This window comes from Oncorhynchus masou, chromosome 19, assembly GCF_036934945.1.
Source record: "Oncorhynchus masou masou isolate Uvic2021 chromosome 19, UVic_Omas_1.1, whole genome shotgun sequence".
In the NCBI taxonomy this organism is placed as follows: Eukaryota; Metazoa; Chordata; class Actinopteri; order Salmoniformes; family Salmonidae; genus Oncorhynchus; species Oncorhynchus masou.
The window spans coordinates 29,521,241-29,664,849 of record NC_088230.1 but is presented as its reverse complement, the minus strand read 5'-3'; the positions used below and the strand labels follow the sequence as shown (position 1 = coordinate 29,664,849).

At 41.6% G+C, this 143,609-nt stretch overlaps 7 protein-coding genes, 1 long non-coding RNA gene and 1 pseudogene across 18 annotated transcripts in view; 7 read left to right on the top strand and 2 right to left on the bottom strand.

Annotated features, from left to right (window-relative positions):
- Window positions 1–3,623: 3,623 nt before the first annotated feature.
- LOC135505648 (TATA box-binding protein-associated factor RNA polymerase I subunit A-like) lies at window positions 3,624–19,578 on the bottom strand (annotated as a pseudogene).
- Window positions 19,579–22,457: 2,879 nt separating this feature from the next.
- Window positions 22,458–48,675, top strand: LOC135506131 (transport and Golgi organization protein 1 homolog). Of its 3 annotated transcripts, none has more exons than XM_064925587.1 (27): window positions 22,458–22,821; window positions 23,782–23,915; window positions 24,017–24,103; window positions 24,220–26,878; window positions 27,390–27,680; window positions 27,772–27,905; window positions 31,195–31,326; window positions 32,104–32,125; window positions 32,254–32,342; window positions 32,450–32,527; window positions 32,658–32,768; window positions 33,064–33,135; window positions 33,244–33,348; window positions 33,468–33,590; window positions 33,743–33,824; window positions 34,144–34,196; window positions 34,321–34,411; window positions 34,502–34,640; window positions 34,850–35,048; window positions 35,258–35,325; window positions 35,409–35,497; window positions 39,284–39,397; window positions 40,180–40,251; window positions 41,281–41,327; window positions 41,509–41,565; window positions 42,482–42,833; window positions 43,007–48,675. In XM_064925587.1, exons 1-27 carry the CDS (start codon window positions 22,701–22,703, stop codon window positions 43,291–43,293), a joined length of 5,808 nt encoding a protein of 1,935 aa, XP_064781659.1. In that variant the 5' UTR covers window positions 22,458–22,700; the 3' UTR covers window positions 43,294–48,675. The 3 variants fall into 3 exon arrangements, with proteins under 3 accessions (XP_064781659.1, XP_064781658.1, XP_064781660.1); XM_064925586.1 differs by having other exon boundaries at window positions 41,506–41,565; XM_064925588.1 differs by lacking the exon at window positions 41,509–41,565 and having other exon boundaries at window positions 22,459–22,821.
- Window positions 48,676–56,599: 7,924 nt separating this feature from the next.
- On the top strand, window positions 56,600–68,737 carry LOC135506129 (NACHT, LRR and PYD domains-containing protein 3-like). Of its 2 annotated transcripts, none has more exons than XM_064925584.1 (15): window positions 56,600–57,030; window positions 57,694–57,745; window positions 57,924–58,106; window positions 58,262–58,291; window positions 58,529–60,278; window positions 60,585–60,758; window positions 60,911–61,084; window positions 62,138–62,302; window positions 62,386–62,559; window positions 62,739–62,918; window positions 63,102–63,275; window positions 66,371–66,544; window positions 66,638–66,811; window positions 67,467–67,640; window positions 68,246–68,737. In XM_064925584.1, exons 2-15 carry the CDS (start codon window positions 57,733–57,735, stop codon window positions 68,277–68,279), a joined length of 3,573 nt encoding a protein of 1,190 aa, XP_064781656.1. In that variant the 5' UTR covers window positions 56,600–57,030; window positions 57,694–57,732; the 3' UTR covers window positions 68,280–68,737. The 2 variants fall into 2 exon arrangements, with proteins under 2 accessions (XP_064781656.1, XP_064781657.1); XM_064925585.1 differs by lacking the exon at window positions 56,600–57,030 and adding an exon at window positions 57,150–57,234.
- Window positions 68,738–73,389: 4,652 nt separating this feature from the next.
- rnf8 (ring finger protein 8, E3 ubiquitin protein ligase) lies at window positions 73,390–93,986 on the top strand. Of its 2 annotated transcripts, none has more exons than XM_064925582.1 (9): window positions 73,390–73,619; window positions 84,532–84,660; window positions 84,745–85,193; window positions 85,651–85,864; window positions 89,714–89,803; window positions 89,888–89,977; window positions 90,108–90,215; window positions 93,110–93,314; window positions 93,542–93,986. In XM_064925582.1, the coding sequence occupies exons 1-9, from the start codon at window positions 73,494–73,496 to the stop codon at window positions 93,745–93,747; spliced, it is 1,617 nt and encodes a 538-aa protein (XP_064781654.1). In that variant the 5' UTR covers window positions 73,390–73,493; the 3' UTR covers window positions 93,748–93,986. The 2 variants fall into 2 exon arrangements, with proteins under 2 accessions (XP_064781654.1, XP_064781655.1); XM_064925583.1 differs by having other exon boundaries at window positions 93,110–93,321; window positions 93,542–93,707.
- A 5,341-nt stretch (window positions 93,987–99,327) lies between these two features.
- LOC135505590 (uncharacterized) lies at window positions 99,328–101,443 on the top strand. Of its 2 annotated transcripts, XR_010450296.1 has the most exons (5): window positions 99,328–99,393; window positions 99,520–99,730; window positions 99,837–100,094; window positions 100,719–100,886; window positions 101,137–101,443. It is a non-coding gene; the product is annotated as an uncharacterized LOC135505590 (long non-coding RNA). The 2 variants fall into 2 exon arrangements; XR_010450295.1 differs by having other exon boundaries at window positions 100,719–101,443.
- Window positions 101,444–102,219: 776 nt separating this feature from the next.
- Window positions 102,220–105,883, top strand: LOC135506127 (dynein regulatory complex subunit 5-like). Its single transcript, XM_064925581.1, has 5 exons — window positions 102,220–102,400; window positions 102,501–103,069; window positions 103,834–103,985; window positions 104,311–104,608; window positions 105,678–105,883. The coding sequence occupies exons 1-5, from the start codon at window positions 102,220–102,222 to the stop codon at window positions 105,846–105,848; spliced, it is 1,371 nt and encodes a 456-aa protein (XP_064781653.1). The 3' UTR covers window positions 105,849–105,883.
- Window positions 105,884–106,092: 209 nt separating this feature from the next.
- On the bottom strand, window positions 106,093–119,805 carry LOC135506126 (transmembrane protein 151B-like). The gene is made up of 2 exons (XM_064925580.1): window positions 119,375–119,805; window positions 106,093–115,417 (listed from the first exon to the last, which is right to left on the bottom strand). Exons 1-2 carry the CDS (start codon window positions 119,459–119,461, stop codon window positions 113,966–113,968), a joined length of 1,539 nt encoding a protein of 512 aa, XP_064781652.1. The 5' UTR covers window positions 119,462–119,805; the 3' UTR covers window positions 106,093–113,965.
- Window positions 119,806–127,011: 7,206 nt separating this feature from the next.
- LOC135506125 (NF-kappa-B inhibitor epsilon-like) lies at window positions 127,012–138,298 on the top strand. Its single transcript, XM_064925579.1, has 6 exons — window positions 127,012–127,797; window positions 130,189–130,291; window positions 131,726–131,936; window positions 135,378–135,466; window positions 136,223–136,471; window positions 136,807–138,298. Exons 1-6 carry the CDS (start codon window positions 127,454–127,456, stop codon window positions 136,873–136,875), a joined length of 1,065 nt encoding a protein of 354 aa, XP_064781651.1. The 5' UTR covers window positions 127,012–127,453; the 3' UTR covers window positions 136,876–138,298.
- A 3,956-nt stretch (window positions 138,299–142,254) lies between these two features.
- The window catches only part of LOC135506124 (adenosine 3'-phospho 5'-phosphosulfate transporter 1-like), a 15,502-nt gene continuing 14,147 nt past the window's right edge, over window positions 142,255–143,609 (top strand). For 2 of the 6 annotated variants that reach the window (XM_064925574.1, XM_064925572.1), the window contains exons 1-3: window positions 142,255–142,650; window positions 143,027–143,326; window positions 143,494–143,609. The exon at window positions 143,494–143,609 is cut by the window's right edge and continues 45 nt beyond it. In XM_064925574.1, coding sequence (XP_064781646.1) covers window positions 143,560–143,609 — 50 coding nt within the window. In that variant the 5' untranslated portion in view covers window positions 142,255–142,650; window positions 143,027–143,326; window positions 143,494–143,559. The other 4 variants (XM_064925578.1, XM_064925575.1, XM_064925576.1 and 1 more) reach the window with 3 other exon arrangements.

The following is a 143,609-nucleotide window of genomic DNA, read 5'->3' as shown; positions in this document are numbered from 1 at the left end:
TTTCTGGAGAGAGGAATTTTTAAAATTAGTAGTTTGAACTGTTTGGGTATGGACCTGGAAAGTATGACATTACTTTACAGGCTATCTCTACGGTAGACTGCAACTCCTCCCCCTTTGGCAGTTCTATCTTGACGGAAAATGTTATAGTGGGGTATGGAAATCTCTGAATTTTTGGTGGCCTTCCTAAGCCAGGATTCAGAAGAACAGAGGAGGAGTACTATGAGGGTGCAGCTAAAGGCTATCAAAACTGGTCGCCTAGAGCGTTGGGGACAAAGAAAAAAAGGAGCAGATTTCTGGGCATGGTAGAATATATTCAGGGCATAATGCGCAGACAGGGGTATGGGTGATGATAAGAGAGGTTGTATCTCTGGACATGCTGGTTGTAATGGGTGAGGTCACTGCATGTGTGGGAGGTGGGACAAAGGAGGTATCAGAGGTATGAAGAGTGGAACTAGGGGCTCCATTGTAAACTAAAACAATGATAACTAACCTGAACAATAGTATACAAGGCATATTGACATTTGAGACATACAGCGAGGCATACAGTAATTGCAGGTGTTGATTGGGAGAGCTAGCTAAAACAGCAGGTGAGACAACAACAGCTAATCAGCTAGCACAACAACAGCAGGTAAAATGGCGTTGACTCGGCAGAGAGGGTCGGATTAACTAGACACAGAGCCTGAGTGCGGCTGGGGCCGACAGATAAAAACATAAACAAACAGAATGGAGTACCGTGATTAATGGACAGTCCAGCAGGCATCAGCTATGTAGCCAAGTTTACAGCAAGGATCCGGTGGAGTATTGGGCTCTAGCCGTGTATGAGTGTGGTTCGGGTGAACAGCTGAGTAGGCCAGGAAGTGGGCCTCAGGGATAGCTTCGGTACTGCGTGCAAGCTAGCTGTGAAGATCAGAAGTAGTGGTCCAGGGATTACAGCAGGAATCCAGGTGTTGTTGTGGAGAGACAGTTATCCAGGCAAAAAAAAAAAACTGTCTGGCTGGCTGGCTGTGCAGAAGGTAAAAGCCGCTAGCAGTGGCTAACAATGACTAAATAGCTTGTACCTAGTTAGCTGGTTAGCTTCTGGAGGTTCTTGAATGTGTTCTAAAAATAATAATAGCAATTCCGTATCACATTGGGTGAGGCAGGTTACCGGAAGGTATAATCGAATTAAAAATTGAAAAGAGATGGAAAATAAATATGGGTCCGGTGAGTGGTTGGGCAAGCTGGGGACACGGCGATTCAGACAGTTAGCAGGCCTGTGCTAACAAGCTAGCAGTTAGTAGGCCGGGGCTAAACAAGCTAGCTGTTAGTAGACCGGGGCAGTTAACAGGTACATGTTTATCAATAATTGGAAGAAGCAATTTCATATGGTAAAAACAGATAAACACATTATAAGTCAACAATATTTGCACCCTGGAAGGAGTGGTAAGGCTTCTCCGCTGTGTGTCTACTAGCAGTTAGCAGGCCGAATTAGCAAGCAAGCAGATAGCAAGGGCTAGAAAGTTAGCCTTTGGGGGACGTCGCGATGGGGTTAAGTCTGTTTATGCCTCTTCATGCGGTGACATCGATAGACCGGTCGTGGGTCCGGATATTGTAGCCTAGGAGTATGCTTCGGTGGTAGCACAGGAGCTCTGGCCGGGCTAGCTTCAAGCTAAGTGGATGGAAACGCTAGCCAGGAGTAGTCATCCCGGGTTGCGGTTAGCTAGTTGTAAAGATCCAGATGAAAATGTTCCGGTCGCGGTGGGAATCCGGGGATAAAAATAATAGGTCCGTTATGCTCTGGTTGGAGTCGCGTTGTTCGAACTGGCGAGAGATTTCTGAGCTAAAGGTTAGCTGATGACCGCTAGCAATGGGCAACAGTTGCATTTCACACACACGCACAAACACAGTCCTCTAGCCATTTGAGCTCAATTAAATAAATTAATGTCATTTCCCTATGGGTGAATTACGGTAAATTCATTCAGGACATAAATATTGTCCTACCCAGATATCAAATATTGAACACAAACGTATATTATCAGACTAAAGTTATCAGACCAAAGTTTGAAAGGCTGGTCATAGCTCACATCAACACCCTAGACCCACTCCAATTTGCATGCCTCCCCAAATCTCTATTGCACTCCACACGCCCTTTCCCACCTGGACAGAAGGAACACCTATGTGAGAATGCTATTCATTGACTACAGCTCAGCGTTCAAAACCATAGCGCCCTCAGAGTTCATCAGATAGCTAAGGACCCTGGGACTAAACACCTCCCTCTGCAACTGGATCCTAGAATTCCTGACAGGCCAGCCCCAGGTGGTAAGGGTAGGTAACAACACATCCGCCACGCTGATTCTCAACACAGGGGCCCCTCAGGGATGCGTGGTCAGTCCCCTCCTGTACTCCCTGTTCACTCATGACTCCACGGCCAGGCACAACTCAAACACCATCATTAAATTTGCCGATGACACAACAGCGTTAGGCCTGATCACCGACAATGACGAGACAGCCTATAGGGAGGTCAGAGATCTGGCCGTGTGGTGCCAGGACAACAACCTCTCCCTCAACGTGATCAAGACAAAGGAGATGATTGTGGACTACAGGAATAAGAGGACCGAGCACTCCCCCATTCTCATCGACGGGGCTACAGTAGAGCAGGTTGAGAGCTTCAAGTTCCTTGGTGTCCACATCACCAACAAACTAACATGGTCCAAGCACACCAAGACAGTCGTGAAGAGGGCACGACAAAACCTATTCCCCCTCAGGAGACTGAAAAGATTTGTTATGGGTCCTTAGATCCTCAAAAGGTTCTACAGCTGGTATGGCAACTGCTCGACCTCCAACCGCAAGGCATTACAGAGGGTAATGCAAATGGCCCAGTACATCACTGAGGCCAAGCTTCCTGCCATCCAAGACCTCTATACCAGGCGGTGTCAGGGGAAGGCCCTAAAAATTATCAGACTCCAGCCACCCCAGTCATAGACTGTGCTCTCTGCTACCACACAACTAGTGGTACCGGAGCACAAAGTCTAGGTCCAAGAGGCTTCTAAACAGCTTCTACCCCCAAGCCATTAGACTCCTAAACACCTAATCAAATTGCTACCCAGACTATTTTCATTGCCCTCCCCCTTTTACACCACTGCTATTCTCTGTTGTTATCATCTATGCATAGTAAATTTAATAACTCAACCTTCATGTACATATTACCTCAACCAACCAGTGTCTCAGCACATTGACCCATGTATATAGTCTCGCTATTGTTAATTTACTATTACTCTTTAATTACTTATTAATTAAATGTCTTATTCTTAACCATATATTTTTTTAACTGAATTGTTGGTTAGGGGCTTGTAAGTAAGCATTTCACAGTAAGGTCTACGCCTGTTAAATTCGGCATGTGACAAATTGATTTGATAAAGTTACATGGGTGAAACAAAAATACTTAAGCTTCAGAGTCATTAATTATAAACAACTATATTCATTTAGGCAATATTTTTTTCAGCCAACTAATCTAAAGTGTTTATTCAGTAACAAACAGTACAAAATACAGCAGTCACATTTGCCATTCCACAGGCACACAGACTACAGCAATGGATCTCTACAACCGTTCCAACTTAAACAATCAAGTCACTCTCACCTTACAGTAAAGTATCAGAGTATTTTTATCCTGTAACTCCCTGAAATTGAATAGGACAGGGCATAAAGCACAGTTACAGTTGAAGTCGGAAGTTTACATACATTCATTAAAACTCGTTTTTTAACCACTTCACAAATTTCTTGTTACCAAACTATAGTTTTGGCAAGTCGGTTAGGACATCTACTTTGTGCATGACAAGTAATTTTTCCAACAATTGTTTACAGACAGATTATTTCACTTATAATTCCCTGTATCACAATTACAGTGGGTCAGATACACTAAATTGACTATCCTTTAAATAGCTTGGAAAATTCCAGAAAATGATTTCATGGCTTTAGATGCTTCTGATAAGCTAATTTACATCGAGTCAATTGGAGGGTTAACTGTGGATGTATTTCAAGGCCTACCTTCAAACTAAGTTCTTCGTTGCATGACATCATGGGAAAATCAAAATAAATCAGCAAAGACCTCAGAAAAAGAATTGTAGACCTCCACAAGTCTGGTTCATCCATGGGAGCAATGTCCAAATGCCTGAAGTTACCACGTTCATCTGTACAAACAGTACGCAAGTAAAAACACCATGGGACCATGCAGCAGTCATACCGCTCAGGAAGGAGACGTGTTCTGTCTCCTAGAGATGAATGTACTTTGGTGCGAAAATTTCAAATCAATCCCAGAACAGCAGCAAAGACCTTGTGAAGATGCTGAAGGAAACAGGTACAAAAGTATTTATATCCACAGTAAAACGAGTCCTATATCGACTTAACCTGAAAGGCCGCTCAGCCAGGAAGAAGCCACTGCTCCAAAACCGCCATAAAAAAGCCAGATTACAGTTTGCAACTGCACATAGGGACAAAGATGGTATTTTATGGATAAATATCCTCTGGTCTGATGAAATAAATATAGAACTGTTTGGCCATAATGACCATCGTTATGTTTGGAGGAAAAAGGGGGATGCTTGCAAGCTGAAGAACACCATCCCAACCATGAAGCACGGGGGTGGCAGCATCATGTTGTGGGGGTGCGTCGATGCAGGAGGGACTGGTGCACTTCAGAAAATAGATCGAATCATGAGGAACGAACATTATGTGGATATATTGAAGCAACATCCAAAGACATCAGACAGGAAGCTAAAGCTTGGTCGCGAATGTATCTTCCAAGTGGACAATGAACCCAATCATACTTCCAAAGTTGTGGCAAAATGGCTTAAGGACAACTAAGTCAAGGTATTGGAGTGGCCATCACAAAGCCCTGACCTCAATCCTATAGAAAATTTGTTGGCAGAACTGAAAAACGTGTGCGAGCAAGGAGAACTACAAACCTGACTCAGTTACACCAGCTCTGTCAGGAGGAATGGGCCAAAATGTACCCAACCTATTGTGGGAAGCTTGTGGAAGGCTACCTGAAACGTTTGACCCAAGTTAAACAATTTAAAGGCAATGCTACCAAATACTAATTGAGTGTATGTAAACTTCTGACCCACTGGGAACGTGATGAAAGAAATACAAGCTGAAATATATAATTCTCTCTACTATTATACTGACATTTCACATTCTTAAAATAAAGTGGTGATCCTAACTGAACTAAGACAGGGAATGTTAACTAGGATTAAATGTCAGGAATTGTGAAAAACTGATTTTAAATGTATTTTGCTAAGGTGTATGTAAACTTCTGACTTCCAACTGTAGTTGTTCAGGAACAAAAGGCTCCATCGCAGGTTGTGACAACAAACATGAGTGTATGATGTCATCCTTAATCATGATAAAGCTGGGCCCACTGTTCTCTGTTCTCAGGCAGCATGCGTACGCTTGGCCTGTGAAACTGAGCTCTGTTTTCCTGCATCGAGCAGCTGGAGGGGTGTACAGTAATCAGACTTGCGTTCCGCCTGTGTGTGTGTGATGTAGAATGTTGTTTGTGGTGTCAGCATGAACTTGGCAGAAGAATCGCAACAGCAGTTCACAGAAATGTACTTTTTTTTCTCTCTGTATCATTGCATTGTCTTTTGCGTCTGTTATGATGCTGCTCTTTGGCGTCCCAAAAGTTGAGTAAATTCCAACATGTTGCCTCCACATGAATGCAGCTGAGTTTTCCATGAATCAGAGGTTCAGTTGAGGCCACAGCCAGCTTCAGACCTTATTACCTCCTCGATCAGGGGTCTCCAACCTTTTCTAGCACCAGCTACTTAAAAGAACATCTAAAATGTTGCTTTCAAATAGGCACATGCTTCTCTGCTCCCAGTCATTGGTGTACATGAGATGTGTTCTGTCAATATACCTGTTAAAAATAATGGTGAAAAAACACATCTAAGGGGCCCCATTAAATTATTTTGTATTTTTGGGAATTTTGTTCTGTTTCTCTATTTTTTTATTCATAATATTACAATTATTGATAGAGGACCAACAAGAAAATTATGTTCTGAATCCATGTCAATGCTTTTAATTTTTTAAATTTCACCTTTATTTAACCAGGTAGGCCAGTTGAGAACAAGTTCTCATTTACAACTGCGACCTGGCAAAGATAAAGAAAAACAGTGCAACAAAAACAGAGTTACAGACGTAGTGTCAGTAACACAATAAAAAAAATCTGTATACAGTGTGTGCAAATGAAGTAAGGAGGTAAGGCAATAAATAGGCCATAGTGGAAAAGTAATTACAATTAACACTGGAGTTATAGATGTGCAGATGAGGATGTGCAAGTAGAAATACTGGTGTGCAAAAGACCAGAAAAACAAAAACATAGGATGAGGAAGGTAGTTGGATGGGCCATTTACAGATGGGCTGTGTACAGCTGCAGCGATCGGTAAGCTGCTCTGACAGCTGATGCTTAAAGTTAGAGAGGGAGATAAGTCTCCAACTTCAGTGATTTTTGCAATTCATTCCAGTCATTGGCAGCAGAGAACTGGAAGGAAAGGCGGCCAAATGAGGTGTTCTCTTTGGGGATGACCAGTGAAATATACCTGCTGGAGCACTTGCTACAGGTGGGTGTTGCGATGGTGACCAGTGAGCTGAGAAGGCGGGGCTTTACCAAGAAAAGACTTAGATGACCTGGAGCCAGCGGGTTTGCAATGAGTATGTAGCGAGGAGCAGCCAACGAGAGCCTACAGGTCGCAGTGGTGGGTAGTATATGGGGCTTTGGTGACAAAACGGATGGCACTGTGATAGACTACATCCAGTTTGCTGAGTAGAGTGTTGGAGGCTATTTTGTAAATGACATTGCCAAAGTCAAGGATCGGTAGGATAGTCAGTTTTACGAAGGTATGTTTGGCAGCATGAGTGAAGGAGGCTTTGTTGCGAAATAGGAAGCCGATTCTAGATTTAATTTTGGATTGGAGATGCTTAATATGAGTCTGGAAGGAGAGTTTACAGTCTAACCAGACACCTAGGTATTCATAGTTGTCCACATATTCTAAGTCAGAACTGTCCAGAGTAGTGATGTCGGGCGGGCGAAGAGCATGCATTTCGTTTTACTTGCATTTAAGAGCAGTTGGAGGCCACGGAAGGAGTGTTGTATGGCATTGAAGCACGTTTGTTTAACAGTGTCCAAAGAAGGGCCAGATGTATACAGAATGGTGTCGTCTACGTAGAGGTGGATCAAATTATCATCCGCAGCAAGAGCGACATCATTGATATATAGAGAAAAGAGTCGGCCCGGGAATTGAACTCTGTGGCACCCCCATAGAGACTGCCAGAGGTCCGGAAAACAGGCCCTCCGATTTGACACACTGAACTCTATCTGAGAAGTGGTGGGTGAAACAGGCGAGGCAGTCATTTGAAAAGCAAAGGCTCTTGAGTCTGCCGATAAGAATGCGGTGATTGACAGAGTCGAAAGTCTTGGCCAGATCGATGAAGATGGATGCACAGTACTGTATTTTATCGATGGCGGTTATGATATCGTTTAGGACCTTGAGCGTGGCTGAAATGGACCCGTGACCAGCTCGGAAACCGGATTGCATAGTGGAGAAGGTACGGTGGGATTCGAAATGGTTGGTGACCTGTTAGTACACTTAGCTTTCAAAGACTTTAGAAAGGCAGGGCAGGATGGATATAGGTCTGTAACAGTTTGGGTCTAGAGTGTCTCTCCCTTTGAAGAAGGGGATGACCGCTTTCAAATCTTTAGGAATCGCAGATGATACGAAATAAAGGTTGAACAGACCTTGAACAGGGGTTGCAATGATGGAGGCGGATCATTTTAGGAAGAGAGAGTCCAGATTGTCTAGCCCAGCTGATTTGTAGGGATCCAGATTTCGCAGCTCTGTCAGAACATCAGCTGTCTGGATTTGGGTGAAGGAGATGCAGGGGGGGGGGGGCTTGGGCCAGTTGCTGCAGGGAGTGCAGAGCTGTTGGCCGGGGTAGCCAGGCGGAAGCATGGCCAGCCATAGAGAAATGCTTATTGAAATTCTCAATTATCTTGGATTTATCGGTGGTGATAGTGTTTCCTAGCCTCAGTGCAGTGGGCAGCTAGGAGCAGGTGCTCTTATTCTTCATGGACTTTACAGCGTCCCAAAACTTTTTGGAATTAGTGCTGCAGGATGCAAATCTTTTTGAAATGGGCGTGATTATTTAAGATGGTGAGGAAAGCACTTTTAAAGAACAACCTGGCATCCTCTACTGACGGGATGAGGTCAATATCCTTCCAGGATACCCGGATCAGGTCGTTTAAAAAGGCCTGCTCACAGAAGTGTTTCAGGGAGCGTTCGACAGTGATGAGAGGTGGTCGTTTGACCCATAACGGATGCAGGCAATGAGGCACTGATCGCTGAGATCCTGGTTGAAAACAGCAAAGGTGTATTTAGAGTGCAAGTTGGTCAGAATGATATCTATGAGGGTGCCAATGTTTACGGATTTTGGGTTGTACCTGGTAGGTTCCTTGATCATTTGTGTGATATTGAGGGCATCTAACTTAGATTGTAGGACGGCCGGGGTGTTAAGCATATCCCAGTTTAGGTCACCTAACAGTACGAACTCTGATGATAAATGGGGCAATCAATTCACATATGGTGTCCAGGGCACAGCTGGGAGCTGAGGAGGGGTCTATAACAAGCAGCAACAGTGAGGGACTCATTTCTGGCGAGATGGATTTTTAAAAGTAGAAGCTCGAACTGTTTGGGCACAGCCCTGGATAGTATGACAGAACTCTGCAGGCTCTCTCTACAGTAGATAGCAACTCCACCCCCTTCAGCAGTTCTATCTTGACAGAAAGTGTAATTGGGGAAGGAAATTTCAGAATTTAAAATCACAGAAGAGCAATTGAAGTATGAAAAATAAAAAATGCATTTCAATTTTCATGTGCAACTCCCCTTTAGTTGCACATTCAGAAAGTGGGGAATGTGTCAGTGTAGTGATGTTTGTTAGGCCTACGGCTGCAGCACGTTATGGCAGCGTTTGCAAAAGGATGGCCACCCAATTGATAAAAATAATCATATCTTTCTGTCAGGCAAGCCTGCATTGCAGTTACCATTTAATTGAGTTTTTGCAGAAAGTCTGTCTACCCACAAGATGGTTATCATTACTAGCACGGCTAACTGGCAGCATACTGAGTGATAGACAAATGCACGTACCAAGCAGACAGACTGAGGCAAATGGAAATATTGCCAGAAATAAATTGGCAGATTTAGTGTTCATTTGAGCTTTTTAAGCCAATAGTGACTAACCAGGGGTAGGATAATGTCAATGCGGTTTTGGTTGAATAGTAGCCAGGAGCTTGTTAATGAAAGTTTGCGATGGGAACACATGAAAAACATGCATGTACTTTATGAGTAGCTCACCAAGCAATTCTGACAGGTTGGCTGCGATCTACCCGTTGGGAGAGCTGTGTACCGTGTCCTAGACTTAATACTGCAGCATACCCAGTCTCCTTTTTTCCCTACGAACTACCACAGCTCTCAGTTACTGGCTCAGCAGCATTCAGAACGACTCAAAACTTAGCCATCGTGTGAGCCCTCCCTGGTGGACAATCGTAGAACTTGAGAAGTAAAGCAATGCAAGGAGAGTGAGGCCTGCAGTGAGAGTGAGGCCTGCAGTGAGGGGGTGTAGTTGGAGCAGCTGTCATGGAAGGGGAGAGAGTATGACCCGATGACCACATGAGGTTATGTCTGCCATGACCAGGCAATGGTAGAAGGTTTTCACGCATTTTTTAAACGTTTCTGTTCTCGCCGATGCGCCCAGCAGCGTTCGAGACGCTTTCTCAAAGTCAGCTTTGCTTTCTGCATTCTCTTCTGAGCCTTAGCCGTCTTGGATTCCTTATCCTTCTCTGACCTTTTAGTCTTCTGCGCCTCGGAAGCAACTTCTTTTTGGGTGTCCTTACCTACACCACGGGACATGAAGGCATCTGGCAAGAGACAAAAAAGGATTAAACTACATTTGATGTCATACGGCTAATTTTCCACTATCAGAACCGGAGGAACAAGACCTAAGGACAGCCAATAATGGTGATTCAAGGAAGTAAACATGTATTCTTAAACTAATTGTATATTAGGCCACATAGTGACAAGGCTGCCAATGAGTGAGGAAGTCTCAATCTCACACAACTGGAAGAAAGTAAATACTCCACAACAACAAAAGTGTTACTGTGTAGCTTTACTTACAGCGAGGACAAAAGGCTCCAAGCACAAAGCACTTCACTTCCAATAGCACCCCATTCACTGCCAAGTCTCTCCTGGCTTGGAATGTTGTGAAGTGCATTGCTAGCCACCAGTCCATTCTGTTCACCAACTCCTCTGCAACAATTTTCAGACATTGTTTTCTAAAGGAAAATATCAACCAGTGGAATTACAAGTATTGAATAAGAAACAAATTATGCATAATATTACATTTTGTTAATTAGCAATAAGAAGAGATACAAGCAATGTAAGGTGACTAATTACTTGAATGGAGAGGAACTTCAAAAGCATCCTTTTGAGAGAGAATAGTATGGATTTATGCTGTCATCCTTACCTGGGCCTCAGCCTCTTCACGATGGTCATCAAATGGTTCCAGACATCCAAGTTTCTCCTCCAACTGGATAAGTCCAGGAGATCCAGAACAACACCTAGAGCCTTCTGAAGATCACTCTCTCTGAAACAAATCAATTCTTCCTTTACTATGAACACCTTCAAGTGACCAACGTCAATGTGAAGGGCGCATCCACCAAACACATTCATCTTAATGTGTAAAAGCCCCTGTTTCATGCACAACATTGAAAGAATGGCCAGAACATCAAGATACACCATAAATTGGCTATTTTTCCACATTTTACACGCAAGGGCACAGTGTCCTTCCCTCTTAAGGATCAGACCATTTTCACATAAAATGACATACCCAAATCTAACTGCCTCTAGCTCAGGACCTGAGGCAAGGATATGCATATTCTTGATACCATTTGAAAGGAAACACTTTGAAGAAGTTTGTGGAAATGTGAAATTAAATGTAGGAGAATAACACATTAGACCTGGTAAAAGATACACGGTATTATTTGTTCCATCATTTTTGAAATGGGCACAGGACATAATGTAGTATTGTAGCGCAGGCACAATTTAGATTTTGGCCACTAGATGGCATCAGTGTGTGCACAAAATTGCAGATTGTTCCAGCGAAGCATTTCAATACTGGACAATATTTTGTATCAAGTCTGCCCAAATGTGCCGAATTGGTTAATTGATACATTTTCAAGTACATAACTATAGAGAACATACAAAAATTATATGGTAATAAAAATTAAGTTTACACACTCCCAGGAATGTCATACATGATGGATCATTAGCTTATACAGTAACTTTCACACATCTAGATGGCCGGGCGGGGTGGGTGTGGAGCCAGACTCAGCAGGGGTTCAAACTGTAGAACTCAGTTTCCACATTTGAATATAAAAATTGATTTTCATCAAAACTATGCTACATTTTAGCTCTGGGACCCTAAGGATGACAAATCAGAGCAAGAGTACTGAATGTAAGTACATTATTTACCTACAGAGGTGAATGTATGAAATGAGTTGACGTGATAGAAGTTGTTGTTGTGTACTCTACTCAAATAATAGCATGGTATTTTTACACTGTAATCGCTACGGTAAATTGGACATTGCAGTTAGAGTAACAAGAAATTAAGCTTTCTGCCCATTGAAGACATGTCTGTGTCCTGGGAAATGTTCTTGTTACTTACAATGTCATGCTAATCACATTAGTGCACGTTAGCTCAACTGTCCCAGTGGAGGGACACCGATCCTGTAGATAAGACACTGAAAAGTATAATATAAGTACCAGTCAAAGGTTTGGACACACATACACATTCCAGGGTGTGTCTTTATTTGTACCATTTTCTACATTGTAGAATAATAGTGAAGACAAACTATGAAATACCACATATGGAATCATTTAATAACCAAAAAAGTGTTAAACAAATCAAAATATATTACAGATTTTTAAAAGTAGCCACCCTTTGCCTTGACGACAGCTTTGCACAATTTTGGCATTCTCTCAACCAGCTTTCAATTAACAGGTGTGCTTTGTTAAAAGTTCATTTTGTGGAATTTCTTTCCTTCTTAATGCGTTTGAGCCAATCAGTTGTGTTGTGACAAGGTATGGGGTGGTATACAGAAGATGGTCTTGTACTAAATAGGGCCAAGTCCATATTATGGCAAGAATAACTCAAATAAACAAAGATAAGTTACAATCCATCATTAATTTAAGACATGAAGGTCAGTCAATCCCGGAACATTTCAGGAACTTTGAAAGTTTCTTCAAGTGCAGTCGCAAAAACCATCAAGTGCTATGACGAAACTGGCTCTCATGAGGACCGCCACAGGAAAGAGTAAGACCCACAGCGCCAGAGAACAAGGCTGACATTTTACGTATTCCTAACCAATTGTGTTTGTTTGTGTCTTTGCGTTGTTTGTAACTTATTTTGTACATCACCACGGACAGGCAGAATCCTTTCTTTCCTTTAACGAGTCCGACATGAATTATATACTGCTTTCCCGGGAACAGGCCCAGATCCACGTCATTTGCGTGAAGAAAAAGGGGCCAGAGGGCAGGCTGCCTTCTGAGAATTCATAGGCGATCGAATAAACCCCCACTTCCTTCCATTCTGCTAGCAAACGTGCAATCTTTAGAAAATAAAATTGATGACCTACGCAGAATATTAAACTACCAACGGGACATTCAAAACTGTAATATTTTATGCTCCATGGAATCGTGGCTGAACAACGACATTATTAACATATAGCTGACCGGCTATACACTTTATCCGTAGGATAGAACAGCTGCGTCTGGTAAGACAAGGGGCTGCGGAAAACATATTTTTGTAAATAACAGCTGGTGCACAATATCTAAGGAAGTCTCAAGGTTTTGCTCGGCTGAGGTAGAGTATCTAATGATAAGCTGTAGACGACACCATCTACCTAGAGAGATTTCAGCTGTATTTTTCAGAGCTGTCTAAATACCACCACAGACCGATGCTGGCACTAAGACCGATGCTGGCATTAAGACCACAGTGAATGAACTACTCCGCCATAAGAAAAGAGGAAAAGCGTCACCCAGAGCATGTTAAATGTGCAATTCTCGACCACCTTTACTCCACACAGAGACACGTGCAAAGTTCTCTCTCCATTTGGCAAATCTGACCATATTTCTATCCTCCAGATTCCTGCTTACAAACAAAAATTAAATCAGGAAGCACCAATGACTCGATTAATAAAAAAATGTGGTCAGATGAAACAGATGCTAAGCTACAGAACTGTTTTGCTAGCACAGACTGGAATATGTTCCTGGGATTCTTCCTATGGCATTGAGGAGTACACCACATCAGTCATTGGCTTCATCAATAAGTGCATCGATGACGTCGTCCCCAGTGACCGTACGTCCATACCCCAACCAGAAGCCATGAATTACAGGCAACATCCGCACTGAGCTAAAAGCTAGAGCTGCCACTTTCAAGGAGTGGGACTCTAACAAGGAAACTTAAAGAAATCCCGCTATGCCCTCCGACGAACCATCAGACAGGCAAAGAATCAATACAGGACTAAGATGAAATCGTACTACACCGGCTCTGACGCTCGTCAGATATGGCAGGGAATGCAAACCATTAGACTACAAAGGGAAGAACAGTCGAGAGCTGCCCAGTGAAACGAGCCTATCAGATGAGCTAAACTACTTCTATGCTAGCTTTAAGGAAAATAACACTGAAACATGCATGAGAGCACCAGCTGTTCCAGAAGACTGTGTGATCACGCTCTCCGCAGAAGATGTAACACCTTTAAAACAGGTCAACATTCACAAGGCCAGGCAGATTACCAGGGCGTGTACTGCGAGCATGCGCTGACCAACTGGCAAGGGTCTTCCCTGACATTGTCAACCTCTCCTTGTACAAGTCTGTAATACCAACATGTTTTATGTGGCCACCATAGTCCCTGTGCCCAAGAACACAAAAGGTAACCTGCCTAAATGACTACCGACCAATAGCACTCGTCTGTAGCCATGAATTGCTTTGAAAGGCTGGTCATGTCTTACATCAACACCATTATCCCAGAAACCCTAGACCCAATCCAATTTGCATACTGCCCTAACTGATCCACAGATGATGCAATCTCTATAGCACTCAACACTGCCCTTTCCCACCTGGACAAAAGGAACACCTGTGTGAGAATGCTATTCATTGACTACAGCTCAGCATTCAACACCCGAGTGGCCTCAAAGTTCATCAATAAGCTAAGGACCCTGGGACTAAAACACCTCCCTCTGCAACTGGTTCCTGGACTTCAAGACAGGCCACCCCCAGGTGGTAAGGGTAGGTAACAACAGCCGCCACGCTGATCCTCAACACAGAGGCTCCTCAAGGGTGTGTGGTCAGTCCCCTCATGCACTCCCTGTTCACTCATGCACGGCCAGGCACAAGAGGGTAGTGCGAAAGGCCCAGTGCATCACTGGGGCAAAGCTTATTGGCATCCAGGACCTCTATACCAGACGGTGTCAGAGGAATGCCTAAAAGTGGTCAGACTCCAGCCACCCTAGTCATAGACTGTTCTCTCTGATTCCGCACAGAAAGCGGTACCAGAGCACCAAGTCTAGGTCCAAGAGGCTTCTAAACAGCTTCTACCCCAAAGCCATAAGACTCCTGAACACCTAATCAAATGGCCACCCAGACTATTTGCATTGCCTTGCATTGTTTTGAACAGGACAATGACCCAACACACCTCCAGGCTCTGTGGCCAAGAAGGAAACGGAAGGAGTGCTGCATCAGGGAAAGGGAGGTACCTAGTCAGTTGTCCAGCTGAATGTATTCAACTGAAATGTGTCTTCCGCATTTAACCCAACCCCTCTAAATAAGAGAGGTGCGGGGGGCTGCCTTAAGTTGACCTGGCCTCCACAATCTCCCCGACCTCACCCAAATTGAGATGTTTGGGATGAATTGGACCGCAAAGTGAAGGAAAAGCAGCCAACAAGTGCTCAGTATGTGGGAAGTCCTTCAAGACAGTTGGAAAAGCATTCCTCATGAAGCTGGTTGAGAGAATGCCAAGTGTGTGCAAAGCTTTCATCAAGGCAAAGGGTGCCTACTTTGAAGAATCTCAAATATTTTGATTTGTTTAACACTTGTTTGGTTACTAAATGATTTAATTTGTGTTATTTCATAGGTTTGATGTCTTCACTATTATTCTACAATGTAGAAAATAGTACAAATAAAAGACAAACCCTTGAATGACTGGTACTGTACTATCTATACACAACACACTTACTTACCGGACTGTAGCAGAAGAGAACTGTATTCCAGCATTAACTCGTGACTTGGGACCAAAGTATGCAGGATCTATGGCTAATGTAATAGAAAACACGGACTAATTAAAAACATCCCTGTACTAGAACGCTATTGAAAGGGCATAGGAGCGCAGGACTAACTGTAGCCTAGAGCTTAGCAATTACATCTCACAAAAGTACTGTAATTTCTTTTTTTAGGGAGGTCAACCTTAGGCAAACATTTTCCGTGGCTTAATTTAACATTCAATATGCCAACTGTAAACATACAGCTAAATAAACAATGTTTTGTGAGTATACTTCCCAACTATTCCCATTCATACCCTCTTTGGTGCCTTTCCTACAATACAAAAGGAAAGGACATACTTCAGAAAAAAACAAATAGACAATTTTCATTTAATACAAAATAATGTTAAAAACAAGCAGAGGCCAGTGCTCAACATTTCTGCTAGGTAACTTTGTCAAGAACACAAACAATGGCCTCAGTCCTACCTTGAGCACTGAGCAGTTTAATTGATGGGTGGTTGCATTTCTTCATGTACCGGTAGAGGTAGACATGGGCATTGGGGAGGCAAACTGTTGTCATAGGCATAGTCATTCAGAACCTTCACAGCTCCCTCGTGATCGTTGTAAAATTCTAGCATCTGCCATTGACACATACAAGTCAAAACATTATCTCATTATAGGTAGTGTGATAAGGGAACGTAGTTCAATGAAGGGAAAAGGGGATGCCAGGGGTCGTGATCAGTCGGGCAAATCGTAGTAAACCACTTTAAAACACAAAATGAAAATAAGTGTATAGTTCAAGTAGTACCATTTCCCATTCTGTTGAAATGCTTTCTCCTGTTCAATGCCTACTAAACACAAACTAGCACTTACATTAATGTAACTCAGAACAAAAGGATCCCAGACCCCAGGAAGTTTAATGATATCCTTCCGGTTCACAGAGGATTGGCAGAAGTAGCTGTGCATCTCTTGATTGACACAATCATACTCATCTGAAATAATTATGTGAAAGTCCATGTTAAGCTGAGGCACCACAGTTTCTGGTTACTCTTTGTTTTACCACGATGTTTGAAATGCATTGGAATTATGTCCCAAAAGGCAGTTACATTATCTGTCCAGTAGATGGTGATGTTTTTACTCTTTTTTTTTTTTCTTTTTTTTAACTAGGCAAGTCAGTAATAACAAATTCTTATCTCACAATGACGGCCTCCCCCGGCCAAACCCTCCCCTAACCCGGACGACGCTGGGCCAATTGTGCACCGCCCTACGGGACTCTCGATCGCAGCCGGTTGTGATACAGCCCGGGATCGAAACAGGGTCTGTAGTGATGCCTCTAGCACTGAGATGCAGTGCCTTAGACTGCTGCGCCACTCGGGGGACCTAACACAATATGAAGATTTTTACTATCAATGCAATTGAAACCAATGAATAATGGATGTTTGGGGGTAGCCAGGTGTCGTCTTACCAGTGCTGGAGACTGACTTTTTTCTCCCCCCACACCAGATGAAGTAATCCAGGAAGCCACTGTAGGACTGGATCAGCTTAATCCGCTGGGACTGATCGGCTGACTGCTTGCCGTACCTCCAGCTCTCAGCGATGGACGTCCTCAAACTGCCCATTCACCAGGAGGTGAAACGAGTGCTCCAGACAGATTTACTGGACAAAACACTTCCTCAATGTACATTCACATACAGTACCAGTCAAAGGTTTGGACACACCTACTCATTCAATTGTTTTTATTTGTACTATTTTCTACATTGTAGAATAATAGTGAAGATGTCAAAATTATGAAATAACACATATGGATTCATGTAGTAACACCCCAAAAAGTGTTAAATCAAAATATTTTAAAGTTAATTTGTGGAATTTCCTTCTTAATGCGTTTGAGCCAATCTGTTGTGTCGTGACAAGGTAGAGGTGGTATACAGAAGATGGTCTTTCACCAAATAGGCGAAGTCCATTATTATGGCAAGAACGGCTCAAATAAGCCAAGAGAAATGACAGTCCATCATTACTTTAAGACAGGAAGGTCAGTCAATTCAGAAAATTAAGATCTTCGACAGTGCTATGATGAAACTGGCTCTCATGAGGAACGCCACAGGAAAAGAAGACCCAGAGTTACCTCTGCCCACAGAGGATAAGTTCATTAGAGTTACCAGCCTCAGAAATTGCAGCCCAAATAAATGCATCAGAGTTCAAGTAACAAACATCTCAAAATCAACTGTTCAGAGGAGACTGCGTGAATCAGGCCATCATTGTTGAATTGCTGCAAAGAAGCCACTACTAAAAGGACACCAATAAGAAGGAGACTTGATTGGGCCAAGAAACACGACATTAGACCGGTGGAAATCTATACTTTGGCCTGATGAGTCCAAATTAGACATTTTTGGTTCCAACCGCCGTGTCTTTGTGAGACGCAGAGTAGGTTAACGGATGATCTCTGCATGTGTGGTTTCCACCGTGAAGCATGATGGAGGAGGTGTGATGGTGTGAGAGTGCTTGCTGGTGACACTGATTTATTTAGAATTCAAGGCAGTTAACCAGCAATACGCCATCCCATCTGGTTTGCACTTAGTCAGACTATCATTTGTTTTTCAACAGGACAAATGACCCAACACACCTCCAGGCTGTGTAAGGACTATTTGACCACGAAGGAGAGTGATGGAGTGCTGCATCAGATGACCGGGCCTCCACAATCACCCGACCTCAACCCACTTGGGATGGTTTGGGATGAGTTGGACCGCAGAGTGAAGGAAAAGTAGTAGCGCATAGAAACTGTTGTAGTCTTCCAGCTTCAAGATGGGATGGTGGTGTATCTGTGCTTGTCCTTCAAATGATCTGAAAATCAAATTTAGCATTTCTACAGTATTTTGAGTTAATTTTGTGAGTGTTGAGTCAGAGCAAAGATATCCCTACCTCAGCGTAGAGTTGTGGCATGTCCTCCAGTGTTCGTGAGTAACTGGACATGTACTCAGCAGCTTCCTGCCATCTATAGTGTAGCAGTGTCTCCTTGATGTGCTGGAGGCAGTTCATTGTGGTCTTGTGAAAACCAGTCTCACGATGTTTCTCTGTGATCATACAGGAGACAGACTGGTTACTAGGTCTAAGAGATCTTACACAATGATGATCTCGATAATCAGTCATATAGTCGTGCGTTCTCGTGGCGCGATAGGTCCAGAGCAAGCATAAACAGCCACCCGTAGCAGCACATTGTCAAGATAATAAATTAGCGGATCACATATGTCAACAAACTGTATTTTATAAAGTACCTTTAAATATAGTTGACTACGGGGGAGGTTTGGCCGCTTGATTCGTTTTCTGTTGATTGATTCATCATCTGAAGTCATTTTCGCCCAGTTCTCCTAGCACCCTCAGTTCTGACTCAATATCATCCATGACACCGTTTGAAGTTTGACCCATTTCGTAGACAATCATGTGAAAGCCCACAAATGTCATATTCTGGCTAAATATGATGTAGTTAGTTTAGTAAAATGTGAATTTGCTTCAAACCACATGCATGATTTTCATTAAAACACAGTTAACCTAGTGGACGCTCTTACAATGACATTAAATCTTCAAAAATGAAGGCAAACGGGAGGAGGCAAGATCAGGTGGGACCATTCTAGCCAATGACAGGGCAGATACACGTATGAACAAAAAGAACAACGGTTACCACAACCACAAAGTCAGAATTGGCTGTGTCGTAAAAATGTATGAAAACAAAAATGTGATTAAATTTAAGGTTAAGCATAAGGTTAGCAGTATGGTCAAAGTTATTTTAAAAATACAATTTTAAGAAGATACATTGTAGAAATAGGCGGGGTTTCTGACTTTCTGACTGGGGTAACTAGTAACGACCAGACACAACGGCGATATAAAGTGTTTTTTTTCTCGAATTTCCCGGGATGTCACTTGTTCTACTTATATCAGTACACTCGTAACATCCTAATAATTATGAAACTTCTATTCAATCCAATAAGCCACACGTACTAAATAAGCCATTCAATGTTTTGTTAACCAAATGCGATACGCTCTCATTGACCTCCATACACAAACTGCTCGCTTGATAACCGGAAAGAAACGAAAAATCGCCCCCTACTAGAGAAGACAGATTTTGCGCTCAGTTATCACTCTCGCTTTCGCCTCTTCTTCTCTGGTTCAAAACATGTCTCACTTCCGGTATACTTCCAGAAGAGCTTCCTGGCATTCTATCATTGGTGGAAAAACTTGAAGAGCTTTCTGGCATTCTATCATTGGTGGAAAAACGTATTCCGCTCGTTAGTAAGTAAACAAAGTCTCTACCGCTGATGTAGGGATAATTATATCAGTCAGTTACCAATACCTTTATGAATTAGGTAGCCTTTATGTGATTTTTTTTAAATGTCATAAATTATTCAGAATTCACAAAAAGTGACGTTAGTTGGAGATGATCTCATAGAATAAAACGATCTCCTAAACCTGTGTTTACCACAGACCTTATTTTCTGCTTTTTTATCCCAAAACACCATTCTTTCCCCCGCATAGGCTTTGTTCAACGAACCATGGTGGTGTTAGTGCCAACAAAAAGACGCAATTACTATTGCTCGCTATATGGGAAATATTGGGAACAGCGGAAATTTCAAATCTGCTCAGCCTGTATTACTTAAGGGAAGCAGCTTGCTTTAAAATGTGAGGTAACTGAGCTCTAAGAAAATTGCTAATATCACGGAGATTGAGCATCTTGATTTTAAGGCTAAATTTAATGATTTACAGAGCCAACTACACAAATTATATAAGGAAAAGGCTAAGAGCCTTCATAAGGTTAAGAAAACAATGGCTTGAAAAATGCGAAATTAACAGATGCTTTTTTATTTGGAAAAGAAAAGGGAACTCTGAACACCTCGGAAAGATAAGATTAATGGGGTAACCTCTGAGGATAGAGAGTTGATATCAGACTTTACCACAATGTTTTATGAGATTCTTTACTCCTTAGATACATTTCAGTGACTAAACTCTTTGGTTCTAAAGAGAAGGTCAACTGTTAATGAAGAATTCAATCGGACTTGCTGTCAAGACTTGTCCATTATGGACATCCAATATGGGATTGCCCCATTAAAAAAAAAAAGTATCCAGGCCCTGTTGGATTACCCTCTGAATTTTCCAAAACCTATGAAGAAACAGCACAATTTTTACGTGAAACCTTTAAAGGTGGCTATAAATAAAGGGAGAACTACCTGCCTCTAAAGCAAGGTTATTATCCAAGACTGAGGGACTATCTATTGACATTACAAAATCCACTTGCTGTACCTCAGGCTATTGTACAACTTCATATGGAAAAACAAGCCAAAATAAAAAGAGATGTTATCACCAACAGGGTTTGAGGTGGTCTAATATGTCTTAGACTTCATTCTCTTTAACTAAATAACGAAAGTCAACTGGGTTAAAAAGGTACTTACTAAAAATAAAAAAAATAGAATATTGTACCGCATTTTGTTTTTTCAGAAACTCGGATTGCAACTTTTTTTTTTACTACAATGTCCTTATATTGTGAGTAAACTTCCTGTGAAATTGGCATCTTTTCACAAGCAGGCTTTAATGTGCTGGGCTTTGCTGTATAAACAACTTTTCACTTCAAATGTTTTATATGGAATAATAATTATATATTACATGGAAACAAGATGTTATTTTACCGTAATTGGTTCTCAAACAACATTGTTCTAGTCAGCCAATTAGTATCAGTGGGAATCTGTATACACGGAGAGAGTTTATGGAAAGATACAACTGAGGTTTCAAGTAAGGAATATGACACCGTTATAAAAGCTATACCTAGTGGCAATAAAGTCTTTACTACAGAATAATGCATATTGTGGGATATTTCCGATTGTAAGTGATATCCAGGTGAATGGCATAGGTTTACCAGATTAGAAATTCAACAATCGATTATTAAGGGATATTGTCTACAGGAAATCTATTCCTTCTGCCATATTTTGTTGGGCTTCATCGTTTGATGTGAACTGGCACTGTGCTTGGCTCACTCCTCACAAATTTATGGTGACCAACAAAGTAAAGGAGATCTCCTTTAACATTTTCCATGGATTTAAACCCCTTTAATAACTTGGTTTCTAAATATATACACTCCTGATGTTACCAGGGAATGCAGTTTTTGAACTAGAAACTGAATCTTTTTAACACTTATTTTGTGTTTTTTTGCATGATGAGGGTTTCTGGACCGATGTGACGCTATATCTTGGTAACAAAATGCATACAACCATTGAAATATCCAAGTTTGACATTTTACTACACAGATTCTATAGTTGAATGTCAGTATGTCAATCTCTTATTAGGAAACATTTTTATACATATAAACATTAGTTTTGTATTGAAACGTATGCAAAGCAAAATGTCTCAGATATATTTGTTACTTTTTGTTGAATTGTAATCACTCTGGCTGTTCTATTGTTTTGTATGTTACTGTTGTTTAATCAAATAAAAAGTAAAATGTTATGCACTTTAACGCACCTATTTGTCAAAGTGAGTAGGTAATATAACCAAGTGAGAATATACTAGCAAATCATTGGTAGCTTCAGTGCCTCACGTCACTGGAATCGTGAAGGCAAGTAGGCCTCAAATAGTGCTGGGAAAGATATTATTTATGGGAGTGAAATAGAGATCCATTTTAAAACAATAATGTCAATACCTAGGGGAGATATTTACTCTGAATGTGGAATGGAGCAGCCCAGTAAGCCAACTTCACTTTTATGGGCTGTAAGAATAGGCAGAAAGAGGTTTATGTATTTGGTATAGGCCTGTAATACGTTGCAATGCATTTTCATTTGCAATGACATGTGACTTGAATCATTACCACCATTACACCCCCCCCCCCCCCTGGACCTATTTTGGGAACCGGAATGCACCACGCTCTCATACAGAAAGGTAGCCATGCAGAAAGGATAGCCTAACCACCATTCAGTATCATATTCTCTCTTTATTTATTTTGTTTGTTAGGGTACCCCTGGAAAAGCAATGCACGTGTACACCACACACATCTTTTGAGGTGTCATAATACATCTGCTGTAGTCAGATTGGCAAATTGAATGGGGAAAAGGAAATTGCGACCACAAGCAGGCCTTAATGTGCTAGGCTTTGAATGTTTGAGGTGTATCCAACAAAGACGTACTAAACCCGAATCAGAACGTATGCGATTCAAAGGAAGATTATATTCTGGTTCTATGGCCTTGCTCTTTAATATTTGTCATTGTCCGCCCATATTTTGATATTTGACTCCACGATCAACATCCTGCCAGTTGCACCAGCCTTGGATTTGCTGACGTGTCGGCTTCATCTGCTCATGCTCGAGCAGAACCAGATAGCCCAACTGACGACATGGCTGTAAATGTATCTCATGTATACATTTTACTTTTATTTATTATTAATTTCATATCCAATGCCGCCACCGAAAGGAGATTCTCCGACTTCAAGCGATGTGCTGACGAAGAATGCAGTAGTAAGTACTTGGCGTTTAGCTCACGCGAACTTTCAGGAATGATGCTTCCATCGATCGTTAAATGCACTCTCCCCACCTCATTCCAGTGTAACGTAGCAGCTAGCTAGCTAATAAACCGGCGTTATCTTTGACCTGTTGCCATTTCAAAGGGATGAACTCGGCTAACCTAGATAAAAGTACTGTCATTAGTATTCTTATCAGCACGAGACGAGTAACGTATTATTACTAAATATAGCTAGAAACCTGGCTTGTTTGGTTGTAGCCGAATCCTGGGTTGGCTACTGCTGGCTAGTTGCCTAATTCTGGAGCTAGTTAACGTTACCTCAACTCTGTTTTCTGTAGTAGCTTGTACCATGTAAACAAGCTTTCGGCCTACATATTTTATTGAAATCAAAGCCACCGAAGGCCCCAGTGCTTCATGGGCAATGTTCACTAGTGTGGACTACACAACATAGCTGGCAGTGTCCTTGGTTAGCGAACACATCTATGTTGTGTGTATGGTAGGCTGTTATTGTAATCAACTAGCTCCCTAAGTCAATCAAATGTACTTATAAAGCCATTTTTACTTTAGTATGATCATCTTTAGGGACCGTTTAATTATGTGTTGGCTTTTAGGAAGCAAATAGCCAATTTCACTGTGACTAGCTCAATTGCAAGATGGTGTATAGGCTTAGCTATTGTTGACATTAAAAAAAGTCATTAACCCCCTCTCTGCCTGCAGGTTCTTGACTTTTTGCATCTGCCTTATCAAAAACAATAGCTGTTTCATTGAACCCTTGATACTCACTGTAAAGTGTAAACAGATTAGATTAAGCAAGGTTTACCTTAGGGATGTGTATTTACACATGGGGCACTAAAGGTGGACGCCCAAAGACGGTCCATGGCTGGGTCATTGGATGAGATGTTTGGTGTGGGTGACATTCCCACAACAACTGATCTGTGAATCCTTCCTCTCCACAGTGCTCCTGTGCCGGGGGAAAGCATCAAGTGATTTCACTGGACCAGACTGTCGGTTCCTGTCTTTTAAAAAAGGAGAGACGGTATATGTCTACTATAAACTCTCAGGCAGAAGGACAGATATATGGGCGGGAACTGTAAGTATGAGTTAATATTTAATCATGTGATAACAAAACATTCTAGACTGCAATGTTAACATTGTTTCATTCTTTGTTTTGTTTCCATTTCTTACAATTAGGTTGGTAGCCGCTTTGGTTACTTCCATAAGGACCAACTCGCAATCAATCACATATACACTGAAAAAGAATTGGAGATTCCTGCTCAGGTAAGAAAATAACTTGTATTTCTTTTATTTCCAATGCATTATTAAGAAATGATCTGAAATGCCTGTACTTTCTGAAATGGTAGTATGACTCAAACAAGGTTCTTTTTTCTTTTCAGGAAACCGACTTTGTTTGTTTTGACACCGGACATGATAAGTTTGACAGTTATGACATTGAGTCACTGTTAGTCTCCTCATTGTTAACGGACCAAGACAAGTCTGTACAAGGAACCACAGAGACTTTAGACCGAAACAAAAATGCAGAGAGCACCACAGTGGAAGTGGATGAGCCTCCACCTGAAGTGACTCTGTTAGAAAACAATGAGATTGATAGTGATGTTCCTGAGGACATTGATAAGGTTTTAGAAGAGGTTTTAGAGGAGTTTCCAGAGGATAAAGATCCAGGCCATTTTGATCATTTAGAGTCCTCTCTACCTCAGCCTGAAATTGAAACTCTTGACGCAAAAGGAGTTGAATTTAACACAGTAGTTGAGCCCACAGCTGAGAGGATCAAAGATGACCTTCAGAAATATCAGCTGACGACCGAGGACTCTGTGCCGGACAGTGTTGTTGAACCAGAGCAAGGTGAGACTAAAGAAAGCCTTTCAGAACCTCTATCCAAAGATGATCCTGAGTTGGAGAATGCGCCAGATGGTTTTTCAGAAGGCAGACCTGTCCCTCAGTTGAAAACTACACTTGGAACAACTTTTGATGCTGTCACCTCCGATGACGAGGAAACTAGGAAGGTGACTCCATATGACGACGAGGAAAGTGAAGAGTTTGAATATCAGCAGGATGAGAAAAGTGATTTTCATCTAAGGGAAACTCCATTGCTGGCTTTTTCTGAAGAACATTCTAATTTAGAACACGAAGACATTGATAAGGTTTTAGAAGAAGTATTAGAGGAGTTTCCAGGGGATAAAGATCCAGGCCATTTTGAATCTGATCAGACAGATGAGGAAGAGAGTCCACCAGAGACAGCTGAAAAACAGGACTCCAAGGACAAGAACCTGTGGTCTTCATTAGGTGATACAGTTTTTAACATTGTCAGTGGGGGGGAAAGAACAGCTCATGTTACAGGTTCAGAGGAAGAGGACGACGATGACGACGAAGGTGAGATTGCACCAGAGGAGCCTCCCAAAATTGAAGAACCCAAGGAGAATATACAGCTGCTAGCCAATGACCCAAAGCAGGAGCCAGAGGGAACAGAACAGCCACATGAGGTCATCTTTGAGGAACCTGTAGTTTCTAATTTCCTTGAGGCGGCTGTCAAAATGCCTGATGTGGATTCCCAGACTTTGCAGTTGGAGGATGAACCTGAAGAAGGGGACATTGAACCTTCAATACCGCTTGCTGATGAGGTGATTCCTTTTGAACATACTGAGGAGGCTATAGCAGAGAATCTTACAGTAAATGACAGCCCAGTCCCTAAACACGTCTCACAGACAGAAATGCTCTCAGACTTTGATAGTAATACTATCGACTCAGAACAGACGCAAGCTGTTGAAGAACTCCCCATACAAAAAGAACCCAGGGAGAATATACAGCTGCTAGCCAACGACCCAAAGCAGGAGCCAGAGGTAACAGAACAGCCACACGAGGACATATTTGAGGAACCTATAGACTCTGATTTCCTTGAGGCTGTCAAAATGCCTAATGTGGGTTCCCAGACTTTGCAGTTGGAGGATGAACCTGAAGAAGGGGACATTGAACCTTCAATACCGCCTGCTGATGAGGTGATTCCTTTTGAACATACTGAGGAGGCTATAGCAGAGAATCTTACAGTAAATGAAAGCCCAGTCCCTAAACACGTCTCACAGACAGAACTGCTCTCAGACTTTGATAGTAAATCTAACGTATCAGAGCAGAAACAAGCTATTGAACTCCCTATACAAAAAGAGTCGAGAGATTTCTCACAAGTAGAGAATAAATTGAAACCGGGTGGTACAGAGGTTTTCAGACGATTTAGAGGACCTAACGCCCCAGATCCAACTAAAAACACAATGGTTAAAGAGAGGCATGAAGAACTCCCTGTAGACAATGAGGATTTGATAGACCCAGAGAACTTGGAGATTGAAGAAGAATTGCTAGAGGATGAAAACGCAGCATTGTCTTCATCCAAAACCGAGCACACTGATAAGGACAAAGAAAGTAGATCGGAATTTGGGTCAGAGCAATCCAATAATGCTACAGAAACCGAGGTATCTAGTGATGAGTTGGATGTTGTCCAAATTGAGGAGGCTATTGACATAGAACCTGAGGAGCATGACATAGAAGATTCAGAAAGCGCAGGCTTGGATCAAACACATACACCCTCACTTGAAGACAAAGTTCCGGATCCCATTTCAGGCCAAGAGCCAGAATACAGTGATAATGTGTTGAGGCTGACGCTACTGCGCTACCACTTCAAGGAACAGGATATGAAGCTCTTCCAGAAGATTCTGGGTCTTCAGAACCTCTTCAGGGTGGAGTTCTTGTTCTCTGACCTGGAGCAGGAGCTGAATGCTGCCCTGATGTCACAGACAAACACCAGTGAGGACATTGAAAAGGTTCTGGAGGCCATTTTGGAGGCCTCTGAGACCCCAATCCTGGATGAGATTGAGAGGATGCTGGATGCCCGGGAGAATGCTGACGTACAGCAGGAGACTGGTGAGCTTGATGTGGAAGCCACCATCTTGGACAACTTCCAAGAGTTGGCGTTCACCCTGCATCAGAAGTACTCAATGACCAGCAACAGTGCTCCCTTGGCAGAGGGCAGTCAACTACACCCTGACACCGGTAAGATTGCTTATTTCAGTTAATGTCAGATTATGGGAGGATTAAAACCTTTTAAATTAATTTATTTGGAAAATGTCATGTTGCAAATGACATGATGATAATAATGCCTGGCGATTGGGTTTGCATGAGAAGCTGTATTTAAAGCTGGAATCCATAATGGTGAAACGGCCATGTCCATTTGCGACATTACAACAACAAAGTTAATGCAAACAACAAACACTTTATTTTTCTCTCTGACTTCATTGTATGCCCGATAGAGCAAAATATGTACTGCAATTTCTTTTACCATGCTGTACGATAGTCCTCAGCTCGGCAACAATAACAACGGTCGTGGGGTGGCCAGTGGCACTGTTTCCCCCGATTGCGGATTCCATCTTTAAGAAATGCCTATGAAGTACCACAAAGTAAATAGTCTGTTGACATAGCACAAAACCACACCCTGACAGTGCCAGTTAGTACATTTTCATGCATTGCAATCTAACTGTTTGAACCGCTATAAATATTTGAGAAGATGGGGACGTGTCTGATACAGAGGAAGAAAGGACGTTCCTGCACTCTGTGGAGGACATACACGAGGACAACCTCACTCTGACGGTGACGGGTGAAGAGACTAAGGCACCTGAGGAGAAGCCTGACCATGAAGGCCACAACAGACCAGATCTGGATATGGGTCTTGAGGAGGATGTGGGGCATTTTAACAGAAACCAAGACAATCAACCAGAAGAAATCCAGAGGGGCCCTCAAGCTATTTTGGAAAATACCTTGGACATGGGACTTGTTGACATGGAGCACCCTTCCTCAGGTATGCGCTCTTTCAACTTCTTCTACTTTTGAGATTGCTGTTAGGGATAAACTGCAGAAATTAACCTAATTTGCTTGTCCTTTATTGCCAGGCTCTTTGGAGTCGCCCCCCGTTTCTGATTTCCAGGAAGAGGAGCAGAGTAGTTCATCAATCGTATCGGTGTTAATTTTCTCTGGTAGTCTAGTCACCGTGGTTTATGAGTACCTTGGAATATATGCTGTTATGGTAAGTTACTTCATGTACTTCTATGAATGAGTTTGTCTTCCTATTAATTGACTAACTTTTCAGACTGTCAGAATTGAAAGCTTAGGCCTCAAGTGTGGTATGCATCAGGGTTTCCATTAGGAAAACATAAATTTACGAGTAACGAACTGCAAAATCACTAGCCTAAAACAATACTATACTGATAGAATAGATTAACATTTCTAATATTGATCAGCTATTCGAGAAAGAAATAGTCTATTCCAAATGGACTCTCGGACACTTCTGGGAAGGTGGATCCAAAATTCAGTCAACCAGTAGGCGTAAAAAATAAAATAAAAATTCAAAAGCAATGCGTGATGCTATAGATAAGAAAGTTTCGCTAAAAATGTTGATAAACGATTATTTCTAAACATAAGGACAAGTGTTCGTTCCATAATGCAGTTAGAGGGAAAACACCATTGTCAAAAGGGCACCGCACATGCAAGCGGTTTCATGCAACAGAGATTAAAATATCTGTTAGAAATTTATAGAGATCTAATAGGCTACTTTTGAAGCAAGGTAAGACGTATCTCAAGTCTTAAAATGTTCAGGTTTCAAACAATTTAAGTATATGTTTTCAAAATGCATGGCCTACTTCCTCCAGCTCATTGCAAAGTGGTATGTGATGCACTGATGAAGCCTGTCTTCCGTTGCTGTTTGAGATGCTGGTGCTCTCGCGCTGTCTGACAGGTTTTCCGCTCAAAGACTCTGTATGTGTGTGATGAGATGCATAACGAATATTCTGTGCCTACAGATTATGCAAATTAACCTATAGACCGATAAGCATGACCAGTCAAATGTATTTCCACCGACTGGTGTTTCCATCAATGAATAGCTAAAAAGCATTATTTCATAATGGGATTGTTTTTTTTCTTTCCCCAGACAATTGGCCAGGCGCCAATTTTATTTCTCAACTTTTCTATTTATTTCATAGCCGGAAAGCCAGCTTTTAGCCTAACGGAAACCCTGGTATGCATATGCATTTTATATCGCCTAATTATTGCTGCGACAATGCATAGTTTTCAAATGTTTTGTTTTTTAGCTTTATTTTATTATTATTTTAAACATTGGTTTTGTACAGAGCAATATTTTTCCCACTTGAATGTTTGACGCTCGATGTGATGTCATTAGGTCAAAGGTTCTGCAGGGCCACGTTCAGTTGCAAAACGTTCTCGAACGTTGCAGATAGAAATCCATTAATCGAGCAGAAACAATTCTTTATTCAACATGTCTGAGGTATGTTTGTTTTACAGTGTGTTTTTCTATCTGAACGTAAGAAAAACTTTGCTTCCTGCTGTGATCTTTATTTCAAACAATTTTGCAACTAAAATTAGTTTCTATTGGACAAATTCAGTTTGGTCCCGCCTCGTTTATTACGGTTTCCTTTAAGAAACGTTTTGCCAAAGACAGTACAGTAGGTGATGAAACTGGGATTTTGCAACAGAATCGACCGAATGAATATATCCCAGGTTTATTGATCTTCCTTCTTTTTTTGTTGACGTGTTCTAGGGAAGTGTAGGCTGAAGTTCAGTGACCACCACTGTCGGTTTATTGGTATTGTGTAGGGCATACATTACACCTCCGCTCGTAGTACAAGCCTTCTTTCTACTTGTGCATTTGTCGTGGAAAGTAATCGCGTTCAAATCTCTAAAAGGAATCTAAATGCATAACTAGCTATCTACGCGTCGCTAGTAGACAGGTTTTTGGCGAATCAGTCAGCAAGCTAACGTTAGCTAGTAAGCCTATTAGTTCACCAAGCTAGATGGGCACAGCTTGTCATCTTCGGTGTCGTCAAAGACAACCACAATGAAGGAGCCTCAAGTATTCTACGTTGATAGGTTTGTGTAACGAGGAATTTCGGATTTCCGCAAGCCAGTTGCATTGCATATTAGCCTAGCTAGGTAGCTCAGCTATCAAACAGTATTACTTTCAGTAGAAATGAATTCGGAAGTAACAACCCCTTTGCCCATAATGCCAGAATCTGATCAACTCTCGGTCTTCTACGCCTCATTTCTAACGGAACTTCAATATGTAAGTAGTTGGCTAATGTTAGTGTTGACACTGCGCATTTATGGAGGCTATAACTAATTCAGCTAGCTGGCTAGCCAAGTCTTAGTCTACCAAATGGATGGCTTGCTATAACTAAATTGCAACTCAATTTTGTTGGCAGCTTCAAAGTCTTGTGGAATGGTTTAGTTGTCGTACAATACGTATAACATGTCTCCATATAGTTTCAGCCTAGAAGGGATCACTTGATTGCTCGTTTGTTTCAATGTTATCAAAATGAAAGTTGACTGTCCTCTTCCTCATAAAAAAAATTGGCCACTTACCAGACTTTAGCAGTAACCATTATTCATGTAAATGTATGGCTCGGATCGAGGGGTTTCTCTGAGCTGTTGAATTTTGCTTTGACCTATTCCCTTTTACAATTAAGCAATAAGGCCTGAGGGGGGTGTGGTATATGGCCATTCCATGACTAAGGGCTGTTCTTATGTACAATGCAAAGTGGAGTGTCTGGATACTGCCCTTAGCCGTGGTATTTTGTCAGTATACCACAAAAAAAACGAGAGGTACCTTATTGCTATTATAAACTGGTTACCAACATAATTAGAGCAGTAAAAATAAAGGTTTTGTCATACCCATGGTATATGGTCTGATATACCAAGGCTTTCAGCCAATCAACATTCAGGGCTCTTAACCACCCAGTTTATAATTAGTTATATGCTAGACTTTGTTAAGTAGTTGTTTGTTTATTGCCCGCCTTTAACGGGGTGAAAGGGCACATAATGCACTCTAAATCCAAATTGGCCTTAGTTTGTTAGATCCACTCCACAATGTGGTGTTTTAATTTAGCTTGTTTGATCTAATCCAAGATTTTCACTGAGCGACTGAGATGTATGGTCTGTGTTGGGCCTATATGCCACGGTCATAGTGCAAAGGTCTCTGGTTGGACAGTGGCAGGGCCCCAAGTCAATCCCCTTTTGATTAGATAAGCTTAAGGCACGTTTACCCTCTTTATTGATTTTGATCAACAACTGGGTTACAGGCTAGGTCTATTTCAGAACCCACCTTGATTTGATCTGAAGAAGTGTCTGTTGGCATTGACTGAGAGGGTGCTCAGTTTGAACAACACTGTAATGCCTGATGGTTTAGTAAAATTATTTTCCTCTGTCCTTCATCTCAGCCCAACTATTGCCCAACTTATTTGCTAGACCTGAAATATGAGCTGTAGCAAGGAACGCTGTGTGATTGGGCCTGTGTCTCTCCCCAGATGGTCACCTGCCTGCCAGAGGAATGGAAGCCAGGTCCAGACTTTTACGGCGTGTCCTGGGAACCCGTGCTGGCCACTGCAGGCGCAGGGTTCATCGGCTTCCTCTTCCTCTTTTGGAGGAGTGTTCTATCTGTAAGTCATTTTTGCTCGGTCACTGCTTTCAGAATTTCATATGGTGTCCGAGACACAAGTGATTCTTCATGTTCTGAATCATTCAGTGGGTTTTTTCTCTAACATAACATTATCTTGGATTTTGTGAACTAATACATCTGATAATAAGTACCAAGCTCTGTTGACAGAGCAGTGCCGCCTCTCCCATTGACTTGAGGATTTTACATCTTCTGCAACATAGTTTCCACGCCAAGCTGAATGAAATGTAAAAAGCTTGAAGTATGCTCAGTGCTCCATTGACATTTCAGAGAGAAGCTTGTTTTTCAATGATATCTTCGAAAAAATAACAGGAATATCCAGTAATATGAAAAGCGTACAGTAAAATAAAAAAATACATCTATCTATCGTACCTTTATATTGTTTTATGTCCTCCGGATTAGAGAAGAAAAATGACGAGTTCAGCGACGAGCCTGTCAGTTAGTCCTAATTCTCACACAGCATCCAGCATACAGTGCCTTTTTTCCCAGATTTTTGACCACTTTTTTTTTTCTCTGGCCTCCATTGATTTAGTCACCTTAATCTTGACATCCAACAAGGGTAAAAACTCCAATAACATTTGAATGGATTATGATATAGGTTTGGACCATTGGTCAAAATAAGCATTTTTGATTGGACACCATACATTTCATAATTTTTGTTTTTATTGTTTTATGTAATTCTATTCAATCGAGGTGGGCATGTTGCTATTGAAGAGACTTTGCCTCAATGTATTGACCTATTTCCTTTTCCATCTCACAGGTCAAAAGGAAGTCCTATCTAAGTAGGTTCATCTACTTATTTTTTTGCAATTTATGGTGCATAGTGAATCCTCATTCATATGCCTACTGGCATGTGTTGTCACATGTCTTAAACGTCTCATTCGTACTCTTAACATATATTTTTGATTAGCTACTGAAAAAGAGATGGCAGACAGGATGAAAACATTTGAACAAGAGAAGGAGGAGATACTCCTAAAGGTTGCTGAACTGCAACAACAGGTATGTTGCTGAGACCTTTCACTGACCAAGATCCAGACTTTGGGTTCAATGTGAATTAAGAGACATAACAATGTTTTGATAATATATTTCTACTGGGTTCCCCTCAGGGTGAAGAACTCAAAGAAAAGAAAAAGCTGTCTGAGAAATCTGCCACCTCATCTCTGGAAAAGATCCAAGAATTAAAAGTGAGCCTCTGGAAAATATTCTCATGATCACACGTCATTGTCAGGCTGACTATTGTTTACTTGTTTGTTTTTTGTTTTACATAGTTTTCTAAAATGTGTTTCTCACCCTTTTCTTTCAATATCTATCCAGAATCTTGTGCAAGATATGGAGAGACAAAATGAGTGCCTGGACGAGGAAAAGAACTTGCTCGCCAGATCCTTTGACGAAGAGCGGACAAAGGCGGCGAAACATCAAGATATGGTGAGTCATGCTGAGCGATAAGCTGAAATGTCGGGCGGGGTTTCTTCTGTTTTTTTTAACAACCAATTGATCAACGTTGTTCCTTCGAAGTATCTCTACCTGACAATACATCTAATAGATGGTATTCAACAGTCTTAAAATTATGCCTTTATCTAGTTTGAAGAACTAGTAATATTGTGATTTTGTCAGACCACATAGTCTGCTACTACTAGCCAGCTAATCGCCTAAATAGAACAGCTTGTTGGGGAGCACAGAGAAACATAGTAGTCATTATGCTCATTATCTTTACCTATAGATGTCAGAAATGGACAAAACTATTGAGAAGTTGAAGCGGAGCAGAAAGAAGACTCAGGAGGCTCTCTCAAAGGTACATATCAAAGATGTAAACATCAACATTGCACCACTCAAATATAAATGGCATATGGACGTTTTTAATATAAAGCACAGTATAGAGCACACATTTTTGATTCTGCAGGCTACCATTCTGATGGAAGAAGCCAAGCTCCGCGAAGATGCACGGAACGTCCAGCACCATGTTCTGGAGAAGGATATCGCCACCCTGAGAGAGGAGAACATCTCAGTGAGTACCAACACGGAACAACGATTCACACTTTAAGCCTCGTGACATATGGTGCAGCAGTCTTTGGCCATGCAGGGCCTGCATAGCAACGTCCTTATGACCTAATATCCTCCTTCCAGCTGCACCACGCTGCCAATTCGTGGGAGGAGAAGCACAGGGAGTTGAGCGAGCAGATCAAAGTCTATCAGAAGTCCCAGAAAGACCTGGAGGACTCCCTTGCTCAGAAGGACCACAACGTTGAGGTGAGTTTTTCTGAAATTATTTTTTTTTTTAAAGTAACGTTACGATTTTGTATTTGTTCTAAAATTGTTGTCCAGAAGTCTCTTTTTGTTGACTGGTCCAAGGGGAGAAGTGTAGTGTATAATTAATTGGTGGTTCTCTCCCTCTCTGTCAGGTTTTGTCTGACCTCCTGGGAGACCTCGAGGCCTGCGACGACCTGAAAGGAGGCGTCGTGGCTAACGGGGAAGCCGCTAACGGTAATTCACCTGACACCTTGTCAAAAATGACTTGATAACTTGCTAATTAACATGCCAAATATGTAAGTGTTGTCCCACTAAGGCTTTGTTGAGACAGGTAGACCAATCTTTTGACCAATCAGATCAGCTCTGAAAAAGAGCTGATTTGAAAAGATCTGATGTGATTGGTCAAAAGACCAATTAGTGGAAAAAAGATCAGAATTGGTCTGCCTGACGCAGTTAAGACTGAATGCAAAATTAAGCCTATATGGCGGCATCTGCTTGCCCCCAGTGTGTATCTGGGTAAACTGGATTTAGAGTCATGTTTGGTCTGTTTCAGACAAGCAGACCGTCATCCGAAACCGCATTAAGCAAATGATGGATGTCACTCGGGTAAGACTGAGTCCATTCTTGAACAAACACACATTTTTGTGTATCTGAAAGCCAAAATAATGATATTCAGAACTAAGAAGTGAGTCAACTCTTACTAACTCTTGGCATACAATACTTTCTACAGGTCCAGACCACTCTGTCTGTTGTGGAGGAAGAGCGCGATCGCTTCATGACCAAGCTGCTGAATGAAGAGAAAGCTAGGAAAGAGCTGGAAGGTATGTCAAGCACTATATCCCAGCAGCTAGAATATGATATGCATCACTCCCTTTTCTCTCTTTCTCAACACGATCAACTTATCACCACAGAACAATACCAGAAGCTGGAGCATGCCATCTTGTTGGTGAAAAGTGATAAGAACCACCTGGAGAACCAGTACAAGACCCTGCAGCAGAAGAACGAGATCATCACAGAGATGTACCAGCAGAAGGAGAACGCCTTGCAGCAGTAAGTAGAATTAGACGCTGTTCAGTTCATGCATTAATACCATTGTAGGTTTTGTTCTCAGCGGTACCACAGCATGTAAAAAGAACAATGACTTTTTCCTCAATGTGCCTTCTTCAAAACATAGGTTATTGTTTTTCTGTGAAATATATTGAGATTATTGAATGCACTTTAAGTAAAACTTCATTTGATTTGTGTTCGTCGCCTCACAGGAAGCTAACCAAGGAGGAGTTTGAGCGTCGCAACAACGAGGATAGGCTGACTGAGGTGGACGGCAAGGCCCTGGAGGCCGAGGAGGAGGTCAAGGTGTGCAGGCAGCGTATCAAGGAGATCCAGGATGAGCTGAAACAGACTGAAAAGTCCTACAAAGCCCAGATCATTGAGCAGGAACAGAAATCCCATGAGAACTGGGTATGTACAACTTACTTGTTACAACGTTAATGTGTCTCCTACACATTTCTCAACCCCCACTGATTGCACACATGTAGAACGACAAGGACATTAAAAAAATATATTTAAAAAAAAAAATGCAATAAAATAAGTCTGCTGTTTGACCAATATTTCATAAGGTAAATTTAGTCCCAAACATTACATTTTAAATACCTCTTCCTTCTCTCCAGGTTATTGCACGCGCCGCAGAGCGAGCTCTGCTGGACGAGAAAAAGGAATCAACCAACCTCCGTATCAAGTGAGTGCTACAACAAACTCAGTTGGGCGATACCAATGGGGTTAGCGACACCAGTCTAGATTTCTTTCTCTCTTTCACCTTAGACTGACGGAGATGTCCAGCAAGCTGAATGAGCTCCGTAGGCCTCTATTCAAACCCACCCCTGGGATGGCTCCCATGCCTCTCCGACGAGGTAAGAACAAATCCCCACAGAGTTCCCAATGTTATTAGGTGCTGGCGATTGGCACATTTGGACTGCATTCAGTAAGGCAAAATGTTGAACGTGCAGTGCGCTCCAAAAGTTTTGGGACAGTAGCAATTTTGTTGTTTTGGCTCTACTCCAGCACTTTGGATTTGAAATTATACTTGACGACGATGTTAAAGTGCAGGCTGTCAGCGTTCATTTGAGGGTATTTTCATCCATATTGGGTGAACCGTTTAGAAATTACAGCACCATTTTAGGAGACCAAAGGTATTGGGATAAATTAACTTAAGTTTATTAAAGTAGTCAAAAGTTTTTATTATTTGGTCCCATATTTCTGGCACACAATGACTACATCAAGGTTTTGACTCTACAAAGTTTTTGGATGCATTTGCTGTTTATTTTGGATATTTCAAATTATTTTGTGCCCAATAGAAATGAATGGTAAATCATGTATTGTGTAATTCGAGTCATTTTTATTGTAATATTTAATAGAATGTTTCTAAACACATTCATTAATGTGGTTACGGATAGCCTCCATGGTTACGGATAGTCCTGAATGAATAATGAATGCGACCGTTAGAGACATAGACATGCTAACCTCTCACCATTTCAATAACAGGGGAGGTTAGCATTTGAGGTGGTATGATATTTATGCCCAACTTTCTCATTCACTATTCATTCAGCATTTTATGTAATCATAGTAGCATCCACATTCATTTAGATGTGTTTTTAGAAACATATATTCTATTCTTATTTACAATGAAATTTACTCAAATGACACATTATTTACCATTCGTTTCTATTGGGCACAAAATAATCTCAAACGCAACCAAAACAAACAGAAAATGCATCCAACATATTTGTAGTCATTGCGTGCAATGAATATGGGACCAAATACTTAACTTTACTGCTTTAATACACAAGTGTATTTGTCTCAATACTTTTGGTCCCATAAAGTGGGAGGATTATGTACAACAAGTGCTGTAATTTCTAAACTGTTCAACTGATTATGGATAAAAATACCCTCAAAGTAAAGCTGACAGTCTTCACCTCATAGTCATTAGCTGTGTTTGAATTCTCATACGAGCTGTACTATTTGTGACATAAATTGAGTATGTATTATGATCATAGTATGGATATACTGTAGTTAGTATGCCAAAGCTTCCCTGATTTTTTTATTTCTTTATTTTTATTTCACCTTAACCAGGTAGGCTAGTTGAGAACAAGTTCTCATTTGCAACTGCGACCTGACCAAGATAAAGCATAGCAGTGTGAACAGACAACACAGAGTTACACATTGAGTAAACAATAAACAAGTCAATAGCACAGTAGAAAAAAGGGTCTATATACATAGTGTGCAAAAGGCATGAGGAGGTAGGCAAATAATTACAATTTTGCAGATTAACACTGGAGTGATAAATGATCAGATGGTCATGTACAGGTAGAGATATTGATGTGCAAAAGAGCAGAAAAGTAAATAAATAAAAACAGTATGGAGATGAGGTAGGTAAAATTGGGTGGGCTATTTACCGATAAGACTATGTACAGCTGCAGTGATCGGTTAGCTGCTCAGATATCAGATGTTTGAAGTTGGTGAGGGAGATAAAAGTCTCCAACTCAAGCGATTTCTGCAATTCGTTCCAGTCACAGGCAGCAGAGAACTGGAACGAAAGGTGGCCAAATGAGGTGTTGGCTTTAGGGATGATCAGTGAGATACACCTGCTGGAGCGCGTGCTACGGGTGGGTGTTGCCATTGTGACCAGTGAACTGAGATAAGGCGGAGCTTTACCTAGCAAAGGACTTGTAGATGGCCTGGAACCAGTGGGTCTGGTGACGAATATGTAGCGAGGGCCAGCCGACTAGAGCATACAAGTCGCAGTGGTGGGTGGTGTAAGGTGCTTTAGTGACAAAACGGATGGCACTGTGATAAACTGCATCCAGTTTGCTGAGTAGAGTGTTGGAAGCAATTTTGTAGATGATGTCGCCGAAGTCGAGGATCGGTAGGATAGTCAGTTTTACTAGGGTAAGTTTGGCGGCATGAGTGAAGGAGGCTTTGTTGCGGAATAGAAAGCCGACTCTGGATTTGATTTTCGATTGGAGATGTTTGATATGAGTCTGGAAGGAGAGTTTACAGTCTAGCCAGACACCTAGGTACTTATAGATGTCCACATATTCAAGGTCGGAACCATCCAGGGTGGTGATACTAGTCAGGCGTGCAGGTGCAGGCAGCGAACGGTTGAAAAGCATACATTTGGTTTTACTAGCGTTTATTAAGAGCAGTTGGAGGCCACGGAAGGAGTGTTGTATGGCATTGAAGCTTGTTTGGAGGTTAGATAGCACAGTGTCCAAGGACGGGCCGGAAGTATATAGAATGGTGTCGTCTGCGTAGAGGTGGATCAGGGAATCGCCTGCAGCAAGAGCAACATCATTGATATATACAGAGAAAATAGTCGGCCCGAGAATTGAACCCTGTGGCACCCCCATAGAGACTGCCAGAGGACCGGACAGCATGCCCTCCGATTTGACACACTGCACTCTGTCTGCAAAGTAGTTGGTGAACCAGGCAAGGCAGTCATCAGTTGTCGTACTACATTACTTGTATACTTCGTATTTTGGCGAGTGGACACTCTTTCTGTGTTTTTAGGGCCCATAATGCAATTCTTCAGAAAATGGCCGTGGCTTCACAACATAAGATTTGAAGAAAATAGGGAAAAACATGCAGCCATAGTCCGACAGCGGATACAAATTCATTCAAATGTTGAGCAATGTAATGACTTTTCAAATAAGTTACGGTACATGTTGTGTTGGCTGACAAGTTGTTAGCTAGGTTGGCCTTACGAACTGCATAACATGTCATTAAATCACATTTATTTATAAAGCCCTTTTTACATCAGCAGTTGTCACAGTGCTATTACAGCAGTTGCTTGTATGTACTGGTATGTTAGCTACCTAACTTTAGTTGGCTACTAATACATCAAACTTGCCAGTATATAAACTATACGCTATCTAACTAACTACCCAATGTGTATTGACTTGATTGTTCACGTCATTCTTAGCATAGCTAAGTGGTATAGTTGTTGTGTGTTCTCAATGCACATTGTTAATGACGTCGTAAGATGTCTAGCTAGTATTTTGTTATGCTAGCATGAAGTTGCATAGCAACAGCATCTACTTCCGGTAGACAGGTGAAGCGTTAATACACTCAACTGGAAGGATACTGTTTGTTTACACTATACTAAGATGAACTAATAGTATACAGTATGTTCGTTTGGGTATTCAAACAGCTATCATTGTATCATTTCAAATCCAAAGTTCTGGAGTACAGAGCCAAAACTACCCAAAATGTGTCACTGTCCCAATAATTTTTGGAGCTCATTGCGTTTTGCAGATCTGAAATGACTCTCTATTCTTGAAGACAGAGATGGATACATGCTCTACATCATATGTTTATATCTGAATATTCTGTCATGTTGCACCTTCTTGAACAGACCCCTGTGTTCTTTGAGTCTCCGTTGGTTTGGCTCCATTCTATTGTTGGTTGGATAATAGCTGTGATTGCGTTTCAGATGAGTTCTTGGACTTTGTTTTTGACTATTGGATAACCCATCTGCTGTTGGAGCTTTACCATCGGAAATATGTGGAGTTGTGTTGTTGATTTGACGCCTATTCCTTGAAGCTGGACCAATGTGGAGAGACTGACCACAATATTTGGCTGTGTGCTGTTGGTTGGGTGTCCATCATTTTAAATGATGTTAATTGGTTTGGTTTAAACAGGTGACTCGTACGGGCCCTCGCCCGTGAGCGGAGGTGCCCCGTCCCCCCCTCTCATGATGGAGGGTCCTGGGCGACCCCCCTCTGCCCCTGTGGGGAGACGGAACGAGCCCTACGGTGAGTCTCCAGAACCCTTCCCCGGACAGCCTCGGCCCTGATGATTGGCCAAGCAGTACCGTCCCTCAGCCAATGAAATCCCTTCTAACCTTTTCACCTTCCTTTATATCCCCTGTTCTGTTTCAATCATGTCCCCTTTTTCTTCCTACTGCTCTCATCCTGTACCTAGTTGGTTTCCACATCTGATCACTTATTCCTCTTATCTTCTGATTACTTCCTGTTTACATTTAGATTTTCTTGTGACATGCTTTCCTCTCTCTCACTGCCATCTTTTCTCCCCATACCTACCGCCGTACCCATCTTTTTCAACCGGGTTTGCGTGTCCAGGCGGTCCAGAATGTCCCCTTGCCTCTATCTTTCACCGTCCTTCTCATGCATTCCTCCTGCTTTTTCTGTACTATGTTGGTGTCTTGGTGGTGCTCAGCTGCTGGGAGGTCATATGTGTCCTTGGGATAGTCGGGTTACAGAAGCCTTAGCCATTGTGATCCCTTGTGGAACTCTGTACAATCCAGTTGTTCTTCAGCCATGTGATATTAATACTGATTCACAAGTGTTCTAGTTGTGGAATAATCCTACCAGTATATGGCCAAACATTTTCTTCAGACTGCAAATAGACCAGACACTGCTATAAATAGCTGGTAGCATAAAGCAGTAACGTGAACCACAGTGGTGTAGAGTCAGGTGCCTAATGACACCCAGGAGAGCCGAGGTCAGAGAATATGGCAGTGTTAACATTTAGCCTTGGTAGGATGATGTATGACCGTGTATTTTGTGTTCAACAGGACCACGACCTCCATCTGACCCTCACGGTCGTTACCCCCCTGACCACAAACACCCAGTGGCTGCCAGACCTGGTAGGGATGATTTATTTGTCAATGAAGGTTGATTCAGTATTATTCCCTATGATCCAATATCCAGACCTGCAAACATGCATGCATTTTGCATACCAACTATGCAATTCTCTATCCATGTATGCAGGTTTGAGATCCGAGTTAAAAGTAGGCAGAAATTATTAGGGACAGATTAAAAAATATTTATTTATTTAAATAAAAATCCACTGAGTTTTTTTTTTTAACCTTTTATTTAACTAGGCAAGTCAGTTAAGAACAAATTCTTATTTTCAATGACTGCCTAGGAACAGTGGGTTAACTGCCTGTTCAGGGGCAGAGCGACAGTTTTGTACCTTGTCAGCTCGGGGGTTTGAATTTGCAACCTTCCGGTTACTAGTCCAACGCTCTAACCACTAGGCTACCCTGCCGCCCCGTAAATTTAACATCCTGGTTCTCGGGCTGCAACACACAGACATGTGCGGAGTTTGTGTCAACAGACATTGAGATGAATACATCATTATTGGACGTAGCTAACCCATGTCTGCCCCTCCTCCTGTTTGTTGTGATGCTGAGTTTGCCGCCTGTCAGCTGTACCTAAACACATGGACAAATCCCTTTTCGATTCCGTGTGGAAAGGTGAACACTAATTGTTTCAAGCTAACGTTAGCCAACATAAGATGGACATTCAGTGGACTCTAAAGTGCCAGCATTTGTAGATTTTGTACCGAAACAAATAACTTTAAAAAACTCCAAGAATGAAGGCCTTTGTTCTTTCTCATTAGATCTTGTTAGTGACTTTTACCATATGTATAAATAGATAGAAAGTATTCCAACCTTTTATATACTTGATTTGGTACAATTCTATAATTGTGATCAGACTCACAAACAGCATGAGCGTGCGGGAGGAAAGAACCTCAATTTGGCGCGCAAGTTGAATCTCCACTTTGCCTTGAGTGTCTGGTACTCTAAAAAGTTGGACAGGGTTGGCATGTGTGAATGTCTCTATTCTAGCTGTATTTCCTTTAATCATTCTGCTCTTTGCATCACCTTTAGACACCATTGCACCACGGACATCCTCTCCAAGCAGTCTGGACAGCTCGGTAAGTTTTCAGTCAATTTGTGACAATGTCCACAACTTCTTTTCTTATTACGTTACAAAGTCAGGAATGGAAAAGGGACATGGAACTAGCAAAGAAAAGTTTCATTGAGGCACCTCGAGTCCTTAGTCTTATGTGCATCTGTTACTCCATTCAACATGTGGGTGTGTTTGTTCTAAAGCAGACCGCTCCACCACAGTCACAGGCTGAGGCCCAGGCCTCCACAGAGAACCCAGAGGCAGTGAGTATTATGTAGGAGGCTGAGGCACGGTGGAAGGGATGTGGATGTGTGAGCATGCTTACCTCAGCCATGGATCAGTGGTGGGCTTGTGGCCTCACAAGGTTTGTCAGACTTAACAGTAACTGTCCAGTGAAAATCATTCTGTTAACTCATACCCAAATGATGTTGACACATCCTATACTCGTGTTTGTGGCCAAAGTATACATTGGGAAAAAACATATATTTATCTCAAACCGACCATTTAAAAAATGTGTGCTATTTCCTCAGAGGATGATGTCATCCTCCTGAGGAGGATGAGCTGGCCAATCAGCGGTCTACTCACAATATTTTTTTATTACCGGTATACGCCCACACCATTCCACACAGAAAAGCGTATATTTAACATGCTTAATGACAATTTTTTTGGAAGGGAAAACTATTTCACTCATTGTAATTATCGGTCATTTCATTGAAATCTGGAGACACTGAACAGTTACTTGAATGTTGCTGGCTAGATTTTCACGTGTGGTTACTTGCCTTATCAGTTCTTTACATTACAACACCACCCCCACTGAATGAAATGTGACACAGTTCTACAAAGCCATAACTAAAGCACAACTGCATGATGTGAATTGTGTTATCGTTAAAAGCTGTGTGTTTTGAGGTTAATGCTTTGTGGAAAGGTCCTGATTCCCGAAATCACGGTGATTGGAACTTTGTCGTGTGATTTTTGTTGTTGGGAACTGCATAACTTACCTTACTATTGTGGGATATTGAAGTTGTTTCTGACATGTGCATGATTGTGTTTTGTTCTAACGAAACTGTTTTGAAAGGAGCTCACGGGTGGTGCCAGCAACAGTGCTACAGGCACCACCAACCTACATCTCCTCTTTAAGACTTATAGGTTTGTAACGGTGTTTATTGGTGGTTCCTCCAGAACTCAGGACCTCGGGGCCCTGGCTCCCTCCTGGCCTCTCCTATCAGCTCCCCCCCCGACTCAGGCCCCGGCCCCCTCAGACCAGTTATCAGCCATCCCTCCGGACTCTGCTACCGTCCTCCTGGCCCTGGGCCCCAGCACATCCCTCCTCCCTCACCCTTCATGCCTCCCATGTACCGACCAGCCAACGGACACCCAGGCATGATGCCTCCCGGACCCCCACCACCTAATGGACACCCACCTGGCCCCATGATGCCACCCGGACAGCGGCCTCCACCTCCTGGTGCCTACGGCCCCCCACACCACCGGGGCCCTCCTCCACCTCACTATGGACCAGTGCCTCCCCCGTTCGGTAGGTGGTGAATTCGGCGACCCATTTGTTTTATTTTTTTAACCTCAAGTTGACTTTCTTTGCCATTGTTATTTCAGTTGTGGAGAGTAACGTAGTAGTGATATTGTTATTTTTGTACTAGGATATTATATTATTGCTTTTCACTTTCTCATGTTTGGTCTTGCTCTTCCCAGGTGTTCGCGGCGGCCCCCCTATGGCCCGACCCATGGGACCACCACGTCCCTACATGCACTACGGACCACGTGATCACTCCATCCCACCCCAGCACCTGCCCCCAGGAGCGGCCCCATACCCTCCTCACAGTGGCCCCAGAGACTTCCCCGGGCAGCCCCCCATGCAGCAGGCCCCCCATGGGCATGACTCTTCTGTGGGTCCCCAGGGGCAAGACTACAGCTCCCAGCAGGCAGCAGCTACCCCCCAGCCCCAGGACTCAGTCAGCTCCTCCATGGGAGAGCCTTAGACACCCACCAACTATGTCAGAGGGCTTGGATACCACCTGCTACCATTAACAACCCGGCTATGTCTAATCAACCACGATTTCTCTTTATTTTTTCCCTTTCCTTTAGATTTAATTTGGATATATATATATATATATTAGTGCCAGTCAAAAGTTTGAACACCTACTCATTTCAAGTTTTTTGTATTTTTTTTAAAACTATTTTCTACATTGTAGAATAATAGTAAATACACCAACAATGAATTGTCACATAGGGAATCAAGTAGTAACCAATAAAGTGTTAAACAAATCAAAATATATTTTAGATTATTCAAAGTAGACACCCTTTGCCTTGATGACAGCTTTGCACACTCTTGGCATTCTCCCAACCAACTTCATGAGGAATGCTTTTCCAACAGTCTTGAAGGACTTCCCATATATGCTGAGCACTTGTTGGCTGCTTTTCCTTCACTCTGCGGTCCAACTCATCCCAAATCATCCCAATTGGGTTGAGGTCAGGTGATTGTGGACGCCAGGTCATCTGCAGCAGTCCATCACTCTCCTTTTTGGTCAAATAGCCCTTACACAGCCTGGAGGTGTGTTTTGGGTCATTGTCCTGTTGAAAAACAAACGATAGTCCCACTAAGCCCAAACCAGATGGGATGGCATATCGCTGCAGAATGCTGTGGTAGCCATGCTGGTTAAGTGTGCCTTGAATTCTAAATAAATCAGACAGTGTAACCAGCAAAGCAACCCCACACCACCACCTCCATGCTTCACAGTTGAAACCACGCATGCAGTGATCATCCATTCACTTACTCTGTTTCTCAAAGACTGGTTGGAATCAAATCTAAAATTTGGATTCATCAGACCAAATGACAGAGTTCCTCCGTCTAATGTCCATTGCATGTATTCCTTGACCCAAACAAGTCTCTTATTGGTATCCTTTAGTAGTGGTTTCTTTGCAGCAATTCAACCATGAAGGCCTAATTCACGCTGTCTCCACTGAACAGTTGTTGTTGTTGTGTCTGTTACTTGAACTCTGAAGCATTTATTTGGGCTGCAATTTGAGGTGGGCAACTCTAATGAACTTATCCTCTGCAACAGAGGTAACTCTGGGGCTTCCTTGTGACAGTCTTCATGAGAGCCAGTTTCATCACAGCGCTTGAGGGTTTTTGCGACTGCACTTGAAGAAACTTGAAAAGTTCTTAATGTTCTGCATTGACTGACCTTCATGGCTTAAAGTAATGATGGACTTTCATTTCTCTTTGCTTATTTGAGCTGTTTTTGCCATAATATGGACTTGGTCTTTTACCAAATAGGGCTATCTTCTGTATCACCTCAACCTTGTCACAACACAACTGATTGGCTCAAACGCATTAAGAAGGAAATGCCACAAATTAACTTAACGAGGCGCACCTGTTTATTGAAAGGCATTCCAGGTAACTACCACATGAAGCTGGTTGAGAGAATGCCAAGAATGTGCATATCTGTCAAGGCAACGGGTGGCTACTTTGAAGAATCTCAAATATAAAATATACATGATTCCATACGTTATTTCACAGTTTTGATGTCTTCACTGTTCTACAAAGTAAAAATATAATTCCCTTGAATGAGTAGGTGTGTCCACACTTGACTATTAGTGTACCAAGTTATTTCATATATCCCATTACTACATGACCGAAAGTATGTGGGAACACCTGCTCATCAAACAAACATTTAATTTCTAAATCATTGGCATTAGTATGGAGTTGGTCTCCCCCTTTGCTGCTATAACAGCCTCCACTCTTCTGGGAAGGCTTTCCACTAGATGTTGGAACATTGCTTTGGGGACTTGCTTCCATTCAGCCACAAGCATTAGTGAGGTCGGGCACTGATGTTGGGCGATTAGGCCTGGCTTGCAGTCGGCAGTCCAATTCATCCCAAAGGTGTTCGAAGGGGCTGAGGTCAGGGCTCTGTGCCCGCCAGTCAAGTTCTTCCACACTGATCTTGACAAACCATTTCTGTATGGACTTTGCTTTGTGCATGGGGGCATTGTCATGCTGAAACATGAAAGGGCCTTTCCCAAACTTTTGCCACAAAATTGTCTAGAATGTCATTGTATGCTGTAGCGTTAAGATTCCCCTCACTGGCACTAGCCCCAACCATTATTCTGCCTCCACCAAACTTTTTACAGTTGAGACTGCATTCGGGCAGGTAGCATTCTCCTGGCATCCTCCAAACCCAGATTTGTTTGTCGGACTGCCAGATGGTGAAGCGGCATTCATCACTCCAGAGAACGCATTTCCACTCCTCCAGAGTCCAATGTAGGCAAGCTTTACACCACTCCAGCCGACGCTTGGCATTGCATGTGGTGATCTTAGGCTTGGGTGTGGCCGCTCGGCCATGGAAACCCATTTTCATGAAGCTCCTGACGAATAGTTATTGTGCTGACGTTGCTTCCAGTGGCAGTTTGGAACTGTAGTGAGTGTTGCAACCAAGGGCAGATAATTTTTACGCGCTTCAGCACTCGGTGGTATCGTTCTGTGAGCTTGTCGCCTACCACTTTGCGGCTGAGCCTTAGTTGCTCCCTAGATGTTTCCACTTCACAATAACCACACCTACAGTTGACCAGGGCAGCTCTACCTAGGCAGGCATTTGATTTGTTGGAAAGGTGGCATCAAACTCAGCAGAAAAAGAAATGTCCTCTCACTGTCAACTGCATTTATTTTCAGCTTACGTAACGTGTAAATATTTGTAAGAATATAAGATTCAACAACTGAGACATATAAACTGAACAAGTTCCACAGACATGTGACTAACAAATTGAATAATGTGTCCCTGAACAAAGGGGGGGTCAAAATCAAAGGTAAGTCAGTATCTGGTGTGGCCACCAGCTGCATTAGGTACTGCAGTGCATCTCTTCCTCATGGACTGCACCAGATTTGCCAGTTCTTGCTGTGAGATGTTACCCCACTCTTCCACCAAGGCACCTGCAAGTTCATGGACATTTCTGGGGGGAATGGCCCTCACCCTCTGATCCAACAGGTCTCAGATGTGCTCAATGGGATTGAGATCCGGGCTCTTCGCTGGCCATGGCAGAACACTGACATTCCTGTCTTGCAGGAAATCACGCACAGGATGAGCAGTATGGCTGGTGGCATTATCATGCTAGAGGGTCATATCAGGATGAGCCTGCAGGAAGGGTACCACATGAGGGAGGAGGATCTTCCCTGTAACGCACGTCGTTGAGAACGCCTGCAATGACAACAAGCTCAGTCCGATGTTGCTGTGGCACCCCAGACCATGACGGACCCTCCACCTCCAAATCGATCCTGCTCCAGAATACAGGCCTCGGTGTAACTCTCATTCCTTCAGCGATAAATGTGAATCCGACCCTCACCCCTGGTGAGACAAAACCACGACTCGTCAGTGAAGAGCACTTTTTGCCAGTCCTGTCTGGTCCAGTTGCCGGTGAGGACCTGCTTTACAACAGGCCTACAAGCCCTCAGTCCAGCCTATTGCGGACAGTCTGATCACTGATGGAGGGATTGTGTGTTCCTGGTGTAACTCGGCGGTTGTTGCCACCCTGTGCCTGTCCCGCATCTGTTATGTACCAATCCCGTGCAGGTGTTGTTACACGTGGTCTGCCACTGTGAGGACGATCAGCTGTCCGTCCTGTCTCCCTGTAGCGCTGTCTTAGGCGTCTCACAGTACGGACATTGCGATTTATTGCCCTGGCCACATCTGCAGTCCTCATGCCTCCTTGCAGCATGCATAAGGCACGTCCACACAGATGAGCAGGGACCCTGGGCATCTTTATTTTGGTGTTTTTCAGAGTCAGCAGAAAGGCCTCTTCAGTGTCCTCAGTTTTCATAACTGTGACCTTAATTGCCTACCGTCTGTAAGCTTGTTAGTGTTTTAAAGACTGTTCCACAGGTGCATGTTCATTAATTGTTTTATGGTTCATTGAACAAGCATGGGAAACAGTGTTTAAACCCTTTACATTGAAGATCTGTGAAGTTATTTGGATTTTTTTTTTGGAAAGACAAGAGTCATGAAAAAGGGACCTTTCTTTTTTTGCTGAGTTTATATCCTATGACGGTGCCACATTGAGTCACTGAGCTCTTCAGTAAGGCCATTCTACTGCCAATGTTTGGCTAAGGAGATTGCATGGCTGTGTGCTCGATTGTATACACCTGTCAGCAACGGGTGTGACTGAAATGACCGAATCCACTCATTTTAAAGGGGTGTCCACATACTTTTGTGTGTGTAATATATATATATATATATATATATATATATATGTGTATATATATATATATATATATATATATATATATATATATATATATATATATATATATATATGTGTATATATTTCCAAACGGAAGCATCTAAAAACCTAGTTTTCCTACTAAAGCATCAGAAAATTTGTCTTTATGTTCCGTGTCTGAAATGTAAATGACTGTCTGCCACCTTGCAAGAAGGCTTATTGTGCAATAACATTTCTATTGTATGCCTGAAAATTACATTTTTATTTTGTAAGGTAAAACAAAAGGGTATTACATTGATTTTGTATTAATTTCACAATGTTATGGTTTCCTGTGGAAATGATTTAAAATAAAGGGGCGGGCTTAACAAGTCTTTGTTGCTTGATCGATCATTTCAGTAGTATTATCTTACCACTCTCCCTAAAGCTGTCGCTTATAAAATTGACCTTTCGTTAAACCCGCCCCATTTTGGGCAACTAATCGCCGCGCTCCACCTCGGACAAGCTCGCGGCACGTTTTAAATCAAAACTGAGTTTTCTTAAGCTAAATATTTGCACAGGGCACCAGGAGTACTTGCTACTGTGATTCCTGAAATTCTCTGTAATTATACATTTTTACCTTGTTTGCTAGCTCAGCTGGTTTAGCCAGCACTGTCTCATTGACCAGCAATTGTTAGGTTAGTGTTGGGATTTTAAGAAATAATGAGATTTAGCCATAATTATGACTTTGGCTATGGTAACTAATGATGACCATTTAAGTTATTATCTCAATGAATGTTGGAATTGAGCATCCCTGGAAAATGTCTGAGGTTGCAACAGTAACCAAGGGGGGTTAGTGAAGGGTCAATTGAAGGTCAGATGTATAACTTATGTTCTTAGGATATTTTATGAATAAAGCTGGTCAAATCGACTGCAGTTATGAAACACGAGAAGACTCTTGAATGAAACCAATTATAGTTTGAGCACTGTTAAACATTTCCCTTCAATGTATGTTTTGTATGGATAGCTATATCATGTGTAAAGCCATGTAGATCTAACACCTTCATTAACTTTCACATTTGTAATTTTTTACATTTCAGGGATACTTTACATTTCTTTTTAAATTAAAAACAACCAATTTTTTTTGTACATGATTAAAGACAATGCAAATACTATCTTGTATGCTGGGGTGAAAAGTTTCATTCTGTAGGTTAAAGAGCATTGTTCTTTGTACCCACAGCCAAGATTTACTGCAATCAAAACACTTGACTGATTGATTTAATTGCATATCTAGAATGTTATGAGGTATGTTGTCAAGGCTGTCAGATATATATATATATAGATAGATATATATGACTGCTCTTCCTGTAAACAACCTACTGTATACACTGACAGTGGTTCTGAGTGAATGACAGGGAGAAGTACGAGCATAGGAAAGTTTGAGTCTATGCTCTAGTCCAGTGGTTCCCAAACTGGATTTGTTCTGATTGTGTACTCAAACCAAAAACTGGTTTTGTGTGCATCTCTACATTGGGTACATCAATAAGTAGCCTGCATTGTGATGGTTCACAGTTCAGCATTTACCTCAAGGGCACTGGCTGCACAGCAAAGGGAAATTCTTTGTTATGTCAATATATTCTTTAACTGTTCAGAGAAAAGCACAATGAATGAGTAAAGCAGGTGATTGACACATTCCCCTTAGTATACGTACTGGGTTCCAGTTTCTTCAGACCTTCCAATTTTCCTGGGACTCTAGAACTAGAAGAGCAAAGGAAAATGGAAAATACTGAAATATTCAACGTCTTTAGAGAGAATTTGAAGCAGACTTGATCAAATCTGCCTGTGATTCACTCAAGGTTGTGTTACAGTTATGAGTATTATAGCTAGTTTAGAATTAGAAATCATCAAAAAACTGAATGAGTATCATCATGTAAATCTGTTAGTTTTAACGCAGACACTGGATTTTCAACAACACAATTGTCTGCAGCTGTGTTTATTTTGCTCTTTTCTGGAACAATGAGGACTGTCTGGACATTCAATGTATCAACTGTTTGCTCACAGAGGACTACAGAGGCGAAGTGACTACCACTTAACGTTAACTGAGTTAGCTAGCTTACGATATGCACATACGATGTAACACGTAACCCAAACTGGCTGCGCGCGTGTGCTATCGTGCATACATTTATTTTGTCCCCCCCACACCAAACGCGATCACGACACGCAGGTTAAAATATCAAAACAAACTCCAGCAGCAAGAGCGACATCATTGATGTATACAGAGAAGAGAGTCAGCCCGAGAACCCTGTGGCATCCCCATAGAGACTGCCAGAGGTCCGGACAACAGGCCCTCCAATTTGACATCCTGAACTCTATCAGAGAAGTAGTTGGTAATCCAGGCGAGGTAATCATTTGAGAAACCAAGGCTGTCGAGTCTGCCAATAAGAATGTGGTGATTGACTGAGTCGAAAGCCTTGGCCAGGTCGATGAATACGGCTGCACAGTAATGTCTCTTATCGATGGCGGTTATGATGTCGTTTAGGACCTTGAGTATGGCTGAGGTGCACCCATGATCAGCTCTGAAACCAGATTGCATAGCGGAGAAGGTACGGTGGGATTCGAAATGGTCGGTTATCTGTTTGTTAACTTGGCTTTCGAAGACCTTTAGAAAGGCAGGGAAGGATAGATATGTCTAGCAGTTTGGGTCTAGAGTGTTGCCCCCTTTGAAGAGGGGGATGACGGCGGCAGCTTTCCAATCTTTGGGAATCTCAGACGGTTGAACAGGCTAGTAATAGGGGTTGCAACAATTGTGTCAGATCATTTTAGAAAGAGAGGGTCCAGATTGTCTAGCCCGGCTCATTTGTAGGGGTCCAGATTTTGCAGCTCTTTCAGAACATCAGCTATCTGGATTTGGGTGAAGGAGAAATAGTGGGGGCTTTGGCGGGTTTCTGTGGAGGGTTCCAGGCAGTTGACCGGGGTAGGGGTAGCCAGGTGGAAAGCATGGCCAGCCGTAGAGAAATGCTTATTGAAATTCTCAACTATGGGTTCGCACCCAGGCTCTGTCGTAACCGGCCATGACTGCGAGGTCCGTGGGGCGATGCACAATTGGCCTAGCGTCGTCCGGGTTAGGGAGGGCTTGGCCGGTAGGGATATCCTTGTCTCATCGCGCACCAGCGACTCCTGTGGCGGGCCGGGCACAGTGCGCGCTAACCAAGGTTGCCAGGTGCACGGTGTTTCCTCCGACACATTGGTGTGGCTGGCTTCCGGGTTGGATGCGCACTGTGTTAAGAAGCAGTGTGGCTTGGTTGGGTCGTGTATCGGAGGGCGCATGACTTTCAACCTTCGTCTCTCCCGAGCCCGTACGGGAGTTGTAGCGATGAGACAAGATAGTAGATACTAACAATTGGATACCACGAAAAAGGGGTAAAAATTCAACAACAAAAAAAGAAATTCTCAATTATGGTGGATTTATCGGTGGTTTGAAAATAAAAGAGAGACGCACACTCTAGGAGCTCAGATGCAAAAATGTAATACCAACGTTTCGACAGCCAAGCTGTCTTCATCGGATTTATCGGTGGAAACAGAATTTCCTAGCCGCAGAGCAGTGGGCTGCTGGGAGGTGCTCTTATTTTCCATGAACTTTACAGTGCCCCAGAATTTTTTGAGTTTGTACTACAGGATGCACATTTCTGTTTGAAAAAGCTAGCCTTAGGAAAGCTAACTGCCTGTGTATATTTGTTCCTAATTTCCCTGAAAAGTTGCATATTACGGGGGCTGATCAATGCTAATGCAGAACGCCACAGGATGTTTTTGTGCTGGTCAAGGGCAGACAGGTCTAGACTGGACCAAGGACTATATTTATTCCTAGTTCTACATTTTTTGAATGGGGCATGCTTATTTAAGAAGGTGAGGAAGGCACTTTTAAAGAATAACCAGGTATCCTCTACTGACGGGATGAGGTCAATGTAATTCCAGGATACCCCGGCCAGGTCCATTAGAAAGGCCTGCTCGCAGAAGGTTTTTTAGGGAGCGTTTGACAGTGATGAGGGGTGGTCGTTTGGTCGCAGACCCATTACGGATGCAGGCAATGAGGCAGTGATCGCTGAGATCTTGATTGAAAACAGCAGAGGTGTATTTGGAGGGCGAGTTGGTTAGGATGATATCTATGAGGGTGCCTGTGTTTACGGATTTGGGGTTGTACCTGATGGGTTCCTTGATAATTTGTGTGAGATTGAGGGCATGTCCCAGTTTAGGTCACCTAGCAGCACTAGCTCTGAAGATAGATGGGAGGCAATCAATTCACATATGGTGTCGGGGGCAGAGGGTGGTCTATAGCATGCGACAACAGTGAGAGACTTGTTTCTGGAAAGGTGAATTTTGAGCAGTAGAAGCTCATTGTTTGGGTTCAGACTTGGATAGTAATACAGAACTCTGCAGTCTATCTTTGCAGTAGATTGTAACACTGCCCCCTTTGGCAGTTCTATCTTGGCGGAAAGTGTTATAGTTAGTTAGGGATGGAGATTTCAGGGTTTTTGGTGGTTTTCCTAAGCCAGGATTCAGACACAGCTAAGACATCCGGGTTGGAAGAGTGTGCTAAAGCAGTGAGTAAAACAAACTTAGGGAGTAGACTTCTAATGTTAACATGAAACCAAGGCTTTTACGGTTACAGAAGTCAACAAATGAGAGCACCTGGGGTGTGGGAGTGGAGCGAGGCACTGCAGGACCTGGATTAACCTCTCCATCACCAGAGGAGAAGTAGGATAAGGGTACAGCTAAAGTCTATACGAACTGGCCGTCAAGCACGTTCGGAACAGAGAGTAAAAGCGGCAGGTTTCTGTGCACGATAGCATCGATTCAAGGCATAGTGTACAGACAAAGGTAAGGCAGGTAAGACTTGCATATAAATGTGCGAAGGCTGATGTCTAAACTGGACATTATGGATGTCTGGGTGCATGACACTAGCCCAGACCTGGTTATCTCAGAGACATGGCTGAATAATTTGATAATAATATAATTTATCCAGGTAGTTTCTGTACTGAAGCTTTTATATACACGAGCCAAGCCCTTCTGCGTTCTCACTTAAATGATTCATGTTTTCTTTTAAAACCACAATTAGAATCCCCTCACAGGCTCATAGAGGATCTAGAAACTTTCGCTAACCTCTGGATTAAAACCCAAATTATGATAAGTGTACTATATTACATATTGGATCACAAAAACATGCTACTTTTACATTACCGTGAAGTTTACCAATAAAATTGTATGATGGGGATGTGGACATACTCGGTATACATATCCTGAAAGAAAGAAAAGATCACTCCAATACACTTTAATAGAAAGTCAGCAAAAATAGATAAGATCTTGCTACCATGGAAAGGAAAATACCTGTCCTTTTCGCACAAAACTTCATCTAAAATTGTTGAATGAGTTTCCTGTAAACTATTGATATTATATTCCTTTTCTTTTAGCCAGGTAAATAGTGATCGTGTTTTCTTATTATCTGCTTAGCCTGGCTATTCTTATTTCACCAATTACCATAATGAGACACAAGTTTCAGTTCTATTAATCATAATATGTTTGTAAACGAACCATTAAAAAGTAACATGATGATTAAGTGTCTATATAGCTGTACCATGATATTTGCATTGCGACTAAGCAAACCTCCAATTGGTCCCCACTATTCCACCCGCTAAAACCCCTCTTCATCCCGAGTTGGGTTGTCATCCCAATGCCCGTGCAGACCACCCCAGACCCCCGGATCCCATGGCCCCAGAGAGACTGGGACCCATCCTTTGATAAAAGCACACAGTACCACCCACAGAACAGAAGCAGATCAACAGCCAAATGCATTTCCATCGCTGATAAGATCATTTTGTTCTCAAGGTACATAACCCAATTTAATTATATTACTCAGTCTACAAACCAGAACTTGTAAGATACTGGTCGAATGAAACAGACGGAGGCCCAGCTAAAATAGTCAAAAAGATTTATTCACGGGAACATTCTAAAGTCAAGAATACAAAACAATTCATTTTATACTGACTTCTCACGCCCACACATTCACACAACCATACGCACACATATACAGTGGGGCAAAAAAGTATTTAGTCAGCCACCAATTGTGCAATTCTCCGACTTAAAAACATGAGAGAGGCCTGTAATTTTCATCATAGCTACACTTCAACTATGACAGAAAAATGAGAAAAAAAAATCCTGAAAATCACATTGTAGGATTTTTAATGTATTTATTTGCAAATTATGGTGGAAAATAAGTATTTGGTCACCTACAAACAAGCAAGATTTCAGGCTCTCACAGACCTGTAACTTCTTCTTTAAGATACTCCTCTGTCCTCCACTCGTTACCTGTATTAATGGCACCGGTTTGAACTTGTTATCAGTATAAAAGACACCTGTCCACAACCTCAAACAGTCACACTCCAAACTCCACTATGGCCAAGACCAAAGAGCTGTCAAAGGACACCAGAAATAAAATTGTAGACCTGCACCAGGCTGGGAAGACTGAATCTGCAATAGGTAAGCAGCTTGGTTTGAAGAAATCAACTGTGGGAGCAATTATTAGGAAATGGAAGACATACAAGACCACTGATAATCTCCCTCGGTCTGGGGCTCCACGCAAGATCTCACCCCATGGGGTCAAAATGATCACAAGAATGATGAGCAAAAATCCCAGAACCACACGGGGGGACCTAGTGAATGACCTGCAGAGAGCTGGGACCAAAGTAAGAAAGCCTACCATCAGTAACACACTATGCCGCCAGGGACTCAAATCCTGCAGTGCCAGACGTGTCCCCCTGCTTAAGCCAGTACATGTCCAGGCCCGTCTGAACTTTGCTCGAGAGCATTTGGATGATCCAGAAGAAGATTGGGAGAATGGCATATGGTCAGATGACAACAAAATATAACTTTTTGGTAAAAACTCAACTCGTCGTGTTTGGAGGACAAAGAATTCTGAGTTGCATCCAAAGAACACCATACCTACTGTGAAGCATGGGGGTGGAAACATCATGCTTTGGGGCTGTTTTTCTGCAAAGGGACCAGGACGACTGATCCGTGTAAAGGAAAGAATGAATGGGGCCATGTATCCTGAGATTTTGAGTGAAAACCTCCTTCCATCAGCAAGGGCATTGAAGATGAAACATGGCTGGGTCTTTCAGCATGACAATGATCCCAAACACACCGCCCGGGCAACAAAGGAGTGGCTTCGTAAGAAGCATTTCAAGATCCTGGAGTGGCCTAGCCAGTCTCCAGATCTCAACCCCATATAAAATCTTTGGAGGGAGTTGAAAGTCTGTGTTGCCCAGCAACAGCCCCAAAACATCCCTGCTCTAGAGGAGATCTGCATGGAGGAATGGGCCAAAATACCAGCAACAGTGTGTGAAAACCTTGTGAAGACTTACAGAAAATGTTTGACCTCTGTCATTGCCAACAAAGGGTATATAACAAAGTATTGAGATAAACTTTTGTTATTGACCAAATACTTATTTTCCACCATAATTTGCAAATAAATTCATATTTTTTTTTGCTAATTTTGTCTGTCATAGTTGAAGTGTACCTATGATGGAAATTGCAGGCCTCTCTCATCTTTTTATGTGGGAGAACTTGCACAATTGGTGGCTGACTAAATACTTTTTGTCCCACTGTACACACAAACAGACGCACACAATGTCCTGCTACGCACACACTGTCTCACTACCCAGCCCACAGAGATTAGTGACCTTGTCCTTGAGACGTACTCCCCGTTCTCTCCCAAATCGCTAGTCAGGTCGGCACCAAGCTCAGACAGTCTGTGTTTAAAATACCATGAAGACATATTGTTTTACCCTAATTCTGACTAGGACTACACATTTATTGATTATGATTTTATACATTCTAATCAATTCCATACAATTATATGTTTCAGGACGGAATATTCTAATCATTCAATTAACAGATAATTCTCAACTAACAATCGCCCTCACCTCGATTTGTATTATATATATATATATATATATATATATATTTAAAAAATCATGTTTATCTTATTTTCCATAATTAGCTATTCATATTTGTAGTTTATGCAAAGGATTTTTACCTCTCACCAGTCTCGCCATTATCAAAATTACATTATGGCAAGCAATTATTATTTTAGAAAACAATTATAGTGATTCATCATATACAAGGTTGTTTATCTGTCCGAAGCAGTGTACCACGTTCGAGTTCGATTTTGTCGATAGCTTCACGTGGGATCTGAAGCTCTGTAAGGAGGAACTGTCAAACTACACATTCAGAAACTTCTTCTTTCTCTTGGATAGCTGTAACTGTGGTAAAGACAGTTTAAAATGGTATATTCAAAGGATATTCGCGCTTTCAAACCACTTGAGCCACAGACTCCCAAATAAGTGTCATGATGTTGGAATAATATGTCTTATGTGTAGGCCCAATGAGTGGACATTCTGAACCTTGTTTGAAGTCAGTAGGTCACATGACCAAGGAGCTATTGAAATTTTAATGTTTGAAAAATTCATGTAAAATCGAGAGATGAAAATGGACAAACATTGGTGTGCAATGTGTAGGCCCACAGAAGAATTCTGAACCTTGTTTTGAAGTCAGTAGTGTTGGATCCTGTGTTTTACATTATAGCCATTACCTTATATATGATTGGATATTATCTGCTGTTGGCTTGTGTGGATGTATGTATGTGTTAGGCAACATAGCTGACTTGAAACATTGTTAAAAGTATCAGGGCCATGGGACTTTCTCATGATGGAAAAATACAGAGAGCATGAAGACAGGAACTGTTCAAATTAGTTGGGAGGGGGGCACATTCAGAACGGGGTGTTGCGAGAACAAGCGGTCTTTTGTTAGATAACAGGAGCCAGGTGCGAGATAACGATATGGAGCATGAGAGCCTGGATGTTCTTCACAAGCCGCAATTACATCTATCAACAGAAGCGCCAAGAGGCGGGGACCCGCCTGAGCGCCTGCAATAGGCTGGGCAAGTTTAAACCACGCCCAGTCTCTACTGTGATAGGCCAACAGACGGGTTGGAACTGTCTATTAAAGTATAACGAATACTGTTTTACATACGTCTTGTCAGTTCTATGTTCTGCCCTGCGTGGTATTACAGTGAGCCCGTATATACGAAAGTTGCATTTTTCATTTATTCCTTAGCTAATAAAAATACATAGTATAAAATCGGTGACTCATTGTTATATGTATCCTGATACCAGATTCGAATTTACGCAACGCTAACAGTAGGTCACATGACCAATGAGCTATTGATATTCAAAAATGTAAATATATAATTTAAAATAGTGCAAGATGTAAATAGACAAAAAAAAGTGTGTGCAATGTGTGTCTTTGCCATCGGGTTAGCTACAACCAGTTTTGAACGTTTTAGGAGTAATGCTTAAAGAGCTATTGAAATGTGAAAATGTTGATATGTCACTTTGTTGGCATCCCTAACTGCTGTTTTTGGACGTAAGGAAAACTACAGACGAATATCCAACCTGAAACTTTCATTACCTCGGTCTGTAAGTACCAGTTTTTCTCTCATGGATCTAGTCTGTATGTCAAGTAAGGCTTCTCTCAGAACGATGTTCTCCATTTTAAGTTCATTAACTTCAGTTTTAATCTTATTGACTGTCCCTGTTAGTCTTTCTCCAATGTCGCAGCTGTTTCGTCACTCATCTTGAGACTTGCCTTCAACTTTTTTATATCCTTACTGACTAGTTCAAGTATGCGCAGTTTCTCATTTATTGCTTTTTAACAGATCGGGTTCGACCTTTACCATTCACGATGGTGAAAATATTAAATCGTCTGTGTCTGTAGAAGAGTCATGTTTTCGTTTTGAAATATGTTCCCCTTTTACTCTCCGTTATGTTTGGGTGTTGATTATTTTCGTAATATTTGTCGATGCATTTCTCTAGTCTCATGATTTGTTTTGTGTTGTTATCCAGATTGAAGGTTATTACCCTCCAGATTGTGTAGCGCTAATATTTAGTCTAATTTACCGATATTGAATATTTCGTTTTTATCATGAGGTGGTCTACATAGTTGTGTTCAGTCCGCCATCTTGAAGTGTTGGCTAAGCATAAACGTCAACCTGCATTTGGAACATTACATGAATGTTCACCTAAGCTAATAGCCAAAATATTTACATCTCTTTCTTGCTTTTTCTCTGTTTTCCATGTTAGTCCTTGTCTGTCCTTTCCAGCCCAGCTGATATTGTATCTATGGATTCCAAAGGTAATTAACCAGAATTGTTCAACCCTTATACAGGCCATAACTGTAGAATAAGCTACTAGTTAAATAAACGTTGTTATACAGAGGACAGGACTGGTTAAAATGGAAACAAGTCTGGAATTTGTTTTGCTCCTATATATAGATGAATCTCTCTTTTCCCTGTCTGACTCCTCTCTCTCAGAACGTTTTTTTTTTAAGGAGGCTGGCCCTGCGAAGAGGACAGACCTCTCCATACCTACACAAGGAACTTCTTTCCAGTCCACCAACACCGCTCAGGATGGCAGCAATGTCATATCACCCACAATCTCTGGCAGCCAAATAAGAGACATTAATTATTACATCAGTGTGGGCTCGAAGGGTGGTGGTAAGTTACCTCAAACTTCTGACTCATTAAATTGAATACATAAAGTACAACTTACTATCTGGTGTTGGGAAATTTTACACACATCCCAGATCTTTTTGTCGCTCTCTCCCTTCGCCTCTCTCTCTCTCTCTCTCTCTCGCTTTTTCTCGTTCCAGATGATGAAGATACGTTTCCTAATTCTGAAGGTAATAACACCCTCTACAGACCATCTAAGTAATGTTTTTATTTTTTTAATACAGTAATTACTTTTAACTTTAAATGCAAATCTGACACTAAGTGTGAATCTTTATATAATTTTGGTGGATGTCACAGCCCCTTGAATAGAAGGGCACACACAAGCTACTGAGCATAGATTTCTGTTAACAATCAAATCTATCGTCTTCATGTTTTGATGTATTATTCTGTCATTTTGTTTCTTTCAGATATACATGTTGAAGACCGCCATCAAAAACTAAAAGACTATCTGAAGACTAACAGTAAGATCAGTACTATTCAGGAGGGTTTAGCTCAGCATGGAAAATCCAAACTGCTTAATGACATCTACACAGCGGTTTATATAACAGAAGGGGAAAGTGGAGAGGTCAATAATGAGCATGAGGTAAGACCATTTGAAAAAACAGCTTTACAAGAAACTCCAATCCTATCCAACGACATCTTCAGATCCATAGTTGGGAAAGACAAACCGATCAGAACTGTGCTGACAAAAGGAATCGCTGGCATTGGAAAGTCGGTCTCTTTGCAAAAGTTTGTTTTGGACTGGGTTGAAGGAAAAGCAAATCAGGATATAAAATTCATCTTTCCACTTCTTTTTCGGGATCTAAATTTGATGAGGGAGAATAAAAGTTTGATGGACATTCTTCATCCTTTTCTTCAGACAAAAGAAGCAGGAATCCTCAACAACAATGAACACAAAGTGTTATTTATCTTCGATGGTCTAGATGAGTGTCAACTTCCTCTAGACTTCCAGAACAACAAGATCTTGAGTGACATCACAGAGTCCACTTCATTGAATGTGCTGCTGACAAACCTCATCAAGGGGAATCTGCTCCCATCTGCTCGCATCTGGATAACCTCCCAATCAGCCGCAGCCAATCGCATCCCCCCTGAGTTTGTTGACAGAGTGACAGAGGTACGAGGGTTCAATGACCCACAGAAGGAAGAGTTTTTCAGAAGGAGATTCAGTGATCAGAAACTGGCCAACAGAATCATCAAACACATTAAGTCAATACGGAGCCTCTACATCATGTGTCACATACCTTTGTTCTGCTGGATTTTAGCCACTGTCCTGGAGAGAATGAACAAAATGGAAAGTGGAGAGATCCCCAAAACCCTGACCCAAATGTACACGCACTTCCTGAACATCCAGAGAATGCTAAGGAAACGAAAGTACCCTGGAGAAAATGAGCGAGATCCACTCTGGTATAAAGCGAGCATCATGTCACTGGGAAAACTGGCCTATCAGCAACTGGAAAAAGACCATCGAACCTTCTTTGAAGAGGATCTGACAGAGTGTGGCATTGATGTCAGAGAGGGGTCCATTTTTTCAAGGGTTTGTTCAGAGATGTTCAATACAGAGTTTGGACTGTACGAGACCAAGACCTACCAATTTGTGCATCTGAGCATCCAGGAGTTTCTTGCTGCGGTGTATGTTTTCATCTCATTCAAAACCAGCAATGAAAATCCAATGCTTGAAGAACAACACTGCTCCAAAGACAAAGACATCTACTTAAGTGCAGTAGATAAGGCCGTTCAAAGTGAGAATGGGCACCTAGACCTTTTCCTCCGCTTCCTTCTCGGCCTCTCGCTGAAGAGCAATCAAGATATCTTACAAGGTTTACTGATAGAAAAAACAGACAGCTCACAGACCAATGAGAAAACAGCCATGTATATTAAGATGAAGATCAAGGAAAAGCCCTCTCCAGAGTGTTGCATCAATCTGTTCCACTGTCTGAATGAGCTGAATGACCATTCCTTACAGGAGGAAATCCAAAGCTACATAAGGTCTGGAAGTTCCTTGTTTGCCAGACTCTCATCTGCACAGTGGTCCGCTCTGGTCTTTGTGTTGCTGACTTCCACGGACGAGCTGGAAGTGTTTGACCTGAAGAAATACATCAGATCGGATGAGTGTCTTCTGAGGCTGCTGCCAGTGGTCAAAGCTTCTAGAACCGCTCTGTGAGTATTTGGTCAAATCGATGTACTGAAAGTTAGCAAATCAATATTCAATTGCTTGATGGTAATTGAATTTCGTAGTCCCTGGACAAAATCATACTACTGATCTATTCAAGTGAAGATAATTAATTTCTATAAGTAACCACCATGTTACCCATTCTAAATTTGTTTTGGATAGGACAACAATGTGTCCTGTCTCTTTAAAATGCCATGGTTCATTTGTGCAGTATTTTTCACTCTGTGAAGGAAGTTTTGGAGACAAAAGATGTCGTCTGATAACTCATTACATTTGACAATATATTTTCCCAGACTCAATGGATGTAAACTTACCTGGAGATGCTGTGAAGCACTGGCCTCAGCTCTCAGCTCAAAGTTCTCTAGTCTGAGACAGCTGGACCTAGGAAACAATGACCTGCAGGACTCAGGAGTGAAAACACTCTGTGCTGGACTGGGGAATCCACTCAATAAACTAGATACACTGAAGTAAGACAATCTTCTGAGCGTGAAATTAGATTTTAAATGCTAGATAATTGTATTTACGGCCAACAATGAGTTGTGATTTGATTTGTACTACCATTTAGTGCACAGCCCTATAGTAAGTGTATGCCATTTAATTGTAGAATGTCTCTCTTCAGACTGTCTCAGTGTAATATCACAGAGGAAGGCTGTGCTTCTCTGGCTTTAGCACTGAGGTTGAACCCATCACACCCAAGAGAACTGGACCTGAGTGGAAATAACCTAGGAGACTCCGGTGTAAAAGTGCTCTCTACTGTACTCAAAGATCCACAATGTAAACTGCAGAAACTGAGGTGAGTATTCTGATCAGTGGAATTAGCAAAAACGATTGCATTAGAAAAAGGTTACTGTGGAGGTAAATTCCCATTGACCCGGCGAAGGCACACCTGAGTAAGAATCCTAGCTTAGTTTAACCTTTTTATCACGTTACTATTACTTTCCCTTCCTTATGGAGACATCAACAGAAATTTAAAAGTCAATATGCTTTTGGGACTGTCACACATTCAACATTGTGTTTTGTAGTAGATTTGACTAATTTGATGTATTCAGAAAGTCCAAATAGATATATGACATGTAGAACAGACATGCTTCTCTGTCATGTGGAGAAAACAGAAGACCATTTGATGTGCAACATTAAGGACAGTACACCTTCCACAGTACACCTTAATACAGGATTAAGACATGTTCAGCATGTACCTGTCTAAACACAAGCAGCAGAATTCACTTAAAGTAAACCGGGAATTTTTACCTCATCAAATCTGAAGTTTACTTGCTAATTGTTTTCCTCAAATTATGGCATGAGTGTTGCCTGTGTGGTTCATATAAACATATATAACAATCATTGATTTCTTTAAACTCATGATACCAGTATTACGACAGTATCGTGGCAAGGAAACAAAATACAAAGCAGATGTAACTTCATTAGGAAAACAGCCCTAATGTTGGAAACAAACCATATTATGTTGTCATCCAGAGTCACATTTATTTATTTTCCAAGCTATTCAGCAGGTTTTTAAAGGACCAGACAGTTTGGTCTGCTTTATGTTTGATTTTTTGCCATAGAAGAAATATTGTGATACTGGTATCATCACAGCCCTAGCTAACATATGCTTTTGCTCATGATTGTGGCTATGTGTGCCCCTTCCTCCTCAAAAATATCATTTCTGGGTAATATTTCTGGCCATTTAGGTGACCCATTTCGAGCCAAATGTTCCATAATTAACATGAATGATTTTTGTAAAACTACAACGCTTTACTTCTATTCACAATGACACTGAATATTTTCTAAATGTGAATCATCTTTTGAGGCAAAGAGTTGAATGTTTTTACATTAACTAACATCACAGGATGTCAGGCTGTGGAGTCTCAGAAGAAGGCTGTTCATCTCTGGCTTCAGCCCTGACGTCGAACCCCTCACACCTGAGAGAGCTGGATCTAAGCAGGAATGGCTCAGGAGTGGAGAAGCTCTCTGCAGTACTGGTGGATACACACTGTAAACTTGAGACGCTAAGGTGAATAATTGAATCGTCTTTTCTTTGCACAGTATCCCATATTTCTGAGTGAAGAGTGACGGCGTTATTCCTTCTTTCTGTAGGCTGTCAAACTGTAGTATCACAGAAGAAGGCTGTGCTTCTCTGGCTACAGCTGTGACGTCAAACCCCTCTCACCTGAGAGAGCTGGACCTCAGCGGGAATAACTTAGGAGACTCACAATTAGAAAGGCTGACAGTTGTTTTGAAGAATCCACAGTGCAAACTTGAGAAACTGTTGTAAACAACTCATTATTTTGAGCACTTGAGAAATGTTTTCATAGATAATTTTATGTTATTGATATTTTCAATTCAACACTATGGTCATATTTGACATTAACTAGACTATATAACAATGCATATGAAATAATAGGCACCTCATGTTACCAATCTTAAAAAATGTTCACTTCTCTCCAAAGGCTTAAAAAATGCACATTCACAGTGGAAGGCTGTGCTGCTCTGGCTCTGGCTTTAGCCCTGAGGCCAAGACCATCACCCCTGAGAGAGCTGGACCTAAGTGAGAACCAACCTGGTAACTTAGGAGTAAAACTACTCTCTTCTGTACTGGAGGATAAACGCTGTACACTGGAAACACTGAGGTAAAGACTGTCCTCACGGTGGTTGGTTTAAGCAGGGCAATAAGTCGGGACTGAACCGACAGACTGTATTTGGTTCGGCAGCACTGCTCTGCGGCTGACGCTGTTCTTTTTCCACCCTTCTGGGTGTGTGTGTGTTGTGAGGTTTGGTCAAATTAACAAAGGATCTGTTCTATATCTCCCTAGGTTGAATGATTGCAACCTCACTGAGAAATGCTGTGAAGCGCTGGCTTCAGCTCTCAGCTCCAGCACTTCAAGTTTGAGAGAGCTAGACCTGGGGAAAAACAAACTCCACGATGTGGGGGTGAAGCTGTTCTCTGTTGGACTGGGGAATAAATACTGTAATCTGGCAACACTGAGGTAAGAGCTAAATTATACATGATACTTTTGTATATATAGTGTATGTGGACACCCATTTAAATAAGTGGATTAGGCTATTTCAGCCACACCTGTTGCTGACAGGTGTGTAAAATCGAGCATACAGCCATGCAATCTCCGTAGAAAAACATTGGCGGTAGAATGGCCTTACTGAAGCGCTCAGTGACTTGCACCGTCATAGGATGCCATCTTTCTGACAAGTCAATTCGTCAAATTTCTGCCCTGCTCGATCTGCCCCGGTCAACTGTAAGTGCTGTTATTGTGAAGTGGCAACGTCTAGGAGCAACAACTGATCACCCGCAAATTGGTAGGCCACACAAGCTCACAGAACGAGTCCGCTGAAGTACTTAGCATGTAAAAATATTTTTTCCTCGGTTGCAACACTCACTACCAAGTCCCAAACGGTGTCTGGAAGCAACTGCAGCACAATAACTGTTAGTCGGAAGCTTCATGAAATGGGTTTACATGGCCGAGCAGCCGCACACAAGCTTAAGATCACCATGCGCAATGCCAAGCCTCTGCTGGAGTGGTGTAAAGCTCACCGGCATTGGACTCTGGCCTAATGGAAATACATTCTCTGGAGTGATGAATCACGCTTCACCATCTGGAAGTCCGATGGACAAATCAGGGTTTGGCAGATGCCAGGAGAAACTCTACCTGCTCCAAAGCATAGTGTCAACTGTAAAGTTTGGTGGAGGAGGAATAATGGTCTGGGGCCATTTTTCATGGTTGGGCTAGGGCCCTCATAATGCTACAGTTTACAATGACATTCTAGATGATTCTGTGCTTCCAACTTTGTGGCAACAGTTTAGGGAAGGCCCTTTCCTGTTTCAGCATGACAGTGACCCCGTGCACAAAGTGAGGTCCATACATAAATTGTTTGTTGAGGTTGGTGTGAACGAATGGCTTGCGCAGAACCTTGACCTCAACCGTATCGAACTCCTTTGAGATGAATTGGAACGCTGAATGCAAGCCAGGCCTAATCAACCAACATCAATGCCCGACCTCACTAATGCTCTTGTGGCTGAATGGAAGCAAGTAGTCCCCGCAGCTATGTTCAACATCTAATGGAAAGCCTTCCCAGAAGAGTGGAGACTGGTAGCAGGAAATGAGGGACCAACTCCATATTAATGCCCATGAATTTGAAATTAGATGTTCAACGAGCAGGTTTCCATATACTTTTGGTCATGTAGTGTACGTGTCCTAAAATTAAGTATCACAAAGTTAATCATTTTGATTGATTAAACTTGAGTTAGATACAGTGCCTTGCAAAAGTATTCGGCCCCTTTGAACTTTGCGACCTTTTGCCACATTTCAGGCTTCAAACATAAAGATATAAAACTGTATTTTTTTGTGAAGAATCAACAACAAGTGGGACACAATCATGAAGTGGAACGACATTTATTGGATATTTCAAACTTTTTTAACAAATCAAAAACTGAAAAATTGGGCGTGCAAAATTTTTCAGCCCCTTTAAGTTAATACTTTGTAGCGCCACTTTTTGCTGCGATTACAGCTGTAAGTCGCTTGGGGTATGTCTATCAGTTTTGCACATCGAGAGACTGAATTTTTTTTCCCATTCCTCCTTGCAAAACAGCTCGAGCTCAGTGAGGTTGGATGGAGAGCATTTGTGAACAGCAGTTTTCAGTTCTTTCCACAGATTCTCGATTGGATTCAGGTCTGGACTTTGACTTGGCCATTCTAACACCTGGATATGTTTATTTTTGAACCATTCCATTATAGATTTTGCTTTATGTTTTGGATCATTGTCTTGTTGGAAGACAAATCTCCGTCCCAGTCTCAGGTCTTTTGCAGACTCCATCAGGGTTTCTTCCAGAATGGTCCTGTATTTGGCTCCATCCATCTTCCCATCAATTTTAACCGTCTTCGCTGTCCCTGCTGAAGAAAAGCAGGCCCAAACCATGATGCTGCCACCACCATGTTTGACAGTGGGTATTGTGTGTTCAGGGTGGTGAGCTGTGTTGCTTTTACGCCAAACATAACGTTTTGCATTGTTGCCAAAAAGTTCAATTTTGGTTTCATCTGACCAGAGCACCTTCTTCCACATGTTTGGTGTGTCTCCCAGGTGGCTTGCGGCAAACTTTAAACAACACTTTTTCATGGATATCTTTAAGCAATGGCTTTCTTCTTGCCACTCTTCCATAAAGGCCAGATTTGTGCAATATACGACTGATTGTTGTCCTATGGACAGAGTCTCCCACCTCAGCTATAGATCTCTGCAGTTCATCCAGAGTGATCATGGGCCTCTTGGCTGCATCTCTGATCAGTCTTCTCCTTGTATGAGCTGAAAGTTTAGAGGGACGGCCAGGTCTTGGTAGATTTGCAATGGTCTGGTACTCCTCCCATTTCAATATTATCGCTTGCACAGTGCTCCTTGGGATGTTTAAAGCTTGGGAAATATTTTTGTATCCAAATCCGTCTTTAAACTTCTTCACAACAGTATCTCGGACCTGCCTGGTGTGTTCCTTGTTCTTCATGATGCTCTCTGCGCTTTTCACGGACCTCTGAGACTATCACAGTGCAGGTGCATTTATACGGAGACTTGATTACACACAGGTGGATTGTATTTATCATCATTAGTCATTTAGGTCAACATTGGATCATTCAGAGATCCTCACTGAACTTCTGGAGAGAGTTTGCTGCACTGAAAGTAAAGGGGCTGAATAATTTTGCACGCCCATTTTTTCAGTTTTTGATTTGTTAAAAAAGTTTGAAATATCCAATAAATGTCGTTCCACTTCATGATTGTGTCCCACTTGTTGTTGATTCTTCACAAAAAAATACAGTTTTATATCTTTGTTTGAAGCCTGAAATGTGGCAAAAGGTCGCAAAGTTCAAGGGGGCCGAATACTTTCGTAAGGCACTGTAATGGAGAAGTTAGACAATCTTGAAGGTGACAGATGATTCATATTATTTAACAATGTTTATTAATCAACAAATGTTATATTGCAATGTACAGTATATTGGATGATTGTATTGAATCTACAAATGATACACTACTGCTTATTGGATGATTATGATGCATTGATAAATATGTCTTATGCTTCTCTCTGTAGGCTGTCAGATTGTGGTATCACAGCGAACGGGATTTTCTTCTTGTCTTCAGCACTCAAGACAAATCCCTCATTCCTGAGAGAGCTGGACATGAGTCGGAATAGTCTAGGAGATTCAGGAGTAAACCTGCTCTCTGCTGTACTGGAGAATCTACATTGTAATCTGGAGACATTGCAGTACGTATTGTGACCATTATATTACAAGGTATATGTTATTTTAACTATAAAGCGATTTTAACACATTACAATCAAAAATGGTATTTCCTTCAGCTTGAAGGATTGCAATCTCACTGCGACATGTTGTGGTGCCCTGGCCTCAGCTCTCAGCTCAAAAGGCTGTAGTCTGAGAGAGCTGGATCTGAGTGGCAATGAGCTGAAGAATTCAGGAGTGGAACTGCTCTGTGTTGGATTGGGGAGTCCTCACTGTAAAGTGAAGACACTCCGGTAAGCTCCATAGAAATATAATTAACATATACCCTCAGACTATGGCTAATTCCAATTCTATGGTATCATTGACTTGAATCACATAAATTAGCACCACAACAAAAACAGTACATCAGAATGACTACACTTTGGAAGATACTGTGAGGCTGAGACATTCAGAGGTTATTCAATCACACTGATTTCTGAGCTGGGTTCGGTGTAGGCCAGGGTTGGGGTCAATTCAGGAAGTACATACTTTTCTCGCAATGTTTTTCAATTAGGAACATTTGGGATTTGGTTTACTTTCTGAGTTGCCTGGAATTTACCGCAACCCTGGTGAAGGCAACATCTGTAATATACACAAGCGTGTGCACATAACACTAACACACAATGTGTGTGTGAGGAAGCCTGGGTGTTTTATCTAAGCCTTTTCTCCCTCTGGTGGCGAGAACACACATACAGTACATTCTATTCTATTGCACATGTAATATTCATCTCTTAATATTCATCGCTGTCAAGTCAATTAACATGCCTTTATGTAATAATACTTGATTACAGAATTGCTGTTTTGAGTCTGCTTATCTGAGCAATGTAACTAGGGTTTGTAGACAGTGTTTTCATGTTTTCTCCCTCATTGCTCTCTCTCTTTCTCCTCCCTCACTCACTTTCTCTGCAGAATGTCACGCTGTAGAGTCACAGATGGGGGATGTTCTTCTCTGGCTTCAGCTCTGTTGTCCAATCCGTCACACCTGAGAGAAATTAATCTAGACAACAATAACCCTGGGTACTCTGGATTGAGACTGCTCTCTGCCGTAATGGAGGACCCAACCTTTAAACTGGAGACACTGAGGTTAGTGCTTTTGAAATGTTCAGGGCCCAGTTTTTCAAAAACATTTAATCCAGATCGCAATGATCCTGTGCTGTCTCAATCCGGTTTCCCCATTCAATTTTGGAAACACACAGGAAGACAATATTTAGACTTAATGTCATATAACATATTTTTGTAGCATATAATGGGATTTTTCATTTTGTCTTAGTACAACATCCCAAAATAAAAAAGAGACCACATCTGGAGGGGGTTCAGAATTTAATACAACACAGGATTATTTTGATCTGGATTAAATGTTTTTGGAAAAACTGGGTCCAGAAAATCTACATCAGATCTGAGTTCAAATACTATTTTGAAGTCATTTTAAATACATTAGCTGGGCTTGATTTGTACTTTCATTTATCAATGGAACCAATAGAATAGTCGAGTGCCAACCCTTCCCACCTGGCACTATTGGCAGGCAACATCAAACACAAAGTATTTGAAAGATTTCAAATAGTTATTTTAACCCAGGTATTTTCATATTAATGTTGATCAATAGTTGCATTATTTTGGGACATTAATCAAATATGGGTATCTGTATCTTTGACCGGAATGATTGATAAACATAGACAATCTATCAACAGTGCATGGCCTTATCCTGTGGGGAGAGAGAAATGATCGAAGGACATAATGGATGAATTCTGTATGCAAAAACACAATGTTCAGAGCAGATATGTATTTGTACTGATAAATATTTGTAGATGTTTGTACATATCTGTAGATGTTTTATGACATAATGAATGACTGCCTGTATCCAAAAACACAATGTACAGAGCAGATATATATTTGTACTGATAAATATTTGTAGATGTTTGTACAGATCTGTAGATGTTTTATGACATAATGAATGACTGCCTTTATCCAAAGATGCAGTGTACTGAGCGGATGCATTTTTACATGTAGATATTTTATTATATGTGTGATTTTTCTACAGCTGTTCATTTTTCAATGTATGCTATGAGTCTAGAGGCTGGGAATGGGATTCAGGCACACCGCTATGGTACGTTGTTATTATTTGTTTTCCAGTTATGCATGTTCAATCAATATTTCAATAAAGAAGCATTAACAGATTATAATTTGCCTTTGTCAGTTGTGGAATTATTATTTTACATCTGTCATCAAACACAGGATATAACATGTTTTACCCTATTAGCTGGTAATTCTTGGTGCTATAACAGGACAGACCCATAATATTTGAACCAGCCACCTTTCGGTTACTGGCCCAATGCTCTAGCTGCTAGGCTACCTGTCGCAAACCGGGATGCATCCCAAATCTCCTTTCTCCTGAAGTGTGAACTTGTTCACTACATCCCACAAATATAATAGCATTGAATTGGGGGAGGTATGGGCTAGTTTATACCGGTCATTCCAGTAAAGGGAAGTGATCAAGTGGAAAATTGACAGATTTCAAAGCATATTTCCTTCATACTGTAATTTGCCATTTAAGACATTTAAGCGTGTTAACCCTAGCAAGGCTCTGAGGATGCAACATCTCTAGCCACATTCTCAGGGCATGCGCAGAATAGCTGGCAGAGGTGTTTACGGACATATTCAATCTCTCCCTATCCCAGTCTGCAGTCTCGACTTTCTTCAAGATGTCCACCATTGTTCCTGTACCCAAGAAAGCAAAGTTAGCTGAAATAAATTAGTATCGCCCCGTAGCACTCACTTCTGTCATAATGAATGGCTTTGAGAGGCAAGCTAAGGATCATAACACCTTCACCTTACCTGACACCCTAGATCCAATTCAATGTGTATACCACCCCAATAGATCCACAGACAATGCACTACACACTTCCCTATCCCATCTAGACAAAAGGAATACATATGTAAGAATGCTGTTCATTGACTATAGCTCAGCCTTCAACACCATAGTACCCTCCAAGCTTATCATTAAGCTTGGGGCCCTGGGTCTGAACCCCACCCTATGCAACTGGGTCCTGGACTTCCTGAGGGGCCGCCCCCCGTTGGTGAAGGTAGGAAACAAAACCTCCACTACGCTAATCCTCAACACAGGGGCCCCACATGGTGCGTGCTCAGCCCCTTCATGTACTCCCTGTTAACCCATGGCAGCATGGCCACACATGCCTCCAACTCAATCATCAAGATGGCAGATGACACAACAGTAGTAGGCCTGATTACCAACAATGATGAAACAGACTACAGGGAGGAGGTGAGGGACCTGGCGGAGTGGTACCAGGAAAATAACCTCTCCCTCCACATCAACAAAACGAAGGAGCTGATTGTGGACAGCAGAAGGAGCACGAAGGAGCACGTCAGAAGAAGGAGCACGTCCCTATCCACATCAACGGGACTGTGGTGGAGAAGGTGAAAAGCTTCAAGTTCTTCTGAGTACACACCACTGACCATCTGAAAAGGTCCATCCACACAGACGGTGTGGTGAAGAAGGCACAACAGCACCTCTTCAACCTCATAATGCTGAAGAAATTCAGCTTGGCCCCTAAGACCCTCACAAACTTTTACAGATGCACAATTGAGAGCATTCACACTGCCTGCCCTCCAGGACACCTATCACTGCCTGGTACGGTAACTACACCACCTGCAACCACAGGGCTCTCCGGAGGGTGGTGCGGTCTGCCCAACGCAATACCGGGGGCACACTGCCTGCCCCCCAGGACACCTACAGCACCCGATGTCACAGGAACGCCAAAAAGATCATCAAGGACATCAACCACCCGAGCCACGGCCTGTTCACCCTGCTATCATCCAGAAGGCGAAGTTTGTACAAGGGCATCAAAGCTGGGACCGAAAGACTGAAAAACAGCTTCTATCTCAAGGCCATCAGACTATTAAATAGTCATCACTAGCCGGCTACCACCCGGTTACTCAACCATGCACCTCAGAGGCTGCTGCCCTATGTTATAGTCATGGAATCATTGGTCACTTTAATAATGGAACACTAGTCACTTTAATAATGTTTCCATACTGCTTTAATGGGTTCTGGACTTCCTGACGGGCCGCCCCCAGGTGGTGAAGGTAATAATGACGAATTTCATACATTCAGACCCAATGACTTTTTCCACATTTTGTTACGTTAGACTTAGTCTAAAAAAGATTACATAAAAAAAAACTCAGCAATGTACACACATTACCCCATAATGTCAAAGTGAAAACAGGTTTTTAGATAAAATTTAAAAAAATGTAATTAAAATAAAAAAGCAGAAATAACTTATTTATATAAGTATTCAGACCCTTTGCAATGAGACTCGAAATTCAGCTCAGGTGCATCCTGTGTCCATTGATCATCCTTGAGATGTTTCTACAGCTTGATTGGAGTCCACCTGTGAGAAATTAAATTGATTGGACATGATTTGGAAAGGCACACACCTGTCTATATACGGTCCCACAGTTGGCAGTGCTCGTAGAGCTCCGATACATGATTGTGTCGAGGCACAGATCTGGGGAAGAGTACAAAAACATTTCTGCAGCATTGAAGATCCTCAAGAACACAGTGGCCTCCATCATTCTTAAATGGAAGAAGTTTAGAACTACCAAGACTCTACTTGGAGATGGCCGCCCTGCCAAACTGAGCAATCAGGGGGGAAGGGCCTTGGCCAGGGAGGTGACCAAGAACCCGATGGTCACTCTGACAGAGCTCTAGAGTTCCTCTGTGAAGATGGGAGAAGCTTCCATAAGGACAACCATCTCTGCCACTCTCCACCAATCAAGCCTTTATGGTAGAGTGAACAGACGGAAGCCACTCCTCAGTAAAAGGCACATGACAGCCCGCTTGGAGTTTGCCAAAAGTCACCTAAAGACTCTCAGACCATGAGAAACAAGATTCTCTGGTCTGATGAAGCCAAGTTTGAACTCTTTAGCCTAAATGCCAAGCGTCACGTCTGGAGGAAACCTGCCACCATTCCTACGGTGAATCATGGTGGTGGCAGCATCATGCTGTGGGGATGTTTTACAGTGGCAGGGACTGGGAGACCAGTCGGGATCGAGGAAATCGGAGACACCTCGGAGTCAATCACCACCTTCCGGAGACACCTGAAACCCCACCTCTTTAAGGAATACCTAGGATAGGATAAAGTAATCCTTCTCACCCCCCCCCCCCCCCCCTTAAATGATTTAGATGCACTATTGTAAAGTGGCTGTTCCACTGGATGTCATAAGGTGAATTCACCAATTTGTAAGTCGCTCTGGATAAGAGCGTCTGCCAAATGACTTAAATGTAATGTAAATGAAAAGATGAACGGAGCAAAGCACAGAGAGATCCTTGATGAAAACTTGATCCAGGTCCCTCAGGACCTCAGACTGAGGCGAATGTTCACCTTCCAACAGGACAACGATCCTAAGCACACAGCCAAGATAACGTAGAAGTGGCTTTGAGACAAGTCTTTGAATGTCCTTGAGTGGCCCAGCCAGAGCCCGAACTTGAACCCGAACGAACATCTCTGGAGAGACCTGAAAACAGCTGTGCAGCAACACTCCCCATCCAACCTGACAGAGCTTGAGAGGATCTGCAGAGAAGAATGGAAGAAACTCCCCAAATACAGGTGTGCCAAATTTGTTGCGTTATACCAAAGAAGACTCGATGCTGTAATCTCTGCCAAAGGTGCTTCAACAAAGTACTGAGTAAAGGGTGTGAATACTTATGTAAATGTGAAATTTCAGTTTTTTAATTTTTAATAAATTTGCAACAATTTCTAAAAACCTGTTTGTGCTTCGTCATTATGGTGTATTGTGTGAAGATTGTAGAAAAAACTATTGAATCCATTTTAGAATAAGGCTGTAACATAACAAAATGTGGGAAAAGTCAATGAGTCTGAATACTTTCCAAAGGCACTGTATATACTGTATTTTAGTCAATGCCACTCTGACATTGCTCATCCTAATATTTATATATTTTACTTTTTGATTTGTGTGTATTGTTGTGAGTTGTTAGATCCTACTGCACTGTTAGAGCTATAACATCTGCTAAATATTTGTATGTGACCAATAAAATTGGATTTGATTTGAAATGCACACTGGACAAGTGGAGAAAAAAAGACATTGAAAAGAAAGTGAATAATTCTAATTACAAGTGTTAAGACTGTTTCGGGTAAAACAATGTTAACCTTTCCTTAGAAAACAGACGGGCATCGAGCGTCAACGCGGTCAAAAGCGTCATGCTTGCTTCGAAAGTAAAAGTATATTTTTCTCGTGTTTACGTGAATCAATGGTCGTTCGCGTTTCATTCGATTTGGCGTACAGCGGCAATGTTGCTATACAAGTAATTGGCAGATGTGTTACCTTTGACCTTTTAGGCCAATTGTTGCTAAATGGGTTTGATAGTGTCAATGTGGACTTGATTGGACAGTAGCCGGGCGCTTGAGGTGTCTGATACTTGTGAGATTTGTTTATGCCATACATGCACTTTCATAATTGTTTGACGAGCTACTTATAGGTGGGCTGCGAGCTCGCGATCGACTTGTTGGAGCCCTTTTCCAGAACAATCAATGGTCCAGACATGAAGAAAAAGTTTGGTCGTCACTAGTTACCACAGCCACAAAGTTATAAACCCCGCCCAATTCTTAAAATTTAATATTAAACCTAAAACTTAACTGCACTTTTAACCTTATGCATAAACCTAACCTTAAACGGAGACACAAAAGCAAATGTTTGTTTTAATTAAGTTTTACGATGTAGTCAATGTGGACTTTGTGGCTTGGGTAAGTAGTGAAAACACAGCAAGTTTTGGAGTGAGGCATTGTGGGACTTTTTGTAATATAAGTCACGTGACTTATTTTCCTCTGAAGCTCTGTCACCCCCAAAGAAGGGAAAAAGAAACATATTTTGCTCAGCTATCTGGCTGTAATATGTTGTAAAATGGACCAAATAGAAAGCTCAAATTTCTCTACAGCCGAGGAAGATGAATCTGCGAAGAAATTAGTATGGTGTTTGACACGAGTCGGGAAAGATTTGGACTGGCTCCGCTTGTTCGAGAATACAGAGGTACAGTAATTAGCTAATGATAGTTAATTTAGCCGTTAGTAAATGTAGCTGCGAATCAAACATGCATGCTGTATGTACATTTTGACTTGTTAGCTGTTTGGTGCTAAAGTTGAACCTCAACCTACTGGCTAGCTAGCTAACTAGAGTGTTAGCTAAATCCCTCTTGAATGCGAAATGGTAGTCAAGGGCTGAGACCTGTTCAATATGTAAAGCCCTCTCTGTCACTCAAACTTATTCCAGCATCTGCCAGCTGGAAATACTAACGTAAACTCGTACATCGCCTTGGGCCGTACAATTGCCCTTATTTTAGCGCCCCAAAAACGTAATACTTCCAGATCAACTGTAATGTCAATACCATTGTAAAGCAGAAATTGTGCTTTACAATGGTATTGACATTACAGTTGATCTGGAAGTATTACGTTTTCAACAAAATCAATTACATGACCTAAACGCTGCCTGTTTCTGCATAATTCAAGCAGGCAATGAGCCCCGTCGGGTCTTTTTAAAAATGGTGGGTGGGGAAGCGAAAACTAATGCGTGACAGTGAGAAGAAGAGATGTCTGTGGGGAAATGTTTTTTCCCCCACTCGATCTGTCCAACGTATCACCTTATCTTCTCTAAAATGTAAATAAAACACTGTAAAGAGTTTATATAATGTGTCATTACATACCTGTTTGTTGAATTTGAATCAGGTTTTTAGGGCGGTGCTAAAGTGATCTTAGAAGTAAACAGCGGCTTTGAGAATGATGATCGCATGCAATGAACAAAATGACTAGGTATCCCCCCTTACCCTGTCACTGTCCAGTTCTTCTTTTTAAAGGATGAGAGAAGTGCTACACCTGGTGAAGAGAGTTTGTAAGACAGAAATAGTTTCTTTATGCGTTCTGTACATTACGACATGGCACGTCAAGATGTAACGGAGGGTCAGTTTTTTTAACTTTTCTCCAATACTATAGAGCCATTACCATGTCGATCAACGCTTGAATAGAAACCTAGTTCACACCCTCGATTTTGAAGTCAACACAGTCACCACAATCCTATTAGTTTTCTTTGTAGCCTCGTTTGAATGTTGTGGTTGCGCACATTTGTACAGAATAGGGTGAGTTTGTTATATTTGCCAATGCGTGTGTACAGTGTAGGTTACCCTCTGAAGCATAGGTTACTCTAGCCTAGTACTGACAACGTTACTAGTTTTTAATTCATAAATTACACGTGCACACATTCAACACACACTTCCACACTCATCACATACGCTGCTACTGTTTGTCTATCCTGTTACAGCTCTAACGTTACCTCAATTTCCTCGTACACCTGCACATTGACTTGGTAACTTACTGGTATCCCATGTATATGTTAGCCAAGCTATCATTGCTCATTGTGTATTTGTTCCTCGTGTTACTATACATGTTTTTTCTGTATTGTATTCTGCGCTGTTGAAAGGCTCGTAAGTAAGCATTTCACTGTTAGTATACACCTGTTTACGAAACATATTACAATTTATATTTGATGTTTAGAGAATTTACTTTTTCAATGCTAGTAAAGGGTACTATAGTTATCACGTTTCACATTGGATTTATTACCTACAAAACGCTGTTTAAGACGTGTTTGTTCTTCTAGTGCTGCTCTGCACACACAAGTTTAACATTTGGCAAGGTCCAACATTTTAAACCAACTCGGGAGTTCAAAGTTCCTCCATAAAAGCCGCTCCTCCGTAGGGATAGTTATGTGACGTTAGACATGTCATAAGACGCTTAGCACTTAATGACAAGCTTCCTCCATCTCCATGTTTTGTCTTACATAATGATTAAACCATCCTGTTCCGGGAGGCAAAATATACAATTAGCTCTTAACAGTGGTTAAAAATAGTTTCAAGTACTACTTAAGTATTTTGGGGGGGATATCTCTACTTTACTTTACTATTTATATTTTTGACTACTTTTATTTCTACATTCCTGAAGAAAATTATGTACTTTTTACTCCATACATTTTCCCTGACACCCAATAGTACACGTTACATTTTGAATGCTTAGCAGGATAGAAATGGTCTAATTTCCACTTATCGAGAGAACATCCCTACTGCCTCTGATCTGGCGGACTCACTAAATACAAATACTTCGTTTTTAAATGACAACCCTTACATACAGTACATGTCACCAGTGGTGATTTCAGCATGTAAATCTTGGAGGACCAAAAATACATTTTAGATTCATGCCAGCAGTGGCGACCCGTTGTTCACGGCAGGTGGGACTCTGCTATGTTTTTTTCCCAAATGCAGTGAGAGGGTGAATGATCTCCTTCACTGCTAGACAAGGCTTCGCTGGTAGCCGGGTGTGTATTTGTGAATTTTTATTAGGATCTTCATTAGCTACTTACTTTACAAATATTTAACAAATAGACAATTAAAATACCTGACAGGAAACACACTTAACATTCAGTTGATGGTTTCTATTTCCTGTCCAGTCATTGTTTATCGCATTAGAACTTACTTTCTTGAAGGTGGCTTTACTTTCTGCCTGAGAAATATGGATTGGTAAAGAGCTCCATTCAGTTTTGGCTCTATATAAAACTGTAAAGGTGATTTGTCCTTGGGTTGTCTTAGATCGGGTATTCCCAAACGTGCAATGCCTGTCGTGGGTATGCCAAATAAAAATTAGATACACTTTTTTTTTTTTTTTTCCATTTTCAAGCAGCCCATTTATATTGTCCAACGGGGCTATACATTTGGGTGAGGATTTTTTTTCTTGTCCGAGTAGCCTCGTTTCACTGCCAAAAATAAAATGAAACCATCGAGCGTTCAGCGAAATAACAACACAATGTCAAATAATTAACATCCAATCACATTAACCGCTACTGTCTTGCGGTAATTCTACTTACTGTCCATATGTAGTCAAATGTAGCTGCTGCTCATGTTGGTATCTGTACTGATGGCGCAAAAGCCATAACAGGGAGACATAGTGGAGTGGTGACATGCATGCAAGCAGTTGCTCCCGACGCCACTTGGGTACACTGCAGCATCCCCCGAGAGGCTCTCTCTGCCAAGGGAATACCTGACAGCTTGAAAAACGTTTTGGACACTACAGTGAAAATGGATAACTTTGTTGAAGCAAGGCCCCTGAACTCTTGTGTATTTTCTGCACTATGCAATGATATGGACAGTGACCATGTAATGCTTTTACAACATACAGAAGTGCGCTGGTCATCAAGGGCAAAGTATTGACTAACCATTTTCACTTGTCTGGCCGCTTGCATGATAACGAGTTTCTCATATGACTGGCCTATCTGGGTGATGTTTTTCTCACCTGAACAATCTGAAACTAGGATTACAGAGACTCTCCGCAACTATTTTCAAGAAGTTCAAGCTATTCTCTGTCTGCATTAGCAAGAACAACACACAGGTCTTTCTATCATTGTATGATTTTCTTTGTGTGCAAATTAACTGAAGCTTACGACAATGTCAAATGTGATATAGCGAAGCACCTGAGTTGGGTGCGCAATTACGCAGGTACTTTCCCGAAACATATTACACAAACAACCGGATTCGTTATCCCTTTCATGCTCTGCCTCCAGTCCACTTACCGATATCAGAACGAGCGCCTCATCAAAATTGCAACAAGCTGTTCTGTGAAAATTGAATTTAACAGAAGCCACTGCCAGATTTCTGTATTGGGCTGTGCTCAGAGTATCCTGCTTTGGCAAATTGGCTGTTAAGACACGGATGCCCTTTGCAACCACAACCTATGTGAGAGTGGATTCTCAGCCCTCACTAGCATGACAACTAAATATAGGCACAGACTGTGTGTGGAAAATGATTTAAGACTGAGGCTCTCCAATTATGTGCATCCTTTCAAGCCTGTAACATCAGTTCTGTTACACTCACAGACCATATCTTTGCAGTTTTGGAAATGTCAGTGTTTTCTTTCCAAAGCTGTCAATTATATGCATAGTCGAGCATCTTTTCGTGACAAAATATCTTGTTTAAAACAAACGTTTTTTTAATCCAAAAATTAAAATGGCGCCCCCTAACACCAAGCGGTTAAATTGTGGCTGTTGTCGACGTGTTCCTGGTTCAAGCCCAGGTGGCGGTGAGGAGAGGGACGGAAGCTATACTGTTACACTAGCAACACTAAAGTGCCTGTAAGAACATCCAATTGTCAAAGGTATATGAAATATAAAATGGTATAGAGAGAGAGTCCTATAATAACTACAACTCAAAACTTCTTACCTGGGAATATTGAAGACTCATGTTACAGCTACTCCCCTACTATGTAAAATTTCTGCCTGAAGACATACCCAAATCTAACTGCCTGAAGCTCAGGCCCAGAACCAATGATATACATATTCCTGTTTTCATTTGAAAGAGAACACTCTGAAGTTTGTAAATGTGAATTTAATGTAGGAGAATATAACAATCGATCTGGTTTAGATGATACAATGGAGAGAACTTTTTTTTATTGTTGTATCACCTTTTTAAAATGAACAAGACAAAACAAACATTCAGATAGGATGATGGGGACAATTTCAGTGAAAAACATGAGGGCAACAGTACTTGTGCATAGTTTCAGAATGATAACTTCCAGAATGAGTGTGCTACATGACATTTATCATTAAGGCACCCAGGTGACCCATGAGTCACCCATGAAGTCACCCGTACTTATAGAATGCCCTTTATAGGCATGCTGGAAACCTGTTGTCAGACCATTACATGAGAAATAATCCTTGATTCCTACAGACACAACACAGGTAGCAAGCTTATATGATGACTATTAGGACCAGTGAGTGAATGCAGATTTTTTTAATCCTTAGTGGAATAACCTTTGACTCTTTCCAGACTTCTGTGCACACCCCATACATCAAGCACTGAGGGATTGAGGTAGGTTTTTGGTTAGTTGTAACTCTAAGCAATTTGGCATCAAGATTATCTGTACCAGGTGAAAGAGACAACGGCATCCTTTCTACATCTTCCCTTTATACTTGGTGAAATTTAAACATACGTTGCCTCTCTGTCATCATACAATCTTTTATTAGGGTATATGACATGGAGCCATCAGTTGGAATCATAGCATTCCTCAACTTGTCCACTTTGCCTGTAAAATATTAAAGTAATTTGCGATGTTGTGGTTTTGTAATGAATATACCCTCTGATTCAACAGAGGCAGACATGTTATAATTCCTACCCAGAATGGCCTTCAACATTCTCCCCCCCATCACACTTCATACTTTTATTTTGTGCTGATCGAATCCCTTCTTTCCTTTTTGTTTATCTGTTTATTTATCTGCTGCTGTTTTGGAATCATAACGTTGAATCATTTCATTTCTCAGCTCATCAATCCATGGGGCACCGTTTTGACCTCGGTGCATTTTAGGGGCATGCTTATCAGCTATACTCAAATCATTTCATTAACTTAGTGACATTTCAGGATCATCCTTACAACACACGTATAACCATTGGCACATTCTTAATCTCATCCACAAATGAGTCCTGATTGAACCCTCTGTCGGACCATCGGTAGCTTGTTTTCCTAATGAGTGCAACCAAGTTATGATCACTACAACCTGGTGCCACTGATACAGCTTTAGAACAATGTTCAGCCATGTTAGTAAAAATGTGTTCGATACAAGTTGATGTGATAACGGACCAATTAGTGAACGTTCTGGTTGGCAGTGGTGTAAAACTACTTTAAAGTTGTTGTTTTTTGTGTATCTGTACATGACTTTACTATAAATTTTTACAACTTTTTACTTCACTACATTCCTAATGAAAATCATGTACTTTTTACACCATAAATTTTCCCTGACACCCAAAAGTACCTTTTACATGATGAATGCTTAGCATGACAGAAAAAATATAAATCACGCACTTATCATGAGAACAGGTGGTCATCCCTACTGCCTCTGATCTGGCATACTCACTAAATATAAATGCATTGCTTGTAAATCATGTTGGAGTGTACCCCTGACTATCAGTACATTTTAAAAACAAGAAAATGGTGCCATCAGCTTTGCTTAATAAAAGGAATTTGAAATTAATTTTACTTTTGATACTTAAGTATATTTAGAACCTAATACTTTTAAACTTCTACTCAAGTATTATTTTACTGGGTGACTTTTACTTGAGTAACTTTCTATTTAGGTATCAATACTTTACTCAGGTATGGCAATTGGGTACTTTTTCCACCCCTGCTGTTGGAAATGTCATAACTTGGGTCAGGTTACATACATTGGCATCAGAAATATGTTTCTTATTTGAGTTGGTGTTAAACATGTTTTATATTCATTTCTCCCCAAAAATATATTTACTGATTTTCATATCTTATCCAACATTTTGCATATTACATCAAGATATATCACATCAGCACTAGTTGCCCTAAAGCAGCAAACAACTAGTATATGTTTCTAATTTGGTGTTAGGTTCTTATTTTTCAGAGTAAATAACTCACGGATACTAGAGAAGCTTTAACCAAGTTTAATTCTTCCCAAAGGTTCTGTACAGCTGTAATCGGACAGCAAAACATTTCTCACTTCACAGTTATACATCCTACTTAAAACACTACTCCTTCTCCAATCCTTACAGTTTATGGCTCCACAGGAAGCTAATGAAGAGTGTAACAGGATAACAAACCTTTATTACTGCCTTAACCTCTAGGGTATGTGGGACACAAGCGTCCCAGCTGGCCAACATCCATTGAGATTGCAGAGCGTCATACAGAAATACTCATGATAAAAATTCAGAAATGATACAACTATTTAACATAGGTTTAAAGATTAACTTCTTGTGAATCCAGCCACGGTGTCAGATTGTAAAAATGCTTTATGGCGAAAGCATACCTTACGATTATTTGAGGACATCGCCCAGCAGACAAATCATTACAAACAGTAACCAGCCAAGTAGAAGAGTTACACAAATCAGAAATAGAGAAAATTAATCAATTGCCTTTGATCTTCATATGGTTGCACTCAGAGGACATTCATTTATTCAATAAATGTTCCATTTGTTCGATAGTCTCTCTTTATATCCAAAAATCTCAGTTTTCTTCAGTAATCAAACGCAGTCACAACAGGCAGACAAAAAAATCCAAGTTGTATCCGTAAAGTTCATAACATGTCAACCGATGTTCAATCCTCGGGTTGTTTTTACCGGGCAATAACGTTGTCAATATAAAAAGTGAACAAGAAAGGCACTCTCTCGGTCGCGCGCATGAAAAAGCTCTGTGACACGGCAGATTGCACTCATTCAGACTGCTCTTAATCCCTAATTTTTCAGAATACAAGCCTGAAACAATTTCTAAAGACTTTTGACATCTAGTGGAAGGCATATGAACTGCAATTTGAGTCTTAAGTCAATGGATATTGGCATTGAATAGAAAACAATTTTTTTCCCAGTTGTTCGCCTGCCAAATCAGTTCTGTTATACTCGGACACTATTTTAACAGTTTTGGAAACTTTAGAGTTTTCTATCAAAATTTACCAATTATATGCATATCCCATCTTCTGGGCCTGAATAGAAGGTAGTTTAATTTGGGCAAGCTTTTCATCCAAAATTCCAAATGCTGCCCTCTACCCTAGAGAAGTTGAACAAATGGATTTTCTACTGACAATTGAGATGTACAAACTATGGAATAAGGGGTCGAGTGAATAAGAGGCCATCTGTAATTTCGGCTAAGACAATAAGCGAGCTAGGACCGATGTAGTCAATAAGTGTTGAGCACTTTAATTTGTTGCACTACATTCATAGGGGGAGGCACATGTGTAGTAAGCTGTCAGTAGCCCAACATAAACAAGGTTGAATCATGACGTCAGTGATCTTCAGGCCGGCGCTCTAGAAAGAGGCCCGATTTTTGAGCTCTCCCACCCCCAGAGTTCCCCAGTTGGCTTAAACTCACCGAGGTCTGGAGATTTTCAAATTCTGAGTTTCCAGTTGTTTTGAACGCGGCAGAAGTCATGCTGGATTGACAGCATGGCCAATGTATTCAACCTTTTATGGCCAATGGTGTTGAATGTTTTTATTTTAAATTTAGAAAAGAGAGCTTTTAACCCAGACTTGGACCACACACCCCCACCACTGAATAGCAGGCTAGTGATTTGCTTTGCAACGCTTGAAGTTAGCCACTGATTCCTACCACTCATTGTTGAATTTGCTATTTCCAGCTTGTTGTGTAATGTTTATGGCCGATGAGCACTGTAATTTCTCTTCATATGACAACGATTGAAAAGGATTTGCCAGATTGTCGACTTGATTCATGATGATGACTGCTTGCTAGCTAAGATTTTTAGAAGTATGAGGTTGGACATCAGTCTAATCAAGGCTACGGTAGGTATAAACTGAATTTATCTGTGGCCAATGACCTTGAGTCTTCTTGGATGTGCACTTCTAATGTAACTCTATGGCAGCACTCAAGGGGCTTGAATTTGAGCTCTACCCGTAGATTTTGCGGTGAGGTAATGTCCCTAATGAGTGACCGAACACTGAGCCAATTTACAGCGCAACTAGAGAACATTACCAACCCTTACGCTCCATATTTTCCGCTTGCTGCTCCACCACCACAAGCACTGAGCTAGGTTGAAACTAGAGATTATGATTTTTCAACGCCGATACCGATTTTTATTTTATTTATTTGTAATAATGACAATTACAACAATACTGAATGAACACTTATTTTAACTTAATACATCCATAAAATCAATTTAGCCTCAAATAAATAATGAAACCTGTTCAATTTGGTTTAAATAATGCAAAAACAAAGTGTTGGAGAAGAAAGTAAAAGTGCAATATGTGCTAAGTAAGAAAGCTAACGTTTCAGTTCCTTGCTCAGAACATGAGAACATATGAAAGCTGGTGGTTCCTTTTAACAAGAGTCTTCAATATTCCCAGGTAAGAAGTTTTAGGTTGTAGTTATAGGAATTATAGGACTATTTCTCTCTCTACCATTTGTATTTCATTAACCTTTGACTTGGAGGCTTGAAGTCATAAACAGCGCAATGCTTGACGCACAACAAAGAGCTGCTGGCAAAACACACGAAAGTGCTGTTAGAATGAATGTTTACGCGCCTGCTTCTGCTTACCACCACTCAGTCAGATACTTAGATACTTGTATGCTTGTATGCTCAGTCAGATTATATGCAACGCAGGAAACGCTAGATAATATCTAGTAATATCATCAACCATGTGTAGTTAACTAGTGATTATGATTGATTGTTTGTTATAAGATAAGTTTAATGCTAGCTAGCAACTTACCTTGGCTTACTGCATTCGCCTAACTCCTTGTGGAGTGCAACGAGAGAGACAGGTCGTTATTGCCTTGGACTAGTTAACTGTAAGGTTGCAAGATTGGATCCCCCGAGCTGACAAGATGAAAGTCTGTCGTTCTGCCCCTGAACGAGGCAGTTAACCTGTTGAAACTCTGGGGGCGCTATTTCATTTTTGGATAAAAAGACGTGCCCGTTTTAAGCGCAATATTTTGTCACAAAAAGATGCTCGACTATGCATATAATTGATAGCTTTGGAAAGAAAACACTGACGTTTCCAGAACTGCAAAGATATTCTCTGTGCGTGCCCTAGAATGTGAGCTACAGGCAAAACCAAGATGAAACGGCATCCACGAAATCAGCAGGATTTGAGGCTCCGTTTTCCATTGTCTCCTTATATGGCTGTGAATGCGAGAGGAATGAGCCTGCCCTTTCTGTCGTTTCCCCAAGGTGTCTGCAGCATTGTGACGTATTTGTAGGCATATCATTGGAAGATTGACCATAAGAGACCACATTTACCAGGTGTCTGCCCGGTGTCCTGCGCCGAAATTGGTGCGCAAACCTCAGCTGCAAGTATTTTTCCATGGAATTCAGAGAAGAAAGCAGGCTTCCACGAACGATATATCAATGAAGAGATATGTGAAAAAACACCTTGAGGATTGATTCCAAACAACGTTTGCCATGTTTCGGTCGATATTATGGAGTTAATTCGGAAAAAGTTTGACGTTGTTGGTGACTGAATTTTCGGTTCGTTTCGGTAGCCAAATGTGATGTACAAAACGGGGCGATTTCTCCTACACAAAGATTCTTTCAGGAAAAACTGAACATTTGCTATGTAACTGAGTCTCCTCATTGAAAACATCCGAAGCTCTTCAAAGGTAAATTATTTTATTTATTTGGTTATCTGGTTTTTGTGTAAATGTTGCGTGCTAAATGCTACTCAAAATGCTAAGCTAGCTTAGCATACTCTTACACAAATTAGTGAATTGCTATGGTTCAAAAGCATATTTTGAAAATCTGAGATGACAGTGCTGTTAAGAAAAGGCTAAGCTTGAGAGCAGGCGCATTATTTTCATTTTATTTGCGATTTTCAGAAATCGTTAACGTTGCGTTATGCTAATGAGCCTGAGGCTTTATTCACGATCCCGGATACGGGATGGGGAGCCCACCGTTAGTAGGACTTCATTGAAAATAAGAATGTGTTCTTAACTGACTTGCCTAGTTAAATAAAGGTATTTAAAAAAAAAAAAATGTTTATTATTATTTTTTTTTATCTGCAAATCGGCGCTCATAAATACCTATTTCCGATTGTTATGAAAACTTGAAATCGGCCATTCCGATTAATCGGTCGACCTCTAGTTGAAACACCTGCATTTTGGAGATGCTTTACTCAAGAAAAAGAGACCATTTTTGTATATGGCTTTACATTGTAACATCAGTTCACATCTATTAATGCCAAAATAACATACAAAACTGGCCCAACCTGCCCTGAATGACGGGTCGCCACAACATGTCACATAGAGAAATGTTCGAGTGATGTTATTCTATCATACAGAGAACTATGGACTCTTATTCTGCTCTATGCAAAGAAATATTATTGTAAACATTATGCAAAAAAAGTATAACGCGCTACTGTGTGAAAATTTCCTAAGCTCCATTCTTGTCTCAGGTCACAATTGGACGTGGCTTAAATGTCACTCACCAGCTCGTGTCCCCAAGCTGCCCCCTAATGATATCCAGAATGCACTGTATGTTCAAGCAACGAGACGGCGGCCAATGGACGGTGACCGATAAGAAGGTACAGCTTCTCCATATAACCAATTTTAAAATAAATCGCTTTTTTATTATAAAACAAAGTGTAAGCAGTTTATTCTTTTTTCAGAGCCTTAATGGTGTGTGGGTGAACGGAGAACGAATTCCTGTGGACAAAGCTCACCTGCTGAGGCTTGGGGACTCGATAAAGTTGGGGGTGCCCGTCGTCGGCACCAAAGTGGAGTATGAGTACATACTGGTTCGGCAGCGCCTCGAGGACATCAAACCCTACCTAGTGACGGGACCAAGTGAAGGGGCCTGCGCCACATCCAGAAGCAAGAAGACGAAGAGGAAATTTAACTCTGAACTGGAGCCTTCAACCTCCTCTAAATCCAAGCTCTACCGCCACTCTGCCACAGACAAGTCCCAGGGCCAGCCCTACCCCACAGACGAGCCCCAGGACAGACCAGGGACCAGGGTACGGGAGGAGGCCGGGCCCAGCATGCGGCAGCATCGGCGGCTGGACTTGCCTCTAGAGAGACCCAGCAGTCCTAGCAGGAGTCTGTCCAGCCTGCAAATGTATGTCTATCTCCTGCTGCTACATTTATAACATATTGGGCAGGTTCTATATAAAAGAGAATATGTACCTTTCTCAATTGTCTAGAAATCGGTCCTCCTTTCCTTTTCAGCACTGATTGGAAAAGACTTGACAGGTGGAACAATATGATGGAAGCTCATCATTAGGCTGGCTTTCACCAGGTCTATTATTTTGATCAGCAAAGAGTTGCAAAATTCTGGTAACTTTTCCAGAAATCCTGTTAGGAAGATTTCTGGAGTCAGTAAGGAATAAGCAGGAAATCCGGATCCTCCAACCAGTATTTCTGAAAAACCTGGGAAATTGTGAAAGTTCGCAAAATCTTGCAACCCTAGATCAGCACGATGAAAGAGGAAAGGAGGACAGATTTGCAGAAAAAGCCAGGTGTTCTCATTATTAACATCCAGACTGATAAACAAAAATGTACTGATTGGCTGCTAGGTACAGCCAGAACATGCTGGTGCTGCGGGAGCGGATGAACTTCACCCAGCAGAGGGTGGAAGCCCTGGAGGCTGAGGGGGGGAGACAGCGGAATGACCCCCACCGGGAGGAGCAGGTGAGGGAGCTGCAGAGCCAGCTGGAGATGCTGAGGGGCCAGCTGCACAGGATGGAGATGTTGGAGAGGTCCATCAGCGAGACAGAGAACCGCCTGGAGGTGAGCCTCAGTAAGGGGATATCAGGGATTCATCCAGAATTTCTGCTTTTTATAAGATTATCCTCCAGTCACATAAAATGTACAGACCTATACCCCGTTGCTAGCCTATTCTTTTTTGTTGTTGTGATCACAGGGCCTTCAGAAAGTATTCATACGCCTTGACTTATTCCACATGTTGTTACAGCCTGAATTCAAAATGGATTGAATAGTTTTTCCTCCCTCACCCATCTACACACAGTAGCCCACAATGACAAAGTAAAAACGTGTTTTTAGAAATAGTATTACATGTATATTGAAAATTAAATGCATAAATATGCAATTTACATAAATAGTCACAGCCCTCATTCAATACTTTGTAGAAGCACCTTTTTGGAGGCGATTACAGCTTTCAGCTTTGCACATTTGGGGATTTTCGCACTGTCTGTTAAGTTAAATGGGGAGTGGCAATTAACAGCACTCGTCAAGTCTTCCAATGGGATTCAAGTCTGGGCTTTTTGCTGGGACACTCTTCTGAAGCCATTCCGGCATTGGGGTTATTGTCCTGTTGGAACGTGAACCCCCCCCCCCCTCTGTAGCAGCTTCTCATCAAGGATGTGCCTTTATTTGGCTCCATTCATTGTTCCCTCTGTCTTTACCAGTCTCCCAGACCCTGTTGCTGAAAAGCATCCCCATAGAATGATGTTGCCACTACCATGCTTCACGGTAGGGATGGTGTTAGACAGGTGATAAGCTGTGCTTGGTTTTCTCCAGACATAGCGCTTTGCAGTTTAAAAAAAAAAAAAAAACATGTTTTTAAATATATAGGTTTTTTTTACCCCCATTTCTCCCCAATTTCGTGGTATCCAATTGTTAGTAGTTACGATCTTGTCTCATCGCTACAACTCCCGTACGGGCTCGGGAGAGACTAAGGTCAAAAGCCATGTGTCCTCCGAAACACAACCGAACCAAGCTGCACTGCTTCTTAACACAGCGTGCCGGTCACGGCCGGCTGCGACAGAGCCTGGGCGCGAACACAGTCTCTGGTGGCACAGCTAGCACTGCGACGCAGTGCCCTAGACCACTGCGCCACCCGGGAGCCCCAAAGAGTTACATCTCAGCCAAGGAACTTAGTTTTGTTAGTGGTCATTGTGTTCTTGGGGCACCTCCCTGATCAAGGTCCTTGCCTGGTTGCTAGTACTGAGCGATCAACTGAAATGTCTAATTTCTCGGGTTATAAACAACTAATTGTTTTATTTCTGTGAATTCCATTTTGTTCAGGGTTTTTTCTGTGAGCTCAATGTGCACATAGCACAGTTTCTCTGGAAATAAATCATATCCAGACTGAACTATGCAATGAGGTGGGGAGCTTGTTTCCAACAGGTCAATATTCTACATGGATTAGATTCAACTTTGTCATTGTACAAGTACAGTACAAAGAAATGCAATTGGCATCTGACCAGAAGTGCAAGTATAAGAATGCAAAAAAAAGTGAGTGAAACAATTACATTGTATTTATGTTAAGTGGGATGTATAAATGTGCGATGAAGGCAAATGGCAAGTGCAAGGAGGTATTCAACTGAAATGCAGGAATAGCAGCAATGAGGTTACCGAGGTATTGTTTTTATTCTGTGTTACAGCATTCAACCCACATAATGCATAGTGCAATTTTTTAAATTGAAACCGAAAACCTTGATCTTTTTATTTTTTTTATCTAACCGAAACAAACTTCAAAAAGCACATTACTCAGCACTACCAGTTGCACAGTTTGGTCTGACAGCCAGCTCTAGGCAGAATCTGGGTAGTTCCATAATTTTTCCATTTACCAATGATGGAAACCACTGTGCTCTTAAATGTTCATTACTCTAGAAATTTGTTTTCTACCCTTTCCCAGTTGTTATACAGTACCAGTCAAAAGTTTGGACACACCTACTCATTCCAGGGTTTTTCTTTTGTTTACTATTTTCTACATTGTAGAATAATAGTGACGGCATCAAAACTATTAAGTAACACATGGAATCATGTAGTAACCAAAAAAGTGTTAAATAAATCAAAATACATTTGAGATTCTTCAGTCGCCATCCTATTGCCTTGATGCCAGCTCATTGGGTAGTCAACTGTAATGCATTTCAATTAACAGTTGTGCCTTGTTAATTTGTGGAATTTCTTTCCTTAATGCATTTGAGCCAATCAGTTGTTGTGACAAGGTAGTGTTGGTATGCAGAAGATAGCCCTAAAGGACCAAGTCCATATGGCAAGAACAGCTCAAATAAGCAAAGAGAAACGGCAGTCCTTTACTTTAAGACATGAAGGTCCGTCAATCCAGAAAATTAAGAACTTTGAAAGTTTCTTCAAGTGCAGTCGCAAAAACCAAGCACTATGATGAAACTGGCTCTCATGAGGACCGCCACAGAAAAATAATACCCAGCATTACCTCTGCTGCAGAGGATAAGTTAATTTAGAGTGACTAGCCTCAAATTGTTAATTAACTGCACTTCAGATTGCAGCCAAAATAAATGCTTCAGCGTTCAAGTAACAGACTCTTCTCAATATCAACTGTTCAGAGGAAACTGTGTGAATCAGGCCTTCATGGTTGAATTGCTGCACAGAAACTACTAGTAAGGGACACCAATAAGAATAAGAGACTTGCTTGGGCCAAGAAACACGAGCAATGGACATTAGACCGGTGGAAATCTGTCCTTTGTTCTGACTCCAAATTTGCGATTTTTGTTTCCAACCGCTGTGTCTTTGTGAGACGCGGAGTAGGTGAATGGATGATCTATGCATGTGTGGTTCCCATCGTGAATTGTGGGGGTGCCTTGCTCGTGACACTGTGATTTATTTAGAATTCAATGCACACTTAACTAGCATGGCTACAACCGCATTCTGCAGCGATATGCCATCCCATCTGTTTTGTTCTTAGTGGGATTATCATTTGTTTTTCAACAGGACATTGACCCAAAACACACCAGGCTGTGTAAGGGCTATTTGACCAAGAAGGAAAGGGATGGAGTGCTGCATCAGATGACCTGGCCTCCACAATCACTTGACCTCAACCCAAATGATGTATTCCCCCCCCCCCCCCCAAATGAAACGGAATAAAGTTTCTTTGTGGGTTGGTATGAGTTGGACTGCAGAATGAAGGAAAAGCAGCCAACAAGTGCTCAGCATATGTGGGAACTCCTTCAAGACTGAAAAAGCATTCCTCATGAAGCTGGTTAAACAAATCAAAATATTTTAGATTCTTCAAGTAGCCACCCTTTGCACTCTCTATGCCTTTTTGGTTGATACATGATTCCATATGTGTTATTTCATAGTTTTGATGTCTTCACTATTGTTCTACATTGTAGAAAATAGTCAAAATAAAGAACCCCTCTAAATGAGTGTGTTCAAACTTTAGACTGGTCCTATATGCCTCATTACAAGAGGGCTATGGACAGTTCCTTGGACTTCATTGGTATAGTTTCTGCTCTGACATGCACTTTCAACTGTGGGACCTTTATAGACAGGTGTGTTTCTTTCTAAATCTTGTCCAAACAATTTAATTGGCCACAGGTTTCTGCATTTTCAATAACTTTGCTAAAATGTCAACAACCACAAAGACTGTCATTATGAGGTATTGTGTGTAGATGGGCGAAAGAGAACAAACATTTAATCCATTTTGAATTCAGGCTGTAACAACAATGTGGATTTAGTCAAGGGTTATGAATACGTTCTGAAGGCAATGTATATATTATACGACTCTGACAGACCTTTCAGGAGGAATCTTACGCAAACGTATTTGTGTATAGTAGAGCAAATATGTTTTTGTAATGATCAAGGTGTGCTCCAGAACGATGACTCAATTAACACTGGCAAATGTTTGTTGTAAAGGTGCAAAAAACACCGCATGAAGAGGAGGGTTTAAGAAAACAGTTGGAGGAGAAGGGTTTGAAAAAGCAGCTGGAGGAGGCATTGCAAGAGGTAAACAACATTAAGCTCTTGTATTAAATGCTTGACACAATTGTATTTGAGTAACCAATCTTGAATCTGTTGCAATCGATATAGCAAAGAAAAGTCATAGAGGAGCTTGCACTCTCTCGACAAGGCTTCGAGGACGTCCTCAAGGCCAAAGACAAAGAGCTGGAGGTGACAAAGGTAAGCTACCTTCAGCGTGACTTCCTCACTCAATTGAATTTCCTAACTCGTTTGAATTAAATTGTCTTCACTTGACATGCCTGGATTAAAATAAATTGGTGAGGTTTCAAACCAATGTGTTGTCTTGCAGGAAGAGAAGGAGAGGGCGAGAACTCAAAAGGAGGAGGTGGTAACACAAATGACGGAGGTGCTGGAGAATGAACTTCAATGCATCATTTGTTCTGAGCTCTTCATTAGGGTAAATATTTTGACTGTTTTAAGTCTCATGTACAGTTAAGTTTACATCTGTCTGGGAGTATAGCTACTAACTGGAAGACTGTACTGTAATCTCAATCTCTAATTCCAATGTTATCACAATGAAAGGTTATGGTAAAGGCCCAATGCGGCTGTTTTTATCTCAATATCAAATCCTTTTATCTGTTATTGGCAGAGAGGCTTGGAACTCTTTTATTTTTCCATTTTTTATGTCACCGGACAAGCCAAAACTCCACCTGTTTAAACCTCCTGATTTTAAAACAATATACACTGCTCAAAAAAATAAAGGGAACACTTAAACAACACAATGTAACTCCAAGTCAATCACACTTCTGTGAAATCAAACTGTCCACTTAGGAAGCAACACTGATTGACAATAAATTTCACATGCTGTTGTGCAAATGGAATAGACAACAGGTGGAAGTTATAGGCAATTAGCAAGACACCCCCAATAAAGGAGTGGTTCTGCAGGTGGTGACCACAGACCACTTCTCAGTTCCAAAGCTTCCTGGCTGATGTTTTGGTCACTTTTGAATGCTGGCGGTGCTTTCACTCTAGTGGTAGTATGAGACTGAGTCTACAACCCACACAAGTGGCTCAGGTCGAAGGTGGGGGTTGTGCTTACAGCCCAGTACTGTGCAGGACGTTTGGCATTTGTCAGAGAACATCAAGATTGGCAAATTCGCCACTGGCACCCTGTGCTCTTCACAGATGAAAGCAGGTTCACACTGAGCACATGTGACAGAGTCTGGAGACGCCATGGAGAACGTTCTGCTGCCTGCAACATCCTCCAGCATGACCAGTTTGGAGGTGGGTCAGTCATGGTGTGGGGTGGCATTTCTTTGGGGGGCCGCACAGCCCTCCATGTGCTCGCCAGAGGTAGCCTGACTGCCATTAGGTACCAAGATGAGATCCTCAGACCCCTTGTGAGACCATATGCTGGTGCGGTTGGCCCTGGGTTCCTCCTAATGCAAGACAATGCTAGACCTCATGTGGCTGGAGTGTCAGCAGTTCCTGCAAGAGGAAGGCATTGATGCTATGGACTGGCCCGTCCGTTCCCCAGACCTGAATCCAATTGAGCACATCATGTCTCACTCCATCCACCAATGCCACATTGCACCACAGACTGTCCAGGAGTTGGCGGATGCTTTAGTCCAGGTCTGGGAGGAGATCCCTCAGGAGACCATTCGCCACCTCATCAGGAGCATGCCCAGGCATTGTAGGGAGGTCATACAGGCACGTGGAGGCCACACACACTACTGAGCCTCATTTTGACTTGTTTTAAGGACATTACATCAAATTTGGATCAGCCTGTAGTGTGGTTTTCCACTTTAATTTTGAGTGTGACTCCAAATCCAGACCTCCATGGGTTGATAAATTTGATTTCCATTAATCATTTTTGTGATTTTGTTGTCAGCACATTATTTTAGTGTTCCCTTTATTTTTTTGAGATATATATTTATTATTATTATTATTGATCCTTTATTTAACTAGGCAGTTCAGTTAAGAACAAATTCTTATTTACAATGACAGCCTACCCCGGTCAAGCTCTGACGACGCTGGGCCAATTGTGCGCAATTGAGATGCAGCACTGAGATGCAGTGCCTTAGACTGCTGATCTACCTTTCAAGTCTCTATGAAAATGCTATTTTTGTTACAAATGTAACCAGACCAATGCACATCCACTAATAGTGACCAACTTCTTGTAGCAGGCATTCTAGAAAATGTACATAGGTCTCATAATAATTCTAGGTAAAAGCCCATGTGCTAGTGAGTAGCCAGCTAATCTTTAATATTTAGTCTTGCCAAATTGGCTCTATTTGCTTGATAATAAGGTAGGACTGTTGAACTGTTATGAATACACCCTCCTGTCCATCTTCAACTGTTTGAACAACACAGCCTGTTCACTTTAAGATATTGAAATCAAGTGGCTTACCTAGTAAAGAAGATACTTATTTCTCAGAATGAGAACAAGTTGCCTATTCATCATTTAAATGTGTTTTATGCTCATTGCACATTTTTATAAAATAGACTAGACACCTAGCACATAAGTCTGTCTAAAATTCTGCGAGCAGTACTGCAATGCCGCACACGACAAACTGAGCAATCATGTTCATTGATACTCTTTGTTTAGTAGGGTCAGCTTTGTTCTACATTTTGGGAGTTGAAATTACAACCTTTCTAACGATATCCTTTTTCTTAACTGTTACAGTAAAATGTGAAAGCATTTGTGTCCATATGACAGATTTTTGTTGGACAAAACCTCCAATGCAAATAGTTTAAAGGGATTTTGGCAGTGAGGCCCTTTATCTACTTCCCCAGATTCAGATGAACTCGTGGATACCATTTTTATTTCTCTGCGTGAGGTTCGATGCTAACTTGCGCTAGCGCAATGACTGGAAGTCTCTGGTAACGCTAGTTAGCATTGGCTTGCAAAAACTACCTCTAATTTACTTCATACTGGACACAGACATAGAAATGGTATCCACGAGTTCTCCTGACTCTGAGAAAGTGCCAAAATCCCAATGTATCCCTTACACTTCTTGTTGTCAGAGGAAGGTCATCTTTCATTATTGTTGTGAGTGGCAGGGCAAGGGGCTTGGTGTCCGCAAGTGGGAAGGTGCACACAGCACAGAAGGCGCTAACGATATTAGACCAAAAAGACACAACGCTCTTAAATAAAAAATACAATACAGGCATTTGGAACATCACGCTGAAACATTAATTTGATATATCGCCTAGCCCTATTTTTAACCAGAAAATATCACTTTTACAGTATAATATGATACAAGCCACAGGTAAAACGGAATTTTGAATTTTGTAAGCCGTTAATCCGAGCTGTTTGGTTTCGATCTTTCGTTCATATATCCCCTACAGGCGGTGACCCTTAACTGCGCCCACAGCTTCTGCCTCCACTGCATCAGTGAGTGGCGCAAGCGGAAGGACGAGTGCCCCATCTGCCGGCAGGCCATCCTGTCTCAGACCCGCTCGCTGGTGCTGGACAACTGCATCGATCGCATGGTGGAGCAGCTCAGCCCAGACATGAAGCAGAGACGCCTGGTGCTCATCACTGAGAGGAAAGGTGAGAGGTGCGTTCACCCCACTCCTAAGTTTGTGGAAGTTGTTGAGGGAAGCCTTGGAATTCATGGGTGAAGATGTGGCGGATGGAAGGACGGATGGATGGATGTTTGTGAGACATAAGTCAAGTCAAATCAAAGTAAGGTAACAAGTGTGCCTTACCGAACACGACCCAGGTCAGTGGGTCTGAAGGGCTCTCATGGTGCCTTCTACTACTGTCTCTCCACACAGCCCAGCCAGAGGAGGTGATGGTGATCCACGACGACGACAGTAGTAGTAGTAGCAGCAGCAGTAGCAGTAGTAGCAGCAGCAGTAACAGTGACCTCTTCATGGATAGCTTCAGCTCCGTCATCTCCCTGGAAGGGAGCGTCATTTGGAGCTCGAGCCCTGCATCTTATATCAGTGATGATTCAGATGTAGACAATGTCGATCTTTAGCCAATTTGACGTTGGGTGTTTCACGTGACTTTTTTTCTTTTTCTGTTACACGCATTGTCCTGTAAGGTTGTCAGAGATGGCCATGGAGAGTGCAGAGGAAAAAGCCCGTCCTTGACAGGAAACTAAGGCTCTCAATATTGTACAATAAATTACGTTAGTGTTCATATATTTGGTAACAATGTCTTTTTTTTTGTGTTCATTTATTTTCCCATTGAAACGGAATAAAGTTTCTTCATTCATTTGACGTGTCACAAAATGTCTCTGCACAGAAATGGACACAAGGTGGCGCCAGTAAAAACAATACTATTTTTGTGGGTGTGAAACTGGTTTATTTATTTATTTTTGTAAATTCCACTTCTCAAATCACACCTTCCACCTACTCTTTGGCAATTTGCACACTGCCCCATTGCCTAGCAACTAATGCAATGGCTCCTGCCATGGAGGCAAATAGAGAAGTGTGATTATGCCACCGTCCCAACAATAATGCAGGAAATACTGCTGGCACTCTGCATGGATAAACAGATGGGTGGTCTTTCTCTCTGTGCTGGGTTTTGAATTCCCTTACACAAGGGGATCTTTGAAGATGTTAAGACAATTTACAGTGCTTTCAGAAAGTATTCACACCCCTTGACTTTTTCCAAATGTGGGATTAAAATGGATTTATTTGTGTTTTGTCAAAGATCCTCAAAAAAAATACTCTTGTCAAAGTGGAATTCTATTTTTATTAAACAGGAAATAAATATTAGATAAGTATTCAACCCCCTGAGTCAATGTTAGAATCACCTTTGTCTGCAATTACAGCTTTGAGTCTTTCTGGGTAAGTCTAAACACATTGCACACTAGGTTTGTACAATATATATCCGTTCTTTTATAAACAAATCGTAAAGTTGTTTGTTGAGCATTGCTAGACAGCCATTTTCAAGTCTTGCAATTAGATTTTCAAGCCAATTTAAGTTAACTGTATCTAGGCCACTCAGGACCCTTGAATGTCATCTTGGTAAGCAACACCAGTGTGTATTTGGCCTTGTGTTTTAGGCTATTGACCTGCTGAAAGGTGAATTTGTCTCCCAGTGTCTGTTGGAAAGCAGGCTGAACTAGGTTACCTTCTAGGATTTTGCCTGTGCTTAGCGCTTTTACCTTTTTATCCTAAAAAAAAAAAACTCCCAAGTCCTTACCAATGGCAAGCATACTGATAACATGATGCAGCCACCACCATTCTTGAATATTTGAAGTGGTACTCTGTCATGTGTTGGCTTTGCCCCAAACAATGCTTTGTAGTCAGGACAAAATGTTAATTTCTTTGACACTTTTTTTGTAGTATTACTATAGTGTCTTATTGCAAACAGGATGTGTGTTTTGGAATATTTTTATTCTGTACAGGCTTCCTTTTCATTGTCATTTTGTTAGTTTTGTGGAATAACTACAATATTGTTGATCCATCCTCTGTTATTGCCCATCACAGCCATTAAAACTCTTAACTGTTTTAAAGTTACGATGGTAAGGTCCCTGAGCAGTTTCCTTCCTCTCTGGCAGCTGCGTTAGGAAGGACGCCTGTATCTTTAGTGACAGGGTGTATTGATACACCCGTGTACAATTTAACTGCACCATGCTCAAATGGATATTAAAATGTTTTTTTTACCCATCTAACAATGGGTAGCCTTATTTTGCAAACCATAGGAAAACCTCCCTGGTCTTTGGTTCAATCTGTGCTTGAAATTCACTGCTTGTCTTAGGGAGCTTACAATTATCTGTATGTGGGGTACAGAGAGGGGTTAGTCATTTTAAGATTGTTAAACAATTGCGCACGGTGAGTCCATGCAACTTATGGGCATAGTTAAGCACATTTTTACTTGTGAATTTATTTAGTCTTGCTGTAAAAAGGTTGAATATTTAATGACTAGAGGCATTGAGGTATTTGTGTCACTGATCTACACACCTCAATTTAATCCAGTTTAAATCCAGACTGTTATAACAAAGCGGGAAAAAGTCTAGGTGTGAACACTTTCTCAAGGCACTGTAAATTCTGTAAGATGGCATCTACTGCATTTTCCAATAGCAAAGCTTTTCTCTGTATGGAACAGGCAGTACTAAGTGAGATATGGGCCAATATCCTACTGTGTTGTATGATGCAGTAGAGGGGAACCCTGCACTGTTAAAGGTGCCACATGGTCAATTAAACGCCTGCGGTGGCCGTGAAGCGTTTATGGTGATATGGCCTCTGCAGAAATCAAGGCACTTGAACTTCTTGCGCTTTGCCGAGCAACGCAGAGCTGTTGTGAAGGAAGTGAGTTTGGTTGACGGTAGGTCCTGTATAAACAGTCATGTCAATACGGAGCCCCCTCCCCATTGTTGTAACATTTGTGGTATGGAGCTCAATTTGCACTCTGCGCCTCCAGAGGCTCTGATTGTGTCAGACCATCCATATGGTGCCTCCACCACATTTTAGAATTAAGCATAAATTGGCTTTCAACTGGGAATTCAATGACATCAGCACTTCTGGAAATATGTGGGCATTGCATTTTTTTAACCTGTCAATAGAGAATGCAGTCAGTGTCATCTCTGCTCTTCAACCATAGATGTGTCCAATGTCAATTCTACTGTAACGACCAACATAAATGATATGGTTTTGTTAATTCATTTACTTTGATTAGTCTTATCAACATGCAGATTTTCCCCACTGTGTTACAGATCTTTTTGGGTTCTTCAGACACAAAGCAATGGGGACAAGAGGTTGCACTAAAAGAGCAAAGCCTAACTAACAACATCACTAAGCCATGCAAGACTCATAGATGACACTGGATTTCCCCACACATTATTCTTCAGTTCCAGGCTAGAGCAGATGCAGTCTGGGATCGCCAACACTGATTCATTCACCCCCACTAGGTTGATATCCCGAGCGCGTTTCAGTGCCTGCTTCTGGAGACCCTTTCCTCCACTGCTCTGTGGAGAAGGCCCATGTCATGCCAGTTCATTAGAAGCCAAGAGCAAGGAAAGCGTGTGTCTGTCAGACTGCGTTACACCAGGGCGACAGTGACGGTCAGCCCCGGGGCCCTAGTCAGAGTCGTCGCTCCCCTCACTCCATCTCCTCCAGGAGCCTCTACCATGATGTGTCATGAAAAGAACAGTTACCCTCTCTCTTGCCCCCCCCCGTCATGCTGAAGCGTTTGGGTTGCACCATGTGACCGGTCATGTCCCATTAAGTTACTAAGTAGGATTACCCATCTTATTACATAATTAAGCGAATATCCTCCTAATACACCATATTATGTCATTAGGCCTTCAGTGTCATGATAAAGTAAAGCATTTACCCCTGCCTAACCCCTTCCCCCACTCCATATAATTTGGCCCTATATTTTAGAACCTAAACACTGGGAATATGTATATGACGTGTCATTGATGCATACTGTCAAATGGTGAGCTTTAAGTTAAGTAAACCTCCTATTCCTACTTTTCTATATTAGCTTGGGGTTGTTAGGAGAATCAGCATAGTGCTACTGTGCCAAACTGACATGCCTCTGAACTCGCTGCAAACCCTTTGAAGAAACAAGCTCCACTCAATGAACCATGGCTGCAGTGGGAATCAGGGAGAGGTAGCTTCACAGACTCCAGATGAGGGTTACAGACAGAACATTAGGACCTATCGGCTTTTTGTCTTTTGTTGTTGTCCCAGACCCACCTCTCCGGAGCCTCCCTAGTTCTGCAACTGATAAGACCTACTAGCACTGGTTCCTGTCATAGACGGTCAACTCCAGGCCTTGGTGACCATTGTTATAGGCTGAGGATGGCATAATTGGGGGATTTTGTAAGGCTAAGGCTGATCTAGCTGTTTTTTTTGTGTGTCGAGACTGCAATTTATTATTTATTCTGCGGTGTCTGGGAGAATGTATAGTATGTAAAGTGTAACCTGAAAGTGATGTTTAGGTTTTATTGTCCAACTCTTCAGATAGGCTTCATGGCTCTAAATCGATCATCATTATTGGGTTGTGTGTTTCTTGTCTGTTTTTGTACTAACGTGTAATACTTTGCTCTTTTATTTTACTCTTATTTATATATCTATCTATCTCCTACTGCCTAGTCACTTTACCCTTCATGTACAAATCTACTTCAAATACCTCATAGCTTTGCATATTGATCTTGTTCTGGTTGTCCCTGTAGATCATTCCATTCTTGTGTATGATATTTTATTCCTCTTGTGTTACTATTTAATTTGTATTATTATTATTATTATTTGTCAAATCTACTCTGCAGCATCATTGGGAAGGGCTCGTAAGAAAGAATTACACGGTTAAGTCTACACCAGTTGTATTCAGCACATGTGACAAAAAAAATGGATTAGATTTGAGATATGTAATGTTTTGGTGTGTGTGACTCTTTCATTCAACACATAATAAAGACTTGCAGCAGCAGTAAGACATTAATGTGTTGTAGTACCACCACGGTTTTAGACTAGAGAATCTGCTTGTTTAGATGCTTTGGGATGGATGATGGATCCTCTCCAAATGCATCTTATCCAAAATCCTTGTTCCATCTGCCAGCTTGCTCACAAATGGTCCACACAGCAGGATCATGGCACACAGCTACACTGCATCTACAGTTCTGTGTGTTGAGTGTGTACAGTATGTGTTGCGTAGCATGCAGGGTAAGCTATTCTGTCCACTCCACTCTACACCAAGCACAGCTCACTGCCCAAGTCCTGTCCCAATTGCCTTGCTTCGGCAGCCTCTGAGTAAGATTTATAATACTTATAACATTACATCACACCAAGCTACAATGTATTAATCAAATCATTGTTTTAATAAGAGCGGTAGGTCTACATGATTGGATAGCAGTAATTTACTCAAATGAGTGCTTTGAGGGTAATTTATATAATGTTGCATTACAGACAGAAACAAAGATGGCAGACAGTAATTGTAATTACACGTGTATAGTCTTTTGTTGTGAGACGTGGCGTGACATGACTGTGCAGGTTCCCTGCAGGGATGTCTTTGAGCTGCCAGCCAAGCTTCAGCTGAACATAAATCAGGGAAAAGGGTTTTCACTGATGAGAATCAGCTCTACTGGCTGAAATTGTCTTGTTCATAGTGCTTTAATCCTCACCTTTAATCCTCAACCAGTTAAACTAATGAGGGCAATGGGATATCCTTGTTGCATAATTGAACATTTGGGTATTGATCAATAACCAATTTTGAGAGATTGGAACTATAAGGTTCTATCTGCAAAAAGATAATTCTGAGATAATTGGCTATAACGTTCCAAACCCTCATTGGTTTGAATGGTGTCAGCAACTTAAAAACAAACTGGATAAAGAAATTAGCCCTAATTGAGGTCAGTATAATTGACATCAGGTTAGGCCAGTTAGGTCCTTGTTAAAAGTGGTTAGATTAAATCTACTATGCAGCATAAAAATATGTTGTTTTTGAAGGGTTGCCCTTTACGTTGTTTAAGAACACTGCCTTAACGTTGTTTATTTACGTTGTTTGAGAAGTCGCCCTTTACGTTGCATAATTGCGTTGTTTGAGGAGTCGCCCTTTACGTTGCATAATTGCGTTGTTTGAGGAGTCGCCCTTTACGTTGCATAAATACGTTGTTTAATTGCGTTGTTTGAGGAGTCACCCTTTACGTTGTTTCATAGGCTTACCTTACCTGGTAAGTGAAACTGCAGTTTGAAATAATTCAGTATGTCACAATATAATTAATTTCGATCTTGGAATATTAAACAATGCTTCTATAACACTTTATTCTCTGTCCTTTGATGTGGAATATTGGTGTTAGTGGTGGCAGGGTCTGCTCTGATCAGTCAACCTGCTGTATGACCAATGGAGGATACGCCTGCTGTCCCTTCCCTGAATGAGTACGAAACTAATTTGACACCACGAGTATAGATGTAGATCTTCAATGGTGAAACCAACTTTTCGGTCAAAACGAAAACCCTCATCAGACCTCACTGAGAGATATTAGAGATTCATTGCATATGATTTACGAGGTATTCACAGATCACCTCATAACTTTTATTTTCACTATGTTTGTTTTCCTATGCAGTGTGTTTGTAAGTAGTGTTGCTCTAACATAACCCACTGTTGCCTGTCCAGATACAGCTGCAACACCACGGAACAGATGTGTGTGAAATATTACCAACCATAGAGCAGTGTGCCCATGCTGAACAAGGTGGCTGCAGAGGAACCACGCTCTCCTGTCTCTCCCCCACTTGAGTCTATCATCCCAGAGCAATGCTGCAGCAATTCTGCAGCAGTGGAGAGCTCTGTCTCTTTGGTGCACTGTGATTGCTCAAATATCTGCCCTGCTGCAGTCACCCCGAGGGCGGGTGGAGCTGCTGTCCATTTTCCTATGTGAGTAGTCTTTCTGCTTGTATGTTTGCTTCATGGTCTAGTTCAGGGGTCTCAAACTAATTTTGCCTTTGGGCCACATTTGATCTTCTTCCCCAAAGTCCAGAGGACAGCATTTGTCCCACAGGGCCCAGATTCACAAAACCTTCTTCAGAAGAAATGTATTCTTAACTGACATTTTTTGGGGAGGAGGACATGGCTACTTAGGATTCAGTCGCATGTTGTTTGTTTGTTGCCATTTATGTTATTAAAGGTGGTAGCATATTGAAAATAACCTACGGATAAAAGTATTTTATCTTAGATATAACCAAGGTCATTACATGTTTTTTTGCGTAAGACGGTTTTGCGTGTTTTGTGAATCTGGGCCCGCAGGCCGGTAATTTGAGACCCCTGGTCTACTGTAACTTTACATCTTGGATAACAGGATAAATATATATTGTAAAAATATATTGTCGTTATTCAGTTTTGTTATTAGGCTACTATGTAATTTATGCTTGTTACGTTCTACTTACATTAGTAACTACACAGTAAAGTTAGTCATATTTATATAAACAGCATTGTTAATTAAACATTTCTACTTAAAATGTGTAACGTCAAAACATTAACTTGTATATTGCTGTTTCCTAGAGCGTGTGCTGTCTGGATGGTGTCCACTGCTTTCCTTGTGGTTATAAGTGTGACCGCATACACACCAAGTGTCTGAAGACTGATGGCCTGAGGTACCCCTTTATTCCGAGGCAGGCCCACTTCCTTCCTATGATCGAACACACCAAGATATCCAAGGTCAACGACCAGGTGCCACAATATGTTCCAGACGTAACAAATATAGTGTGTGAGCAGCTAGCGCTGTTCACTTTCTATCAATACATGACACTTTGTCCACAGTTTATCATCAGTCATGACATTCTCAGACAAAGGCACGCTGGATGTCAGCTTTATACCATTAATTGAATTGAGACATTGTTCCTGCTCACTGATATTGTGTTGCTTTGGTGTTACTACCCTGAGAGTAAGATCTTGCAGTTGCGGTTTTCTCTTCTTTTAGCAGGTCCCATGGACACTACTTGGTTGCCGTTGACAGCACCCAACATGGCTGGGTTATTCACTTCCGCAGGAAATCAACTGACTTCCAGCTACAGTAACCCGTTGTGGCAAGGGAAACACTGGAAAATACTGTTGTCTACAGCTATCTAAGCCAAACTAACAATATTTTATTTTGAATTACATTTTGCCTAACTACTGAGATTGGGATTGTACACTTTTTGTGAATGCATTATATGTACATGAATGGGGAATCATGACACCCACTCATTGTTGATTTCATAAAACAGACAGGTCAATAAAATAAATTATATTTATTGTGTTTATCTACTGGCTACATTCATTAAGGATGTGGGTTGGGGTTGTAGGGTAACATGGTATCAACATCTTGTACTGGTTTTTCTACCCCTGATAACTAGCCAGTACTTCTACCACCAATTTCAAATGTTTTATGGAAATATAAATTATGCGTATGGAAGCAAAACATTTCATACATTTTTTTACGATATAGCCAATTTTGGCCTTGTGGCTGTGGATTCTAGTGGATACCACTTCCCACCCGGGGCGTTTCTCCCACGAGCAAGTGTGCTTGTTTGTAACCACGGCAACGTCGGTCGAGCAAAGGCAAAGCAAGGTAAGCTAGCTAACATGTGCACTCGTTATCAGATAAATAGAGAATTTGCAGCATTTGGTTAGCTATGCATTGCAGCGTTAGCTAAAGTTAGCTATCCTGCTATGGCAAATAACTTAGCTAAAGTTAGCTATCCTGCTATGGCAAATAACTTAGCTAAAGTTAGCTAACGTTAGTTGGCTGATAAGTTACTAATTTAGTTAGGCTAACTAACCTTAGCTTTCATGTTTGGAAGGGCTGATAATGCCAGCATTAGTTCAAGGTAGCTAGATAGATGGGGCCCAACAAGTTACAGAATCCCTGCTCAAAAGTGTTTATGATATATTTAAATTAATGTGGCAGTAATACTATATTTGACTATGGTTTATTTGCAAACTCTAACATTGCATTTTGAGAATTCTCTCTGGTTAAACTGTTCTTATATTGAACAGGTAATTCCCCCCAAAATTCCCAAGCATGACTGCAACAATGTCCAAGTCTCCTGGGGCTGGCATGTATCCCCCAGTAGCAAAACTCAACTTGGCTGCAGACCCCAGGAAGATGCGCAGGATCATTGCAGAAGATCCAGAGTGGTCCCTCACTGTAGTGCCCCTTTTATCCAACCTCTGCCTGCAACACATAGTGAGAAACTTTGAGGGTATGTTTTATTATATATGTTCTACGTTATTTATTCAGTCAATGAATCAAGTCAGTTGTTTATTTGATCACATAATTCAACCTCTATATCTTGGTCACAGAGAAGCCCATCCTCAAAGAACTTCTTCCCAGGCACAAAGACTATGTCCTGGAGAGGCTCTCACCGTCCCTGCCACTGCAGGTGACTGCCAATCTGATCAGTGACGAAGGCTACTGGAAGCGCTGCTGCAAACAGCGCTGGGGCCTGTGTGACGTCTCCTCATACGGCCACAGCTGGAAGCGCATGTTCTTTGAGAGGCACCTGGAGAACATCATCGAGCTCTACATTCCTGATGCCACTGACCCTAAGACGGTGCTGGGCATGGTGCCTCTGTGCCGGAACTACGTGAAGAGGCTGGACATCTCACAGCTGATGCCGCCAATCAAGGAACCCCAGAAGTCAGAGGACGATGACAACTCGGACTCGGCCAGCGACATGGGCATGGATGGGCCATCCATGGATCACTTTGACTTTGGCATCCTGCTGGACAAGCTGAGCCATCTGGAGGAGTTTCACGTGGTCTACCGGGTCAAGGGATGCGGCATGAACTTTGAGTGGAACCTCTTTGAGTTCACCTTCCGCGACTGCGCGTCTCTGGCCAAGGCCTTGAAGTCCTGTAAGACCTTGAGGGTGAGTATCGATCGACTCCCTCTCAGTGTTCACTGGCATGGTGCCCTTTGGCTTTGTTGCTCTGCTTTCCTATACAAGATGGAGTCAGGTCGTCTGGGGCATTTCTGTTCTGCTCTGTGTCATACACTTCCTCAGTAAGCATCAGTAACAAAGATTCTGTTTCAAATGAGGTGAAACTAACTAACTGCAGTATCACAGAAGTATTATAATTCTCTACTTACATCAAAGGAAGTACAACAATACCTGAGGCTGAAACCCTAAACACCTTTCCTTGTATGACACAACTGTTATTATGCTACAGCACAGGGATTCATTGCTTCTTGGCTACTTGGCATAATATAATACCACATAAAAAGCATGAGCTGGTGCACACCCAGAGAAAATGATTTAATGTAGAGGTGCTGACTAATGGAAAATAAACTAAGCTATAAAAACAAAGAGAGTCGCACAATCCATATGTATATCCTCCCAGTCATTTATTGGGTAAAAAAACACCAAGGTCTTGACATCAATGCGTCATGAATGCTTGAACCAGGTTATGTCGACCAACAGTTAAATTAGTGCAACCAATGACAATAGTGAGGGCTGTGTCGTAATTGCTAGGTTGATTAGAATGAATTGAGCAAAACTGTTAGAACAAAATGTGATGCTGTGGGCTATTATCTTTTATCAGAGGAAAGAATGACGTTTGATTCCAGCTTGCTGTTTTATATATTTTTTTTAACATGTAGATCTACCCGCCCCATACTATGCTATTGCTGCAGGTGCTGAGGATCCACCAAAGCAAAGTGGATGACGAGAAGTGTCGTCAGCTTGTGAAGAACCTCCTGGACCACCCGTCCCTCAGGGAGCTCAACCTCTCCCACAACCTCATCGGGGACCGGGGCGCCCGGGCCATCGGCAAGCTGCTCAACAGGTGTGATTTTGTCAGGTTGCCTACCTCACCTGCACGTGTTCCCTTTAAGTGATAATGCCAGAGAAGCCAGTGTTAGGAGGATATAATGGCACTGGTGTTGTTAGGCCCAAGATGAAGTTGAGGTCCGGCAAACAGTGCCAATATATTCTCCAAACACCGGCTTCGAGGGTATTATCACTTTTATACAACGGGTTTCCAACATATTAAAATAATGATTTACATATTTTCATTAACTTTATTTTTATACATTTTTTCATACTATTTCATCCTTTCCTTTTATCACATTTTCTCCTGTAATTATTGAAAATGAAATGAAACTAACCAGGAGTAAGCTGGAGAGACTCACTGTCTACGACAACAACATTCGGGGGCCGGGGGCCCAGGCTATAGCCTATGCCCTGGCCAAGAACTCCAGCCTGCTGTCCCTCAACCTGCGTCTGAACCGGCTGGGGGACGAAGGTGGCCAGGCCATCGCCCAGGCCCTGCTGAAGAACCGCACCCTGAAATGGCTGCACCTGGGAGGCAACGAAATGACAGAGCCCACAGCCACGGTCCTATCCCAAGTCCTGGTCCAGAATAATACGCTGAGGAGCATCAACCTGTCCTGTAACAGGCTGGGTATGGTGAGTGCTGGCGCTTACCTCAGACACAAACTTCATCGTATGATCTGTCTGCTGTATTGTATAGTACTGTACTGTTTTAAAGGTTGGTTTTGTTTTAGATCATTCAGCTTTAGATTCAGTGAAACACATTACTGATTCAACATTTAACAATTGTCACTAATTTAACGGTAAGTCAAGTTGTAATATGGTAGGCATAACGAAGCATCCACGTTATATCTGCTGCTAACACCTTTCAGGTGGTACTATAGTTCAACAACTACAAATAACGGATCAAACATGCAACAAAGAGAGGGCATTTTATACAGACTTGGTTCCAATGGGAAAGTAAACAGGCAAATGTTAGCTCTACAATCCAAGCTGTTTGCATCTTCAATTATTCATATGCATGCCAGAAATACACAAGAATGGAAAGCTAAGTAGGAGTTGTTTTCCAATGGGATGTAATTGTTCCCTCTCTCTCGTGCAGCTTCCCCTTTCAGATGTCAGGTTCATCCCAGGAAGTGGAACTGGAGTGCACAGGGTGAAAAATCACCCGCATAGCAAAACTGTCACGTGCATCAAAATGTCTGTCTGACCTTGGTATAGTGTACGCTGAAATAGAAAAACGCTTGTCTCAGACATGACAATAAAACACTGTTGACAGTACAATAGGCCATTGGAGAGGCCTTGTATGACACCGTAGCCCACAGTAAATTCAGCCAGTGGTTTCAAGGACTGAAACCATCCTTCATGTCCTCTTACATACTATGTAGCCTTGACCCCAGCTGTTCCAAGTTTCTCCAGACTGAGATTACGGTGTGATGTCAGACAGTGTGAGAATCCTAACTCCCACTTAATGCACTTATGTCAGTGGGAGACTAAGTGAAAATCTGACTCAAATAAACTATATTTCAGTGTTAGTCCACTGTTATTACAATCCTAAAAAAGTGTCCATGTCAGCTTTTCAAGATGGCACACTTTCAGTGCTGAGCAAAAACTGTGGTGGTGAGGATGCGTTTGGCATCATACAATATCTGTGGTGTATTAACCAACTGCCGTGTGCATTGTGTTTTGTGTGTGTTCATTTCAGGATGGTGGTAAAGTGTTGGAGGAGGGCATGTGTCACAACAGCAGCATGGTGGAGTGTGATATCCGCCTGACAGAGGTGGGCCAGGAGAGCGACTACTGCATCAGCCAGGTGGTACGCAACAATCAGAACCAAGCACACAGGAAACACAACACAGGAGAGAACCTAGCCTAAACCTCAGAGCATTATTAAATACAAAGAAGAAGAATCATCACTGAATTATCACAGTGAATTATTGTAATGTTTGTTTATGTGTCAATTAATCCCATTGGGGGATGGGTTGCCAGCTGGCGATTTGACATGAAAATACATTTTCTTTCATTCATATAAACATACAGCCCATTTGTGTTCACCAAAGTGCCACTTTGTCATATATTGTAGACATGAAACAAATAGTAGGCATCCTATCTGCAAAGTTGTTAAATGTAGCGATGTCTGTAATGCGTTACCACTGAAATCAGAAGTTAGCTAAATAGGCTACACCACTGTATCTTTGGCCCATGGAAAATAACCCCAGTCTATTAGGATGTAATAAATGGGCTTGGTCCGAAGGTCAGGGATGAATACTGACATAAGTGTTATTCTGGGATGACTTCAGGTTGTTGAGATCCACCACTGAGCTATGGGGCACCTTCACTATGTAGGCTACTCATTGTTTGTATTCACTGTTTAGTAAATGTACAAAGTGGAGTTATATATTTAAGGAATAAGGCCCAAGGGGGTGTGGTATATGGCCAATATACCATGGCTAAGGGCTGTTCTTGGGTACGACGCAACGCACAGTGCCTGGATACAGCCCTTAGCTGTGGTATATTGGTCATATACCACAAACCCCCAAGATGCCTTATTGCTATTATAAATGGGTTACCAACATAATTAGAGCTGTAAAAATAAATGTTTTGTCATACCCGTGGTATACCACGGCTGTCAGCCAATTAGCATTCAGGGCTTGAACCACCTAGTTTATAATAGCATATAAATTAGGTTGGAAAGTTGGATATACTGGTAAATATAGGCTTTATATTCTTCTACCACATGGGTTTCCGTGTGTACATGTTATATGTCATATGTAAAAAGACACATTATGTTTCAACAATTTCACAAGCTGTTTTATTGAGTTAGCCTTTTTCCACTTTTGATACACAGATTTGGTTTGCAGTCATTGTAACTGTATTATGCAACATCAAGGCAACATTGTGATAGTGTCAATATACAGTTGAAGTCAGAAGTTTACATACACTTAGGTTGGAGTCATTAAAACTTGTTTTTCTTCCACTTGTTAATTAACAAACTATAGTTTTGTCAGGTCGGTTTGGAAATCTACTTTGTGCATGACACAAGTCATTTTTCCAACAATTGTTTATAGACAGATTATTTCACTTATAATTCACTGTATCATAATTCCAGTAGGTCAGAAGTTTACATATACTAAGTTAACTGTGCCTTTAAACAGCTTGGAAAATTCCAGAAAAGCATGTCATGGCTTTAGAGGCTTCTAATAGGCTAATTGACATCATTTGAGTCAATTGGAGGTGGACCTGTGGATGGATTTCAAGGCCTTCCTTCAAATTCACTGCCTCTTTGCTTGACATCATGGGAAAATCAAAAGAAATCAGCCAAGACCTCAGAAAAAAAAATGTGGACCTCCACAAGTCTGGTTCATCCTTGGGAGCAATTTCCAAATGCCTGAAGGTACCACGTTCATCTGTACAAACAATAGTACGAAAGTATAAACACCATGGGACCACGCAGCCGTCGTACCACTCAGGAAGGGGACGCGTTCTGTCTCCTAGAGATGAACGTACTTTGGTGTGAAAAGTGCTAATCAATTGCTAATCAATCCCAGAACAACAGCAAAGGACCTTGTGAAGATGCTGGAGGAAACAGGTACAAAATTATCTATATCCACAGTAAAACGAGTCCTATATCGACATAACCTGAAAGGCCGCTCGGCAAGGAAGAAGCCACGACTCCAAAACCACCATAAAAAAGCCAGACTTCGGTTTGCAACTGCACATGGGGACGAAGATTGTACTTTTTCGAGAAATGTCCTCTGGTCTGATGAAAGAAAAGTAGAACTGTTTGGCCATAATGACCGTTGTTCTGTTTGGAGGAAAAAGGGAGAGGCTTGCAAGCCGAAGAACACCATGCCAACTGTGAAGCACGGGGGTGGCAGCATCATGTTGTGTGGGTGCTTTGCTGCAGGAGGGACTGGTGCACTTTACAAAATAGAGGGCATCATGATGAACGAACATTATGTGGATATATTGAAGCAACATCTCAAGACATCAGTCAGGAAGTTGAAGCTTGGTCGCAAATGGGTCTTCCAAATGGACAATGACCCCAAGCATACTTCCAAAGTTGTGGCAAAATGGCTCAAGGACAACAAAGTCAAGGTATTGGTATGGCCATAACAAAGCCCTGACCTCAATCTTATAGAAAACTTGTGGGCAGAACTGAAAAAGCATGTGTGAGCAAGGAGGCCTACAAACCTGACTCAGTTACACCAGCTCTGTCAGGAGGAATGGGCCAAAATTCACCCAACTTATTGTGGTTAGCTTGTGGAAGGCTACCCGAAACGTTTGACCCAAGTAAAACAATTTAAAGGCAAAGCTACCAAGTACTAATTGAGTGTATGTAAACTTCTGACCCACTGGGAATGTTATGAAAGAAATAAAAGCTGAAATAAATCATTCTCTCTACTATTATACTGAAATTTCACATTCTTAAAATAAAGTGGTGATCCTAACTGACCTAAGACAGGGAATTTTTACTAGGATTAAATGTCAGGAATTGTGAAACTAAGTTTTTAAATGTATTTGGCTAAGGTGTATGTAAACTTCCGACTTCAACTGTACATGCAGACTTGCAGTTTTGCCTTATATTTATTATTTAGTACTCACACACTCAACCTGTGATCCACCTTACCTAGGCAGTACAAAACATGTTTCCTGACTAGATCTTGCTGCAAGGACCAGCAATCTATGACATTGAGAGAGTAAGAATAATGCAGGCAGAGCAATGTTCTCAGTATGGTCAGAATAAACTTAACAAAATGTGTGTCTCAAATGGCACCCTATTCCCTAGAGAGTGTACTACTTTTGACCAAGGCCCAGAACACATAGATCTGCAAACCCCGAGGGATATGTTTGAAAGTAGAGCACTACATAGGAAATAGGGTGCCATTTGGGACGCAACCAATGTAACTAGCCTGAATGACAGTCTAAGATAGTGGAATATTGATCAAATAAGTCAGCGGTTGGCTTCCTTATGTAAAAAGTTGTCTGCACTCAAATCTGCGGCTTTGACCTCCATACAAAAATGTGTTATCTCTTCCAGCCTTTCCCCTATCAAGAAAGAGTGTTAAAACATACCAATAACGTTGAAGGAAATAATCAACAGTGCTCTGCCATTGCAAAGTAAGTGTATATCTCATACAGCATCAGATTGGCTGCAGGGTCTGCAATTGAAATTGTACTGTATTTACAAGATTCATTTTCCTTGTACAACACCATTTTATATAGAAATGTGTCGATTGTTGATCTGAAAACCCGAAACACTTCCCTGTTGTCGAGTACATTTGAGGATTAGCCGTGTTTAATAAAACACCACATTTTATGCATTTACTGGTGACACAATCGACTAAGCACAAGAAACACGACGACAGTCCTAACCTACAATCTCTGTATTACTTACAGTACAAAAGCGTTCTCCTGCAATCCTGTTTTAAGCCACAAAATTATACACAACATTATAAAAAAAGGAGCCCCAAATGCATTATGGGTGTGAGTACATACAGTATTATAAGGTATTACTCCACTTTGTACACACAATAAAGGGTTCCATGTAGGGTTGCAAAATTCCGCTAAATTTCTCAAAATTCCCAGGTCTTTCAGAAATCCTGGTTGGAAGATTCAGGATTTCCTGGTTATGCCCTCCTGTTTCTGGGAATTTACCAACTGGGATTTTGGGGAAAGTTACCGGAATTTTGCAAGCCTAGTTCTATGTTACATTAGGATAAAGGGTTCGAAGTTAACAGTCTGTGGTAGGAAAAGATTTTCAGTTTTCTGAATTGTCACTAAAAAAAGTCAGTTTGATAACCTTGGTTTGCTGTACTTGTATACTATTTATTGTTTCATGGTTAGTAAACATAGCACTGTTAAACACTTTTATTTGTACACAATTACATATCACAGTGACGCCATCTGATATAACTGTTTTATCTACATTAAATTAACTTTTTTTTTTATTAGTGAGAGGCTGGTCAGTGAGCAATGGACTATTGAGTCTGTAATGTAATGCCGGTATCACTATCTTTTTTTGACCATTGTTGAAGTCTAAAACTCTGGAAACAGCAAATAGTGAAGCCCCAAACTTCAGCCCATCCCAGACATAATAGGAGTGATCTAAATAAAGAGGTATTTCTGTGACTGAGTGAACTGTGCTTCCCATGACGTGCGTGACCTCCAGCTAGGTTATAATAACCTTCCATCATCTGCTATAGGAGCATCAGTATGGTTCCAGAGCTGTGTCACATGCCGTGATTAAAACCCCATAAAGGACGCCATTAGTTTCAGCTGATACACACGGTCAAAGCCTCTGACACTTGAAGGAACTGCAGAGCAGACCGATACCTAGGAGTGTTGATCTAGGATCAGGTCTCCCCTTTTTAATTATGATCTGAAAGATGATCTCAAAAATGATTCTATATCAGCACTCCTACTCTGAGACTGTGAATATGGGCACTTAAGTGCATCCTCATAGCCTCCTATCTGGAAAACAAATCAAACAGCACTGTCAAGTCAGCTGACAGGGATAATAAGAAAAAGTTAAGGGGTAGAATTTATGACAAATGTAAGGTGGATATCCTGACTACACTCCTGAGTTGGTTATGGGGGTTGCATAGATGCGCTTTAGATGAGGTGAGCCACAACTAACCATGACAGGACTTAGTGTCTTGTGGTTATGAATGGTGTGTATTTTTGTTTGCTGCTTTATTGTATAGCTAAAGTGTTTTTTGGTTTATTGTCGAGAAAATGGGATAGAGGTTGAACAACTTCCTTTAATTGCTTCGCATCTAGTTCCCTAAAATGGCCAGTGGCAAGTGACGTTATAAAGGTAGTAGGGTGCAAGGAAGAAACACATCAAGAGAAAGAAATGCTATTACACTCTCTGCTAGAGATCTACCAGTATATTGTTAATGCAATTTTTGTTTGTGGGATGATCAGCGGATTTCACAAAATAGGTGTATGTTTTGTCAGAATGAGCAGAATGAGTTTCTTTGACAGCATTGGATTATTAAGTGGTCAATCCAATGTTTACAGTCAATTCAATCACATATCCACATCAGTCAATAATGCTAGTCATTTCTGAGATAAGAACGGGAATGGCTGTGAGAATCTGAGGTCAGTAGGATGCATAAAATGGAGAAAGGCCTATCTATCCTTTGTGTATATAGATCTAATAACAATGTGTGAATTGTAAGTATGAGTCCTGGGCATAGATTACTGAGCTCTGCCGTCACCCTGAATTCATCAGAGTTGTTTTCTGTTAAATAGCAGAGACCTCTTGGCCAGAAGTGACTGGCTAGCTGTCAGCTTAGCTCTTATCCCGGGCCATATTGACTCCAGCTCCTAGGGTTAGCTTTAGTTTGATCACAGCAACAAAGCCCTTTGGCCGCTACCTTCAAACCCATTTAAAGAGTTATTTACAAAATGTGTGCGTATATTTCAGTGGACTGGGAGAAGTGGGTTGGATTTTTCACTTCATTTTTATTTTATTTTTTATTTAACTAGGCAAGTCAGTTAAGAACAAATTCTTATTTTCAATGACGGTCTAGGAACTGTGGGTTAACTGCCTGTTCAGGGGCAGAACGACAGATTTGGACCTTGTCAGCTCGGGGGTTTGAACTTGCAACCTTCCGGTTACTAGTCCAACGCTCTAACCACTAGGCTGATGCCCCATGAGTTGGGCACCCTTTCTGTGTACTTTATAAGTGATTGGTCCTAGGTGTGAATTCTACACATTTATTTATTGAACTTATTTTTAAATATTATTTACCTTGCCTTGCTTTGAGACTTTGCTAGTGGAAATAAGCCTTTAGTACATAGAACATTTGTTCAGTTGTGATCATGTTTATTGTCATATCTTCAAAAATCCTCCTGGTTTATTACTAAAGCTGACATTATCAGTGTTTGAACACAGCCCTCAGTCTATTTTGGGTCTCTGTGATGGCTGTTTCTGATAGGCATCATCAGAATCAGCACTTGGTCTTGCTTTTAAACCTACTTTTTCTGACAATAGACAAAGCACATCTTGGAGTTTTCAGGGCCTGATCATTGGTGCCAGCCTCAATTGAATGTCCTGTCTCATCAGGATATTGCTACTTAGAAGAGATGCAGTGAAAGTTGAGTTGCTCTGTTGCTGCCTTTGTATTTCTGGTTGGATGAATGGATGGATGGATGGATGGATGGATGAATGGGTAGGTGAGCTACAGTATGTTGTTTAGGTGTGGTTTTGGATGAATGGGTAGATGAGCTACAGTATGTTGTTTAGGTGTGGTTTTGGATGAATGGGTAGGTGATCTACAGTATGTTTAGGTGTGGTTTTGGATGAATTGGTAGGTGTGCTATGTGGTTTAGGTGTGGTTTTAAACCAAACTTTAAAGCACCCACAGTCAGGCACTTAAATCACGAAAACAAAGAAGAGGTAGTTTGAAGGAAATTATTGTTCATATAGTAATTAATAATAATTTTGTGTTCAAATATGAATTGGAAATAGGAGATATGCAATGCTGAGGTTATTATTGACAGCTGAGCTGACATGATATAATCACATTGATGTTGTATGTATTAAGTCAATCAGAAATGCATTAACATGTAGTGAAGAGTAATTTTGACAGTAAGGAAAATGATGCGATGAAAGACTTCTCTCATGGATTCAGTTTGAAGTATTTGTACCATTTAGTCCTCCTGATCTAAATTATTCATGGATCTGACTATGTTACTATATTTAGAGGGTCAGGAAGTGGGAATGTTATTGCATCCTGTGGTATTTGATTCCCGTTGCTAATTAACTGGATGTTGTAACTGCTGTATCTCTCATCATCATTATCTTGAAAGAACATTAATTCCGTAAAAAGATCTCTTGTTGGCCTCAAAACAAACAACTACACCATCACATATCCCCAAATGTGTTTCAAATTGTAATGTTTTAATACAAAATGTAGATCTGCGTCTAAGGCTTTTCATTGAGAACTATGAGCTAGAGGGGAAACAAATTATGGACTGTATGAATTTACTTTGATATCTGCAACATAATTTAAAATATCCAGTAATGCATTTACTAGAAAAATAAGTCAGATGTTTTAAACTTTTCTTTTCTTTCTCAATTATTTAATGTGGCGTCATGGTTTTCCTTCCCATCTCCAAATTGCTCTCTAAGGCTTGAATAAATCATGTTTATGTTCCTTAAACTCATGCCCCACTTATGAGTCATCTCCAATGAAGGCCTCTAGTCGAGCTGTGTTGGAGGCCTCTACCATTGAGCTGTCTTGAGCTGTGTTGGGGATTTTCAGTCACAAGGCATCCCTTCTAAGACTCTTACAAAATAACACATTTTATCCAACTTTGAAAACAGATGTTCCAATTGCAGTTCTTTGCTACCTGGTTATGACAACAGCAAAATGCACTATGATTTAAGGTGGAGTTTATTCTCTGGCTAAATGTTTGTTAGTATACTTTGCTTTTTCATGTTATCTATTTATAGATTGTGGAAGCTAACATGACACTTTGGTTAAGGAAACACAAACTGATATGAACAGAGCATTGTGATTGGTCCAGAATGGTGGTGGTGTGCATTCCGCGCAACATATGTCCTCCCAAATATCATTCTCAGATCATTATGTCCATTTGTCGCAGACTCTGATTTTGCCTATGAATGTGTTTTTTTCATACATGCTTTGAGATAGTTACATAGTCTATTACTTACTATGATGAACATATCACTGGAGGGCATCTCATGTGAGATGAGCTGGGCTGCAAAGGAAGTTATGGAAAAGGTGGAGTGAGCATTCAATGTGCATTTAACTCAGTACTGTCTTTGATAAACAGTGTTGGAAGAGGTCTGGAAGGGTTCCGGAATGCCACTGGTGTGTCATGTGTTCTGTGGTCTAATGGAGAGGAAAAAAAGATCCAAAAGGAAGGTTCATTATCCAGTCAGTGTCCTCCCAGAGAAAGGACAGTAACATTACATTCCTTGTTCAGGTCTGGACTGGGAGGCCCAGTGCTGCGTCATATAGAGGTCTCCACGCAGGATCCATTCCTGTGCAGCGAGTGGTTCAGGCAGCCCTCGTTGCGGTGCACGATGAGCACAGGGAAGTAGAGCGCGTCCTGGTAGTCCGGCGGATTCTCCTCACTAGTCAGCTGGCCCGATGGTGTCAGGCAGCGCGTGCTCTCTGTGGGGCACGATGTCTCGTTGAGGCTGCCGCTGCTCCGCCACAGGCAGCTGCGCCGTGATCCGTACAGCCGCGACAGCGAGAAGCGGCTGCCGCTGAAGGGGATGCGCGGGCTAGTCCCAGTGCAGATGCTCAGGGCGCTGCGCGAGAAGATGGACGAGCTGCTGATGGTGCGGTGGCAGCGCTCGCAGTTCTGCCGGTAGCTGCCGTAGCCGCCGCACACTGAGTAGGTGTTGGCATTGCCGCCGCCACCTGACGAGAGCTGAGCCAGGTCCATGAGTACAGCCTCTGAATAGCTGGGAACCAGCTGCTGGTTGGAGCGGATGTGCCACTCCAACTCGGTGCTGTCGATGGTGTTGACCCGAGGGATGTGGCGGCAGTATGGTCGCTCCTCAGATGGTGTGACAGGGACATAATCGAAGCCGAACAACTTCTCCACGTGGTAATGGACGTAGGCCGTGCGGTACTCGGTTAGCACGCGCAGCGGCCAGGAGAAGGTGAAGGCGGCGGCTGTCCAGAACACGTAGTTGGACACGTACCAGGGCAGGTGGTCCGGATCCGAGAAGGCAATCATGTACTCCTTAAAGTCTACATTCTTCAGGTGCATTCCCTCGCGGGCCTCCATGTAGTCGTCCAGGCCCTCATTCTCAGTGAAGAAGCGGGCCCGCTGAGTCAGGTAGGCGTTCTCCGACTCCACGTTGGCGAAGCTAAAGCACTTGGTGAACCTCAGCTTCGTGACAGGGAAGCAGTCTAGGCCCTGCAGCTGCTTGGATATGTCCTTCACACCACAGTTGCTGTAGTCGAACTCCGCCTCGGCCACATGCGTGTTGACGCGCTCGTGGTACACCTGCGTGGTGGTGTATGCGTCTCCGTTACGGTAGCGTGTTACCTGTCGCGTCCGCCGCACATAGTGGTAGCTGATGGCCTTCCACCAGATGCAGGGCGTGGCCTGCTGCATGCGCCCGACACGCTCTCCCACACTCTCCACGTTCACCTTGTGCTGTAGCTGGTTGTGGGTGTGGCAGTGCCAGCACTCCACCAGGTAGACCACGTAGAGCATGACCATGAAGGCCACAGGGATGTAGATGTAACCATTGGAGCAGGGGCTTTCGTGGTACATCATGGACTTGACCTTGTAGGCACTGTCGAAAGAGAGGCGCGTCACCTTGGTCACGTGGCACCAGGTCATGGCCCCCACGCAGCCATACATGAGCAGGGACAGGATCAGGCATTTCCAGTGGCTCTCCCTGCACAGGGATTTACTGAGCGACTGCTTCAGGGGCCGCTGCTGCACAGAGGGAAACAGAGAGAGAAAATACCAATCTGAGTCTGTGAAAACATACCTGCAAGCATTGTGGACAAAATACATTTCAAATACCTGATGAGAATGAATCAATGGATTTTTTAAATAATAGCTATCTTTGAAATAACTCTATAGAAACACTAAAAGCACCTTCTCTTTGCAACACATGAAATATTTAGAGAAATAGTCAGCATTCTAAGTGCATTAACGTATCTTATGCCTAAGCAGGGAGCCGCTTGATCATGTCTTTGCTTGTTAAGATCAAACGGCTCAAACACTTCATCTGAACTTTTTCATGAGAATCTGCTTGTTTCCATTCCAGGCCACTGAGAAAACATGTCATGCGTTTCTCGCCATGAAGTATCTCACAGATACTACCAGCAATTTCAAGTGAGTGTGAAGCACTCCCAGTTTATGGCCCTATGTTTGTGTATATAGGAGTCTTCTGATCAAATATACAATAGCATTAATAAAAGTGAAATTAGTGTTATTAGCTACAAAATAATGTTTTACTCATATAAATAGTATTTATTTAAACATATCTAAAACACTTTGGATTCCAAAATTGTGAACCGTTAAGAGAGCAAACCATCCAGAAGAAATCATGCAGCCATTTCATCCAGGCACAATGAAGCTGGTGGTACCTTTTCCACCCCAGGGCACCGCAAGCCCCAGTGCCTGCATCAAAATCAAATCAAATTTTATTTGTCACATACACATGGTTAGCAGATGTTAATGCGAGTGTAGCGAAATGCATCAGGAGCTGGTCACACCTTATGGGAGTGCATCCTGCCCACACGCTTGGAAAGGGATCCAAAAGCCTCAGGGTGGTTGGATTATAGCGCAGTCCATTCCTACATTTGCATATCAGTCATCACACAGGGGGCAGAGATTGATTGGCTTAATGGTGTATAGTACAGGAGGCTCGCTGCCTGGACATCATGGGGTGATACTTTTGGCAGAGGATGAATTTGTTGGAACTAAACAGTAGCCTACAGAGGGTAGGCAGGACATTGCAACCAGCTATGAAGAGGAGGCATCATGCTTCAATGGTTATTTTTCGTTGCATAGGTTATTTATGCAATAAGGCACGAGGGGGTGTGGTTCTTATGCACGAAGCAACGCAGAGTGCGTGAATACAGACCTTAACCGTGGTATATATTATACCACAAACCCGGAGGTGCCTTATTGCTATTATAAACTGGTTACCAATGTAATTAAAACAGTAAAAATAAATGTTTTGTCATACCTATGGTATACGATATACCACAGCTTTCACCCAATCAGCATTCAGGGCTCGAACCACCCAGTGTATAATACAGGATAGTACTGTATAGACAACCTTTTTGGGGATTTAAATACAGGTTTCGCCAAACTGTATTCCAGGTTTTTACAAAAGTCCATCTCTGATATGTCGTGAGCAGAAAAACACATGAGCAAGCCGTGCTCCTAACATGACAGCACTGAGTAAATAATAGATGTTCCTTCTCCATAATTATCCTCCCCCTACCTTGTCACATGACATGGTCCCTATGCCCCCTGTCAACATGACGCCCCACAGGCCAGAGGGCTTAGCACTGAACTTCCCCTTCTGTTGATATGCTACTGCAATGGAATATTATTCACTCACTGGCAGTGGATAAACTCGAGCCAGCACCATAATCAATCTAACATAACACACTTTCCAGCTCCTGTTGCATGGAGCTGTAGTGCCCTCTTTTTGAATTGAGCATAAAGTAATATGAGTTTAAGCAGCATGACATGAGATCATGATTGATTGTAGAGGATGGGGGTGTCCTTTGGTACTCATCTAACATTCTACAGTTTTGAAGGGATACACGTTGTGTTTGCACAGTGGATATTGCACTACATTTTCTTTTAGACTTTTAATTTGAAGGAAATACTTTTATTTCTTCTACTATTTTTGTGCATTTGCCTGGTGTCCAACAGATAATGTTTCACATTGTGTTATACAGCATACCTGTCCTTACCTATGGCAGTAGGGAATGTTCAAGCTCTGAGCATCTCGAGGTGCCTGAGGAAAGATATCATCTGGTCTGATGATCTATTCTGGTCCGATGTATATCATGCATAGCAAAAATCAATACATCGTATATTGATCATGACCACTTGCCTCAACAACGCAGAAACAGGCTGTAGTGTTTGGGAAAACTTAGAGGAAAGCAGGATAGCAGGTACAGACATTTTTCAGTCAATTCTAGATGTAACTTGATGAATATTTTTTATTAGGAAGGCATTGCAGTCCTTTCGACTGACATTTTAAGCTTCATTTGATGAAAGCTGTGGGAATCTTCATGGTAAAATGGTGAAGCTAGGGAAAATGCACCAGGCAATTAAATGATCACCAATGTGGAGGCAGCTGAATTAATACTATACAATGAAATAATGATATGAAAAATGATTGTCTTGCTGTGTGGGTGGATAATGCCTACTTCATGGATAATGTCTTCTTTGTGGATAATGCCTACTTCCTAATGAATTCTGTAGGAGCAGAAAACAGCCATAAGGATGACACTCAGGTGGTCTGATTTTCACCAGAGGTGTGTTCAACAAATGGTGTTGATGAAGCACAAAGTGAGGGTAAAGAAGTGTCCCACTTTCTACCCGATTACTTTAGGGTTTCTCTGGGTTCACACTGTCAGATTGACAGGCTTTCATTCACACAACCTGTGACATGGTGTTTCCACTTGTAAATGACCTATTTTTATAGGGTACAATATGTTATAAAACAACCATTTTGTGAAATTACGAGAAAACGTTGCACATGCAAAGTTTGGTAACAGAATGATGGCATCATCAGCACAAACCCTCATTCTGTTACCAAACTTTGCGTATGCACTGTTCTTCAAGTAAATTGTGTTTTTGTAAAATGTTCAGTGGAAATTGTTAAAGGTAGTCCTTGTGCAAAGAGTTGTATTTATTGTTTAATTTTGCAATCATTGGTTTTTGTTTTACATACATTTTAAAGTGAAAAATCGGAGTCTCAGCATCACTATGTTACAGTGGAATTACCCCCAATTGAGTTTCTGTCAAGCTGACACTTCTCTCTTGTTAAGACTGGCTCTGTGGTACATACAAATAATTTAGTGTAATAGAAAGGCTAATGGAAGAGATGCCCAACTAAAACAACAGTTTGACGAAACATTAGCACATCTTGATACTTAAACCTACTACCTGATTGGAATTGTCAGCTCTTCAGTCTTATGTTTATTCCAGAAGTGTAACGGGAATTGTGAATGTAAGCTAATGAATATATTAAAATGGTTAGTGACACATCCTATCAACTGATAATAAACCCTATTAAATCCTCAAAAATATAAAACGCCAGCAATTAAAAACAATTATACAATAGTGTTCCCTGATCAGAAGGACACTATAAAAACAAGGGTTCATTGTAGCAATTACAATTAATAATAGTTTGTGAAATGCGTCCAGAATGTTACTATTGCTGTATAAATTAATATTTAAAGGGCTTTAATAATCCCTTGCCTTGACAGGAGTTGTGGCCTATAGCCTGTCATTACGATATCTCCTCAGACAGAGAGCTGTCAATCATTTTGATAGCCACCAAAAAGGGACCATATAACGGGGATGTTTTACAGTGGCTGGAGACGAGACAAAAATAAGGGCAAACTCACGCACAGCTAACGCAACATATTGAATGAATAATATGGTCAAAATTATAGGCTATTTATAATTTACATGATAAACGGTAAAAACCGTATTGCTGCAGCGCGTAATGCGGTTATTATACGTGGGTAATTGAGCCGTTATCTCTGAATCAGATTAGGGCTCAGGTTATGGGTGATTTAGCTGTGATATGAATATCAACTATTTTGCCAATTGCACGATTCGCCTAGCAGCTCTCGTGCAGCCGCAGGCGCAAAATTGAAGGTATACAACGCGGTTTTCTTCTCTCACCTCCTCGCGGGGGCTTTCCTCTGTGTCCTCCTCTGGAACGGTAGTGGTGCTGCTCTCACTGGCCGTGGCAGCCGATGCTGGGGACATGTTGACAAAGGCAAAAACACAGAGGCATGGATCACCTTAGGAAAACTGAGGTTCAAATCACAGTGCAACGTAAACTCGCCAGCAAGCCTATCGCGGGATACATAATCCAACCCGATTTAGCCGGAAGGAACCTCTACATCATGGTTAACAATGCTCCAGTTTCAAAGCAGCATCTTCTTCCCCACAGAATCTTTGATGTGAGGTGCCGTTGCATGGCTACGGGCAGCCTTAATCCAAAGCGTAATGTCCTGAGTTCATATGTCCGCGGTAGAAAACAACGGGCTCCTTCCTTTGCGCGTTGATGCAGGTGCTTCCGAAAGGCTCTTGCGATAGAGTAGTGGGAAATAGTAAAGACATCAGTCAGTCCCCGTCAGGATAAAATGGTCATGGCAGCTGCATAAATTAGCCTCAGTAAATGAAAAAACAAGTGCACTACTGGGCTATATGGGACAAGACAAATACTCTGTAGACTCTGTAGACTATTCTACACGATGTGGCATAGGCAAAATGTAGATATAAGAGCGCGCCTGCGTGTGCTCGTGGTGATTGCAATCCTCTCCAGGTATCTGTGATGAGACGGCAGTAGACGGCGCACAGCAAGGTTCCCCTTCAGTGTCCATTGGTCTCTGCAGGGAAGGGAGACGTGAAATTGTCTGGTATGGGTGGGTTATTCCCCATTCCATGTCATCAGGAAAGTGTTTTACTGTTCCTGTTGAAAAGTGATATCTCAAGTAGGCATATAGATACAGTAAATTACACACAATAAACGGTACAAAAAAAATACAAGTTTAGAGCAAAATATATATATTTTTTTACACAACTGCAAACTAATTTCAAGGACTAGGGCATTCAAGGAGTTGGTTTGATGGGAAGTAGTGATGTCATTGACCTCCCCCTTGCTTGAGGAACAATAGAGGAGCAAGCACCCCATTCCCCTACTTGTGCTATGTCATGTCTTACCTGGACCACCTATTGAGATGTGCCTTTTGTTAAGTAAATCAGATGTTAAATGAGGTGAAAAGGAAACTGAAGTGCCACTTTAAGCAGACTGTTGTGCCAGAACAATCTAGTCCATTTCCCAAACTGATTGATTGAGTGATGGATTTTATTGTATTCTATTAACACCCACACACACACATCCGTATCACGAACACAAGAAAAACATACATTCATACATTTTAGAGAATAACAACACTAAGTGAACAAATCATTGCTGATGTGGGCCTCTGAAGAGATTTTACTCAAAGTCCAACTGATATAGTCTGACTGTCCACTGATGAAGACCAATTGATTGACAGAACTGGTATAAACCTCCATAGCCTACTCAATGAAAACCATCCTTGGCTCAGTGAAGATTTAAGCCATTAACGCAAGTTCCCAGTAAGCTAGTTTGACCTTAGCCAGTTTTATGGCTCACCCCAAAGTGATGATATTAGATGGCACAGTGATTACATGAGCATGATATAATCAATGTACAGTTCGAAGTCGGAAGTTTACATACACCTTGGCCAAATACATTTAAAGTCAGTTTTTCACAATTCCTGACATTTAATCCTAGTAAAAATTCCCTGTCTTTGGTCAGTTAGGATCACCACTTTATTTTAAGAATGTGAAATGTCAGTATAATAGTTGAGAGAGTGATATATTTCAGCTTTTATTTTTTTCATCACATTCCCAGTGGGTCAGAAGTTTACATACACTGAATTAGTATTTGGTAGCTTTGCCTTTGAATTGTTTAACTTTGGGTAGCCTTCCACAAGCTTCCCACAATAAGTTGGATGAATTTTGGTCCATTCCTCCTGACAGAGCTGGTGTAACTGAGTCAGGTTTGTAGGCCTCCTTGCTCACACACGCTTTTTCAGTTCTGCCCACAAATGTTCTATGGGATTGAGGTCAGGGATTTGTGATGGCCACTCCAATACCTTGACTTTCTTGTCCTTAAGCCATTTTGCCACAACTTTGCTTGGGGTCATTGTACGTTTGGAAGACCCATTTGCGACCAAGCTTTAACGTCCTGACTGATGTCTTGAGATGTTGCTTCAATATATCCACATAATCTTCGCTCCCTCATGACTCCATCTATTTTGTGAAGTGCACCAGTCCCTCCTGCAGCAAAGCAACCCCACAACATGATGCTGCCACCCCCGTGCTTTACGGTTGGGATGGTGTTCTTCGGCTTGCAAGCCTCCCCCTTTTTCCTCTAAACATAACGATGGTCATTATGTCCAAACAGTTCTATTTTTGTTTTATCAGACCAGAGGACATTTCTCCAAAAAGTACGATCTTTGTCCTCAAGTGCAGTTGCAAACCATAGTCTGGCTTTTGTTATGGCAGTTTTGGAGCAGTAGCTTCTTCCTTGCTGAGCGCCTTTCAGGTTATGTCGTTATAGGAGTTGTTTTACTGTGGATATTGATACTTTTGTACCTGTTTCCTCCAGCATCTTCACATGGTCCTTTGCTGTTGTTCCTTGATTGATTTGCACTTTTCGCACCAAAGTACGTTCATCTTTAGGAGACAGAACATGTCTCCTTCCTGAGTGATATGATGGCTGCGTGTTCCCATGGTGTTCATACTTGCATACTATTGTTTGTACAGATGAACGTGGTACCTTCAGGCATTTGGAAATTGCTCCCAAGGATGAACCAGACTTGTGGAGGTCTACAATTTTTTTTCTGAGGTCTTGGCTGATTTCTTTTGATTTTCTCATGATGTCATGCAAAGAGCCAGTGAGTTTGAAGGAAGGCCTTGAAATACATCCACAGGTACACCTACATTTGACTCAAATGATGTCAGAAGCTTCTGATAGGCTAATTAACGCCATGATATCATTTTCTGGAATTTTCCTAGCTGTTTAAAGGCACAGTCAACTTAGTGTATGTACACTTCTGACCCACTGGAATTGTGATACAGTGAATTATAAGTGAAATAATCTGTCTGTAAACAATTGTTGGAAAAATGACTTGTCATGCACAAAGTAGATGTCCTAACCGACTTGCCAAAACCCTTGTTTGTTAACAAGACATTTGTGGAGTGGTTGAGAAAACGAGTTTTAATGACTCCAACCTGTAAACATGTAAACATCCAACTTCAACTGTATCTGATCATTCAAAAAGCATGGCCAGATATGATTGCACTTGGAACATTAACATTAACTGCAGGCCAAAATATGCATCAGCGGCTCTTGACAGCAAGTTGAAATGCACAGAAAATCTGCTGAGTAGCTTTTCATGCTATGGGCAAGACTAGGGCTTCTATAGTTAATATTATTCAAGTAATCCTCTGTAGCACTGTGTTTCTGTAATGCTGTAGTAATGCTGTAGTAATGCAGCAGTAAAAGTCTAGTAATTCTGCAGTAATGTTGTACTAATGCTGTAGTAATTCTGCAGTAATGTTGTACTAATGCTGTAGTAATTATGCAATAATGCTGTAGTAATTCTTCAATAATGCTGTAGTCAAACATGTAACATCTAATGTATTATCGCCTGTACTGTAGGCTGTAAAGAGTGGTATCAACTCTCAAAGGTAAATAATCTGCTATAACATGGCTGATTCTGCCCCCTAATGGCCATACTAATATTAGGCTTAATTTGAACAAGGGAAAGGGATTTCAGGTCAGGTTTGACTCCTATGGAACGGTGTGGAATTTTGGCAGATTTCAGTGTCCACCCATGAACACATTTTTCTCTTTTGTTACCAAGAAAAGGCTACAGATGAGATGATACCTCTTTATTTAATTGTGATACCATGAGCTAAATCAGAGAGAACCCCCAGATAGGAGAAATAGCCTACAGGAGACATATTGAACACCAACTGTGAAAAATACCTTTTGGGGTTGGATTCAAAAAGGCTGACCAGTGCTCTCTGCTGGAAAATTAGGCTACAAGTCTTGCACTGAAACTCCTGCAGTTGAGTTTACAGTGAATAAGCATTAGTAGGTTTTCTATAGGCCACTAAAATCATGTTTACAGTGAATAAGCATTAGCCTAGTAGGTTATATTGGCCACTGAAGTTGTGTTTACAGTGAGTAAGCATTAGTAGTCTATATATACTATAGGCCACCAGTTGTATTTCCATGTTTGTATTAGGCCTATTGTGAATGCTTAATCACACAGTGCCTTCAGAAAGTATCCACACCCCTTGACTTATTCCACATTTTGTTGTGTTACAGCCTGAATTCAAAACGGATTAAATCCATTTTTTTCCTCACCCATCTACACATACTATCCCATTATGACAAAGTGAAGGCATGTTTTTTGAAATGTTTGCAAATGTATTGAAAATGAAACACAGAAATATTTAAATTTACATAAGTGTGAGGATCGACGCTGGAGATGAGAAGCAGGTACAGGGAGTGAACATTTAATAAACATCGGACATGAAACAGAACAGGAACAGCGTCTGGACAGGGAAAACATAACAACATCAACGCTGACACAGGGAACAAACTGAGGAGCAGACAAATATAGAGGGGGTAATCAACAAAGTAATGGAGTCCAATATTGCGCAGCTGCACATAATGATGGTGACAGGTGTGCCTAATGAAGGGCAGCCTGGTGCCCTTGAGCGCCAGAGAGGGAGAGCGGGAGCAGGTGTGATACATACAGTGGGACAAAAAAGTATTTAGTCAGCCACCAATTGTGCAAGTTCTCCCACTTAAAAATATGAGAGAGGCCTGTAATTTTCATCATAGGTACACTTAAACTATGACAGACAAAATTAGATTTTTTTTCTTCAGAAAAAAGAAATCCAGAAAATCACATTGTAGGATTTTTAATGAATTTATTTGCAGATTATGGTGGAAAATAAGTATTTGGTCAATAACAAAAGTTTATCTCAATACCTTGTTATTTACCCTTTGTTGGCAATGACAGAGGTCAAACGTTTTCTGTAAGTCTTCACAAGGTTTTCACACATTGTTGCTGGTATTTTGGCCCATTCCTCCATGCAGATCTCCTCTAGAGCAGTGATGTTTTGGGGCTGTTGCTGGGCAACACGGACTTTCAACTCCCTCCAAAGAGTTTCTATGGGGTTGAGATCTGGAGACTGGCTAGGCCACTCCAGGACCTTGAAATGCTTCTTACGAAGCCACTCCTTTGTTGCCCGGGCGGTGTGTTTGGGATCAATGTCATGCTGAAAGACAACAGCCACGTTTCATCTTCAATGAAGGAGGTTTTAACTCAAAATCTCACGATACATTGCCCCATTCATTCTTTCCTTTACACGGATCAGTCGTCCTGGTCCCTTTGCAGAAGAACAGCCCCAAAGCATGATGTTTCCACTCCCATGCTTCACAGTAGGTATGGTGTTCTTTGGATGCAACTCAGCATTCTTTGTCCTCCAAACACGACGAGTTTAGTTTTTACCAAAAAGTTATATTTTGTTTTCATCTGACCATATGACATTCTCCCAATCTTCTTCTGGATCATCCAAATGCTCTCTAGCAAAGTTCAGACGGGCCTGGACATGTACTGGCTTAAGCAGGGGGACACGTCTGGCACTGCAGGATTTGAGTCCCTGGCGGCGTAGTGTGTTACTGATGGTAGGCTTTGTTACTTTGGTCCCAGCTCTCTGCAGGTCATTCACTAGGTCCCCCTGTGTGGTTCTGGGATTTTTGCTCACTGTTCTTGTGATCATTTTGACCCCACGGGGTGAGATCTTGCGTGGAGCCCCAGATCGAGGGAGATTATCAGTGGTCTTAAAGAATAAAAGTTACAGGTCTGTGAGAGCCTGAAATCTTGCTTGTTTGTAGGTGACCAAATACTTATTTTCCACCATAATTTGCAAATAAATTCATAAAAAATCCTACAATGTGATTTTCTGGATTTTTTTTCTTCTCATTTTGTCTGTCATAGTTGAAGTGTAGTTATGATGAACATTACAGACCTCTCAGTGGGAGAACTTGCACAATTGGTGGCTGACTAAATACTTTTTTTCCTCACTGTAAGTATTCAAACCCATGAGTTTGAATACAGCTGTGAGTATTTCTGGGTAAGTCTCTAAGAGCTTTGCACAATTGGATTGTACAATATTTGCCCATTATTATTTTCAAAATTCTTCAAGCTGTGTCAAATTGGTTGTTGGTCATTGCTAGACAACCATTTTCAGGTCTTGCCATAGATTTTCAAGTAGATTTAAGTCAAAACTGGAACTCAGCCACTCTGGAGCTTTCACTTTCTTCTTGGTAAGCAACTCCAGTGTAGATTTGGCCTTGTGTTTTAAGTTATTGTCCTGCTGTAAGGAGAATTAATCTCCCAGTGTCTGAAGGAAAGCAGACTGAACCAGGTTTTCTTCTAGGATGTTGCCTGTTTACCTCCATTCCGTTTCATTTTTATCGTTAAAAACTCCCCAGGCATTAATGATTACAAGCATACCAGTAACATGATGCAGCCTCCACTATGCTTGAAAATATAGACAGTGGTAGTCAGTAATGTGTTGTATTGTATTTTCCTGAACATAACACTTTGTATTCAGGACAAAAAGTTAATTGCTTTGCCACATTTTTTTGCAGTATTACTTTTGTGCCTTGTTGCAAACATGATGCATGTTTTGGAATATTTTTATTCTGTATAGGCTTCCTTCTTTTCACTCTGTCAATGAGATTAGTATTGTGGAGTAACTACAATGTTGTTGATCCATCCTCAGTCTTCTCCTATCACAGCCATTCAACGCTGTACCTGTTTTAAAGTCACCATTGGTCTCATGGTGAAGTCCCCGAGCAGTTTCCTTCCTCCAACTGAGTAAGGAAGGAAGCCTGTATCTTTGTAGTGACTGTGTGTATTGATGCACCACCCAAAGAGTAATTAACAACTTCACCATGCTCAAAAGGATATTCAATATATGCTTATTTTTCTTACCCATCTACCTTCTTAGCGAGGCATTGGAAAACCTCCCTGGTCTTTGTGGTTGAGTCTGTTTTGAAATTCATTGCTTGACTGAGGGATTTTACACATTATTGTGTGTGGGGTAAACCGATAAGGTAGTCATTCAAAAATCATGTTAAACACTATTATTGCACACAGAGTGAGTCCATGCAACTTATTATGTGACTTGTTAAGCACATTTTTACTCCTTAACGCAGTTAGGCGTGCCATAACAAAGGGGTTGAATACTTATTGACTTTTATTTTTTCTAAAAGCATAATTCCACTTTGACATTATGGGGTATTGTGTGTAGGCCAGTGACCAAAACAATCTACATTGAATTCATTTTAAATTCAGGCTGTACCACAACAACATTTTGAAAAAGTCAAGGGGTGTGAATAATTTTGTGAAGGCAGTGTATCTACAAAAAGTGACATGTCCCCATATTGCAACATTTCGAGTACAGGTCTCGGCCATGCTGTTTTAGGCCTATCATATGGTCTTTACTCACTGAAACATTGTGACACACTCGTTTAGAATGTAACACAAATGGAAGCATGGTACGGGGAGTGTCGTTCAAACCTATCCTGTAAAACCAGGGACACTCCACAGCGTTGGGGGTGGTTGTAATGTAAGTGCATAATACGCACTTCGGGGATTCCCCATCCGCATCTCCAGACAAAAACAGTCCGCCTTTTCACGTAAGCGCAGAGCGCTTCCCCTATCGCGTTTCATCGCTCACATGCTCTCAACTATGCAGGTTACCACAGGTTATGACAGTGCCAACGTTATTTTGAAGCCTGTTGCTGATGTTAAGACTCTTATGATGTTTTGAAGTAAATGCCCCATTTTGCGTGTAGGGAAGCGTTTATACCATTTATGCATTGTTGCAAGATGACTCCACTTATTTTCGTGTAGCCTAAACTGGTGGTGTGGGGGAAAGTAAACGCGCTCGATCCGATGGCATGAAACGCAACCGCTACCTTTGGTTTCAGAAAGGAACAGTGTATTCCTACTCAGGTGTGATCGAGTTTTCCTCCCGAGAACTGCTCGCACCATCAAGCAACATATAGACCTCTCAGGGATTAAACCGGTCAAGACTACCTGGAGTGACTGTAGATCGCGGGCCACCATGCAAAGCGCCGAAGATGCGAAGCGGAAATTGGATTTGTTGGAGGATAACCAAATGGACTCTGGTGTTGAATCCTTCCAATCATTAATGAAAGATGACCCCTTTATCAAAACAGATCAGGATTCGACTTCTGAACCCAGTGAAGCCAGGGATAAATTGACTATCACCAGCACAGAGGAGCGGTTGGATTCTGCTTATGGCTCATCGTCACTAAATGTTGAGAGTTTGAGTGAGATTATAGGGGGCTGCAACATTTCCAAGTCTAAAGATGACAGCGCTGAGAACACCGAATGCAGTGAACATGAAGAAAACCTTCTCACCACCATCACTGAAGATGGAGACACGTACGTTTTTTAACCTCTTTAAATAACTCATATTTTAATTTCCCATATGGCTGTGTTTTTGAAAAGGTAAAACTTGTTCTTGTCATGGCGACGAAATTTTGGTGAACAACGTTTCAAGAAACACACGCATGCGTGTATGTGTGTGCAAGCCAAGGCATGGTTAACTTTGCATTTTAATTAATTACATTGGGATCCGCCCACAATTCTTGTTGGACACAAATAGCCAGAAGGAAATTGTGAAAAAAATGGACACATTTTTCAGTATAGACACAAGTATGGACAACAGTCGGCTAATTTTAGTTTAATTTGACAATATCAAATCAAATTATATTTGTCACATGCGCCGAAAACAATAGGTGTAGACGACCGTGAAATGTTTATGACCCCTCCCTAAAGATGCAGAGTTAAAAAGAGAATTATTAACTGGGTGGTTTGAGCCCTGAATGCTGATTGGTTGACAGTTTTTATACCGTATATCGAGGTTATGACAAAACACTTATTTTTACTCCTCAAATTCTGTTGGTAAACAGTTTTTAATAACAATAAGGCACCTCTGGGCTTTGTGATATATGGCAAATATACCACGGCTAAGGGCTGTGTCCAGGCACTCAGCATTGTGTCGTGGTAAGAACAGCCCTTAGCCACGGTATATTGGCAATATACCACACCCCATCAGGCCTTATTGCTTAAATAGAATACACAATAATGGGGCTATATACAGGGAGTACCACTACCAGATTAATGTGCAGGAATATGAGGTATTTGAGGTAGATATGTACATAAACGCTGGCTAAAATGACTAGGCATCAGAACAGATCATACTCAGAGTAAGAATAAAGAACAGTCTCAGCAGCGGTGTCCTTAGTATCTGTATACATGATATGACTTTCCCCTGTCTAAAATACATAGCATAGGCTATATTGAGTACCAAGCAAAAATGACCACTGTCAACAAACAGGTGACGTTTTCATTGATGCCGTCATGTCTGATGGAATGACTGGATGTCTGAGTGTGTTAACCACAATAACAATTTGAAGATGGATGCGTTTTCGTAGATCAGGCCTACTGCACCAATTTGCAGCGAACAATCAAAACAACCACCAATTGTTGTTGTTGTCTGGATGAATAAATCAAGGCTTGGGGAATGACCTGTAGTTTTGCCCTGCACAGCTCTGTCTTTGCGTGTGTCATGTTTATCCTAATCCCAATAATCATGGCATGTGATGTCGACTAAGAGGAGAGTAAGTGTGGAGTGATACATACTCTCAGGCCTTTGTGTGAAAGCTGCGGATGAACTCCTGTGAGGTGCCTCGACTTGGAAAGCAGAAGTGTAAAAGACACAGCACTGGAAATTCCCCAAGATAGACGAGGCAGGGCACATGTTCACATAGTAATTATCTCCCAAGAATAGACTGATTAATGAAACTCATACAATTACCACAGACATGCAGACGTTTGGCCTTATCGTCCTTCTACGCTACTTTCACATCAGTTAGTTAGGTTGAAAATGTAGCTCTGGTCCAAAGTAATGCACTCTGTAGGGAATAGTGTGTGAACAATGTGTTTTGGAAAGCCTTGATGTAGGTTAAACAAAGCACTGTTGTGCCCATTTCCTGCATTTGCCTCTTGTCTGTTAGAACTTCCCCTTTAGCTTTTGGGGTGAGTGTTTCTTGGTGTGGCTGTTTTCCACTTTGACTGTATGAACCAAATGTGATGACAGCGTGAATGGGGTGCAGTAAAGAACAAAATTCATTGCATTTCCATTTGAACTGTGTAGTTAAAGTTCATAGGTCTGCGGTTTGTGTATGTTAAACATCCCTTCATCAACCGATAGCTTTGTTTGTTCTTCTTCAAGTAACTACTGTTCTAGTGGTAAATGATACCCAAGAAGATACTTATTTGAAAAGTGCTTTGCGGAATGAAACATCCTCCTGACATGACTGTTCTTTGCATAAAAGTTCCATTATTGCACAACATTCGCAACCAATGAGTGTGGCCTGCTAAGCAAACAGTTGACATTAATGCAATGTCTTACATTTCCAGGTAGGTCTGGATATCATTCTAAGAATGCTCATGCAGGTAATTCTTTCCATCAAATTACATGTTGTTCTCATCTCCTGAGGCTGCTTACTTTGAAACGTTTAAAGGAAAGTGACTGGACATTTTGAATGAGAAATGATTCCACTCTCCTCGGGCAGCTCACTTTCCAGTCGAATGCAACGTTTAAGTGACAGTAACTCAAAACTGCTTTTGCTTGCTGTGGGGCCTAGGACGGGTTACCGTAAAAGCACTTTATGACACATTTAATGAAAAAAGGTCTTTATAAATCAGTCTGATTTATTATAGAAATATATAATGAGAAACGTTGTTTTGTTTTTGTTTCCCTTCTAGAGTCCTGCATTTAGCCATCATCCATGAAGATGAACACTTTGCCAACCAACTGGTACAGCTGTTCCCCAAAGATGTCTTGGACATCCAGAACAACTTGTACCAGGTACAGTAAACAAAGCAACAGTCCTCCCTTTACACCCTCAACACTGGTTATACTGGTGTACTGAAATTGACTTAACCTTCATGATACTTCCTCTTGATGATTGCAATTGCCAATGTTTATGACGACAGAGGTGATAATGTTATTTCTGCATCGTGTAATTCAAGAGAAATTGTCTTCCCCTTTCTCCAGTAGTGCATCCTCCCACAGTAACGGTTTGCTGGGTGGTTCCAGAGTTATTTCAGAAAGGAGCTTAAATGAAATTGGAAACTCCTCTGCTTTCCCGCCTGTAAAAATGAATAAGAGGAATCGTATCTGGAATCTTCTCTGTCTCATAGATAAAAACATTTAAGCTCGTCAGGGCAGATTTAAGAGGCGGTTTGAGTGAACATGCAGGGGGGGGGGGAAGCTGACGTGGCATTGGAGAAATCCTGATGGGTCGGAGAGGAAAGCAGAGAGAGCAGAAATGACACAGTCAGCGTTTTACACCGTGACTCACACACACATAGCCTTGTTATTTCTCTGTTCTGTTAGAGTTTACCAAAAGCCACGTAAGCAGTGGTAGCCCTACTGGTTATATTAGTCATTATATTCCCCCCCCTACACAGTTCAACCAGCAGTTCCACACTGATGCCTTAGGCCTACATTTTATTTATTTTAGTTACTTACCAATGTATTGACATTGACATTGACTGACCAGGTGAATCGAGGTGATCCCTTATGGATGTCATCTGTTATATCCACTTCCATCAGTGTAGATGAAAGGGAGGAGTCAGGTTAAATAAGGATTTTTAAGACAAATGAGACATGGATTGTGTATGAGGGCCAATCAGAGGGTAAATAGCAAAGTGCCTTTGAATGGGGAATGGCAGTAGGTGCCAGGTGCACCGGTTTGACTGTGTCAAGAACTGCAACGCTGCTGGGTTTTTCACGCTTAACAGTTTCCCGTGTGTATCAAGAATGGTCCACCACCCAAAGGACATCCAGCCAACTTGATGCAACTGTGGGAAGCATTGGAGTCAACATGTGCCAGCATTCCTGTGGAACGCTTTTGAGTCCATGCCCTGACGAATTGAGGCTATTCTGAGGGCAAAAGGGGGTGCAACACAATATTAGGAAGGTGTTCCTAATGTTTTGTACACTCAGTGTAGATACTAGCTACTGAACTTAAGTTCAGATCCTTGATCAGCTCTTAGCAACCCTGATTGTATTAAATTCACTTTAAAAGAGGGTCCATTCTGACTCCAAGTCAGATATCACACCAACCTGTAATACTAACCCATTGTTGGTTGTTTGTTTGGATTGGTACGTGGTTCCATAGAAATAGAATTACTAGAAAGGGGATCCCCATCCTAGTCAATGTTCTGTGATGGGTGGACTGGCGGCCATATTGAGTGTACCCATAGAAGTAATTATATTTTTATGCGTGGTCTTTAGACGCCGCTACACCTTGCCACCTACCTGAGCCTGTCTTCGGTAGTGCGGGCCCTTGTGGAGAGTGGGGCCAGCCTGGAACTGCAGGACCAGGAGGGCAACACGCCGCTCCATGTGGCCTGCGAGCAGGGCCAGGCCAAATGCGCCACCGAGATGACCCGGGATGTTTCCCCCAGCAAGCTGGGCTCCGTGCTGGAGACCCAGAACTGGAGAGGTGAGAGAGCAGGGCCCATATTCATTTAGGCACCTAATGGGGAAAAAACTGACTGAAACAGGGAGCCTACCTGGACTTGCCATATAAGAAACACTCATTTTCGTTTTTCTATGTGTGCAGTAATGAATACAACCCTGTGCCCGCTACAGTAGGCAAACATGAAATATGAATGTCATAAATAGAGCTGTTACTTTCCTTATTCTACATGTGTGTTCTACATAATGTACAGAGCCTTCAGAAAGTAGTCATACCCCTTGACTTATTCCACATTCAGTTGTGTTACAGCCTATTAAATATATATTTTTGCCAAAAAAAATGAAATACAGAAATATCTAATTTACTTAATAAATATTCAATACAGAGTCAATACATGTTAGAATCACATTTGAAAGCCATTACAGGTGTGAGTCTTCCTGGGTAAGTGTCTAAGAGCTTTGCACCTGTAATGAACAATATTGTCCCATTATTCTTTTCAAAACGTATCATTGTTAGAAAAGCATTTTCAAGTCTTGCCATAGATTTTCAAGCAGATTTAAGTCAAAACTGTAACTCGGCCACTCAGGAACATTCACTGTCTTGGTAAGCAACTCCAGTGTAGATTTAGCCTTGTGTTTTAGGTTATTGTCCTGCTGAAAGGTGAATTAATCTCCCAGTGTCTGGTGGAAAGCAGACTGAACCAGGTTTTCCTCTGGGATTTTTTTTCTGTGCTCAGCTCCATTCCATTTCTTTTTTATCCTGAAAACTCCCCAGCCCTTAACGATTACAAGCATACCCATAATATGATGCAGACACCACTATGCTTGAAAATATAGAGAGTGGTACTGGATTTGCCCCAAACATAACACTTTGTATTCATGACAAAAGTGAATTGTTTTGCCACATTTTTTGCAGTATTACTTTAATGCTTTGTTGTAAACAGGATGCATGTTTTGAAATATTTTTAGTCTGTACAGGCTTCCTTCTTTTCACGCTGTAATTTAGGTTAGTATTGTGGAGTAACTACAGCCATTAACTTCTTGCGTCGAGCAATCCCGGATCCGGGATCCTATTTATAGCCTCAAGCTCATTAGCATAACGCAACGTCAACTATTCATGAAAATCGCAAATGAAATGAAATAAATATATTTGCTCTCAAGCTTAGACTTTTGTTAACAACACTGTCATCTCAGATTTTCAAAATATGCTTTTCAACCATAGCTAAACAAGCATTTGTGTAAGAGTATTGATAGCTAGCATAGCTATAAGCCTAGAATTCAGCCAGCAACATTTTCACAAAAACAAGAACATCATTCAAATAAAATCATTTACCTTTGAAGAACTTCAGATGTTTTCAATGAGGAGACTCTCAGTTAGATAGCAAATGTTCAGTTTTTCAAAAAATAGTATTTGTGTAGGACAAATCGCTCCGTTTTGTTCACGTTTGGCTATGAAAAAAACCTATATCCAGTTATAGCCTCAAGCTCATTAGCATAACGTAACGTTAACTATTTATGAAAATCGCAAATGAAATGAATGTGCTAGCTCTCAAGCTTAGCCTTTTCTTAACAACACTGTCATCTCAGATTTTCAAAATATGCTTTTGAACCATAGCAAAACAAGCATTTGTGTAAGAGTATTGATAGCTAGCGTAGCATTTAGCGTAGCATTTAGCGGGCAACATTTGCACAAAAACCAGAAAAGGATTCAAATAAAATCATTTACCTTTGAAGAACTTCGGATGTTTTCAATGAGGAGACTCTCAGTTACATAGCAAATGTTCAGTTTTTCCTGAAAGATTCTTTGTGTAGGAGAAATCGCTCCGTTTTGTATATCACGTTTGGGTACCAAAAAAAAAACGAAAATTCAGTCATCAAAACGGCGAACTGTTTTCCAAATTAACTCCATAATATCGACTGAAACACGGCAAACGCTGTTTAGAATCAATCCTCAAGGTGTTTTTCGCATATCTCTTCATTGATATATCGTTCGTGGATGTCTACTTTCTCCTCTGAATCGCTTGGAAAAAGACGTGCAGTTGAAGATGACGCACCAATTTCGACGGAGGACACCAGGCGGACACCTGGCAAATGTAGTCTCTTATGGTCAATCTTCCAATGATATGCCTACAAATACGTCACAATGCTGCAGACACCTTGGGGAAACGATAGATCGGGCAGGCTCATTCCTTGCGTATTCACAGCCATATAAGGAGACAATGAAAAACAGAGCCTCAAAAATCCTGCTCATTTCCTGTTTGAAGTTTCATCTTGGTTTCGCCTGTAGCATCAGTTCTGGGGCACTCACAGACAATATATTTGCAGTTTTGGAAACGTCAGTGTTCTCTTTCCAAAGCTATCAATTATATGCATAGTCGAGCATCTTTTTGTGACAAAATATTGCGCTTAAAACGGGCACGTTTTTTTATCCAATAATGAAATTGCGCCCCCATAGATGTAAGAGGTTAAACTCTGTAACTGTTTTAAAGTCACCATTGGCCTCATGGTGAAATCCCCGAGCGGTTTCCTTCCTCTCCGGCAACTGAGTTAGGAAGGACGCCTGTATCTTTGTAGTGACTGGGTGTATTGATACACCATCCAAAGTGTAATTGATAACTTCACCTTGCTCAAAGGAATATTCAATGTCGCTTTTTTATATTTACCCATCTACCAATAGGTTCCCTTCTTTGCAAAGCTGTTGCCACCTTGCACGCTGTGTGCCTACTGAATAGAGCCCAGGATGATCAGCTGTTGCCACCTTGCACGCTGTATGCCTACTGAATAGAGCCCAGGATGATCAGCTGTTGCCACCTTGCACGCTGTATGCCTACTGAATAGAGCCCAGGATGATCAGCTGTTGCCACCTTGCACGCTGTATGCCTACTGAATAGAGCCCAGGATGATCAGCTGTTGCCACCTTGCACGCTGTATGCCTACTGAATAGAGCCCAGGATGATTAGCTGTTGCCACCTTGCACGCTGTGTGCCTACTGAACAGAGCCCAGGATGATAAGCTGTTGCCACCTTGCACGCTGTGTGAGGGGCTATAACGATACCATGATGTGATATCTCTTTATTTAGTGCCACTTCCTGTTGTTGTGTTGGCGTCTACAGTATGTCTGCATCTGTGCGAGCTTGTTCTTGCCTCGCGCTTTGTGTTTTATTGCGACATTGCTCTGTGCGAGACAAGACTGTGGTCTAAATTATTTGTTGTTGCTGTCGAGCTGGTATTCGATGTTCCTGGCTTAGTAGATTTTGGAGATGGAAATCATGTTAATGGTTGTAAACAATTGTATATTTTGTTTGATATGTAGCTTATGTATGTTATTGTGTGTCACGTGGCATGACCTTACTGATGCTTGTTTGATTCTAGCTATAACATGTAGTCAAAATAATCTAATTCCTCATTCAGAAAGGTGATTTTTGAAAGGTGATATTTTTTTTAAGGAATGTGTCTTTGTTTTCAGGTCTCACCTGTCTCCACTTAGCCACTGTGAACAGACAGCATTGTCTGATGAAGCTACTGATGAAGAAAGGGGCAGACCTCAACATCCAGGTTTGTCCAATGACGTCCCCGGGTGTACTCCCTTACAATAACCTTGCATTACTCAAGTACTGCATTACATTGTGTGGTAATACTGTACTTAGTACTTCATAACATTGTCTTTCCTAAATCCTCTTAATTTGTAGTAGGGCAGATATGCATTTACCTCGACTTAGATGATCAAGCTGCACCTTTGAGGACTGTCTTTAAAGGAATGTATCATGTCATGATATGAGCAAATGTGATATATTAATGAACACATGGTATTTAAAAATATATATATTTAGAGGTACAGACTTTCTCCTTCAAGCTATGTCCTTTACTACTTTACTGTACTGATAGTGATACGGTCTGAGCTCAGTGGATTCTGATGGATTCATGTAATTAGAGTTGGGTTGTGATGAGGCTGGCTGTGAACCAGGGGGTTTTCTGGAGATGCTTGACGTGTCAGAGAATAGGCCCTGGCCAGCAAGTCTGAGTCACATATAGATGGATATAGAACTCAACACAACATAGCAGACTGACCTTACCTACCCCAGATATATTTCTGGGGGAAATAAGCTATACAGTAGATATAATATGCCTCATTTTATGTGTTCAAGACATTGGCACATTTTCAGTTTTAGAATGAATAGCTTCTTGATTGAGGAGGACAGATTGTTTGGTCCTTTGCTCCCCCTGGTGGCCTTTCCCTCACCCTATCTTTTTTGAGGGGAAATTGTATTTACCGATTCCCTTACCCTTGCCTGTCTTCTCTCTGTCCCCCAGGAAGGTACAAGTGGTAAGACAGCTCTCCATCTGGCCGTGGAGCTCCATGACGCAATCTCTGCGACTCTGCTGCTGAACAAGGGAGCTGACATGGACGCTGCAATGTTTAACGGCTGCACGCCACTTCACCTGGCGGTGGGCCGGCAGGACGCAGCCATCGCCAATCTGCTCTGCCAGTCTGGGGCCGACAAGATGCTGAGGAACATGGAGGATGAGACGGCACTGGATCTAGCCGACGGCAATGATGATGTGAGTTATACAGGAAGGCTCAGTTTCCCACACTCAAATGAATCCTTGTACTGGACTAAAAAGATTCTCCATTGAAAATGCTTTTTTTAGTCCAGGACTATAGATATAAACTTCATCTGTGTCTGGAAAATCAGCTCAAAGTGTATTTGGCGTTTGACTCGAAGTCCGCTGATATTCACTGAAAATGCTATAAATACATATTTGTGAGGATTTGGGGGGAAATTGTAACATTCCCAATGTATTTATTGTTATGAAAGAGACTGACTGGACTGTTGTCTGGATCAGATGTATAACATATGTGATAAATAAACCCCCACCATATTGCTTCCTTTCAGATCCTTGCTCTTTTCCCTTTTGATGACATTCAAATCCAGGGCAGGTCAGTGGTTGGAGGGCCATTCTGAGTATACTCACCTGAATATACTCTACAGCTGGAGACATTTTGAATCTTGAACATCTTGAGCCTCATCATGGAGCCTCATTGGAAAACTGTAGCTTTACTTCAATCATGTTTCTTATTGTGTGATGGTTTACTTTCATTTATATTGTGTGTACACTGAGTGGACAAAACATTAGGAACACCTGCTGATATAGACTGACCAGGTGAATCCAGGTGGAAGCGATGGTCCCTTATTGTTAAATCTACTTCAATCAGTGTAGATGAAGGGGAGGAGACAGGTTAAAGAAAGATTTTTAAGTCTTGAGACCTAAGAGACATGTATTGTGTATGTGTGCCATTCAGAAGGTGAATGGGCAAGACAAAAGTGACTTTGAATGGGGTATGGTAGTAGGGGCCAGGTGCACCAGTTTGAGGGTGTCAAGAACTGCATACTCTGCTGGGTTTTTCATGCTCAACAGTTTCCTGTGTGTATCAAAAATGGCCCACCACCCAAAGGACATCCAGTCAACTTGACACATTTGTGGGAAGCATTGGAGTCAACATGGGCCAGCATCCCTGTGGAACGCTTTGGACACTGTGTAGAGTCCATACCCCGATGAATTAAAGCAGTTTTTAGTTCAAAGGGGAGGGGCAGGGGGGGTGCAACTCAATGTTAGGAAGGTGCTCCTAATGTTTTGTACATCATGACTATATACTATATGGGCTGAATACTAACCTGCAATCTGCATGCCTTTTGTGTTAATCATGCATTGAAGTCAATGTAAGATTGAGTTGTGCATGAAAAGTCAAAGTTAGGATTTGTCCCTCTGCATGAGAAATTCACATTGAAAAGTAGCTTTTTCTCCGCTATCAAAAGGTACAAAGGGGGAAATGTATATGTACTGAATCAGTTCTATACCCATAATCAAATACTAGGAGCAGTTCAATCTCACTTGGAAACGAAATGAACTACATTCATTTACTATCAAAAACAGATGATTATGAGTGGGAAGAATTCAAATGTTTAATTTCCCTGTAAAATACAAGGAATCTACCTCTATCAAATGTGTATACTAACTGATTAAGAAAATCCATTGCTGTCATGCTGTAAGTGAAAATAGTTTAAGCTCTCAGAATGGAACTTTACATTTAAAAAAAACCTTAGTCACTGTAAATCTGTTATCATAAAGAGGTTCTTTATCTATTATCATAACTTAATATCTTTCATTGTATATTTCATTTATTGGTTTATACTTTGAATGTATTGCCTTGCCAGTATCTTTGTTGGTAAGACACATTTTATCATAATAGATGTATTTTCAATACAGTTATATTTTCCCTGTTTAACCATCCTCCTTCTCTCTGATCAATTAGCTTTGATCTTTGAGCCTTCTCTTAACAGTTTCAAACGCTTATATTTTGTAATAAACAGAATATAATCAACACCATTTCACTTTTTATCTTGTCATTCCTAAACATATGTTCAGAATTTCTGTTCATTTTTTTTCACCTTTTATTTAACCAGGTAGGCCAGTTGAGAACATTTACAACTGTGACCTGGCAAAGATAAAGCAAAGCAGTGCAACACAAACAACAACACAGAGTTACACATGGAAGAAACAAAAGTACAGTCAATAACACAATAGAAAAATCTATATACAGTGTGTGCAAATGTAGTAAGATTAAGGAGGTAAGGCAATAAATAGGCCATAGTGGTGAAATAATTACAATTTAGCAATAAACACTGGAGGGATAGATGTGCAGACGATGAATGTGCAAGTAGAGATACTGGGTTGCAAAGGAGAGAAAAAAATAACTATATGGGGATGAGATAGTTGGGTGGGATATTTACAGATGGGCTGTGTACAGGTGCAATGATCGGTAAGCTGCTCTGACAGCTGATGCTTAAAGTTAGTGAGGGAGATATGACTCCAGCTTCAGTGATTTTTGCAATTTGTGCCGGTCATTGGCAGCAGAGAAATGGAAGGAAAGGGGGCCAAACAAGGAGTTTGCTTTGGGAATGACCAGTGAAATATAACTGCTGGAGCGCGTGCTATGGGTGGGTGCTGCTATGGTGACCAATGAGCTGAGATAAGGCGGGGCTTTACCTAGCAAAGGCTTATAGATGACCGGGAGCCAGTGAGTTTGGCGACGAATATGAAGCGAGGGCCAGCTTACGAGAACATACAGGTTGCAGTGGTGGATAGTATATGGGGCTTTGGTGACAAAACGGATGGCACTGATAGACTACATCCAATTTTCTGAGTAGAGTGTTGGAGGCTATTATGTAAATGACATCGCCAAAGACAAAGATTGGTAGGATAGTCAGTTTTACAAGGGTATGTTTGGCGGCATGAGTGAAGGATGCTTTGTTATGAAATAGGAAGCCGATTCTAGATTTAATTATGGATTCGAGATGCTTAATGTGAGTCTGAAAGTAGAGTTTACAGTCTAACCAGACACCTAGATATTTGTAGTTGTCAACATAATCTAAATCAGAACCGTCCAGAGTAGTGATGCTAGTTTGGCGGGCGGTTGCGGGGAGCGATCTGTTGAAGAGCATGCATTTAGTTTTACTTGCATTTAAGAACAGTTGGAGGCCACTGAAGGAGTGTTGTATGGCATTGAAGCTTGTCTGGAGGTTTGTTAACACAGTGTCCAAAGAAGGGCCAGAACTATACAGAATGGTGTTGTCTGCATAGAGGTGGATCAGAGAATCACCAGCAGCAAGAGCTACATCATTGATGTATACAGAGAAAAGAGTTGGCCCGAGAATTGAACCCTGTGGCACCCCCAAAGAGACTGACAGAGGCCTGGACAACAGGCCCTCCGAATTGACACACTGAACTCTGAGAAGTAGTTGGTGAACCAGGCGAGGCAGTCATTTGAGAAACCAAGGCTATTGAGTCTGCCGATAAGAATGCGATGATTGACAGAGTCAAAAGCCTTGGCCAGGTCGATGAAGATGGCTGCACAGTATTGTCTTTAATCGATGGCGGTTATGATATCGTTTAGGACCTTGAGTGTGGCTGAGGTGCACACATGACCAGCTCGGAAACCAGATTGCATAGCTGAGAAGGTACGGTGGGATTCTAAATGGTCGGTGATTTGTTTGTTAACTTGGCCTTCGAAGACTTTAGAAAGGCAGGGTAGGATAGATTTAGGTCTGTAACAGTTTGGGTCTAGAGTGTCTCCCCCTTTGAAGAGGAGGATTACCGCGGCAGCTTTCCAATCTTTGGGGATCTCAGATGATACGAAAGAGAGGTTGAACAGGGCAGCTGGGAGGAGGTGCTCTTTTTCTCCATGGACTTTAGTGTCCCAGAACTTTTTGGAGTTTGTGCTACAGGATGCAAATTTCTGTTTGAAAAAGCTAGCCTTTGCTTTCCCAACTGTCTGTGTATATTGGTTCCTAAATTCCCGGAAAAGTTGCATATCGCGGGGGCTATTCGATGCTAATGCAGTACGCCACAGGATGTTTTTGTGCTGGTCAAGGGCAGTCAAGTCTGGAGTGAACCAAGGGCTATATCTGTTCTTAGTCCTAATTTTCTTGAATGGGGCATGCTTATTTAAGATGGTGAGGAGAGCACTTTTAAAGAATAACCAGGCATCCTCTACTGACTGAATGAGGTCAATATCCTTCCAGGATACCTGGGCCAGGTCGATTAGTAGGGCCTGCTCACTGAAGTGTTTGAGGGAGTGTTTGACAGTGTTGAGGGGTGGTCGTTTGACCACGGACCCATTACGGACGCAGGCAATGAGGCAGTAATCGCTGAGATCCTTGTTGAAGACGGCAGAGGTGTATTTAGAGGGCAGGTTGGTCAGGATGATATCTATGAGGGTGCCCGTGATTACGGATTTAGGTATATGGAATATGGAATTAGGATTTAGTCAAATACAGTGCATTCGGGAAATATTCAGACCCCTTGACTTTGTCCACATTTTGTTACATTACAGCCTTATTCTGAAATGAATTAAATACCTTTTTCCCCCTCATCAATCTACCCACAATACTCCATAATGACAAAGTAAAAACAGGTTTTCAGAAATCTTTGCTAATTTATAACAAAGAAATGAAATATGACATTTACATAAGTATTCAGACCCTTTACTCAGGACTTTATTGAAGTACCTTTGGCAGCAATTACAGCCTGAATTCTTCTCGGGTATGACGCTACAAGCTTGGCACACCTGTATTTGGGGAGTTTCTTCCATTCTTCTCTGTCAGGTTGGATGGGAAGCGTCGCTGCACAGCTATTTTCAGGTCTCTCCAGAGATGTTCAATCGGGTTCAAGTCCGGGCTCTGGCTGAGCCACTCAAGGACATTCAGAGACATGTCCCGAAGCCACTCCTGGGTTGTCTTGGCTGTGTGCTTAGGGTCTTTGTCCTGTTGGAAGGTGAACCTTCATCAAGGATCTCTCTGTACTTTGCTCCATTCATCTTTCCCTCGATCCTGACTAGTCTCCCAGTCCCTGCCGCTCAAAAAAATCCCCACAGCATGGTGCTGTCACCACCATGCTTCACCATAGGGATGGTGCTAGGTTTCCTCCAGACGTGACGCTTAGCATTCAGGCCAAAGTGTTCAATCTTGGATTCATCAGAACAGAGCATTTTGTTTCTCATGGTCAGAGAGTCTTTCGGTGCCTTTTGGCTAACTCCAAGTGGGCTGTCATGTGCCTTTTTACTGAGGAGTGGCTTCCGTCTGGTTACTCTACCATAAAGGCCTGATTGGTGGAATGTTCTCCCATCTCCACAGAGGAACTCTGGAGCTCTGTCAGAGTGACCATCGGTTTCTTGGTCACCTCCCTGACCAAGGCCCTTCCCCCCTGATTGCTTAGTTTGGCCTGGCGGATAGCCCTAGGAAAAGTCTTGGTGGTTACAATTTTCTTCCATTTAAGAATGATGGAGGTCACTGTGTTCCTGGGACCTTCAATGCTTCAGCAATTTTTTGCTATCCTTCCCCAGACCTGTGCCTCAACACAATCCTGTCTCGGAGCTCTAAGGACAATTCCTTCGACCTCATGGCTTGGCTTTTGCTCTGACATGCACTGTCAACTTGGGGACCTTGTATAGACAGGTGTGAGCCTTACCAAATCATGTCCAATCAATTTAATTTACCACAGGTTGACACCAATAAAGTTGTAGAAACATCTCAAGGATGATCAATGGAGACAGGATGCTCCTGAGCTCAATTTCGAGTCTCATAGTTAAGGGTCTGAATAATTATGTAAATAAGGTATTTCTATTTTTGATTTTTTAATACATTTCCAAACATTTTCAAAAACCTGTTTTCGCCTTGTCATCATGGGGTATTGTGTGTAGATTGCTGAGGGAAAAAAGTATTTAATCCATTAAAGAATAAGGCTGTAATGTGACAAACAAATGTGGAAAAAGTCAAGGGGTCTGAATACTTTCCGAATGCACTGTTTGTCATTAATATAGACTAGAGGTCGAATAGATGTTTTCTTGATAGAGCCATTCTTGCAGGCTATTGCTGACTCAGCATGTACTGCAAATCCATCCAATTAATTTTTGTAAACATTGTGGGATGCTGACTCGGGAGAACAAAGCCTCCTTGATAACGGCAAACCCCCTTATTTCTCAGTTTCCTGTCTGTTACTTTTGGTAAATCCTATTTATTGTTGTTGCTGGGTTCTTCCCTTTGTACAATGAGTCTGGAAATTCCACTCAGCCGGATAACCTACCTGTTCTCTGTGTACTCTGACAGGCTGCCCGTATTTAATATTCAGGCACAGGGCCTAAGGCAAGACTGGGCCCAAGTATAAAGAAGCCTTTCAATGAGGTGAGGGATTCATTTATTGTCTTTGTTGATGGGGAATGTTTTATCTTCTATTTGCATGTTGGCATATTTTATTTCACAAGCATTTTACCCTCTGGGCACAGAAAATGTCTATTCCACATTGGTTCAATGCAATTTCATTGAAATGGAAACAACGTTGTTTCAACCAGTGTGCCGGGTGGGGAGGAACTTATTTGAGCCTTTATTTTGGCATTTATCTGATTTATTCTTCGACAACTTGTTAATACTCAAATATAAGCCAGATAAACTAGTTTGTTTTTCCAGATGATTGGGAATCCACTGTTTTGGCAGGGGTTATGCAAATTATATTTTCTCAACACTGTAACTGAACAAACAATTCTTTATTTGCCCCAACCAGGACACAATGTTGTGAACCTAATGGCCGACGCCCTTTTGAGTGAACGAATTCCCTAAAATGACTATATTGTCAATAGACACACCCACCTGGCAGCTTTTGTGTCCTGTGACAAGACTCCGGGGGCTGTATGTATCAAGCATCTCAGACTAGGAGTGCGGACCAAGATTATTTCCAGCAACATCAAACTGTTTTAGAGACTGACGGACAGGGTCTGATAGTGCTCCAGTTCTCCCTGTCAGAATAAGCAACAGAGGACTTGGAAACCATATCAACTCCTGCAGAAATGGAACTATGGTTGTTGTGAGTAACCTAATTAATATTCCTATAACTCTGCATTCTAGTGAGTTTATACAAACTTTTATCTCCTACCATTCTGATAGATTTGAGACTGTCAGAAAATGTAATGTTTTTTAAATGTTATTTTAACCCCCTTTTTTCTCCCCAATTGCTTGGTATCCAATTGTTAGTAGCTACTATCTTGTCTCATTGCTACAACTCCCGTATGGGCTCGGGAGAGACGAAGGTTGAAAGTCATGCGTCCTCCGACACAACACAGCGCGCATCCAACCCGGAAGCCTGGCAA

What these genes read in the sequence shown, in the direction of transcription:
- LOC135506131 (XM_064925586.1), top strand. Translation starts at nt 22,701, where the DNA reads ATGGCTGTAAATGTATCTCATGTATACATTTTACTTTTATTTATTATT. An exon ending in TTTGGAGGAGTGTTCTATCT is followed by an intron (nt 31,327 to 32,103) that starts GTAAGTCATTTT and finishes TCCATCTCACAG; the next exon opens with GTCAAAAGGAAGTCCTATCT. An exon ending in CCACAGAGAACCCAGAGGCA is followed by an intron (nt 41,566 to 42,481) that starts GTGAGTATTATG and finishes TGGTTCCTCCAG; the next exon opens with AACTCAGGACCTCGGGGCCC.
- LOC135506129 (XM_064925584.1), top strand. An exon ending in TGTAAACTGCAGAAACTGAG is followed by an intron (nt 61,085 to 62,137) that starts GTGAGTATTCTG and finishes CTAACATCACAG; the next exon opens with GATGTCAGGCTGTGGAGTCT. An exon ending in TGTAATCTGGCAACACTGAG is followed by an intron (nt 63,276 to 66,370) that starts GTAAGAGCTAAA and finishes TTCTCTCTGTAG; the next exon opens with GCTGTCAGATTGTGGTATCA.
- rnf8 (XM_064925582.1), top strand. Translation starts at nt 73,494, where the DNA reads ATGGACCAAATAGAAAGCTCAAATTTCTCTACAGCCGAGGAAGATGAA. An exon ending in TGGAGGAGGCATTGCAAGAG is followed by an intron (nt 89,804 to 89,887) that starts GTAAACAACATT and finishes CAATCGATATAG; the next exon opens with CAAAGAAAAGTCATAGAGGA. An exon ending in GCTCATCACTGAGAGGAAAG is followed by an intron (nt 93,315 to 93,541) that starts GTGAGAGGTGCG and finishes CTCTCCACACAG; the next exon opens with CCCAGCCAGAGGAGGTGATG.
- LOC135506127 (XM_064925581.1), top strand. Translation starts at nt 102,220, where the DNA reads ATGACTGCAACAATGTCCAAGTCTCCTGGGGCTGGCATGTATCCCCCA. An exon ending in ATCGGCAAGCTGCTCAACAG is followed by an intron (nt 103,986 to 104,310) that starts GTGTGATTTTGT and finishes GAAACTAACCAG; the next exon opens with GAGTAAGCTGGAGAGACTCA. An exon ending in CCTGTAACAGGCTGGGTATG is followed by an intron (nt 104,609 to 105,677) that starts GTGAGTGCTGGC and finishes TGTTCATTTCAG; the next exon opens with GATGGTGGTAAAGTGTTGGA.
- LOC135506126 (XM_064925580.1), bottom strand. Translation starts at nt 119,461, where the DNA reads ATGTCCCCAGCATCGGCTGCCACGGCCAGTGAGAGCAGCACCACTACC. An exon ending in AGGAAAGCCCCCGCGAGGAG is followed by an intron (nt 115,418 to 119,374) that starts GTGAGAGAAGAA and finishes CCCTCTGTGCAG; the next exon opens with CAGCGGCCCCTGAAGCAGTC.
- LOC135506125 (XM_064925579.1), top strand. Translation starts at nt 127,454, where the DNA reads ATGCAAAGCGCCGAAGATGCGAAGCGGAAATTGGATTTGTTGGAGGAT. An exon ending in TCCAGAACAACTTGTACCAG is followed by an intron (nt 130,292 to 131,725) that starts GTACAGTAAACA and finishes CGTGGTCTTTAG; the next exon opens with ACGCCGCTACACCTTGCCAC. An exon ending in GGAGACCCAGAACTGGAGAG is followed by an intron (nt 131,937 to 135,377) that starts GTGAGAGAGCAG and finishes CTTTGTTTTCAG; the next exon opens with GTCTCACCTGTCTCCACTTA.